Source organism: Phyllostomus discolor, chromosome 13 (genome assembly GCF_004126475.2).
Source record: "Phyllostomus discolor isolate MPI-MPIP mPhyDis1 chromosome 13, mPhyDis1.pri.v3, whole genome shotgun sequence".
Classification (NCBI taxonomy): domain Eukaryota; kingdom Metazoa; phylum Chordata; class Mammalia; order Chiroptera; family Phyllostomidae; genus Phyllostomus; species Phyllostomus discolor.
This window is the reverse complement of record NC_040915.2, coordinates 49,547,699-49,689,178: the sequence shown is the minus strand read 5'-3', so window position 1 is coordinate 49,689,178 and position 141,480 is coordinate 49,547,699. Positions and strand designations below refer to the sequence as shown.

Here is a 141,480-nt window from a genome sequence, read left to right as displayed (position 1 = left end):
GCTAGTCCCCCCGCGTGTCCTTGCGTCTCTCCGTCTGTTCTCCTGGCAGCCTGGCCCGGCCCCCAGGTCCCTGGGCCACAAGAGACTCCTCCCCAGAACTTTCCTTCACCCTCGCCTCCACTTGCCCAACTGTGAGAATCACCGGTGGGCCTTGAAACAAAGAAAAAAAAGAAAAGAAGGGAGGGAGGGATTTCTAGAAACTTCCTGGAGACCACCCTCATGTGGGACCTGGAAGCTGAGTGTCTAACAGGCTCCCCACTCTGGTTGCAGACAGGTGGTGGGGGCTGCCCAGGGTGGGGTGAGCCGTGTCTCAGCGGCACCTTCTCCCCCACCCTCAGCTTAGCCCCGAAGCCTCACATGCCGCCCCAGGATCATGGGGACAGCTGGGCCTGGGCGACAGGGCCCCGGGGATACACCTGGACTGATTCTCATGGCCTAAAGCCCTGGGGGGAGGGCTCACTGAAGCCGGGGTCAGACCAGCTCAGTGCCCAGCTTTCAGGAGCCTGGGGAGGGCGGGCCTCCAGAAGGGCCAGCAGAGAGGTGCCCTCTGGGTCCTCGGGGCTCCTGAGGAGGAGGAGAAGGCGCCTTGAAGGGTCTCAGCAGCCTCAGCAGGTAGGAGGCCTGGGCGGGTGGAGCCCAGCCATTCCGCCCCCTGGGAAGGTCCTTCCGCCAGGACTGGGCAGGTGAGGCTCCGCCCTGGTACCACCTGCCCTAACAGTCTGGGCAGAGTCTGGGTTCCCTGAGGAAATCACCCATTGTGGGCGCTGCAGGGGGCAGGGCAGGTTTGAATGGGCCGAGAGGGCTGGAGAGGGTTGGAAAGGCCGTCCCGGCCAACAGGAAGGCCAAGCGCTTGAGTGAGAGCCAGACCACAGGACCACCCTCGTTTCCTGAGGCTCATGGAAAAAACAAGGACATTTCAAAATGGAGTTGATAAAACGTACTGCCCTATTTGTAATCCTTGCAAGGAAGTAATGAGATTGCATTTAACACCCACCCACAATGGGGCGATTCGAGTGTGCTGGTCACAAGGAAATGACAGCACTTTTTAAAATATTGATTCGTAGTGCACCGCAGGCAGCATGGCCTGGGTCGAGGGTAAAAGTTAAAGGTTGTCCGATGAATGTCATCTGTTTATGAGAGCCTATCACGATATCTTGGTGACCAAACTCGGATAGAACATCAGGTGTCTGGGTTCGGGCTCCTGCTCCCTTCAGAGCCAGCAAGGCCTGTGGGGGGGGCACATGATGGAGGCATCTCATTCAACCTGCGGAAGTCAGGGGGGCTTCCTGGAGGAGGCAGCTCTAACCTGGGACCTGAAGGGTGTGTAAACATGAGCTAGGTGAGGAAAGGCAAGAAGGGGCTTTCCAGAGGAAGGAAGAAGAGGCTGGAGCCTGGGCTGTGAGACGGAGGATGGAGAGGTGGGGAGGCGGGGCAGAAGGGCCACCCAGGTGTGTTCGGGAACCGGAACTGGAATCCCCAGAGTCAGCCCACCACAGGGTCCGCTCCTGGGGAACCCAAACCAAGGCAGCATTGTCTTTGCATCTCAGCCTTCCAGGCCGGCCTCCCTCCCCACCCGGTCCCACGCCTTCCCCACCCTCGCCGCTTCCCCCCTGCTCACTCAGCCTCCCCGCCCCACCTGGGGAGCAGATGGCATCCTCTGGGTAAGAGCGCTGTCTCTACAGTGATGGATGATCCTTGGTTGGGAGGGCGTCATTTTTAGCTGCCGTTCTCCACCTTCTGCTGTCCTCCGTGATGGAGGAAGTTCCACCCTGTTTCTTGGGCATCAGAGGGTGGCTAGGGAGACAGCTTTGTCCCCCAAGAGACACCGGGCAATGCTGGAGACATTTTTGGCCGTCACAGCTGAGGAGAATGTTGGTACTAGCACCCGGTGGGTAGAGACCAGGGGTGCTGCTGAGCACCCTGTGGTGCACGGGACGCACCCTCGCACCGCCACTGTGAAGAACTACCTGGCTCCAAATGTTCATCATGCTGAGGTCGGGAACCCCGGGCTATGAGTTTCTCCACTTCTTTTAACTTTCATGACAGTACGAGGATGTCACGTCCTCTTCTGGTGAATACAAGCTCGGTCAAAATGCTATGTGGCCTGACATTCGGAGTTTGCCATGATGGAGAGGCCGGGACGTGGTAATATCTCATGCATGACTCTCTGCTACACCTGTACCAAGCGGTCCATGTTAGTCTGTGATTTCTGCTTCATAGCAGTTCTCTGAGGTGAGGACTCTTCCTACTCCCCATTTTGCAGACAAAGAAACTGAGGCTTAGAACGGGAGGGTGACTGTTGAGTGTTACAGTTGTGCCTGGATTTGTCCCTCTGTCTGTCCACACTCTTCAACCCTGTGCTGGGTTTAGTCAGCCAACCAATGACTCGGAAATGGGCACTTCAGACCGGATGCAGATATGCCTGCCTGTTCATGGTGCAAGAAGCATCTGTGGTCTCCGCTTCAGAAGCAGGGCGGGTGGGTCCCCACGAGGGCCGACCGTGAGACGGCACGGACGGAGGTTCTGGCCGCAGTGGGGGCGAAGGTCCTGCTTCTATGGGCGCTCCAAGTCTGATTGAGGTTGGGTCAGCAATGACGTTTCAAACTGTCTGTCCTTCTGATGTATCTGTCAGCTTTGAAGTCACTGTTGAACTTCATAATTCTGCAAGTGGGCAGTTTGGATCTGCAGTTCGCTACAAGGTTGGCTAGGGGCTGGCTGAGCTAGGAGGCCTTCAGCTGGGATGACTTGTCTCTACTCCACCGGGTCTCTCATCCTCTGACAAGCTCGTCGGAGCTTGTACCTGTGGCAACGGCAGAGGTTCAAGTGCGTGGGAGGAGCTATAAGGACCCTCAGAGCCTACACTGGGAACTGGGAAATGTGACTTCCGGTGCACTCTGTCAATCAAAGCAAGTTACCACCCAGCCCCCATCCAAGGGGTGGGGAGATCAATTCCACCCCAAGTGTTATCACCGTTTTTTGTAATCTACCACAATGGCATTTTCTGTCCAGGTTGAGGTCAGCTATTCACGTGGAGTCTCCACAGTTGGGGACACCAGCCTTAACCTGGCTCTCGGATGCCGTCAGTTACTTAGCTATGCGACCTCGGGCAGTTGCCTACCTTCTCTGGGCCTCGTTTCCTCGTCGACATTAAAGGCACAGTGTACTCGTCCTGCCTGCCTCCGAGGCTGTCACACAGCTCAGACGAGATAGCGGAGGGAGAAGGAGCTCTTATTCCATTCTTTGTCCTTGAGGCAGGGGGAGGCCCAGCTGCTCACACGAGACACGTGCCTCTCCCACCTCCGGCCAGACTCCTGCAATTCATCAGTAGCCAAAGCCTGACAAGCCCCTGGGGATTCTTCATCAATCCTCCGGTTTCTTTTCCCTGGAAACCCCAAGGGGTTTTACCACAAACTCTCCCAACCTGCTTCCCTCAAGTCCAAATATTAGCATTGGCCAAGAGCCTCTTCCAGGATTTCTTTAAATCCTCACCTGAGGCTGTGTTTGTTGATTTTAGAGAGACAGGGAGGGAGAGAAGGAAAGGGAGACATCCGTCAGTTATTTCCCACTTTGCTTTCTTCCACCCGACGCCTTACCTCCCCTCCTTTGATTCTGATGTATAAGATAAGCTACAAAACCGCCATTCTCCAGGGCATTTTCTCCATCCACTGAGATTTTGCTTCCTGGCGGCACTTTGTCTGGTGCTCCCTGCTTCCACGGTGGCTTGTGACTCAGTGGGTATGTTTCCTCTCGCAGCTGTCCCTAATCGCAGATCTGCCTTTTCTTTTCTTTTTTTAAGATTATTTATTTATTTATTTATTTTTAGAGAGGGAAGGGAAGGAGATAGAGAGAAACATCAATGTGCGGTTGCTGGGAGTCATGGCCTGCAACCCAGGCATGTGCCCTGACTGGGAATCGAACCTGCAAAACTTTGGTTCGCAGCCCGCGCTCAATCCACCGAGCTATGCCAGCCAGGGCTAGATCTGCCTTTTCCATGAACGCTTCCTACAGGGTCTTCAATGTAGCATCCCTCAGAATTAGGGGGGATGAATTAGAAATTTGACAGAGTTTTCTCTGATTTCTTTTAATCCCTCCACCCCATAAGGCCACAGCGTCCCATTCTCATGAATGCCTTATCTTTTCTGATGTTGAGCAGTTGTCCTCTGCCCGCTTGTCCCTCCCCAGGGAGCGCTCTGCTGGGCACAGGGTAGGGATCTGAGTTGGGTTTTTCTAAGACTGTGCACCCTACTGACCCTTTTGGGCCCAGTGCTAGTGAGCAGGAGAAAACTGAGATCGTTCCAGTGGAATCAGGGGACCAGCTGAGGCCTGAACTCCTTGCCAGTCATGGCTTCCCTTGGTGGCAGCAGCCATGACCATGACCCCAGGGACCAGCAGCCACTTGGGATTCCCTACAGCATGGCGGCCCATGCGGCGCCCTTCCCAGAGGTGCCGGCTGGATTGGAGTGAACCTGTGTGTTACTCCCCCTTCCTGACAGTGGTGCGGGGGTCTCTTCCACTGGCGTGACAGCGCTTTATGCCTTCACACATGACCTTCCATGGGTCTGTTCAGACTTTCCTCCAGTCTGACCCCACCTACATGCTCTTTGGGACAGTGAGGATGCCAGCCTTCCTAGTTCCCATCTCCAGTAGAGGCTTTCCACTGGCTCTCCTATTGCATTGGTCACTTCCGCTGATATCCTGGAGAGGAACAGAGACAGACCCCGCTGCAAATGACATCATCCAGCCCACACGTCCTTTTGCCCTTCCCTGAACCCGTCTGCAGCTGGCGTCTAATTAAATACACATCAGACCTTACCTGATAACACACTCCTTGTATTTTATTACACTATCCGGGAGCTCTCTTATTGAGTCTAAATTGGACACATAACTAAGTGTACCGTGGATGTTTAATTGTGACCCAGGGCTGGTTTCACTGCCTGAACTGAGGCGCTGCCAGGTTTTGAGAAAGGGGAACTTGCAGGTTCTGAGGCAGTGACCCTGACGCCCCTGTGGTCTCGGGAGGGCTTTCTTAAATAAATGAGGGAGGGCTAGGGCTGGCCCTTGCTTCAGGAATAGCTTCCTCCTTTTCTGAGCCCTGTGAGGTGAGTGCTACCCGAGCCACCGTCTCCCACACAGGACCCCCAAAACGTGGCCTTTGCACCTGCTCAAAACCCGGCGGGCTTCCCCTCACCTTTGTCAGGCTCTGCCCAGGCTGCCTGTGCAGGCCCCAGAACTTGAGGTGCGCACCTTCATGCCACCGTGCCTTTGCAGATGCCGTTCCTTCGTCCTGGACCGTCAGCCACTTCGCAGTCCTCGTCTTAGCCAACACCAGTTCCCCCTCCGTCAGTCGTTCCTGAAACAAGCCTTCAGTGACCTCTCCATCTGGGTTGTCTGCAGGGCACCTCAAAAGCCACGTGTCCTGATCTTCCCCCAGACCCTCAGTCATGTCCAGGGTGGGGCCCAGGAATTTGCATTTCTAACAAGTTCCCACTTGACACCCATGCAGCTGGTCCAGGGACAGCACCCCAGGAGCCACATCACAGAGGGGTGGCTTTCTTAAGAGGACAGAACATTAGCGTGACTGGGGTTCAAGGTGCTCTCTGCCCAGTCTCTGAGCTTTTACTCTCCCCTCCCCCAGCCCTTCCTGCAAATTCTCCCAGATCCCCTATTGGTGTATTGCCCCCTTTTTGAATTGAGTTATAATGTGCTCGGTAAAGTGCACTCATCTCAAAGGTGCATGCGCGGTGGATTTTTATGTGAACACGCACCCATGTAGTCACCGGCTGGATCAAGACAAAGAATATTTCCAGGGCTTCTTGCAATCTCCCTCACACGCACCCTCACAACCCCACTCCCAGTCAATAACCTGCCCCTGGAGGTAACCACAGTTCTGACTTCTGCCACCCTCCTCCCGAACTTCCTCTTGAACTTCAAAAGACAGAACTGCATGTTATGTTCTCTTTGTGTCGTAGGCCCCTTCTGTACAGTTGGTTGGCCAGGTTTATTTTTTTCCTTCTCAATCTGAAGACTCGGTCCAGCGAGCCTAAGGGGCAGTACCCGTGGACACCTGCTGTCCCCTCTGCCTCCCCCTGGGTGTGAGGTGCATTTTCCTTCCTGCCCTCTGACTTCTCGTTGCCCTCAAGGGTTTTTGCATCATCTGTGTCAAGTCTCAAAACAGCCCTGGAAGGAAGGAGTTCACATTCCTGCCTTCACACTCACAGATGAGAAAAACCAAGGTTCAGAGGGGTGAAGACGTTTGCCTCCAGTCCCACAGCCCGTAAGATGCAGCCTCAGGCCCTTTGAATCCGAGCCTGCCCTTAACCGCCGGGCTAACCTGCCTCCCTCCCAGTGCCGCCCTGCGACCCGGTAGAGAAGCTGTCTGTGTGTGTTGAATCACTGAATGAAGTGAGCCGCTTCAAAGCAGCTGTCCTGCTGCTCCTTGGAGCTGCCACATTGAACGCTCCTAGGATGCCGTCCCAGGGGCTGACTCAGAGCCAGGCCGGCTTTGCTTGTGGGAGGAGCAGTAGCTTCATGCCCCTAGTAGGGCAGCCTTGGCTTGACCCCCACCTGAGCCGGCCAGTGTGGGACGCTGAGGCACAAGGCCTGGAGAGGGGGCCCCAGGAGCCATCGAAGGCCACTGTCAGCCACACTATCTTGCCCGAGGGCCCCCTGGAGCCTCTCAGTGTCCCCAGCTGTGGTATGTGTGTGGCATTTAAACCAGGCAGAAGCACAGGGCTGCTCAGTGAGGCTGTGGAAGTGACCCACGAGGCAGTAGAGCAACCAAAATAGCATTTATGTTAGCAAGTGAGATTTTTCAAAATGTCAAAAAAAACCCCGAATATTTTTCTCCCCTAATGTTTCAAAGCAGAGAGAGAAAGAGAGAGAGAGAGAGAGGGAGAAAAGAAGAGCAGGGGAGATGGGCCTAATTATAATTGAGGAGTGGCATAGAGTTAATGACGACTCATTTTTTAAATCGGTGTTTGACAAGAACAAGAAAGAACTGAGACCAGGACGATTAGGAAGTCGTGACATGCTTCAGAAACAGAGAGGAGAGTTGGTAAGGGGATGATCCTGGAAGGCGTGGCTGGAAAGGACTGCGTCTCGGGGCTGGTCTGCAACAACGATTCTAAGGAGTCGCCGTGAGGAGGCCTCAGAGGAGAAGCTGGCCCAACTGCCGATCTTGAATCTGCCCACTCCCTACGATGTCCAGCTCCATCACCTTGACCTGAGCCCTGTCCTGTCTCTCCTGGAGCCCTGATAGGTTGCCTAGCAGGTACCCCTTCTTCCTCTGACCCCTTCTCCCCCAATCTATTTGTCTCCTGAGGGACAGGAGGAATCTATAGAGAAAAGGTGACTGTCATTTCCTGGTTCCAAATCCTTCTGTTGCTTCTCAGTGCCCGTCACAGAAAATCTCAATGCTTCACCTTGATCTCCAAGTTCTAGTCCAATGGATGAGCTAATGTCTCCTCGTCCGGCCTCATCGCTAACCCTGTGGGCCCTCACACTGTCTGTGCTGGGATTCTGGCATCCTCAAACAGGTCACGCTTATCTCAACTTCAGGGCCTTCGCACATGCTCTTTCCTCTGTCAAGAACACCCCACCCTCACATGAGGGGCAGGGGGACTGATTCTTGACCTTCAGGTTTCAGATTTAAGTTAGAGTGATTTCCCCTGATCATTCACTGAACCCTATGTCATTTTTTCATAACCCTTATCATGACTCGAAATTACAGCTTCTGTTCATTGGCTTGCTTTTATGCTATCCAGTTTCCTCTCTATATTATAAAGGCAGGGACCATGAGTGTTTTATTTACCTACATATTACATAGCGCCTAAGACAATGAATTATACTTAGTAGAATAACAGGGAAACAGCCACCTCATTTAGTGGTTTCAGGTCTGGCTTCAGGCACAGCCAGATCCAGGCGATTGTTGTCATCAGGGATCTTTCTCTGTTCACTTATCTGCTTTCCTCTGTGCCATCTTCTTTCTCAGGCAGGCACTCCTCCAGGCAGGCTTTTATCCTAGCAGTTTAACAACTCCAGTAGGAACAGAGGCTCTTGTTTCTGACCATATAACCAGAGTTAAGTCCCTGGTTACCCACCAGTCAAGTCTTTACTAAGCCCTTACAATGCCCCAGGCACCGTTCTAACAGTCGAGGACTCCTCTGTAAACAACATGGACAGCGTTCTTGCCCTCTGGGAGCTTACATTGTAGTGGAGGACACTTGGGCCTCAACCACACTCACAGCAATAAGAGTAAGAGAATTGTTCCCCAAAGGCAAATGGGGTGCTGTTTCCAGAAGAGGATAAGCTGAAGACGATCAAGCAACCCCAGAAGGCATCCTCTGCAGACTGGGGAGGGAACAGGCTGGGGAACAGAGGACTCAGGATGCCACTCCCTCAGCAGTGTGCTCCTCTGTGCCAGGCACAGAGGATACGACTCCGGGAACTGGAGGAGAGCGGGGTTGTTTGTGAGCACGTGGCCTAGCACTGTGGTTCTCACCTCCAGGGCGGAACAGAATCAACCAAGCGATACTAGAGCACCCAAGTGTGTAAAGATCTAACCAATGACACATCAGAGCTGATTCTGGGAGGTCCCTGTAAAAACATCACTTTTGGTTACTGAGAAATTTTTCTGAGCAGGAGAGAAGGGCCTGGGGTCACCATACATGTGTGAAGGTGTGAACCCGCCATTTGCCTGTTTCAGCCGCACCTGATGCCCTGAAGCCATGGCTGGTGGGAGCGGGCAGTCCTGGCAGTCAGCAGCCATGCATTGCTTTACTTCTCTGCCAAAATGTTTTTCTGGTCTTAAAAATCAGGTCTGCCCATGAGGGTGCATTGCATCCCTTGTTTTGTGGGTCTCAGGAGAGTGAGAGCTGAGGATGGCAATTTAGCAGCATCAGGGTCATATGTAACCCAGAGAAGGCAACTTCCAGAAATGCTTGTGTGTGGGGAGGAGGCCAAGCTTTAAGCTGGGTATATTTTCAGCCATCTCGGAGGGCTTTTGGGGTTCCTCCATGTTATTAGGAGGTCATCTGAGGCCCTGAGATTAGTGACCAGAAATGTTGCCTTATCCTCAAAATGACCTTCTGAGACAGAGTAACACCTGGCTTTCATTTCATAGGCCATCTCAGAAAGTTTGGTAATGACTGCCTGGACCACAGTGTTGAGCTCAGATACAGGCTCTGCAGGGAAGCGTGCTGTGATCCACTAGTAATGTCTGCCAGGGACGTGGGCATAGTGAGTTGTGCACACATGCCAGACATTTACCACACCTTATCAGATGGGGATGTTGAGCATCCTCCTGAAAAATGCACCACTAGAAATAGATGCAGAGCAATATTAGAGGAATTGTCCTGAGGCTACCTGTCACAATGAAGAGCAGATTCTGAGGTCAGACCACCCCTAGCTTCCCCACCTTTGCACTGTGTGACCTTGGACAAGTCACCTACCTCAGTTTCCTCATAATCTCATTATCATAGCAAAAACATCACTTCTATGGCATACAGTTTTTTAAAGGATTACACGAGATCATATATGCAAAATGACTCCTATGGTGTCAACACTCAATAAGCCCTACTTCCCTGCTTTCTCTCCTCTGCCTCAACAGCCATCCATCCTGAGAAAGTGTGAAGTCTGGGAGGGGAGAGAGGGGGCCCTGGAGAGAGACAGTGTGGAGGGGCTGTCCTGGAAATGAACCAAAATTGGAATAATTGGAAAGCAAAGGCAAGTTTTAAAACCAAACCCAAAGCTTCCAAACTAAGAGATGATATAAGATACACCACCACCTGCTGGTGAGGCAGTTGGGAGGAGTGGCTAAACACATGAGTTTTGGAGCCAGACTCCAAAGCCTAGCTGTCTCCTGCTGAGGTCCCCGCTCCTTGTCTCAGCCTCAGTTTGCTCACCTGTGAGATGGGCATGGTGAGAGTGCCTTCACTCACATGATTGACGAGTTAATTAAATGAGATCTAGGGAGGCCACAGGCGCCATCCCTGGCATGTGGCCCTATACCAACAGCAGTAATAATGCTTACTGGTCTGACAAGTCCATAGTACTATGGTCTGCTTCCTCGGTGGCCTGGAAGTCCACCATGAGGCCCTTCCTTTCCATCATATCAACACCACATGAAAATGGGGGATGTTGAAAGAGTCTCCACAGAGGAGAATTCTGCCTGCTCCATCCTGGGGACACGCCCTTCCTGTGGTCTGGGGTCCGAGACCGTGGGAGGCCGCTGGGTGAGAGGGCCATGTGGGGGCTTTTGAGCAAATGGCAGCCTCAAGGCCCGTCATTAATTGTCTATTATACAACAGAGCCTCACTGCTTCCCACTCTAATGCCCTTAGTCAGCCAAGAGAGCCCACAGTTCGCTGTTTGCAAACAGTGAGTGCAGTGCACGGCCTCCGTGACATCAGTTAATGTGGACGTGAGCCGGAGTTATGAGGGAGCAGGGATGCGGTCACGGCAATCATGACCCTCTGGGTCAGATGAGGTTCCCTAGGCAGGGAGGAGGCTGACAGCAGGGGCCCTTTGTCCTCCAGTTGCACAGGTGGGGGCCATACCCCACCAGGGGACCCCAGGGACCCACAGTCAGAAGCCCGAGGCCAGGGCCTCTGAGCTCAGGTCCAAGAGGGCTGAGAGGCACCGGCTGTCCAGAGCTCAGGTGGGCCACCTCAGCCATCCCCCTGCCTCCGCGCCGGCAGCCCCGACACTCTCCTTGACTGAGAGGAAGATGCCAAATGCTCCCTAATCTCTAGGTCTCCAGGGACCAGGCCCAGCTTTGGGTGACTCTTGAGGCAGGACACACGGAGGTGTGCACTGACTCTGTCCGGCACCGGGTAGGGGCACTCCCTAGAGTTAGTGGAGGGTTTCTCAGGATCCCTCCCCCAAAGGCCTGACCTGGACCTGCTAGGAAGCAAGTGCGTGATGGCCAGGCCGACCAAGAGTTGAAGCTCCGGCTGGCCGTGCGTACTGGCTATGTGACCATGTCCAAGTCACTTCATTTCTCCAAGCCTCGGTGTTCACATCTACGAAATGGGGATTTTTAAAAAGCAAGTAGATAAATGGGCTTAACAAAGCGCCTGGCACTTAAGAGAATACTGGCAGGGTGAGGTTGCTATTGGCAGTTGCCATAGGAATAGCTAACAGAAAAATAGCAAATACACTACTCTCCTCGCCTCTGCAGCTTAGCTTCCTGCGGTTGGAGTTACCTGCCGTCAACCACAGTCCGAAAATTTTTAAATAGAAAATTCCAGAAATAAACAACTCGAGAGTTTTACACTGCAGGTTGTTCTGAACAGTGTGATGAAAGCTCGCGTTGTTTCACTCGGATTATCTCGCGAGATTTCTCCCGTCGTCGTCCAGCGTCTCTGCGCCGTGGACGCTGCCCCGCCCCTTAGTCAGCTGGTAGCCATCTTGGTTCTCCGTCATCGTCACGCTGTCGTCCTGCCCGTGTTCAGGCCACCCTAATTTTACTTAATAATGGCCCCAAAGTGCGAGAGTAGGCATGTAGATAAGCCAGACAGGGAAGTCAAAAAGCCAGACAGAGTGCTCCCTTTACGAGAAAAGGTGAGTACAGTCCTGTAAGATATCGCGAGAGAACGCCTTCACTTTTATTGTGGTATATTGTTATAATTGATCCATTTTATGATTAGTTATTGTTGTTCCTCTCTTACTGTGCCTGATTTATAAGTTGAACTCTGTCACAGGTGTGTGTGCATAGGAAAAAGCACACTACATACGGCTCAGTGCTGTCGGGGGTGTCAGGTATCCGCTGGGGGTCTGGGGCTGGATCCCGTGTGGATAAGGGGGGGCTGCTGTGCCTTAGACGGCTTCAGAGCCCACAGGACCCTTTCACACCACAGTCCCCGTGCGTTGTCCTAAAGGCCCGGAAAGGAAGCAGACCAGCAGTCACCTCGAGGCCCCACGCGGGGAGGATGCACTTCCCGGCTCCCTCGGGGGGCCCCCTGCTCGCTGTTGCCCAGAGACCTCAGCTCCTCTCCATGGGCCTCTGCATCGCGCAGCTCACAGCTGCCCCCGCCCCAGCTTTCCCAGGGCGAGGGCTCCGAGACTGCCACGCTGGGTTCACGCTCTGCATCATCTTATTTAATCCTCACTCAGGCAAGGGCAGGAGAGGGCAAGAATACAGGAGCCTCTGTCTTTCGGAACCTGATATCAGAAGTGACATCCCCTCCCCTTAGCTGTGTTCTCTTCGTTAGAAGCAAGTCACGAGGTCCCAGCCACACACAAAGGGGACGGGTTCAGAGGGTTGTGGATGTGACTATCAGGAGGCCGGGGTCGTCAGGGGCACCCAAAGGGACAGTTTGGGTCCTTGCTGAGTTCCAGGTGCTGGGTTGACCGTGTTGCTGGCGTTGCCCTGTCTAATCTCGATGACAGCCCTGAGGCTGAGTGTTACCCACCCTGGCTAGGGAAGAACCCAACAAATGATTATGCACCAGAGAAAGAGATGGAATGCCTCCTTAAAAAATAGGGCTCCTGGCAGGAAAGGAAAACGGATGCTAAGAGGCAAAAATAAAGTCTTCCCAGTACTGTTACTGTCCCTGCTTTATAGGTGAGAAGTTGAGGCTCAGAGAAGTGAGGTCACTCGCCCAGAAACCAGGCAGAGCTGCTGGAACGTGAACCGTGTTTTCCTCTTTGGCATCTCGTTCAACAAAGGTCAGGCCACTGTCCTTTGGGATCCAGCCACAGACCGTCTGGGCTGCCCTGAACTTGGGGATTTGAATATCTGATTAATGGGGTCAGGAAGCCAGCCTCCTGGCTGGCCAGGGGAACCTTGCAAACCAACCGGTAATGCAATTTCCTTCCCTGAGGCGGACTGGGTGTTGTGGGCCCGAGGGAGCAAACTCTTTAGGCTGCCTGGTTTGGTTTCATCAGAGAAATTGAGCCGCCAGCACTCTCTGCTCAGGTTTGGGCCAGTTGTATTTCTCTGGGAACAGATCAAGGTGGAGGTTGAAGGAGAGGGGACCGGGTCTTTCTAAAGGCTTAGGGTGGGCTGGGTATAGGCGAGGGAGACTCTCCCTCTTGCCACCTCTAAATGTCTGCCCTGCATGCATCTTGCCTCTGTGTACATAAATCTTGGTGTTTTTCCTTCATCTTGGTGTAGGGGACAAAGAGATGCTCTGTCGGAGCTCCATAGCTACCAGTCTCTTCAGGAGAGTCACTGGAGGGGAGCAGGCATGGGACAGAGAGGTGGGTGGTTCCGGAGCCCACAGAGTTCCTGGCACCCGGGGACGGAGGCCGTGTGTGTGCATATGTGTCTGCGGTACATGAGACACTGTCTTCCGCAGCCAGGTCTCCCAGGAGCAGCAGAGAATCGAGCGAGCACGCAGGGTTGCAGCTTTGCCAGACGAGCCCTCTCATCCGCCACGCCGGGGGGCAGCCTGCGGAGTTTGGGGGCTGCTGGCTGCAGATGGTCAGATATTAAATACTGCTCAGCCTCCCATCTGGTGGCAGCTCTGGCTGGCCGGAAGAATTCCCCATGGGCCAGCTCTGGGCTCTGGACAGGCTGCTCTGGTCTGACACGACCCTCCGGTGACCCGCAGACAGGGCTGTGCTCGGCTCACCAGCAGGGTCCTCCCCTCCAGCGGAGTGTGGCTGGCTCTGCTCCCTGCTCCGCGTCTGCTCCCCAGGGCAGAGGCGAAAAGAGCACTGAGCCTGGCAGCAGGTCTACCAGGGACCATGTCCTGCCTCCCCCTGACATTCGCCTACAACTCTCTGAGCCTCTGTTTCCCCCGTCTGATCCCAGGGCCATTGGGAGGATGAAACAGGAGGTCACACACATAGGATAGTGTCTCTCAACCTTGGCATTGTTGATACACTCCCTAGATATCTCCTTGTGGTGAGGGGCTGCCCTGTGCTTTAGAGGCTGTTAAGCAGCATCCTTGACCTCAGCCCTCTAGAGACACCAGTAGCAGCCCAGCCCCAGCTGTGCCAACCAAAAATGTCTCCAGACATTGCCACATGTCCCCAAGGGGTCGATATCGTTCCCACCGAGAATCAATGGCCTGGAGAGCCCCATGGTGTGCCCAGCCCGCGGCGAGCACTTGATAGAGCGAGGCTACGGGAGACCGGCCATTCTTCTCTGAGTTCAGAGAGGCAACGGGAGTACCGGGCACTCAGAACACTGCAGGGCACGCGGTCTGTGCTGAGCAGATGTCAGCTGCTCTTGTTCTCATTGTCTTGCTAAAGGGACTTTCGAGTCCTGTAAAAGGAGCTTTTGAAATCTGTAGTCTGACATCATATATCAGACATGTATGGAGAGCTTCAGGCCAGCCTGGGGCAGACTCACGTCTGGGCCCAGTTCTTCAGGAGGTAAGAGGAAGGGACCGGCAGAGGGAGGGGGACAGCAGAAGCACAGATCATCATCACTATTTTTCTGTGGCTGCTTCCCTTCCTGTTATGGTCACTGATATTTATCGATTGCTTACTCGGCTTCAGGCAGTATTCTAAGAACTTGACACATACTATCTCACATAATGTCCTGCAGACCTTACGAGGCTGCGTCTCCGGTTACTTCTGTTGTGCAGACAAGGAGATAGAGGCACTTGGGTCACTCGCCCGGGGCGCCAGCAGCAGGATGGGGTCCTGGAGTAGCATGCAGGGAGGGGCTTCTGCTCCCTAGAGATCAGGAAAGGGGGGCTGACCTCTGAACTGGATTTTGAGCCATTAGTAGGATTTCTGTCAAGGAAAGGAAGGGAGGAAGGGAGGTCCAGGCAGAAATACAAAGCCCTGTGATTGGAAAAGTCTCAGCTGCCATTTCACGGGGCAGCCAGCATTTTGGAGGAAGCACTGCAGAGAGAGAGAGCAACGACGCTTTCTCTCCCCTCCCCTGCCCCAAGGCCAGCAGCAGTGCCGGTGGCTGGGGCAGCCCCCTGCCCTGCCCACAGCAGAGCCCTCAGGAGCCATGTCTGTTCCCTTATCAACCTCGGTGTCCCCAGAATGTTCTGATGCTGTTCAGGGGGTGTCTTCTGTGCTTGGTGACGGGTGCCCTGGCTACCCAAGGCTGACAGGGTTCACAGGACATGGACCTTTCCAGGCTGAAACCAGGACGGTCCCAGGAAAACCCTCACAGGTGATCGCTCCACCTGTGGCCCCTCAGTTTGCTCGCTCTCTGCTCACACCAGCTGGGGCTTTTGCAGTCCAGTCGGCCCTGGAGTGGCCCAGGCCCACTTCCCAGCCAGCCTGCCTTCCAGCCCCTCCCCAGAGGGGCAGGTGTAGGCTGGGGCTCCAACGGCTGTTTTCCAGCTGCTTGGCAAAGCCAGCCTGGAGAATCCAAGGGAGAATCCAAGAACAGCAGGGGAGGCCCAAGAAGGACAGGGACATGTGCAGGGTCACCCAGAGAGTCAGCACCAGGGCTAGGGCTGGAGGCCAGGTCTTCTGGATAAGCAAAACACTTCCCATTTCAGTTCAGGATTCTCAAACCCTTATTGCACCCTCACCGGCATCATAGTACTGAGTACCTATTCTGACCCCCAGAGTTAGTACTCTTCAAGGTCATTTAACAGAGGGGGAGACTGAGGCACAGAGAAGTTAAATGAATTGGCCAAGGGTCCCCAGCTGGGAAACAGCAGAGGCAGGATTCCAACCCAGGAAGTTGGACACTGCAGGCAGAGAAGGTAATCGTTGTACCACACAGCCTCATAGAACTAGCCTCTTACCTGGCCCCTGGTGGCATTGCTGTTGGTAAATCAGAGTTTGGGGTCCTCAGGAAGTACTAGAGTATGGAACACACACACAGGGACACTTCTCTGACATCGGAAGTGTAGCATGCTCACTGTGGGGTGTCTCCCTGAGGGTCCCCAGAGGGGGCAATGCTTACCTTAGCTAATGACTTGCTAATGGTGGCATTTCTGGCACTGTGGTAGTTAGAGCTGTGCAAACAGGGAGGGGGGGTGCCCTCCCAGAGCCCCTCCCAGAGCCCCTCACTCCCCACCTGTGGAGAACCAGTGCCTCTCCCTATAATTCACAGAGCCCTGGGGATAGCAGCAGGGGACTGGAGGCAGAGGGGAGAGGACAGATCACAAGTCATTCAGAACTCTTTACTGTGACTCTGTTAGGCATTGGAGAACCAGCCAGTCCTGAGCTGGACACAGAGACAGAGACAGACCCGCGCTGGGGAGTCAAGGGCAGTGCGATCTGTACCAGGTTGGAGGCGCGAACCCCAGGGATCAGGAAACACAGAGCAGCACTTGACCAGTGTCAGGAGGTAGGAGAGAGCTGCAAGATAGGTAGGAATTAACCAGGTAAAGAGGGGCGGAAAGAGATTCCGGCTGTAATGAAAAGCTTGTGCAAAGGCCCAGCTGTGGGAGACAATGGCTCAGGCTTGCGACGGTGAGTTGCTGTTTTTGGCTGAAGTCTAGGTGGTGAGAAGGAGGGGAGGGGCCAGGCTGGAGATGTGGGCCGAGACCCAAGCAGATGGGGTCCGTAACTCATTCCATCTTGAGGGCCTTGGAAGGCCACTGAGGAGCTTGAAGCAAGGGGGTGACAGGACTACACGTGCATGTCCGAGTAGTACTCTCACTGCTGAGAGAAGGGATGGGATGCATGGGGTGAAGCTAGTGTGGACATGAGACTGCGTCTTCTCGATCCTTCCGTTGTCTTCAGTGCTTGTTACAGTGCCGTCCACTGCTGCATGCCGACTTTTCTGTCAACAACAGACCACATATACAGTGGCGGTCCCGCAGGGTTATCGTAGAGCTGAGAATTTCCTGTGACCCAGCGACATCACAGCCATTGTAACACCGTAGCACAGCACATTACGCACGGGTTTGTGACGATCCGGTGTAAACAGACCTGTACTGCCAGCTACACTAAAATACAGCACAACCAGTTCTGTACAGTCTACGATACCTGATAATAAACACCTGTGCAATTGGTCTATGTATTTACTATGCTGCAGTTTTATCGTTATTTTAGAGTTTTTCATAGTACTCTTTCTACTCACAAAGAAAAGTTGGCAGGGAAACAGTGTGCCTCCTCACGCCAGCAGCGGCCTCCTGCGTCTCGTGTTTGCCCTGTCTCTGGATTGCACCGCTTTCTCCGTGCTTGATCTCATCTGCTGTTTGATGACGTTGGTGCAGCCTGGGTGCGCAGCGTGTACAAAGTCGGCAGTGGTGGACGGCCGTGCCCTGGGCCTTCGCACTCCCTCACCCCTCCCTCACGGACTCACCCAGAGCAGCTTTCAAGTGTACCATTTTTTACCTTTTATACTATATGTTTACTGTATTGTTTCTACATTTAGGTGTGTTCAGGTACCCAGACACTTAACCACTGTTACAGTTGCCTACAGTATTCAGTACACTAACGTGCTGTCCAGGCTTGTAGCCGAGGAGCAGTAGGCTCCACCATACGGCCTAGGTGGGTAGTGGGCTGGGCCGTCCAGGTGTGCGTAAGTGCACTCTGTGGTGTTCGCACAACGATGCGCAAGATTGCCTGCTGATGCATTTCTCAGGATGTACCACTGTTGCTGAACAGGTGCACATAACTGCAGATGGATTGGAGGGGAGGAGGAGGGAGAGAAGGAAAGAAGGAAGAGAAGAAGGGAGAGAAGCAAAAAGGAAGGAAGGGAGGAAAGAGGGAGGGCAGGAAGGAAAGAAGGAAATGGATGAATGAGTGGAACGCATAGAACCAATAAACATAAGTTCAAGAAGGAAATATTTCAACTAGGAATGTGAAAAATCTTTGTACTAATCACATGGCCCCAGGATGGAAGGAAATGCCTTAAGAGGCAGCGAGTGCTCCACGTTGAGGGTACTGAGGGGCAGACTGACCCAGCATGAAGTATCACGTGGGCAAAGAACAGCATCGGTACCTTACTTTCATTCAGGTCTTAATGGTTCCGTATTCTTTATCTCCTTTATCATCACAAAAACGCTGGGTCTTGGGTATTACCTTCTTTCACAGATGAGAAATTCAAATTCACAGAGATGAAGTAACTTTTCCAGCTAGCAAAAAACAACTTGCCCAATGAGTTTTCTGACTCCAAGTTCCCTGCTCTCTCCAGAGAGCCCCAGCTGACCACCAAAGTTCCTTCTGGCCCTGAAACGGTGAGTGTCTCAGGAGAAGACGTTTCTGCCCCATAGGAGGTTCACTGACAACACAAAATATCATGTAAGCTCCAACCCAGAATGCTGGTTCTCGGGACAGACAGAGTAGCATGGTGGACATAGCGCGGGTCTGGAATCATCAAAACTGCCTCTTACTGGCTGTGTGGCTTTGGGCAAGTCACCTTGCCTCTCTGAGCCTCAATTTCCACATCTGTAAAATGGAAGTTATTGATACCATCTTGGCAGAATTGTTGAGAGGGTTTGGTGAGACAAAGTATGTGAAGAGCCACAGTGGTCAAAATCTTTGGGTTGTAAGTGACAACGACCCAACTCCAGACAGATGTCAAAAGGAATGCGTTGCATCCCTAGTTTTCCTGTTCTTTGCTCTCTCTTCTTTTGCTTTTGCAACTGCTGTCTCTCCCCCTACAGACGAGCCTTTTCCAGAAGGAATGAAGGGTGCTGCCCACAGCCTCAGTTCCTAGCAGTCTCAGCAGAGAGAGCTTCCTTCACCCAGTAACAGTGTATCAGTCCCAGGGAAAGTTTCTGATTGATTCTGCTTGAGTCACATGCTCACTCTTCAGACCAATCACTTTGAGGGAAGGATACGAGGAACTATGGCCAGACCTTAGTCTTGTACTTGCTGCTGTCGCTAGTGCAGTAGGCTATGTTATCAGAGGAAAGAGGACTCAAAGGTTACTAAAACCCCTTACAAACACCTAGGGAAGTGTTTGGCATGTAGTAGCTGTTCATTAAATGGGACTGTCATTGCTGCTATTGTCTGTGGGTCAGTGACAGCTTTGTCTGTAGAGCAGCCTGGAGCTGCAGCTTAAGGGCTTAAAAGGATTCTAGTAGTGAGATAAGAAGTGAGAAGAGTGTTCCAGACCAACTACACAGACTTTCTCAATGCTGAGTTTGTGTGCCTCCTTGGGTACCATGATGCATTGCACCAGCATCCTGTAGGTGTCCTCTCTAGAGAATAATTTAAATGTAGCAGAACTAGAAGGTGGGCCTTGAGGGACCATGGGGCCACTGAGGGCTTGCACACCCTGAAACATGCAAATCTGGCTCTGTGGTGGTTTCTTTTATCTGCCGTTCCCTTCAGTCCATTGCTTTATTCAGTAGTGTTGTTGCGTGCCTGCTGAGGCCCGAGGACTCAGTCATTCGTCAGCGAACAAGACACCACGCAGCCCTCACACTCAAAGCCCAGCTCGCTCTCAGTCACAATCCGTCTTCATATTTTTTCTCACCTGTTGAAAAATCTGAAATGTTGACCTCACCAAACGGGGGACAAAAGGAACCATAAATTATGGTTCACAGTTTATGTAGCTGAGTCAATGAACTCGTGTGGATTCATTAACAATTCCAAAGTGATTACGTCTCCCCCTCCTCAGGCAGTTTCTCAGGAAGGAGGCCATGCCCACCCCATAACTCCCTGTGGGTTTCAAACCAGTTTCGAGTGCAGGTGTCATAGGCATGTGCACCTGTTCTTGGACCCATCAAGCGCAGTTTAAACTTAATTAGTGACCACCGTTTAAAACTTAGATTTCGTGTAAAATCTGAATTTGAGTTTTTCTTGAAAAGCCTTAAGACCCAATCCCACCGGACTTCCATTCCACATGGCAACAGTCAGCCAGAGTCACGTTGCGTCCGGCCCTTAACCCACCCCGTGCCTGCCAAGTCCCCAGGGTCCCTCATGTGGGTCATTTTTCTGTGTCACTAACTGGCTGGTTTCTGCAGGCTGTTTGAGTTTTCTATCCTGGGTTCAAAGCAATTGGGTGAAACTCTCAGCTTTGCCAGGCAGCTGTGCCTGGCCAAGCTGCCCACCCCGGCCTACCCAGCAGCCCTTCCCTCCGCAGCAGCCCCTCCCACAACCCCCTGGAATAAAAGACCTGTAGCCCAGGGACAGAGACAAGTGGCCTCATCCAGAGGCAGGTGAAGTCCGGCCTCACACTCCACTTTCAAACCCAAGCCTGTTAGGTGAAGCTGCTCGAAAGAAAAAGCAGAGACTCGAGTGGTTTTCACTGCATTGAAGATGAGTGAGTGTTTTACCTAACACAGCAGGAAGGCAGCTTTAAGCATCCTTAGAATTACCTTCATTCAGCCTTTGAATAGCTTGATTTTCAGGCTTCTCTGAGCTCAGAGTGCCTCTTCAATGGGTATACAGGAGCAAAGCAAGAAATAGATGACTGTCAGGTTTGAGTGGGGAGGCTTTTCAATCACTTTTGGACAATTTGTGCCCTCCAACTTCCAAACACTGATGAGAAGTGAGGAAGAAATGATTCACATCCTGATCCAGAGTACAATGATTGAGTGTCTACTATGCACTTCAAATACCATCTACAAGACAACAAATGCCTAAATGTGTCACCAGCTCAGATCTCTTCTGAACCCTCACATCTAACTTCCTACTTGACATCTCCATTCAAATCCATCACATTGCAAACATCATGTTCTAAACTCAACTCTTTACTCTCTCTCTCTCTCTCTCTCTCTCTCTCTCTCTCTCTCTCTCTCTCTCTCTCATACACACACCAAAAAAACAAAAACACCAAACCTCTCCCATCCAGCCCAGGAAACATCAACTTCATCTCCATAGTTGCTCAAGCTAAAACTTAGAAGATATTTTTGACCGCCTTCTCACTCATCCACACCAGCCAGCCCATCACCAAGTTCTGCTGGGTCCTTCTCCTAACTAATCTTCCCAGTGGTTGGTTAGTTGAGGTAGCGCTGGCTGCTATGACAGGTAGACACTACACTCTCAGTGACTCGAGAGAGTATAAATGTATACTTAGGTCAAATGAAGTCTAATCGAGTGTCCACCTGGTGATCCAAGAACCCGGGGAATTCCCATCTATGACCCCACCATCCCTAAGGCCTTTGCTTCCAACCCATGGACAGGAAAAGAGAAGGCAGGGAAAACACACATGTTCTTAACCACCTCAGCCCAGAAGTGATTACTCTTGCTCCCATTTCACTGGTGAGAACTAGTCACGCGACCCCATTCAGATGCAAAGAACGCGGGGAAATGTCTCCGGCTGGGCAGCTTCTTCCTGGCCGTAGGTGCACACTAAGGAAGTGGAGCTTTGGCGGACAGTGGGCTATGTCTGCCTCAGTTCATTTCCTTCACCCTCACTGTCGCTTCCCCAGGCTAAGCCACCCTTATGTCTTACCTGGGTGACGGCAACGGTCCCCCTTTGGTCTTCCTGATTCCATTCCTATCCCTTCTCTAGTCTGTTGTCCACACAGAAGCCATGGCAGTCCTCCTAACTCTCAGGCCGTCCATATCCCACCTCACATGCAGAAAGAAATACCCCCATCAGAGGCAGACAAGGCTGTGATTAACCCGGACCCAGCCACCTCTCCCACCTTGTCATCTACTTCCCCCATCACTCCCCGGTCCTCCAGCAGCCACCTCTATCCTTGATACCCTCTGTTATCTACACTTGGGTCACCTTTCCTACCTGGCTGACCTTCCTCATCCTCCAAGACTCACTCAAACATTTGCTGTCCAAGGGGACTTTTCCATCCAGATAATATGATCCCTCATATGAGGGCTTGTCACAGTGAATAATTGGATATTTATTTGTGTGGCTCCTTTTCTATGTCCTTTTCCCCAAATAGGCTGCAAACGCCTGGAGAATAGGAACAATATCTGTTCCCCACATTGCCAGGCACACGGGGGATCAGGACATATCTGTTGAGGAAATCAATAAGTAAATAAATGAATGACATGTCATTGGCTCACCAGCACAACCTGCTGTGGTAGGCTCTATTATTCTCATTTTACAGATGAGACGATGAGGCTCAGAGAAAAGGGGTTCCCCAAGGTCACACAGCAAGGAAGCGGTGGACCCATAGCGCTGAGCTCTTTCCAATTGCGCCTCTTCTGAGCACTCCTATCTGAGGACACCTTGGGAGATTTCTCTCTGTCTTCCCCCAGATTGTCCGTCCCCCTTCCATCTCCTAGAATCCTAGGGGATTCGCCACTGCTTCCCATCTCATCTTGACCCCAAGCAGACACAGACCATGGTGGAAATGACAAGAGGGGACACACATTCAGACTGTGTCATAGTGGGGAGATTAATGAAGGGTGTGGCCAGGGTGAAGGGAGACCAACAAGTGGTCGTGCAGACCCCAGAACCATGGGAGCCCCAAGGGTAGGAGGAGGGAGCAGTGTGGGAAAGCTGCCTTTAAAAGAGGAGTAGAGTCACAGCTTCCGTAGCAAATGGTGGGGGGAAACCTAGGAGGAAATACATCCAGCCTTGCTGTCCCCTCACCTCGGTGGTTGTACTGATACTTTCTGTGGGTGGAATCCAATCATAAGCCAGAGGCGAGGGACTCTTGGTTGAGTCAGCCTCCAAGGGCACCAAGCAGGGCACAGGAAGGGGGCAAGTGGACTTGGAGAGGCGAACAGATGACAGCTAGCCCACAGCCCTTTAAGGCTGAAAGATGAGAGGTGGCCCCATCCATTAGGGTTTCTTGGGTTTCAGGTGCCATCCATAAATCGACTCTGGCAAAACTCCAGCAAAATGTGGGATGTATTAGAGGGATTCAGGGTAGCTCTAAGGTTTCCAGAAAAAGCTGGATTACTGAGCCTCAGGGGCAGGAACCAGAACCTCAAGGCTGCACGTGAGGGAGCAGGTGCGGTTGCCAGAGTAGGGATGTGAGTGCTGGGCCCACAAAAACAAGAGGTGTCCTCTCAGGACTCACTCCCATCAAAATGAAAATAAAACCAAGTCAGTTGAAAAGCGAATGCCTCATCAAACCTCAGAAGGATCATCCCTTGGTGCTCAATCAACATTTGTGGGTGGGAAGAATAAATGAACCAAGGAATGCGCAAGACTTTGGGCTTCGTCCAGAGGGCATTGGAGACTTTGAAGTGCTTCAGGCTCAGGAGGTGACACGGTCAGATTTGCACTTTGGAAAGGTGTCTCTGAGTTGGGAGGGAGACTGGATTGCAGGGTGCAGGGGAACCTGCTGGGGCTGGTGGAGTGATCCAGGGGGTCGGTGGTCCAGGCTGGAGAGCGGGCGTGGAGAAGGAAAGATTGGGTCATGTGAAGCAATTTGGGAGCTGGGGGCACAGTTAGAGGCTTTGAGACTCCACTCGCAGGACACTTGCTCGAGCTCAGAGCCCCACCGGAGGGCCTGGGTGGGGGCTGCAGGCCGGGGGAGGGGATGAGCTGCTCTTGATACCAAATGATGTGGTCAGCCCTAACCCACCACAGCTTTTGGTCACCCAGAGTCTTCAGAAGATGCCCACACCCTCCCCACAGCATTTGCAGGAGTATGGAGCAGCCCAGCATTTAATCATGGCCCCAGAAAAGTGACTTTCATCTCACTGAGCCCGGAGCCACACAAAAGGCGAGGCAAGGAGTTAATTTCACCTTTGGCTAAATACAGCCTCCCAGGGGTTTCTGAGTGTGCCATCACTTCCTGGCCTTTGTGTGTTTCTGGAGGGAGCTCCTGGCCACCTTCACTGGGCCGGGTCCTATCTTCTCCAGACCTCAGCCTGGAAGGCGAACTTCCACGGGAAAGGAGTTGCTTTGCTGCAGGCTGGGTAGGCATTCCCTCCTCTGTGCTCCTACTGTCACTTCCCATCACCGCCCCTAACACACTGCATTGTCACTGCGTGCCCTTGAGCAAGGTACTTACCCTCCTCTGAGCCTCTGTCTCCTCCCCTGGAAAATGGGGCTATAATAGTAGCCTCCTAAGGGGTATTTGTGAGCCTTAAACAGTGTGGCCCTTGCAGCGCGCCTAGCATGGTGCCTGGAGCAGGTGGCAGTCAACAGGTCTTCGCCACTGCTGGCCGTAGCCACTTCTCAGTCATGAAACTCACTGCGGAGTCTGCTGCGGACCTGGTTTTTCCAGTGCCAAGTGATTTCCTGAGACCTCAGAAGGCCCCTCATTGATTCTGGCAGCTCTCCTACTAGTATTGATCAAATATCAAGGCTGCTCTCCTCTCTGGGGGTGTTAATTGGCTTAGGAACGTTATGCGTGGTGACCTAACAGATTTCTGAATGGAGTCATTGATGCCTTTCCTGTGGTGTCAACCCAGGGAGGGCTCAAGGTTCCTTGATGCGCTTAAAAAAGTCATCTTTTTTATACCAAAGGAGCTGTCCTTATCTGTGGTATTAATCATTGTCTGGAAGCCTGAGACCACCTTCCTGTCTTCACCAGCCCCTTATTGAGCACCAACTGTATGCACATCCTCCAAGAGGCCTTCTCTGCTGTATTATCTAAAATTACCTGCAGCCCTGTCCCCTCTCTGTCTCCTTGCTTTGCTATTTTTGTCATAATATTTATCACAGTTTGACATTGTGTTGTGTGATTGCTTACTTACAGATTATTTTTTATTATGGATGTCTTTATTGTTTTATAGTCAGCCACCCCGACCAGGCTGGCAGCCTGTGACAACCAGGACCAGGTCTGTTTTGCTCACTGCTGGGGTCCCCACAGCCTGGAATATGCACTGGGTACTCCCTGAATATTTGTCAGGGGAAAGCATGCAAAGCACTGGGCCAGGCATTAATAGGGAAAATAAAACGAGCAGTGAGATGTGGATTCTGGCCTCAAAATGCTTATTGCTGGGTGGTCAAGGAAAAATAATGACAGTTCTGGGAAGAACTAGCTGTTTTCTAAGAGGAGGTTGTTACTTTTGTTCTCTGAGGGCAGGGTTAGAGAGAAGGAGGGACCTCCTATACTGACTGCAATGCTTTTCTATGGGATCCTTTGTTTTCTGTTCCCCCCAATAGCCTGGCTGAAGAAACGGTGCTGGCAGCAGGGGCTGTGTCTGTCCAGTTAATCATTAACCTGGGCACCGGATGGAGTGTGGGCGGGGCACGCAGCTGGAGTTCAGTCAGTGACTTAGTTTAGTTTTCGTTCTGGTCTCCCTGCAGCAGACTGGACTTGGATGAGGACTGGCGTGCAAGCCATTTCTTTGGGAGGTGATCCCAGAAAACACCAGGGGGAGAGTGGGGAGGTGAGACAGGAAAGGGGAGAATCCAGGAAAAGGTGTGTTAGAGGGCGTTACCTGTGCAGAATGGGAGCTGAATCCTGCGGGGCCATCCGGAGACCTGGTCTCAATAAACCACACAGCTGAGAGTACCCCACTCAGGGGTACATATCCCCCACCTCCTGTCAGCCATTGGTTGAGGGTACTTTGGGGGCCATGCTAATTCCCTGATATTTCTTCCACAAAGGAGTTGCAGGGACTGCCAGCTGAAGTTGGATCAGCATGTGTGGGGATCATAGGTGCCAAGCGAGTGTGAGTGGGGCACTGCCCAGAGGTGCTACAGTGAATGTTTGTCCAACGAATCAGTGAGTGAATGGATGTTGGCTGAATGCTTACTAAATACCAGGGGCCTTGTAGCTGTTTGTTAATGTGATTTTTCAAAGCTTTTGAAAGGCAGATAGATACTGGCTCAGAAAGGTTAGGCCACTCACCCAAGGCCACAGAGCAAGCAAGAGGCAGAGTCTGAATTTGGCTCAGTCTTTCTGGCTTCATGCCTACTCTCTCCGTCTTCTACAGTGTCAGCTGGTGAGGAACAACAGTGATGTGGACACGTGGGCTGGAAGGTTCAGGAAGGGCCCCCACTTCCATCATTTGGCCTCTATCTCTTGGTCTTCTATTTGGCACCAGGTCTGAGTCAACCCAGCGTTGGCCCCAAGTCTAGTCACTGGGCCCTCCCGCCCTGAGGTCATTTCAACCCTGTAGGGCTTCACTTCAGCCTTAAGATCTGTAGGCTTTGAGGTCTAATAAACCTGGGTTCAAAGTCCGGAGCTGCTGCTGCTTAGCTGTGGGTCCTGGAGCAGGTAAGGCTACCTCTCTGTGATTCAGTTTCCCCCAAAAGCGGGCCTGTAACACCCAACTCACAGGGTCGCCATGGTTAAGGTAGGTTAGCATGGCCCATATTAAGGGCTCAAAATATGGTAGCCATGGTGATCTTGAATAAGTGACAATTAACTTATTTGTCCATTGCTATCCCATCTTCCTGTGCCCCAAACTGCTTCCTCTCTCCCTTCTCAACACCCGCAACCATAATGTAGTATTTCATTACATGGACCCCAGAGCTGGTTTTCCTGGATTCAAACCCTGGCTCTGCCACTTACCATGTGGGTGGGAGTTAATATAGGGGAAATGTTACCATGTAGTAAGTACCAGTGTGCTGCTATGTGTCTATCCAAGGTTTTACTGTCATCTTATTGTCATCATCAATGCCACCCAAATGTCCTCCTGTGAGTCAGCAGACCCTTAAAAAACACCTGTGTGCCACACACTGGGTGGAATGCTGGGGTCCAAGACAAAGAAAATGGGGTCCTTGCTCCAAGGAGCACTGGGTCATGTGGAGAAGCAGAGCCAGTAGAGAGTGAATGCAGAACACATCGATAAGCACTGGGGTGGTGGGAGGGACAGAGGAACGCTGACATCACATCCAGTGAGAAGGCGAGCGTCCAGACCCCAGGGGTCCCCGTGGACCGCTGAGATGCGGCCTCTCCTAAACCGCCATCCATCCCCGCTGTCCTCATACTTCACGCTGCCCAAAGTCTCCCGCTTCCTGCCTGGCAGCACAGCTGGAACTCTCGGTGTGTCTCCACGCTTCACTTTACAGCCCAGCTGTGAGCCACGGCTGGGGCGGTGTCCTAAGTTCCTTTTATGTGTCGTGAAGTAGCCAGCACACAATTCCCTGCCACAGTTTTGTAGATGCCGGCAGGGGACACAAGGTTCCCGGGTTTCATTACGCACAGCAATAGTACTCGCCAGAGTACCAGCATTCGTGCCAGTTCCCCAAACCCCAGTTCCCACGGGGCAATGCAGAGAGGGCCAGGTGTCGTGGGTTGGACTACAGGAGAAAGACCCCAAACCCAGGGAACCCAAATCTTTTATAATGGACAACAAGCGAACCTGCCCTTTGCTCTGGAGGTAGTCAGCGTCTTCATTATACAGGACAGTAAGCAGGCCTGCCCTTTGCTCTGACGGGAGACACTATTGCAGTCTTCCAAAGCTGGTACACAAACATCATGAAAACAGTCTGGAAAAAGGCCAATCAGTGCATCTCGTGGCAAAATGTACAGTAGTGCAAGGGATACGTGGTCTCCAACAGGATGGGTGGGTCGGTGGGTGGACAGATGGATAGATGGCTACAAAGGTTAAAAACTGCTAGGCAATGATTTTTAAGTTGTGTTCCTGGAAGTCACGAGAGCCCCAGGAGGTCAGGGGCTCCCTGGGGGAGGCCAGGCCAGGCAGTGGCCTTGCCCCTTCCCTCATGGTTCCTCAACAGCTCCTTTTTTACCTATTATGTGTATTGGTTTCTGCATACAATTCCATCTGGAAAACATTTTTGAAAATATTGTCCCAGCTCAAACAAGTTTGAAAATCACTGGTGTAGAGAAGCGAGTCTCAAAGCTGAAAATGTGTCTGAGTCACTAGAGGTCCATTGAAACTGATTGCCAGACCTGCCCTCCAGGGCTGCTGATTCAGCGGGCCAGGGGTGGGCGCAGGAAATCTGCATTTTTAAACAGTTCCCAGGTGGCACTGCTGGTCCGGGGACCATACTGGGAGAAGCACTGTTGCAGAGGAGCTGTCCCGATCCGGTTACTCAGTGCATGGGATGTGCCAGCAAACCACTAGGCCTGCTGGAGAACATCGGAAATGGGTTCAGGCACGGCTCGTACCCCACAAGAGCTCTAACCTCAGCAGGGACACAAGAACCCCACCTGAATTAATAATGATAAAAGGAGGAGGAGCTGTCATTTATGGAACATGTACTATGTGCCAAAGACTGTGTGGCGAAGGCTTCACATGTGTTACCTCAGTTAATCATCACAATCCCATGAGGTAGGGCATGTCATCATCCCCAATTTTGGCAGACGGAAAGGCTGAGGTTCAGAAAAGGTAATTATCCTGCCTAGGGTCACAGAGCTAGAAGCGGCAAGCCCCAGGACTGAATCCAAAGCCCTTGAATCACACCATATTCTTGCACGCTCCCCTCTTCCACACAGTTAGACAGGAGTAGGAGACAGTTTGCTGGAGTGTCAGTTTGAATAAATCAAATGCCAAAACATACGAACTAATGGAGCTCTGGGCTGCCAGCTGAGGAAAAGAAAGTGGGTTTTCTCATTAAGGCCTTACAAGTCAGGGTGAGGCCAACAGGATCCCTTTCTGAGGTTTGGGGCCGTGTAGGCTGCAGGGTGTCACCACGCTAGCCGGCTAGGTCACCATTGCTCATGAACCATGAGCTTGCCTGGCTTTCCCTGTTGGACTGAGTGCTACAGGAGGCAGAAACCCTGCCTGGGGGTCTCAGTTGCCCCAGCCCCTGGCACATGGCTCACCAGAAAGAGGGGTGGTGAATGACAAAATGGACAATAGAAGATTCCACGGAGAGCTCCCAGACCAGTTGCTCTCAAGCTGGTTTTTCAAATGAAAGGTAAATGAGAAAGCCAGACACATAGATAAACACAGATCAACTCTGAATGAAAGGGGAGGGGTAGTCAGTCCACAGCATCCTTCCCCAGTTTCCCCCCCTCCACCTGCACAACCCACAGCCCCCAAGATACTGTGGCTGAGCCTGAGGGGGTCCTGGAACCAAACTTACGCTCCACTCGAACTCTCTAAATTGTATAAATGGGGAAACAGACCCAGAGAGGAGGGGGGCCTTGCCCAGCATCACAGAGTGGAGGGAGGATGTTGACCCTGGTTTTGGTAGCTTTCCAGAACACCGACTAGAATTTTACCTGCTCCTGTCTCTACCACCTCCCCATGACCCCTTTCTAGGGCCTGGTCTCAGAATTTTCCTAATTCTTAGAAATAAGCCCAGGTGTGGCATCTTTTCTCTGCATGTCTGTGCTGTGATTGGGGGTGGGGCACAATTGTAAAAGGTCTCTGCTTTGATGGGGGAGGGCGATGCCATTGTTGCTGATGCTGTGTCATTGAACCTCAAGCACCTGCCAGCTGAAAATGAGGACCCAGCCAGCTCACTGGGGTGTGTAGCTGACTGGGGACCAGAAAGCCACCTGCCTCAGTTTCCCCTGAGTAGCTTGTTAAAAGTACAATCTCGTGGGTCCACTTGAGACCTTCAGACTCAAAATCTTTGGAAACAGCATCCAGGAACTGGTGTTCTTCTCAGGCAACTCTTTCTGCCAATTTCAGGACCACGTTTCATGTTCTGATTAAGACCTTGCCCTAAACACCTCTACTCACAGGCACCGAAATCTATTTTCTTTGTCCGAGTTCACACTGACAGCCACATTGGTCTAGTTTGGTGGAACATTGCTTTGAAAACATTTGGATGTGCATGCCTTTCAGTGGGACATGCGCTCTAGTTAGCCACAGGCACCGCCACTCCCTGATGTCTGACCCAGCCCACTTCATCTCTTCCCTGGAAGCACTGGCTGCTGTTCCCTGCCATTGACTTCATAATGCAGATACTTTGATTGACCCATCATACTCCAGAGTGACAGCCCATCAGACACTCCAGGTTTAGAGGATTTGGAGATACAGTGACTTGAGATGGGGAACGTAACTAGGGAGCCCAGGGGAGGATGAGAGAGCTAAATTGGGGTATGAGCAGCAACCTTAGGGCTCCATCCTAGTTTTTAGGTGGTCCCCTCAGGTGCTCCAGACCCCCACCCCTCCTCTCATTCCCATCCTAATACCCCCACCCTCACATTCCTGCCGATGCCTCCTCTATGGACAGACACTGCAAGATGGGGTGGCACCCAGAAGGGACAGTCTCCACAGTGGCCCAGCACTCTCATCCCACTCAAGTCAGCTCAGCAGAGTGGAGACCTAGGCACGGGGTCCCCAAAGCCCAGAAAACAGAAGCTGGGACCAACCTGGCTGGTCTCAGGAAAACAGAAAGGCTACAGTGAAGGTTTAGGGCCATCTGTCGGTCATTTAGGGAACTGCCTCTCTGCTGGACCTGGCTGCACAGAGCAAAGGGAACCTGCAAACTAGCCAGCAGGGGTGGAGTGGGGTGGGGGGTTCTCAGGCAAGAATTGCCTCCTTTTTCGTCCATGGGAGCACCCTGAGAAACTATGTAGTTCAGTTGCTCTTAACCTCTTCAGGACCTCAGGGCCCTTCGGGGCCACAGTTCATAAGCCACTGAATAAATACTAAGAACCTTCTACCACAGGAAAACACGCTTGTACTTGATTTTGCACATAATTTCAGGGAGTTTGCCGTCTTTTGGTTAAGAGCCAGAGATGCTAAGGGGCTTTCTCAAGCTCACGCAACCCATGGGTTGCAGAGCCAGAACTGGAAGTCAGATGTTCCAGCTTCAAATCTAGTGCTTTTTCTTATGCCCCGGCTGTCTCTTTAAGCCTTAAAGGGCTCCTCCCCCTTCTTTCCTTGCCAGAGTTCTGTGAATTTTCCAGGGTGGTGGTGGGGGAGAGGTTGACTAGTCAGCACATCTCAGGGACGGTGGCACCCCCACCCCTCCAGATGTTTCTAGGTTCTCAGAAACTCTGCTCCCCGGCCCTGCTGGCCTGCCTTCCTGTAGCCCCCCAGGGCACTGTGGTGACCCTCCTCCCCTCTTAGAGGCTCTGAACCAGCATCCTGATCTGGCAGCCGGGACAAGGATGTGATGGACCACTGACGGGCTGGTGCCTTCGGATAAGTCACTGGGCCTCCCTGGACCTTGACTTCCCCATGTGTGAATGCCCGGATTGGGAACGGCCATCTCAAAGGACCCTTCCATGGCACTGTCCCCCCTCTCCCTGACTGCAAGACCGACCGATGGGCACACTCCCGCACAAGCATGCCTGAGTGACGCCCCTCGCCAAGCCCCCAGGGGCAGGGTCGAAAACTGGATTCTTTTCCAGAAATAGAGGCCCTGGGTGGGTGACTACTTAAGGGCAGGGGCACCTCTGCGCAGTGGCAGCAGGGAGGGGCACACAGAAGGCACCCTCTGGGGTTTTCAAACCCTCCATGGGCCTCCGGCTCAGGACAGAGGTGAGGGATGGGAGATGAGCAGGAGGCTGGCTGGGGAGTCCAATGGCGTCATGCATCGGGTTTGGCGCACTGTTGACGGCCAATGAGGGAGAGCGATTGTTACCCAGCTGGGTGCCGCATGAGTTCAGCAAACGTCATTTGGGAGTTTGGTTGACACCAAGGTTCTCAAACTTGAACATGAATCAGGGCCTCCTGGAGAGCTTGTGTGAAACGCAGGTCCTGGACCCTAGTGCGAGCGTCTGGTTCAGCAGGTCTGGCACAGGGCCAAAGAACTGGCATTTCTTTTTTTTTCTTACACTCAGTATTACTTTGCATTAGTTTCAGGTGTACAGTACAGCGGTTAAACAATCGTACACTCTACAGAGTGTTGCCCCCGATATTCCCAGTACGCACCCAGCACCATTCATAGTTATTACAACATCGCTGACTACATTCCCTGTGCTGTGCTTTACGTCCCCATGGCTGTTTTGTAACCACCCATCTGTACTTCTGCATCCCTTCACCCTGGTCCCCCAGTCCCCCAGCACCCCCTCCCCTCTGGCGACCAGTCTGGAGAACTGGCATTTTTGGTAAGTTTGCAGGGCATACCGAGCCCCGGGTCCAGGCCACACCTTTCGAGAAGCACTGGCTTAGAGGGAGAAGTGAGACAGACCCGCCTGCCCTTGCCCCACGTTAAGGAAGTACATATTCTAAAGTGCACTGTGTTAAGAGATACAGTGGGAGCTCAGGGCAGGGGCCTCTCTGAAGAGGGGACGTCTGTGTTAAGACCTTTAAGTAGAACTGGCCCTGCAAAGTGTCAGGAAAGGGAAAGCTTTGTGAAATGCTTACTGAGAATGTCTCAGGATGCCTGACACATTTCTCATCTATGTTAGACAATGGGAGGGAGGTGGGATTAACCCCCTTTTACAGATGAGGAAGCTGAGGCTCAGAGAAGCAAAGATGTGGCCCAAGATCGCATAGCAGGAAAGTAGCCCAGTCTGTCTGTTCATAGGATACCTGCCGGCTACCATACCCCCTCTGCCACTTCTGCCCTGCCCCTCATGCCTCCCTCCCCTGGGGCAGCAGCCACCTTGACACAGCTGCAGGGCCTGGCCAGCTGCACCGTGCCTGCTGTCCCCGCCACTCAAGCCCTTCAAGTGTTTTCACTGCTGGGTGAATTCAGCAGATGCCTTTCGATCGCAGCCTATTAAATTAGCCCTTCTCTGCAGCCAAAAGAAGATAATTATGTTTTCATTAGCCCTGGATAATGTATTACCCCCTCGGTGGCAGCCACATCGGCGAACCTTCTTCTTCCCTCTCCTCCCCTTGGCTCTGCCAGAGACTGCCCCCCCCCCCCACACACACAGGCCACCTCCACGCTGCTGGATGGGGACTGGTGGAGGGGAGTGGGGAGAGAGGGCAGCCTTTCTTCTGCTGGGAGAGGCCTTTTCTCCACCTGCCATCCACATGGGGATGGAGGCCGTGAGCCCGAGAGAAGGTCCAAGAATAATTGTTATCATGGTGACTGTTTAGGGGGAGCTTGCTCTGTGCTGGGACCCGGGTGTGTCTCAGCTTCTTGAGTCTGGGGAGGGGTGCTGTTATTGACATCTTCCCCGGAAAACTGAGGGGGTCCTGGTGGAATCAGGTTACAGGGAATGCCCAGGCAGCTGCTAAGAGGAAGGACTTCAAGAGCCACCATGCCCAGGAGCTTCTGGGACACTGTCACTCTGCACTGTTTAAGGACCATCACATGACTGTGTGCCTCTGGTCTTACAGCACCAGTTATTGAAGCCTCCCAGGGTGATGGCCCAGCATAAGCAAAGGAGGGATATCCCCAAAAGCCAGACCCTTTCTTGCCACCCTGAAAGACAGCTCTGAATCATCATTCCCCTGGTGGTGGGGAGGCAGGAAGAGCCCCAATCTGGGGTCACTAGGACTAGAGTCCTACTACGTCCTTTGTCACTGATCACGGGATGACCTAGAGCAAGTCACCTCCTCTCAGAGCCTCTGCTTTCCCCTCTGTAAAATGGGGATAAGGAAAGGAATCATCTTTTGCACTTTTTATGATAAATCAATGAGATGTTCCTATAAAATGCTTGGTTCAAGACAGGCAGAATATTAAGTGCTCCGTACAAGCTGGCCGTTATTCTGCTGCTGCAACTAGTGTTACTGGTCCCTTAACTCGAGGGAAACACCGGAGTGAGGGAAGGGAGTGTCGCTCCTCCCTCCTTCCCTCTCCCTCTTTCTTTATCTCTCTGCCAAACTAATTCTCTCTCCCTCCCTCCTTCCCTCTCTCTGTTTCTCTTCTCCCCCCCCCCCCCCCCCCCTCCCCACACACAACCTTGTGAAGACTGGCTCCCACCTGGGCTTGCAGGCCCTGTCTTTCCAAATCTCTGCCTCAAGAGCTATATAGTCTTACCGGTGCTTTGCTCTCAGTTGCACCAGGGCACCAGATGTTGAGAACAAGGTTGGAGGAGTGGGGTTTCTGTTCCCCTGTCCCTGAACCCTGTGCCGCCTTCAGGCACAGTCCAGCCTTGGCCCTGCCCCCACCACCTCGTGGCTGCCCGTTGGGTATCAACGACCCTTCTCCCCAGTTTCAAAACAGCTGGTGCTCCAGGACAGGAGGTGCCCCCATTTGAGACTCAGCTGACCTGACTGGGACTCAGGCAGGCATGGTCCCCCTTTAGAGCAGGTGAACCACCGGCCCAGTGGGAGAGGAGCTTCCCTTCCCCCCCAGCTTCCTGATTTTCCCCAGTTGCCATGGTAATTGAGGGGAGCAGTGTTCTGAGTCTGACACCACTGAAGCCCAGCACTCAACTTGGAAACGGTTCAGGCAGGGGGAGCCAGGTTCAGGCCGGAAGGACTTAGGTTCAACCCGGCTCCCCTGGGATGCCCCATCCAGCCTTTACGTCACTTCTTGCTCTCATCATTGTTACTATTTTTGGCTCCTGTTTACTGAGCATTTACTATATGCCAGGCAGGATGCCAAGCACTTCGCCAGTGTCATCATTGTACACATCTTCACAACGACCCCAGGCCCGTTTCACCACTGGGGAGGCGGAGGCTTGTAGCTTGCTTGTGGGGCGCAGGCAGGCAGTGACAGCGCTCAGGGGCCGAGAGGATTTCTCACATCTTCCTTCCAGAATGTTGAAAACAAAACAGACCTCCAGGCACCCCTGCCAGCTTACTCTTTATTCCTTCCTCCCCTCCTCATCCCTCACACTCCTCTTCCTGCCCCCAAAGTCACACCCCCTTCTCTCCTGCTTGATGTGCAAGACAGTCTGAAAAGCATTTATTAGTGACAAAGGGGGCTGGTGTTTCCTCTTTGCCTCTTCCCGGCACAGCTCCCAGCCTGAGTGGGCTTGCTCCCCTGGGTGACGCTGGGAGGGCAAGCCACCCAGAGCCAGGTGCTGAGAGTGAGTATATGTGACTGAGTGTGTGCGTCTGAATTCTCCTCTCTTCCCTTGATTTTCCCCATTTCCCCACGAGTGTGTGAGCAGCAGCAACAGTGAAATGCAAAATCCTGTGCAATCTGCCCAGGAAAAGACAGCTTTTGAGACGGGTTTATATGGTTACCCATATGTTAGGGCCCCTAAGAAAGGAAGGAGAGCTTGGTTCTCTGCCTCTTCCCCTCCCCCAGCCCAGCCCTTGGCCTGTCCCCTCCTGCAGGTCTGCCGGGCCACAGGTGAGCCTGTCCTTTCCCTGTTCCCTCCTCCCCAGCTGCCAGACCCAAGTCCCGCTCCAGGGAAGACAGGCCAAAGCAGCATTTCTAGAACTGGCCGCCGGTCTCCCTATCTGCCCACGCAAGAGCCAGGGCCAGAGTGCAGGCAGCAATTTCCCTGGGGGTGCCTGGGGGCTCCCAGCCCTGCCCAGCACGAGAGGGTGCGCACCCCATTGTCCCGCTAAGGAATGTTATCCCAGCACCGATGTAGAAACAGAAAGAACCTTCCCTGCCTCCCTTGGGGGGGGGGTCCCCTCTACTGGAGAGAGCTGCCCTTGTGGCTACTACATTTAGCCCCCTCCAGACTCCCAGAAATTGTCTTGACGTGTGTGTTTCCTGATAGAAAAAAAATGGAAATTAGGTTATATAAAAGATGTATGCTTTGGAGCCCAGAGCAGCTCTTTTAATGAGGGTTGTGATGTCTCCTCCCCACACCCATAAACCAGCCGGGTTGGACGTCACCACTAATTCGTTTCAGCGATGATAGGATAAAGGAGGGACATTAAGAAATAAATTCCCCCTCACGACCCTCACCGAGCTCACAGCTCAGTCCCTACATATTTATGCCACATTTCCAGCCACTAGGCGAGGAACTACTTAGCGCCGCGGCTCCTCCGAGGGACGGCCAGGCGGCGGGCAAGCGCCGGCAGGACCGGGTGAGCCAGGGGCGCGCGTGCAGGGTGCCGGGCACAGTGTGGGGGAAGCCCACAGCCTCTGTCCCGAACTTGGGTTCGCTGAGCTGGAGGGAGGGGAGGGGACTAGAGAGGTGAGGGCCAGGGAGAGGGGGTGGGGAAGGATCAGAGAAGCACAAAGCGGAGCGGAAGGGGAAAGGACGCGAGGCTCCTACCGGGAGGGAGTGGGTGCGACTGGAACCCTCCAGCCGCGCAGGGCGGTGGACGGCAGAATTCAGAACTGGGCGGAGGAGAAGGAGGAGGAAGAGGCGGGCTGGCGCACGGACCAGCGGGCGGGCGGGTGCTCAGTGTGAAAAGGTGGCTTCGATGCTGCCCGGCTTGGTGGCAGGTGAGTTCTTGGCCCAGGCGTCCCGAATCCCCTGCCTATCCGCTCTGGCTACCGGCTCCGGTGCCAGCCCCCAGTGCCGAGAGAAGTGTGGGGTTGCCGGGTCCCAACTTGGTTTGGGCATCCGCGTTCTCCTCCCCGGAGGCGGCCCCAGGCAGGGGGCTCTGGTCCTGCGGGTCATCGCACCCACCCCGCTCCAACTTTGCAGGGACCCGGCCGCCCTCCAGCCGTGCGCTCTGCTCCGAGCTGTGCGCAGACGTTAATGGCGGCACCTTTGGCACCGCTTGCCACCCACCGCGGGCCGCCGAGGCTGGGGGAGCCAGTCCCTGGGGATCTGTGCACCTGCCCAACCTCAACTTCAAGCTTTCCTGCGTGCCCAGTGCTTCTGAGGTATGGCATCTGCTCGCCCCCGGTAATGGCGGACTCCTTAGGGGGCCCGAGACTGGGCAGGCTCTGCTCCTGAGAACGTTTCTTCTGCCTGGTTCCCAACTTTGCGAGCATCCTTACTGCACTCCCGCGGTCACAGCAGCGTCTGCCGCACCTCTTACTTCTTCTGGCCCGGTGAGATGGGGGTGTAAGAGCGCTGGTTCCCCGAACCTTGGAAAGTTGCGCCTCCCGCTCTAAAGAGGCTCTAGGGCTCGGGGCGCATCTCCCTGCCTGACGAGGGGTGCCCTTCACAGGGATTCGGAGCCAGACAGTGTGCGCAGAGCGCGACGTGTTTGCTTCCAGGTGGCCAAGGGTCGGAGTGGGGTCCCTTCGAGATCCAAATTCCATGGCTACCCTGCGGGTTCCTCGGGCCCGCGGGTCCGGAGGAGGCTCTCCAGACTGAGCCCTGGAGACTGCGAAACCCTGCCCCCACCCCCAGGGCACGGTGACCAGTGCTGCTGCCGCTCTTGGCTGCTGGCGCACTCGCTCTGACCACGCCGTCCAGGGTGGGCGCCCAGACAGGAGAGGCGTGCTCGGAGCACAAGGCAGTAGAGCTAGGGCAGACGCTTCCGAGGGACACCCCTGTGTTCTAATCCTAGATGTACCTTGGACTTGTTGTTTGGCCTTCGGTAAGCCCCTTCGCCTCTCTAAGCCAGAGTTCTCTTGTCTGTAAAATGGGGAAAACAGTGCGTACCTTTGTGGTGGTACCATCGTGAGGACCTTGCCAGAACAGTATGAATGTGAAAGTAAAGCCTAGAGTGAGTGCTCCGTTCCCGGGATACATTGTTGGTCTTTTATGATTCTAACGCTCCATGATATGATCGGTCCAAGAGGTTTGAGGGTCTGGCGATTTCTGCCCAAAGGAACTGGCGACCCGCCCCTCCCGGGCTGCAGTAGGTTGCGCTCACCTCCGGTGGGACCCAGGTAGCCGCGGGGAAGACTCGTAGGTTCTTTCCCGCAGAGGAAACCCTTATAGCCCAGCTCACACGGGGCGCTCAGGCTCCAGAAGAACGCACAAGCAGCAGCAACGGAAGCGCCCCTAGGGTGTCCCCTCGCAGAGCTGCACTGCTGGCCAGTGTGTCCAAGGAGCAGCGTCTGGCTTCCTCCTCCAGGACTTGGGAGAGGGGAGGAAGGGGCTGACCCCTCCGGCTGGTCCCCAGGGGAATGAAGGAAAGCTTCCCCTCTTCCTTCCACATCTCTTGTTGGGGTTCGGCAAACACGGTGGGTTCACCAAGGCGTGAGGTGGCATTGGTTCTCCCCATTGTCATTTTGAACTTAGATCACACAGGGAGGAAGCCTCGTGCCCAGCCGGCAGCCGTGGCATCCTTTCTCCTCTGCCCCCAGGCATCTCAGCAGGCAGATTTGGGAAGCCCTGGCAGGTTTACGAAGGGAGACATTCTGACCCACAGGGTCTCCCACGACTACCCTTGTTCTTGCTGCCAGCACCGACCTCAGAAGCCCCCCGGGATGCACAGCTTTGGGCCGTCTCCAGGGCCCTGCCACACACAAGGTGTTCCTGGAACACCCACAGGAACACTCCCCAGGACTCCCCCAGGTCACCAGTGTAGTGATCTCAATCCCATTTTGCAGATTCGAAAACTGAGGCTGGGCAAGCCAAGCAACCTGCCCATAGTCACCTCGCTGGTAAGTGGCACTACCACAGACCTGAATCCTGGTGTAGGGCTTCTTATTTTGTTTTTTGGTTTTTTTACACACTCCTGGGAAGGTAAGCATTTTCATGTGTGCTCCTCCCATAGCACTCACAGCTTCATTTCCTGACGTATCTGCTTGGCCAGAGGCTGCCCCAACAGTTAGGGGCACAGACCATGTAGAAAAAGAGCAAGCAGCACAGTAGAGAGATCTGGTGAGGACCTCTGCTTGAGGCCAAGCTTAGCTCACTTCATGGCTGTGTGACCTTTGGCTGCTTGCTTAACCTCTCTGAGCTTCAGTTCCATTATCTGCCAGATGAGAACAATAACTCCTGCAAGGGGTTGTTTTGAAGATTTTGTGGTGATGTATGTGGAAGTCGTTCTGGAAACAGTAGTCTTATGCCAAGATTGGAGGTTGTACAAGACAGGGAGCCCCCAAAGGAAGTCTTCGGCAGCGACCATTTGGGGCCAATAGTGTGGGCATGGTTTCCAGACTAGCCTGCCCTTTGCTCTTCCTGCCTCCTCTTCATTTTCCCCAGATGGCCAGAGCAACTGCCACCCTGCCCCAGTTTGAGTTTTCCATTGAGGAGCACCCCAGGGGGAAAGGTGACAGGCTAGGAATGGTCTGAAGGGGCAGGCTGCTTTTGGAGGGTCTCTGGGGCTGAGCTGCAAGGCGCTGTCCAAGGTACCACACAGACATTCATCAAAAAACTTCCCTGCTTAGGGGGTGCTGATTTTCAAGGATGCAGGATGGTCTGAGGGTCAGTTCAGCTCAGTATTATGAGTACGCACAGCCTTGGCTGTGCTGCTTTCTCGGGTGTATTTTTGGGGGTGTCTTATGGCAAGACTTGGTGCATTGCCTGTTACCCAGTTTCTGTGGCTCTGAGCCTTGGGTTGTGGTTGACAGCCACAGGCAACAATTGTACTCTTTAGAACTGGGGCTTTTTTCTACTAGAAAGTAGATTGTGCAGAAGCTGGATTTGGTATTCCAGGACCAGTTTTCACCTGGCCTGTGTGCACCAAGGGACATGCTTCCCACCACAGGTCTGTGTTGGTTTGTGTGGTTAACAGTATGACGGCTGTGATGATGGGAGGCATGACCGTTTTTCTCATTCTGGTAGATAACAGCATTTGGACATCATCGAATCTAAAAACTGCCCCATGTCAGCCCAGTGGACCATCAGCATCAGAATCCACCAAGGTACTAGTCAAAAGAAGAGAGACCTTACCTCGATCTAATGAATCCATGTCCCTAGGGGAGAGGGCAGTGTCTGTATTTTTAATGAGATGTCACCAGGAGATTTTAATGCCCCTCAGCTCTTGTCCATCACCCTCACTTTACAGATGGAGAAACAGAGGCCCAGAAAAGGTACGTGACTTGCTGAAAGTCACACAGCACGGCATTGACAAAGCTGGGATAGAACCTCTGTGTCTTAACTCTGCGCAGTGCTCATATGTGATAACATCACATTTACTTCAGTATAGAGAAGCCCCATAGATTCCGAACTTAAAGGCAATTTAATTCCATCTGCTTCCAGGTGGTTGGCATAGGCTGGACAAAGGGTTGAGAGAGACTGAACATGATTCCTTCCACCTGGACCTTACTGCACATCAGCCACAGGTCCCTGCCTAACGTTAGGTTTTAGCCCCATTGGTTGACTGTCCTTTCAAAGAGGGAATTTGTTTAAAAGTGACCTGTCAGGTATAACTTTAGGAATCAAGTAATCACAGGAGCTAATGAACCCTGCCTGACTACCACTGGTCTCATCAAAGCCATTGATCTGAGCTCATTTCGACAGCTAAGCTGCCCTCCCCAACCATTCCAAGTTCTGCATATGTTTATGATGCTCACACGCCTGTTCCTAGAGAAAGAGCATTATGAGCGGCATCCTGCAAGCCTAGAAAATTGAGTCCGTTTGACCATATTAAATGAAAATGATCTGTCAACAGAAAATGCCCCCAAGCCCCCAATAAAAGTATAGCCAGCAGGGTCCAGCAGGCGTGGATGTTGGCATAGCTGTGGTCAGGGGCGGTAAGCCAGAGCTGGGCGGCAGTTCTGTGGGCTTCTGTGGCAGACGCCAACGCATCTGTCAAGTGTGTGGTGGTGAGTGTGGAGCAGCAGGCCAGGGGCAGGTGCCCAGACCATGGTGGCGCAATCCCGCTCTAAGGCAGCCTGGGTTCCGGTCGGGCAGTGCGCACCCAACAAGCCCTGTGGCAGACGTGAAGATTTTGCTGAGAGGGATAGAGGTGAAATGTGGCCGCAGCACTCAGAATGAGTGACAAGGGTAGTGGGGATCACTTCTCAGAGGAATCAGCAGCGGCGCTGGTCGCCTTCTGATTTGTAGCATGCTCTCAGTGACAGGGTCTTCCGTGCCAAGCTGGCTCAGTGCAGCCAGGCCGGAAGGCAGAGCACCACGCTGAAAATCCAAAGAGGACACCATCTGGGGAAGCACCTGACGCCAGTCGAGGGCACTTGTGGAATCTGCGCCTCGGGGTGAGTGAGGCAACCTCTCTGAACCTCAGGCATGTCGTCCATAAAGTGGGGCTATAATCGCTGCGTGGGGCTGTTAGGAGGTTGTTGGTGAGATCACAGTTGTGTAACTCTGGAGAGGGACCGGCATCAGGCCGATCTCAATGATCAGAACAAAGAAAAGAAATGTAAAAGGGAGAGACCCCTTTAGTCAGCCAACTGACAGGGGCCCCGTGCTCCTTCCCTCGCTCAGCCCCGATGTTCTCTTCTGTGAAACGAAAAGGCTGGAATTCAAGGGCAACTCCATTGGCGAGCCTGCAGGTGTGTTTTGTTTGGCTGCTATGGCTTTGCATTTTGATTTAGTTTGGTTTTTGTCATTTTTGCCTTTAAGTCACAGGTCCTACCATTAAATGTTGTTTATATCTTGCCTGGCTCTTCAAGACAGTTCAGTTGGCAGCCCCCAGACTCACTTCCCTCTAAGGCGTTTTAAACCATACCATTCTGTGCCTTACACGAGACAAACATTTGCCCGATCCTTGTCTATCAATTGCATTTGTGTTTCCTGACAACAGTTCCCGAAAGAAAGGCTGCTCTGTTAGGATTGAAAACACAGAGTCCTTTGCAAGAGCAAAGTTTCCATGTCCAGCCTGAGCAGTGTTTTCTTTGTCCCCACCTCTGATTTGTGTCTTCTGTCATGTACCATTATCAGATCACCTCTTCTCAACTGGGGTTCCCCAGAAAACAAGGGCCTTCTTTGGGGCTATCCAGGATGCTTTGGGAGCCGTGGACTAAGGGCACCTGAGAGAAATGTCACAGATTTTCAGGGGTTAACTGAAAAGCATCCCAGCTTCTGCTGGAAACCTTTGCCCACCAGCATTAGATAACACTCAGGAATCTCTTCTTCATGCAAAACCAGACGGCCAAGTGGCTGCCATGGGGGTCAAAAGGTGGCCTTTGTGGAATCTGTCTCCAGGTGGAAATGAAGAAGGGAGCTTGTGAGCTCACAAAGCTTGCCCAACTTCACATAATATCAGTGAGCATCCAGTGTTTCTCAGCTAAAGAATGTAGTGTCTTCCAGTCAGGCGAGCTGCTTCTGCATCTAACAAGCAAGCCCTGACTCACAGCACCAAGCCAGACCCCATAAGAGAGGCCTGGGGCATCAGGAAGTGGAAGGTGGCATCCCCCCCTCGAGAACTCCCAGTGTGTGAGAAAGGGAGCGACCTGCCAGTAGCTGGAACGCAGTGGGATCTGTCAGCCAGTGATAGGGTCAGTCCCTGCACTTCGGTCATTAAAAGGGCTGTGCAGCTCACATCGTGCTGTATTTCACTCCAGGAATTTTAAGCATAAAAACATAACCTACAAGGATAAATCAGAATAATGCTCAATGGCAACTGACGTATTTTGGACATGTTTTTCTCTTCGTTTTTTGAAGTGGTCTCTTAGCTCTAAAATATTCAATAAGGAATATGGAAACCAATTACATCCAGGTACCAGAATTCATGTAATGAAAAGGGTTGGTAACACCTATGTGCTAGTTTAGTAAGATAAGTCTTAGCTGGAAGGACCTTCATTTGTCATTTTCCCGTGATACAATAGTCACTGAAATGAAATCCCTTTATTTGTCGCAAAGCATGGTATAAAATAATGAGACTGGATGGATTCTTTTGACTTGCTATTTTTATTGTGTTTTGATTATTTCTTTAGCAAACATGCAAAAACTCCTGTGTGTAGATATGTGTACTTTCCTTAACTGCTGCCTTCCATGCCCAAGATTTCTTGTGGGTGTCTTCTTTAAGACTTGCCTTCAGAAATTAAGATACTTCTTTTTGAACAATGATACCTTATTAGACTTTTAAAGGTGTACTTGCATTTCAGAAACAGCAAGAAGTCACCAGGAGGCACATTTTGCAGTTGAAACGGGTGATTATACTGGATGCAATAGTGAAGATTTAGTGTTGAGGAGGGCTCTCTTCAAAACCAACATGGTGGATTTCTCGTCTGGTTCCAAACCGGCGTGTGAGTCAAGCAGTGTGCCCTGTGCACTTCATCTTGAGACTGCTGACGGGAACTAGCTCCCACAAAGCCAAAAATCTTCCCGCTCAGGAACCTTGACAGCCAATTTCTGTGCGATAGATTGACTTCTCTCTCCTAGGCAGTAGGGATCAGATTTACTACTCAGGTTACCATTCTTTCAAAAACGACCTTCACTGGATATTTGGTACAATTTAGCCAGTATAGTTAGCTTTCTTAGACATAACAGTACTGTGGGTTTTGTGGGAGACTGTATTTATTCTTAAACTGTGTAGTCTTAAGAATTTAGGGCTGAAGCACCTTATTTTCAAATGGATCAATGTAAAAGATAGGTAGACACGTAGAGAGGGAGGGAGGGAGAGAGGGAGGGAATGAGAAAAGGAGAGAGAGAGGTAAGTAAAAGATAGGTAAGGGGAGAGGGAGGGAGGGGGGAAGAGGGGAGATAGGTAGATAGAGATGATTGGTGACGATAGGATGGATATACTGATCCCCTGATTAACAGATGCAACAGACAGGGCAAACACAGCAAATGCTAATTAATAGTCATCAAATCCATCCAGTTGGAAGTTTGTAGGTGTTGTGCTATTCAATTTTCTCTCTAAATGTTTCATAGCAAAAAGTTGCCCAACCAGAATAGCTTTAGTTAGACTTTCCTCTGTGTGAGATTTTCCCACACTTCTCAGGAGAACAACATTCAGTCTCCCTGTCTCTGCTCCCCCTTCACACACACATACACACCTGCACACACGGGCACACTCGTGAGCACTGCTTTTCCTGGAAGAAGTAATCCTGCAGTTTTGCAGAATGTCACTGTTTTCTATGGCAGCCTTTCTTTACATTTTTCCCTCAGCATTTTAATTAGGGCTGTGAGTCACTGTGCTTTATGAAGGCTGGTGACAATGTCATTTACGGCTGTTTAGCATCCCAATTGAGCCCTCTTCCGCGGTGCATTACATCAGGCGACAGTTCCCTCTGTCAGCAGCAGAATGGGCTTCGGGTCTCTTGAGGAATTCAGGAATGAGCTGGAGGTTCATCCCTGGAATATCATCTCAAGTTGCCATTTCTGCTGCTGGCTTCATCGCCTTGGTGTGCCTGAATGCGTTGGAGTGCTGAGGGGAGATTCCAGACTGCAGCTTTGGTGTCCTTCTTGGGGTCAGCAGGCTTTTCTCCTGGGCACAGGGGTCTGACTTGTCATGATGTCATTGTCAGACCCCTCTGGATGGGAGGGGAAGGAGAGGAGGCAGGGATCTGGAGCCCGTCCACGCTGGATTCGAGTCCAGCCACTGCCTCTTATAATCTTGGACAAGTTATTTCATCTCTCTTTAAATCTCCTTTTTTCCTCCTGTAAACAGGAGGAAACTTGACTTCACTGGGTTAGTGGGCCCGTTAAATGGTTGGCACATATTGGGTGCTCTGCCCAGGTCTTAGTTGGGTTGAGGATGGCCTTTAGGATAATTCCACTTAGGCATGCTGTGCCCTTGACCATTAGGGTTGCTTCTGAAAGTCCTCACCCCTAGACTCCAGGTTCAGTGGGAACTTAGGAATTTAGGGCTGAAGCATCTTATTTTCAAATGGTTCGATGTTAAAGGAAAGTAGGTATGTCGGAAGATAGACAGACAGACTGATTTGTCAGTCAGGGTCAAACTAGGAAATAGAAAGTACCCGCAGCTGGGACAGAGTTTAAGGCACTGACAAGGGAGGGCGCAGTGTCCAGGGACTAGCGGCAGGGGTGTGATGACCACCGTAGCCTGATGGAGCAGGGAAGGGGGAACAGTGTGACCAAGGCTCTTCCGGCCAAGGAATAGGGGACGGGGGAGCCCCCCAGCAGAAGCTGTGCTCAGGGAGGAAGGCAGATTTCGCCCGACCACAGCGCTAAGGCAGGGGTGAGCAGAGGAAGAGATCTCTGTCCTCCCTCTCTTGTCTCCTTTGTGCCCCCCATTGGCCAAACCCGATCAGAAGCTACAGGGCAAGGAGCCTAGTGGTAGCCATAGAAGCCGGCCTCCTCCTGGGGCCCAGATAAGTTCTCAGAAGCGTGGAGGACAGGTCATAAGGTAGAGGGCGGAGAGAACCCAGCACAGATGGGGGAAGAAGAAGAGCTAGCTGATAATGGCTGATAAAACCAACCCCAGCTCGTCAGCGCTGAGCAGAAAGATGCTTCCCAGTCGGCGTGTGCTGCAGGATTCTCACAGAATCCTCACAATGAACCAGGCATTTCCTTTCATTTCAAACTCCAAAATACGCCCTAGGGTACTGTGAGGAAATGGGTGCAAACATCATAAAATCCAGTGAATGGGGCCAGGGCATGACAACTTAACCAGCAAACGTAGGGTAGAGTTCTGGGTAGGTGAGGCAGTCACTCTCTTGAGGAGGTACAATTTGTTGAGTAAGCTGCCAAAATAGGTTTCATATTCAGTCAACAAATAACCAGGACGGTGTCTGTTGAACATTTGCTCTGTGTTCTGAGCACACACCTGGGGCCAATGACCAGCTGTGTCGTGCCAGCCAGGTGTGCGTGTTGTGAATGCAGAGGTTTGGGGTGACAAAGCAAGGCATTCTAGTGGCAGCTTCCCCGGGGGGCCTAGAATTTTATTTCCAATATTCAAGGAGAGTAGTAGTTTAAACTTGGAGGAACTTTCTTGGTGGAAGCAGCGTGACGTTGTAGAAAGGGCCCTGGAGTGGGCGCTGGGAGCCTGGTGTGGCTTCGGCAATGGTGATGACACTGGCCGACGTTCTCAGCACACGGGCTCAGGGCCTGGTACCGTGCGAAGTGCTGGGCTCACCTAAGCGCAGGTTTTCCGAAATGTGGCAGGCGTTCCACTGGCGGTACCCATTTTTTCACTGAGGCAAAATTTACATCACGTAAAATGTATCATTTTAAGTACACTTTAGTGGCCTGTAGTACATCCACAGTGTTTTACAACCATCACATCTCTCTAGTTCCAAAACATTCCTGTCATCCCCAAGGGAAACCCTGTACCCATCAAGAACTGAAAACAAGTGTTTAAAAAAAACTTGTATGTGAACGTTCACGGCTGCGTTATTCACAACCGTCGAAAGGTGGAAACAGCCCAAATGTCCCTCAACGGATGAGTGGGGAACCAGAATGTGGTCTCTCCGCACAGTGGAATTTTATTCGGCCATAAAAAGGAGTGCGGTACCGATCCATGCTACAACACGGATGGTCCTTGAAGACCTCCTGCTGTGTGCAAGAAACCAGACACGAAAGGCCACATATCACAGGATTCCAGTGGAAAGGCCGGAACATGCAAATCCATAGAGACGAAAGCTAATGAGTGGTTGCCAGGTGCTGAAGAGAGGGGGCAAAGTGAGAGACTGCTTACCTGGCACGCATTTGTAAAAAACTTTTTATTTTTAAGTAATTTTAGACTTACAGAAACATTACAAAACAGTGCAACGAGATTCTTTATACCCCTCTCCAGCGGTCTGTAATGTAAACATCATTCGTAACCATAGTACAATTATCAAGAATGAGAAACTGACGATGATAGAATATTATTAACTGAACTACAACGATATAACATTATTAACTAAACTACAGCCCTTATTGAACGTCATCAGTTTTTCCATGAAGGGCCTTTTCCTGTTCCAGAATCTAACCCCGGAGGCCACGCCACTGGTAGTGCCTATCCCTGCTTCGTCTCCTCTGGTCTGGAACAGTTTGGCCGTCTTTCCTCGGCTCTGGCGGAGCAGAGCACCGGTCAGTTGTCCTGGAGGACGTGCCCCAGGGGAGTGTGTTCCGTGCTTTCTCCTGATGGGGGCGAAGTGCTATCCCTTTTTTACCTGTACTCCTCATTTGTTCTCAGAGGTAATAGAAAAATGTAGCGAGCACTTTCATGCTGTGATCTCATGGATATTATTCCTCGTGATGAGGTTATAGTAAGTATTAAAGGTAAAAAGTGAGCCCCCAAAGGTGTTGTTATTCACCGTTTGACCGATGAGGAAACAGGCACGGAGATGCTGAGTGTCTTGCCCAAAGCTGCACAGTCAGTAAATAGCAGAGTCGGGATCTGAACCCAGGACTTACCATCGTAACCATAACATCCCACCCACACCCTCCTCCGCCCCTGCGAGGTCAGCTTAGATGCTGTTCAAGGTGACGTCATTCTTTCTCCCATGATTTCTGTTTCGGGGGAAATTTGCAGAGCACTGTTTGGTGAGGCTAAACAAGGTGCAAATGTGTCACTCAATGCAGAAGAGGGGGTATCTTCCAGGGGCTTCCTGGGTGCACTGGTGCAACAGGAGACAGAGACCCATCCAGTCCCGGAGCCCCGAGGCATAGGCACTTAGGACAGCATGCGGGACCTGACCCTGTGCGCCCCTTTGCACGAAGGGAGGGGCTGGTTTCCGTTCCACTCTTGTTAGAATGAGTAGGTGTGGACTGGTTCGACATCAAAAGGAAAAGCTCTATGTCGAGAGAAAGGTGGCACTCCAGGAAGGGGCTTTGTAAACACACCGAGGTGAGAGAAGAGGCAGGTGCGGAGTTAAGGATGACCACTGTGTGGAAGGCTGCCCCATTCTCAGCAGCATTAACCCAGGGGAGAGGAGGTCAGGCGAGCAGCAGCCGCGGGGCACAGGCTGGGACAGATGGAGAGAGCTCGCAGGCAGCTGGGGACCGGGTCGGCCGGTAGCAGGTATCAGTGCTTCATTCCTTGTTAGGGCCGAATAAAATTCCACTGTGTGGGTAGGGGACACCTGTGACAGGACCCAGATCACTGAGCACATCTGTTCTTTGATGGAGCAGCACCTCAAGGTGACTTTTCTTGCTTCCCTTTAAACCTCACTCACTACCTAGCAGGGGTCCCACAGTCAAATAAATGCCCATAGGGTTCTGGCAAGAAACGGATGAGTGAGGGGGGTCACCTGGGAGCGCCACCCCCTACTCCAGCTCTTTGTTGACATTCAGGTAGGCAGACCATGAACGCACCTTCCAATGTTCAAAAAAAAATGCCCCAAGATTGCATGTCATGGGAATACCCGGGTTTTCACTGTGGTACCCAGTGGAACTCACCTGTATGCTGGCGGGGGCTGTTTGCAGAATCCGGCCAGAGCAAGCAGCAATAACCTGCGTCTGAGCACTTCTGTGCAGGACGGCAAGAGTTTGGGTTGAAATTGAAATTTCATTTGAAATTGCCATTTTTGTAGGTCACAAAATAGTTGACTGTCTGCAATTTTACAAGGTTCAGCCTAATGTTCTCACACTCTCCAGACTGAAGTGTTCTGCTGGAAGCTCTGGCAGGACCGCAGAGAAAAGTAGCACAGGCATTTAGAGGCTGGCTGCTTTCTCAGACCACAGTCCACACACCAACCACTGGGGACCATCTTTAAAATGCAGAGTCCTCCTGGCTGGCGTAGCTCAGTGGATTGAGTGCGGGCTGCGAATCAAAGTGTCGCAGGTTCGATTCCCAGTCACGGTACATGCCTGGGTTGCAGGCCATGACCCCCAGCAACCGCACATTGATGTTTCTCTCTGTTTCTCCCTCTCTAAAAATAAATAAATAAAATCTTTAAAAAATAAAATGCAGAGTCCAATGAATAGGTCTGGGGTGGCACCTGGGACTCTGCATTTCTAAACAACTCTCCAGGGATGCCTGCTGATTCATGAACCTGTGTCATTAGCCTGTGTTCATCAGTGGTCATCTTACAAACTTTATTGAGACTCTCTCTTTGGCTCCTTTTTCTGAACCCCAGTGTTGTTACACAAGTGTGTGAAGACTCACTTTTTCTTTCTTTCTTCTGTAATGGGCCATGTTATCATCTCCCTGCAGCCGCTTGGCAGGCAGTGAACTGACACCAGCCCCGCCTCCCTGCATAGCAGCCACTGTCCGGGATGGTGCTCTAGACGTGGCATGGCCTCTCCAGCTCTCCGTGGTCTCCACCGCCCCTCTCACCTCCTCCCCGGGCTACTGCATTCAATAGCTTTAGACTTGGAGATGGAGACTCTGGTTTATTGAGCACCTACTACATGCCAAGCACTTTGCCGTTCACTGAGGGTACAGCAGTAAACAAGGGAACCATGATCTTTGTCATCAAGGAGCGTACAGTCTCATAGTTCATTAAGATGCACCATTTTTGGAACAAAGTAGTTACTTAATAAAAGCTGAATAAATGAAGGGGTTGGAGCAGGGGCCTCTAATACTGTGATCCTTATTTTTATTTAAAACTTACATTATAATTTATGGGTCTCCTTAATGCTCAATAAGTATAATCAGCTTTTTGCCCTCATTATGAAACTGATCTTTTAAACATTTACCTTGATAAGCAACTAGTGTGGGACCTATGGACCCCTAAGGGCTCTGGGCTGCCTGAAAATCCTGGAACTGTGTGCACAACTTTGTGATGGTTTGCACCCTCCCTCCACCTGTCATGGGAGCCTCAGACCACCCCCGCCCCCCCACCCCCACTATCATTCCTGGAGAGGTGGATAATAACCAAAGGTGGTTCACCAGGAAGGAAGGGCTGAAGGGATATGTAACTCCTTGGGCTAATTTTGAATAATCAAGAAACAGCCTAACTAGATGGAAAGGAACCTGCCAAGAAGGCTGCCACTCACATCCAGAGCTGAGAATTACTGTTGAATGTAGGGCCCTGAGTAAACACCCTGATTTCCCGAGGGAGGCAACAAAAACTGAGCATGTGACCTGAGTGTGAGAAGAAATCATGCAAGAGACCTAGATCCTAATTTTGAACCTGTTTCTAGGAATCTTCAGTAAGTCCTTCCCAACCTGTGAGCCTCAAACTCCTTCTCTGCAAAATGTAGGATGAATCCGGCACTTGGAAAACCATATTAATGCTGTGGCTCTCTCCCCACAGACATGCACATGTGCACACAGTCACAAGAGTTGGGTATACATTTCCAGGATTTTTAGGGGGCCCTGAACCCTGTTGGGGTCCAAAGACTCCAATTATGAACCATTGGAATAGAAAACTCCCAGGGTCACTTTTGTCTTCCAATTACTATTGTCCAGTTATAGGTGGTGATCAGGCCATCGAAAATAAAGACATGCAGTGGTACTAGGAAGGGGATAAAAGCAAAGACTTTGAACTGGCGTTATTTATAGGTTCTAAGGCTGTGTACTTAGAAACTAGCTGACAGTGGAAATTGTTGGGGCTGACAACATTGTAGTAAGTTTGTCTTAAATGCAAGGATTTTGAGTGCAAAGTTGCTCTGAATCCCCATTGTTGACACTAGCTGGATAGAGGTCTCTGACTTAAAATCTTTGAGCCTCAGTTTCTACATCTATAAAATGGGAATAATAATATCATGCTCTTCATATACTTGCAAGAATAAAGTTAGATAATTCACTGAAGTGCTTATACATAAAAATGTTTAGCTTTGGCTGATGTGTGGGTCAGGTGGTTGAAGCATTGTCCCATAAACTGAAAGGTTGCAGGTTCAATTCCCAGTCAGGGCACATGCCTTGGTTGCATAATTGGTCTAGTTGAGGCTCGTAGGAGAGGTAACCAGTCGATGTTTTTCTTTCACATCGATGTTCTTCTTCCTCTCTCCCTCTCTCCCCCTCTCTCTAAAATCAATAGGCATGTCCTTGGGTGAGGATAAAAAAAATACAAAATGTAAAAAAATATTCAAAATATTAGGTTGAATTGTAAGACATTGGTGAATTTGATCATCTGCAAACTACTAATTTAATATAGTTCAACCTAACTTGTAAAAATTCAATGAAAGACATTGCCGTGGATAGCTGATTATTTATTCAATAAATATTTACTTTGTGCTTACTAGGTGCTAACACATGCTAAGAAGAGAGTCAGTTGTAAACCTCACACCAAAGCAGAAATGACCAGCAGGTGTGCACGAGGCTCATTCCTGTCATGCTGACATAGGGCAACTACATGCATTTAGCCAACCTGAGAGTCTTGATCTTTCGCTCAAGTTTAACCTATTTACAGTTATTGTTAATACTGATGTATCTGACATGTGTGGAGTTACTACTGCCCTTGTAGTTTGTGTTTTCTGTTTAAAGTGTTCTCCCTGTGCTGAAATTTATTTGTAACTGATTCAAGCCTACATGAATGTTTTGATCTATTCACAGGGAACTTTCAAATTAAGGGAGCAGATATTATCCCTGCTTCCTTACAATAACCATTCTTCTTTTTCCTTCTCGGAGCCCCTTTTGCTGTCCTCTTGACACAGCAGCGGCACCCAAGGATCTCAGGCATGAGGGGAGAAACTTGGTTGAGTCTCAAGTTAACACTGAGCCGCAGTTTGGAGGTACTGTTCTTGATGTCCTCCTAAAAACAGAGACTCAACATCGCCACTACAGTTGACATTTACAGTTTACAAAGTGTTCTTTACAGTGCCCCTCTTATGTAATCCACAAAAACCTTGGGAAGTAGTTGTTTCTACCTTTTCAGTTTCACAAAAGGAAGTGGAGGTTCAAAATGTTAAATGACTTGTCTAAGATCAAGTGACCGACCGGTAAATGGCACCACTGGGGAATGAGCCAAGTCAGGTGTGTTATCTATAATTCTCTTACTTCTCAGAACTGTGGAAATAGCAAGGGGATATTGGCTCTTTGTTCTTAGTTATTTCTACTCAAGAAGAATTGTATCAAATGATTATTCTTATCTTTTATTTCCCCCCATTTTTCCCCACCCTCGCATTCTGTCTCTCTGTGGAAGCCAGAAACTGGGAGGTCACCAGGGACACCTCCTCCTCTCTTACCACCTCCACCTAATCAGTCACCAAATCTTGTGGACTTAACCTCCTAAATATCTTTTTAACCTACCCATTTCCCTCCTTTCTCCCTTTCACTACCCTAACCCTAACTAGACTCCTAAGTGGACTCCCCATAGCCAGCCAGCCTTGTCTTTCCCACCCATTCTCTATCCAGTGGCCAGAGTGAACTTTGTGAAATCTAGATCTGACCACGGAACTTCTCTAAACCCTTCAAAGGCTTATCACCACCCTAAACGTAAAATCCAAAATCTTTAACTTGGCTCTCAAAAGACCTGCATGATCTGGCTGCTAGAGACCTGGCCAGCTTTAGAATTTTTTTCTTCTGCCACAGTGGACTTCGTCTGGTGCCTCAGACTCCTGCTCCCTTCATCCTCAGTACCTTCTCTCCTCCACGCCTCACTCCCAACACCAACTCCTTCACCTGGCCAACTCTGTATCCCGAGTCTTCCTCCAGGAAGCCTTCCCTGACCAGCAGCCCTTAGACTGTTGCTATCCTGTCCCTGCTCCTGTTAGCGCCCTGTATTTCTATTTTGTTCTGTTCACTATGCCTGTTGCTAGTATCTCTCTACCCCCATCTCGGCCCCCAGGCTGTGGGCTCTGAGGGTAGGAATGCTGTCTGTCTTGTCCGTTCTTACATTCCTAGCACTGACAGCCTTGCTGGCCCAGGTGGGAGCTATGCAATAATTAGTAAGCAAGTGGATGACTTGGGTGAAAGAAAAGGAAGAGAAAGAGTAAGGAAAGGAGAGAAAAGGAGAGGAAGAAACAAAGTAAAAGAGGGGGAGGCTTATGGGGGGTCGAAAAATGTGTCATCTTTTTTTAGTGGTTCTCAAGGAACGTCCCAGAGACCGCTGGTGAAGTGCTTCCTTTTCATAGTAATAAGGCCATCTTCAGCCATGATTGTCTTTGCATATCTGACCCGGAATAGTTCATTTTCCTTGAGGTATAATCTAAATTGACTCTAAAAATAATAGTTAACAGTGCCATGCACATTACGTGTATTGTCCCACCAAATCCATCCCCACTTAATTATCCCAAGTGATGTATTGTTCCCGTATTACGGATGAGGAATGTAAAGCTAATAGGTGTCCTTCTGAATCCAAGGCCGATGCCTTTGACCCCTACATGGCACTTCCAGCAATGGGGTCTGGCAAAGGTGAGGAAAGAGCTACCTTTCTGGGGATTTTCATGATGCGGAGCAGTCCACGGATGGAAGGAATTTAAGAGTCTTGGTCCCAAGCCCTGGAATTTTCTGTCTGCTTGATGGATATAGTGCTCTACAGTCGGCTGAACTAGCTCATAAAAATGAGCTTTGCAAAATGAAGATGAAATGAAGGCTCCATAATTCCCCAGATCTATTCCAACATGGAGACACCCTTCCTGTACCTCTTTCTTGGTGATGGAACAGACCAGGGACGCCCCCCACCCCACCCCACCCCTCCCCACCCCAAGGACACTGACCCACCGCCCACATCCAGAGCCCGAGTCTGTGGCTGCCTCTCTGGAGTTCGCGTTCCAACTCACCAAATACTGCCCTTCTGGTGGTCTGAATATACCATACACAGAGAGACTGCACAATGAAAAGTAAGCTTTCCTCCCACCCAACCCCTAGTCTCCCAGTCCCCTTTCCCAGAAGCGACCACTGTTACTGATACCTCGAGTGTTTTTGCAGAGGTTTTCAGTGAGCCTTCAAGCTTATATGGGAGCATGGGTAAATACATAGGGTGGACATAGACATGAATTTATATATCTTGTTCTGTGACTCGCTTTTCAAATTCAGTAATGTGTCTTGAAAACCATTCCCTGTTGATCCTCTCCGATCCACTTCCTCCGTATGTCATACCTGCGCAGCATTCTGTCGTGTGGCTGTGCCCCCCCAATGGTGGAAGCTCAGATTTTCCCAGTCTCCCAACACTCTGAACAACCTCGCAAGGAAGAGTCGTGTGTGTGTGTGTGTGTGTGTGTGTGTGTGTGTTTACAGATAACCCTTCTAGTTCATCTGCAGGGGAAAGTCTTACAAATCGATTTGCCAGGCCAGAGGACTGTGTGTTGTAAATTTAGGGGCAGATTGTGTCAAACTGCCACACGAAGAGGCCGTACAAAGCAGTGATGTAAGAGAGTGCAGATTCCCCACACCCTCAGGTGCAGGCTGCGCTGTCAGACTTGAAATAATCGTCACCCCTCACGCTTCTGACTCTGAGCCGTGCTCATCCCTCTCCCTGAGGTGTGGGCATTTGCTCTGGGAATATCACAGTCAGTGCAAGCACACGGTACACATGCCTCTGGGGGGGTTATGTGTCTGGGAAGGTCCCACGGGGACAGGGTGTCCATGTCTCTGGGATCCCCAAAACACCAACTTACCCCCAGACTTGCAGAGGTGGTGGGTTTGTGGCGATGACTTAGTGTGGGAGAAAGCACCAATCAAGTCAGCGTGGTTCCTGGGGAAGGCATGCAGATGAGCTGTCTGGCAGGTGTAAGGAGGTTTGTTTTTAAGAGCACCGTTGGGTTATGGTTTTGGTCTTTTGTTCACGTTGGGGGTGGCAGTATTTTTTTTGTTTTGTTTTAGGACATGGAGGACTTGAATTTGCCTTTTAAAGGAGATTGTAGAGTTATGGGAAAGAGGGCTGTAAATCTGTTAGAGATCTTGTGGGTGTGCACACCAAAAACACCTGGGCTTTCACAGACTGGGCGTTCCTTCCTTTACCATTGCTCATTTAAAATGTAATACACACAAGATAAAAACAATTTAAAGCCCTGGCTGGCATAGCTCAGTGGATTGAGCGCGGGCTGCAAACCAAAATGTTGCAGGTTCAATTCCTAGTCAGGGTACATGCCTGGGTTGCAGGCCATGACCCCCAGCAACCACACATTGATGTTTCTCTCTCTCTTTCTCCCTCCCTTCCCTCTCTAAAAATAAATAAATAAAATCTTTACAAAAACAAAAAAAATTAAATGATATTTAAATAGGAACAACAAAGGTCATCAGTACTTCCTCCTATTTCTGACTCCCAATACTCCTTGTAAGATACAACCATTGATGCTCATTCCTTCCAGGATGTTCTCTGCATTTATACATTGGTATCTTTCTCTCTCTCTCTTTTTTTAACCTAATGGTATATCTTGGAGCTCATTTTCTACCTGTAAATAGGGACCTGCTGCTTTTCTTTTTCTAAAAGTACTTTATTGATTTTATAGAAGGAGGAAGGGAGAGAGAGAGAGAGAAGCATCGATCAATTTGTTGTTCTACTCATTTATTTATTCATTGGTTGATTCTTGTATGTGCCCTGACCAGGGATTGAACCCACAACCTTGGCATATCAGGGCGATGCTCAAACCACCTGAGCTACCTGCCCAGGGGATCTGCTTTATTCTTTTTGATGAAACATCTACTGTATTGTTGGGCTATGTTTTAAATGACATTTGGGTGGCAGGGTATTGGACACTTGACTATTGGCCCAGGTAACACCTTCCTGTTACCTGTCTCTGTACAGGGTTTTAGGTGGATTTTCTCTCCCCCACTCTCCAGAACCCCAGCAGGCTTATTCCCAGCAGTCAGCCTCAAAAAGTGAGGAGATGTTTGCTAACCTTCTGTGTTATTTTCCTGGGTTCTTTAGAAAGGAGTGTTTTCTGCCTGGCTATTGGTAGATGCTTGAGGGGATCGAAGGGACAGTGGGGTACAAGGAAGACCGGTGGCCCAGAAGCCAGACTCTAGAATCAGACCCTGGGCGGCGCCAGCCCAGGGGGCAGTGCCACTCGAACCACTGTGTGGTCTTCCCCTGCAGAGTGGGCTCATTCTACAGAGTGAAAAGCAACAGGTGAATACATTTTCTAACAAATGTGCTAAACCCAATATATCTAAAACACGATCAGTTCAACATGTAATCGATACCGAAAAATTATTGAGATATTTTATCTTCTTTATTCCCCACTAGTCTTTGAAATCCAATGTGTGTTTTACTCGTACAACATATCTCAGTGGGACCAGCCCCAGCTCAGGAGTCCAATGGCCACGTGTGGCCAGCAGCTGCTGTATTGGATGACACAGGTCTAGACCCCTCAATGGTCGCCGATTCCTAAAACATCCGACCTCCAGTGCTAGACATGGAAAGCCACAGGCAAGCCAGGACAAGCACATCTTCCTATTGTAACTTAATTTCCACATCTATAAAATGGGGACAATCAAACGTGACCTTGGTCAGGGCGAGGACGAAGAACATGGCAGCAGAGGAGTATGTGCTTTGGACAGCAAAAGAGGGAGGCATGATTTTGTGGGATTATTGTTAGGTCTAGTATTGACCTTGGTGAGCACTCCGAATGCACTCCCTGAGACCCACTTCTCTGAACCTCAGTCCCCTCATCAGCCCCTGCTTTGCAGGATACCCATGCTGAGGGCTCAGCACCAAGCTTCGCCCACTGTCAGCTCCCGGTCACTCCAAACGGCTACTGTGGCCATTCCTCCAACTGCAGAACGGGCCGGGGTGGAGAGTAGCTTAACCAAGGTCGAGCAGCGAGATGGTAGTAGCAGACGCTGGCCTATTTTGGCTCCCTGCTTCTCGCTGGCAGGCATCCCCGAAAGTCAGCCGCTCATTTCCTCGCAGCAAGGTAACTGAAATAAACACACTGAAGCCACTGAACTACTTGAATGAGGCCCAGGTCCAAGTGTTGTTTCCATGGTATGTACTCTGGCGGGCACGCACATGTGATTTGTTTAAGATCGCAGCTCCAAGGGGCGGAGGCTGGGGTGGAGTCACTGCCCTGTACTGTGACTGTCGTGAGATGCCTCAGTGTGATTTCCGGCAAAGGGCCCTCTTCTGCATGGCACATGATGTACCTTTGGCGAGACTGCTGTGGAATAGAAAGTGGCTAAATTATACGCCAGAAAGCCCAAAACATTACATGTTATGTAACAATGACAGGAGGCCATTTTCTTTCTGAGTATGCACTCTGTGCCATTGCCCAGCACCATGCATTCACTGTTCCGTCCAGTCCTCCCAATTACCCAGCAGGTGGTGAGCACTGGTGGTAACAAGGAAACTGAGGCTCAGAGAAAATACAGAACTCACCCAGAAGCACCCAGAGAGGGCTAGAAAGGGTCTTTAAAATCATCCCTGTGGCAGAAGAGTGGCCAGCTCCCCAGGTTGGCCCAGGACTGAGGAGCCTGCTGGACACTGGATGTTGGCAAACAGGGTCAAGGGCGTCTCCCTACAGCAGCTTAATTTATTCATCTGTAAAATGGGGACAGTCAAACAGCACTGGTCGGAGTGAGCCTGAAAATACGGCAGCAGAGGAAGGTGCGCTTCGGGAAGGAAGAGGAGAGACACCTGGTGTTGTGGGGGTGTTGTCATGGCGAGTGCTCAGCACCCACTTACTTAGACCCCGGACTGTGTGTTCCCTCTCTCTCCCTCTCTCTCTCCCTCCTTTTCTCTCCCTCTCTCTCCCTCTCTCTCATTCTGCCTCCCAGCAGACACTGACTTATCCCTGCCTCTCAAGCCCAGCCCCTTTCCACTTCCTTCCAAATTTCAAGTTACCTTTCTCGGGCCAAAGTCTGAGAAACAGCACCCCAGTTTCCTAAGCACCAGCCAGCAGCCCTCTCTGATTGGAAAGCAGCTGAGAAAGCAAGAGGCCAGGCTGGGGAGGTTTGTGGATTGCTTTTGTTCTTTTTCTTAAGCCAAGTCCAGCCCCTGTCCCTTGGTCAGGTCTGGCCCAAGCCAGCCTGTGGAAGAAGAAAGCAGGGGACCTGGCCTTCCCAGGAGCTCACCTTCAAGTCCCTTCTTTAATTAGATACCTCAGCCTCATGCCCAGTGTGGACACTCAAGAATAAGCTGGAGCTGCCAGCCGTCTCTGCCTCCACTTACACAGTAAACATCCTGGGTTTGGTGCAGGGAAGAACCAGGGTTCATGGAGAGTTAAAGAAGCAAGGGGGCAGGGCAGACCAGTCCTCCCCCAAATGAGGAGGGACACATGGTTCTGGATGGTTTCTCTGCACACCTGAACCCCAGCCGCAAGATGCTGAAAGACACTCAGCTGGGTGATACTCAGGCCACACATGCTCACACACACAGCAGAGAAATGACACAATGTGAGGGCGATGCATGAATACATGGAGAGAAACATACACACAGAGCAACACCAGATGGAGAACGCAGCCCAGGCTGGGCTGGGTAGTCATTATTCCCTCACTCACACTGAGGGACTGGCGGGTTACGTAATGCAAGCTGCACAGGGGGGATGCTGGACTTGCTAACCAGCCCCCCAGGGCCTCCAGGAGGTGGTGCCTCCTTCTCTGAGGGGATGTCTGCACCCACTTCCTGCTCTCAGAGGCAGCAGGAGCTTGTCAGCTGCCTTAGCCCCGGGGTGACCCTGGGAATCCGCTAAAAGGGAAACGAGGGAGTGAGTGTCACTTTGTTAGTAGTGGCAGATGGGTGCTCTCTCGCTGAGCTAAGGCGTGGTGAAGATGCTGGCAGAGGGGGTGCCAGGGTACAGATGGAGCTGGGGATAAGGAAAGAGCTGGACGGGTTCTTTACTGTCTCCCACCTGTCCCCAATCCACCCACAGCCAGAGATCACCTGTCTCAACCCAGATGCATAAGATACACATCACTGCCTTCTGTATACATGCCACAGGTGTATACACCCACCTGGGCCATAGCATACTGTTGGCCTTTGGTACCCCAACTACACCTCATGTCCCTGAGCCCGGGGGAGCTGGTGGCAGTTGCAAAAAGAACTAGAATAGAAGTTTTTAAAACCTAGGGTATATGTGGAAAAGCTCAGGCTCAAGAGTTGGACCAGCCCTCCCTCTGCCATCCATCTCCACCTGACCTTGGACAAGTCACTGACCGTTCCCTGGCCTTGGTCTTCTTGTCTATCGAAGGGTTATTGTGCAAATTAAAGGAAAAAGCCTATGTTAACAGTGTCTGTGCTCAGTGAATGTCCGCTATGATTAATCTGAGATTTTTCTTCTGCATGCAACACTCATTGAGCACTTGCTACGCTCTTGTGTTCACCTGGGGACACACAGTCCATGCTTCCTAATGTTTCTCCGTTAGGGCTTCAGGCAGCCTGTGGAGTGCATGTGTCCTTAGAAGTTCTGTGTGGACCCATGTCTTTGGTAAGTATTTTGCCCAGTTTGGTGTTTAATGTGGCCCGATCTGTCCTTTTGAACCTGGAACAAGTCGACAATTACAACGAGGGTTGTAAAGGCCAGTGGACATCTCTCACTGGTGGTTGTGCAGAAGGCTGTGCCCCCTCCCAGGGGGTTGCTGTGAGGGCTTCAGGAATGGCAGGGATGGTGAGCTCAGAGACCCATGGGCCGAGCTCCTGCCCTGTGGACAGAAACTGTTTGTGAAACTCAGGGAGACAAAGGCCGCAAGTGTGACAAGCTGAAGGGGTGGCTCCTTTGTGGCAGGAGAAAATAAGAGAGGACGTATGATTCTTGCTTTTGGATTTCTGGGGCTGGCTGGCTGTGGTTTCTCCAGGGTTTTGATCGTGGAGATAAACCCAGGCAATTTTCGAGTAACTGGGTTCAAGGAGAAGTATCCTCCTTGAAGATAAAGGATTTTGTGGCGAGGTTGGCTTCCGAACTCCAGAGTGTCTTATGGCTAGATATCTGAGTGTCCCATCTTCGTTTTGAAGGTAGCGTTGGACACTCTACATCGGCCTCTCTCTCAGTGCAGTCTTTAGAGTTTTCTATGCACAGTGTCATGTCATCTGCAGATAATGACAGTCTTACTTCCTCCTTTCCCTTTCGGATGCCTTTTATTGCTTCTTCTTGTCTGATCGCTGTGGCTAAAACTTCTGGAGCTATGTTGAGTAAGAGCCATGAAAGCAGACATCGCTGTCATGTTCTTGATCTTAAGGGAAACGCTTTTAGTTTTTTCCCTTTGAGTACGATGTTGGCTGTAGGTTTTTCACATACGTAGCCTTTATGATGTTGAAGTATGATCCCTCTCTTCCACTTTGCTGAGACTTTTTTTTTTATCATACATAGGTGCTGGATTTTATTGGATGCTTTTTCTGCGTCTCTTGATGTGATCATATGATTTTCAATCTCTTTTTAATTCTCTCCATCCCCTCCCTTGTTCCTTCTCTTTGGCTCAGGAAGCCCCAGGTCTCGTCTGCATCTTGCGGGCTGCCATGCCCAGAGAATAGTTCACAAGAGTATGCGTCACCTCTAGACGCATCCACCAGCTACTTCTCCTCACTGTCTGCCTGACCTGTTGCTTAGGGACAGGTCCCACTGCTTCTCCTGACGTCTGCCCGATCGACCGTCACTTCCTTAGAGAACAAGGAAGGAGACAGACGCATGAAATCATGCCACCAACAGCCAAACAGCAATGAGCAGGTGACGCCAAGTTGACGTCAAAGACAAGCCCAAGAGACTCGCCACGGCCCCCGCAGCCCCCACCCCCCCAGCTCCTCGTCAGCACAGCCTGAAGCTGGGCTCCTCCTGACGAGGTTCCCTTGGCTCAACATAGTCTGAGGCTTTCAGACCCTCGGGCACTGGACACCATGGAGAACCACATGTTCAGCGTCCAGCAAATCCAGCCCAACGTGATTTCTGTCCGCCTCTTCAAGCGCAAAGTGGGGGGCCTGGGCTTCCTGGTGAAGGAGCGGGTGAGCAAGCCCCCCGTGATCATCTCTGACCTGATTCGAGGGGGAGCCGCAGAGCAGAGCGGCCTCATCCAGGCTGGAGACATCATTCTGGCAGTCAATGGCCAGCCGTTGGTGGACCTGAGTTACGAGAATGCCTTGGAGGTGCTCCGGGGCATTGCTTCTGAGACCCACGTGGTCCTCATCCTGCGGGGCCCTGAGGGCTTCACCACGCACCTGGAGACCACCTTTACTGGGGATGGGACCCCCAAGACCATCCGGGTGACACAGCCCCTGGGTCCCCCCACCACAGCTGTCGATCTGTCGCACCAGTCATCAGCCTGCAAAGAGCAGCTGCCGACAGTGGATGGGGCCACCGGTCCTGGCAATGGGCCACAGCATGCCCACGACAATGGGCAGGAGGCTGGCTCACTGTCCCACACCAACGGCCTGGCGCCCCGGCCTCCGGGCCCGGACCCTGCCAAGAAGAATGCCGGGGTCACCCTTCAGGGCCATGGGGAGCACAATGACTTGCTCAAAGAGATAGAGCCTGTGCTGAACCTTCTCACCAGTGGTGACAGAGGGATCAATGGAGGGGGACCGGACAAAGCAGAGACAAAGGACGCAGAAGTCCAGGTGGACAGGTAAGCCCCACAGGTGTGCATGCGCCTGTGCACCTTGCATGCGAGCATGTACTGAAGCTCAGCCTCGCAGCCCAGAAGCCAGCCTGAGCTGCCCCTGACATCTGTGAGTGGGCACAGCCACTCACTCACCCTCTCCTCTTTCCCTTCAAGTGCAATTGCAAGAGCAGAATGGACATAGCTTCTGGGATATATCTCTGGCCATGAACCCCAGAGTTGTTAGTCATTGTAGCTGGTGTCATGCCTTCCGATCTTGATCCCACATAACCCTCCAGCAGCCCCACAACATGAGTATGTTTGCAATCTACATGTCAGGGGTGAGGAAACTGTGGCTCGGAGAGGAGGGGCCTTCCCAGCGGCCACTCAGTACGTGAGGTGGGTGTCAGGGCCCTGGGAGGAGAGGGGGGCTGAGCACCAGGAAGCCCTCAGCCCAAGCCTATTCTCTCCTGAGACAGCCCATCGCGGGCAACGAGGGTTCTAAAGGAGGGGGTTAGAGTCAAGGTAGAGAACTGGCCCCAACTCCCCAGACGGGCTCCTGCTTGGATTCGGAGGGAGCGGAGGCTAGAACTCGAAGAGCTGGGTACCAGCCCTTCTGTGTTTGCCACGTCCGCATTTTTTGATTCTACAGAGAGGAAAGCTGGCAACACAGTGGGCAATTCTGGTTCCTTCTCTGGGGAGGACTTGGCAGCTGGGCCAGGTGGTCGGAGAATAGCAGGTCAGGAGGTAGGAGAGAGAGAAGTTTCTCTCTCCCCCCCACTCTCATTTTCACTCCAGCACTGACCCTGTGGCCCCTCTTACTACCAGAGTGGGGCCAGGCAGGCCCTTCTCATCTACCCCCTCTTATGGAAGGGGACTCGGGTGTGGGCCCCCCTCCCCCCGACCAGAAATTGTGAGGTCGTCAAACGCGAAGGACTCTAACGGCAGCCCTTTGGTCAGCCAGCCCCGAGCGGCCTCTCGCAGCAGCATCTCGGGGAGCAGCGTTTGTTTCCCCGAAGGTGAGGGAGGAGCACACCAGTCTCACGCGCAGCCCAGCCTGCCTTCCCACTTGGGTGGCTGCACCTGAGCACTGAGCCCACCCTGACCCATCACAGCTCTCCCTCTAGTTATTCTGTCAACCTTGCACGTAGAGCGATTGTTTGACCAAAAGCAGCAGAAAAACAACCATTTTGGAGGAGGTAAGATTTGCGGGAAAGCAACAGAGGGCAATGCAGAGCTCCGTGAAACCCGACAATGCGGATGGTTCGGAGGCCGAGGGGTATTTAATGACGGCATGCGTTCCCAGGCTCCATGGCTCACGCCCGTGCCGGACCCGGGGCCCCCCACCCCCGCATTTTTAAACAAGTGCTTTTAGATGCCCCCTCCACTAACCAGAAGCTAGTTCATGGATCATATAACTGACACACACTTTACATTTTTTTAAATCAATATAAAGCCCTAACTATAAAACAACGGGGACAGGGCATAAGAGTAACTTACGGTAAAATGAGCCTGTAGTTTAATATATCAGCGCTCAGGCATGACTCCGCTGGAATGGTCAGATGTTTGCACCTAAGCAGAGAATTGCTGCGGACATAACCGTGTCACAGGCAGATTGACACAGGTGTGTTGTTTTGGCAACTTGGATGTCACCAGCCGCGTCGTTGCCTTAGTGACATGATTTTCTGAAATGGTGAATAGCTTTCAATAAAGCGATGCCCTGTCTGTCTTTGATTTCGTTGCAGTAGTGCCGTGCGTGGAAAATTCGGTATATATTTTAAAGCCTTGCATATATACCTAAGAGCGAATTGGAATCATGGCTCAGAAATTTAAGCATTTTTTTTAATCTGTATGAGCATCCAAAGGTTCTGACTATGTGGCAGTCAGAACACCTCTTCCTTGTGTGGGGGTATCCTTGGTGCTACAGAGTGTTCACGACCCCAGGTGCCACCTCCCTCCTTATGGACAGCCATGAGCGCCCCCCACACAGTGCCAGGCTGCCCCACTGAAATATAAGTGCCTCACTGAAGATCGCTGTCCCGAGTGAGGAGAGGGAAACGCAGAGACAAAGTGCCTTTGCGGTTGCTCTCGGGGCTGGCAGGCTGGGGAGACTTCAGGCCCCTCGAGCATGTGGCTGCCTGGAGGTTACAGACCCTCCCAGGGGCCTCTCCATCCAAGCTGCGTGTTGGAGGTGGGGTCAAAACTGGCATTCCGGATTCTGGTTGCCACTGAGCAGGCAACAATGGGCAGGGTGCCCGCGCTGCCCACGCTGCCCGCCAGGCCTGCAGCCCCACATCCAGGTCACACGTACTGGTCTGTGAGTTCCGGAGTCTGAGAGAGGCGGCTTCTCAGCAGTGACCCTGACCTTCTGTTCTCTTGGTCTCATTCCCTACCTTCCGTCCCTCTTTCCTTTCAGACAGACTTAGTCGGCTCCGTCTCGTCGCTCTCGCTCACGGAGCACCCTCGTCCTGTTGTTTGGGTGCTGGCCCTTACCTCAGCCTCATCCCTTCATCCCTGGGGGGAGGTGGCCCTGCCAGATGGCGGCGGCAGCATGTGAGTGCAAGAAAGAGAAATCCGGGACCTCCTGCACTTGGGAACGGTCACTTTAAGATGCTACATGTCAGGGGCTATCCAGGTTATCAGCTTGCTGCCCCGAAGGAGGGTTCTAAGGAGGCCAAGATCTCCGGTCCAGCATCCATCTGGACCAGCCGGTCAGCCTCGCCCTGTGCTCCGATAACTTCTCCTCCACTTGTGGGGCACTCAGTTACTTACAGATTACCTCCCTGCGTGAATGAGGCTCCCTAAGTAGGGCGTGTGGTTTTAGTCCCCTTTATAGATGAGAACTGAAGCTCAGAGAGGCGAGGCATCTTGTCCAGGGTCACACAGCACTGCCCTGGTTCTACCTAGAAATCCCACAATGAGTTGAAGAGAAACCAGGCAACAGAATGTGGCTGGAGGAATGGAAGTCAATTTGGACCCTAGAGAATCGCCTTGATGGGGGGTGGGGGCCTCCTCTGTGAGAAGAAGCCTGAGTTTCGTTTTTGGTTTTTGGCAGGTGTTTTTTATTGTGGTAAAATTGGTATACAAGATTATACCTATTTCGGGTGTGTGACATACAGTATTTGTGTACACTGCATAGTGTTCACCATTGCATGTCCAGTTCCCATCCATCACCACAGAACTGATCCCCTTCGCCATTTCACCCTCCCCTCCCCCACCCCTGCCCCCTCTGGCAACCACCAATCTGTTCTCCGCATCAACGACTTTGTTTTTGAGACTTAACACATAAGTGAAATCATATAGTATTTGTCTTTCTGCCTCTGACTTACTTCACTTTGCAGAGTACCCTCAAGATCCATCTAGGTTGTTGCAAATGCCTGAGTTTTGTCATCATTCTGTTCAGCCTCCACAGAGCACTCCGGGGGGCATCACCACACACCAAGGTCTTTACATCAAGTAATCCGTTTGCTCCTCATAGTGCCCTGTTTGCTAATATGGAAACCAAGGCTCAGAGAGGTGCAGTTACTCATCCCAGATCACACAGCTATCGAGCAACAGAGCCAAGACTTGACTCTAAGCCCATGCTCTTGACCTCTCCTGACTTTGGAGCTGGCACTGTTGGCCACAGTTCACTTGACCACTAGCCATCAAGGTTCTGAGGACATCAGCATATTTGCTCAGAGTCCAAACCCAGGGAAACTGAGGCCATCTGCCAGAGATGCCACCCCTGGAGACCTGACCTAGACCAGCCGATGATGGCGTGGGGTCCAGACCTGTCTGTGTCGGAGGAGCTCTCCCTGCCGCACTTCATGCGCCTTGTAGCTGTGAACACCGTGACGGCGTTTTCAGCCGAGGGGTTGAACCCGACACCAGTGCCTTGACCCTGAATCTCAGCGCAGCCCTTCATTCTCGCCGTGGCCATTCGAGCGTGAGGGGCTTCCCCAGTCTGTCTTTCCCTGGGCAGGGGACAGAGACCCTGTTTATAGTTCCTGCTCTTGCCTTGTGCCCTCTTTCCATCTGTGTCCCTGTCATCTTGTCACGTGGGCATCCCCCCTCTCATTCTGGGGAAGAGCTATGGAGTAAGCCCACAAACCCACCCCAAACTGCACGTCACCGAGGGGCTTCTCATCTTTCATTCAGCAAACGTGGTCCGAGCGTCTCTTCTGCCTCAGACTCTGTCCTCGGAACTGGGGATCCACTGATGAACCTCTGCCACTGTGGAGTCAGACCATAGGTTTTAAAAAATGAATAAGCAAATTGACACATACAGTCCTTTTAGGCTGTGACACCTGCTATGACAGAAATATAACAGTGATTTGAAGAAAAGTGGCTTAGGGCTGTAGAGACATTAGCTTGGAGGGTTGGGGAAGGCCTCGCCGAAGAGGCAACATCTGTACAGAGGCCAGAAGGTACAGAACATGGGACGCCCAGGGAGGGTGTTCCTGTCAGGAAGCACAGCAGGGTCACAGGCGCAGGGGCAAGAACGGGGTTGGTACACTCCCAAGACTGAAGGATGGTCTTGAATGTAGTAGGTAGGGAGAGAGTGGTAGGCAGTGAGGTCAGACATAGGGACAGGGGCCATCAGCTCTCCAGCCACCGTGCCGCCCGTCTCTGTCACCGTCCACTCCTTGTGTCAGTTTCCACTGGGTTCTACAACAGACACCACGAACTTGGTGGCTTAAAACAACGCACGCTTATTCTCTGTGTACAGTTCTGGAGGGCTCCTGTCTGGAGGCTCTAGAAGAGAATGGGTTTCCTTGCCTCTCCAGCTTCCAGAGCTGCACTGCTTGCCTTTCCCAGCTCGTGACCCCTTCCTGCATCTGCAAAGCCGGCATCTTCCTCCCGCCGTCACACAGCCTGCCTCCTCTGTGGGGATGTGCCTTGGCCTTCTCTTAGAGGGGCACTTGTGACTGCGTTTAGAGCTGACCACATGATCCAGGATGATCTCCCCATTTTCAAAACCCTTAAACACGCCTGCAAAAATCCTTTTTCCATGTGAAGTGACATATATATGGGTCCCACGGATGAGGACCTGATGACTTTGGGGCCACCCTCTTCCACCAAGATCCCATTGAACAGTATCATGGTTGGGTCTGTCACCATCAGTGCAAGGTGACGCCTCACTATTGTAGTGACCTTGCTTCTAGCCTCTGCCCTTTGCCACTCGCCAGCTACATGTTTTAGGAAAGCCCCTTGGGCCTTAGTTCCCCCGTTTGCAAAAATGGTATTTGGAACAGATGAGCCCTAAGAATCCTTCCAGAACAACCAGGTTCCAGCTGAAAGTCAGTGGTGGCCACTCTCAGCACAGGTCAAGCCACACCCGGAGGGTTTCCTGCAAGTTCTCCCGCTCCGTTGGACTTCCCTGGCGCAGCACTCCAGGGGAGGAACTCCAGCATCCCGTTAGGTCAGAGGTCACACCCAGTTCTCCCACGAGTTCTGTTTGGCCTGCAGAGTTTTCTGGAAAGGTGAAATTGTGGCAAAGTAGAAGATTCCAGCGATTGCATGCTAAAACTGATTTCAAAAAATAAAGCCTTTCAAAAAATAAAGAAAATATCAGAAGAGCTGTTAGCACAAAGTCCACCTCCTGGTGAGACAGCCAGCCTCAGGAGCTGGCCTGGGGCTGCCCCAGGCTCTCCAGTGTCCAAATTCAGTCCAACCCCCCAGCCGGGGCCATCTGGACACGGGTCTGAGACCCTGCACAACTGGTGTGACATGAGTGTTGGAGTCACGGCTCTCCCTGGCCCCAGAGCCCTCACCTTCCTTCTCAGCCACGGCTCTCACCATGGAATTCTCTCAATGGCACACTTTTCTCTTTATGGAGACAGTTTTCTTTTCCAGCATGATGAAATCTTGGAGAAAAGCTTTGCACATACCCCGGACCCAGTTTCCACAGTCCCCAAATCTTCCTGCTTTAGCTCAGCTCCCAGCATCCGCTGCCAGGTAGAGGCAGAAACCAAAGGCTGTTGATGTGTGGAGGGTGAGAAGGGGGGTCAGAGGGAGTGTGGCGTCTGCTGAGAGACGCAGGCGGGGCTTCCTGCCAGGACCAGCTGCTCCTCGGCGGCCTCCTTGCCTGGTTGGGCCAGAGCCGGCGGCCCCCACCTGCAGGCTGCACGGCGCACACGGGCATGGCCCACCTGTTCCCCGTCCTGGGCCTTCAGGGTCAGCACTGGGCCGACCAACACTTGTGCAGACTTTCTGCGGGGTCAGGCCCAGAACCCCCCACCCACCGCCACTGTGTGAGAGGTCAGAGGGTCCTGGCTCCCAGGAAGCCTTGGTTGGAGGGATTTGGCAAAGGTTCTCAGAGGTTTAGAGATGCTATACCGCCGCCTCTTGGCTTGGGTATGATCACCTAGCTAGCAAAGTGGAAGAAAAATGGCTTTGGTTTAGTCACTGCCAGCAAGCACAGAAAATGCTCTCCAGGTGGGAAACAGAGTAAATATCAGGGCAGAGAATGCTGGGAGGCAGGAGTCTGGAAGGGAAGCAGAGAATCCCCAAATTCCTGGGCTCCAGGAACAAGACGTGACAGCTCAGAAAGGGTCTGAGTGTAGACGTCCCTGCCTCTGTCCCCCAACTTCCAGGGAAGACACCCCCTTCCCAGGTAGGAGCCACGTACGCCTTCGTGTCCCAGTCTTCAGAGACACAGAGACTTGGAGCGGCACCGTCCCCTGCTGTAGCCACTAGCCACACACAGTGATTTAAACTTAGTCACAGCTCAACAACTAGATGTTCAGTTCCTCGCTGACAATAGCCACTCTTCAAGTACTCAGTGGCCGCGTGTGCCCAGTGGCTGTGATACCAGACAGCCCAGATGTGGAGCGTGGTCGTGTGGCAGGCAGTCCTGCTGGCCCGCGCTGGCTGAGAGGAGCCTTAGCTGTTTCGTACAGAAGTAGCACGCCCCTTCCTCTGCTTCCGTCTCATCAGCCCACAAGCAAATGCACAGGAAGAGCGAGGATCATCGGCACCACATAGCCGAGCGCCGTAAGCCTGACCTCATTTACCCATCGCCACAACCCCTCAAACAAGGCATTATTATTAACCCTGTTTCAGAGATGAACAGGCTGAGAATTGGGACGGTTAAGTATCCAAAATACCCAAAGTTGCACAGCTTACAACCCGCAAAGCCGAGCTGTTGAACTCAGTTTTATCCAATCCATTGTCAGTGCTCGTAACCCTCAGGTGGTGCTGCCAGACAAACCCTTCGGGCAGCTGGGTCCCAGGTAGATTTCCCTCTGATCTGCTCATCACTGACAGGCTGGGGGTGGGGATCTATCCAGGTTTACTTCTAATTTTGCCTCTGAGTGAATGGAAGCAAAAGAGCTCAACCTGCTAGTTCCCCCGGTGCCATATTAAAAATATTCCTCCTCTGCCAATCACATGGGACTCTTAAATAAGTTTGTGTTAACGAAACACTTTAAAAGCATTATTTAAACAAAGTTGTTAAAGTCTTCTTTTAAAGGCGGATGATAAAAGCGGCTTTCTCCCTGGAGGCTCACATAAGACAAGCTGTGTGAGCCCTTTCTGAGCTGCCTAGGTAATTGTACCCTGTAATTTTTGTGAACTGACTCGTTCTGGGAGATGTTGGATTACTTGCTCTTTAGCCTCTGACTTAGAGTGAGCGTCCCGACGTGCTTTTCCTGCCTCTGCTATTTGAAAAAGGAAGGATCCGGCCGAGCGTCAGTCAGGCCTAGCTGCGAGTCCCGGCTCTGCTTCGTGCGTACGTGCATACGGTCCTGCGTGCAGCGGGACCTGGCAAGGTGGCCCAGCCTCTCTGGGCTCCGTCTCCGCATCGGTAAAGGGAGCTTTTAGTCTCTGCGGAGGCAAAATGAGATAACTTCCATGCCAGTCCGTGGTGCATTACAGATGCTCAGACAGTATCACCCTCATCCCTTCCCCGCCGAATCCCTGTTTTCGGTCACGTGATGTCACGGAAGCAGGAGTTTCAGAGCTGAAAGCGAGCTGAAGGGCATTTCGAGGAGCCCTCTCAACAGACAGTTCCTCTGTTTATCACCACGTAGGTAAACCGTCAACTTGGGTTCTGTAATCAAGAACCAGTCCCCATGTGTTTTGGTGACATTTTAAAGGGGGTGAAGCAGTGTGTTCTCTCTGACAATTGCAGACCTCTCCAAGCGGGAGAGCGGAAGTGGCTTTTACATGGGCCACCAGAACTATGTGAAACGCAGCAAGGAGGGTGGGCCTGGCTGGACCCAAGCAAGCAGCCGGAGCGGGGGCTCAGGGCCGCGCACTCTCTAGGGCCCTGGCTCCTGATTCATCCCGAATAGCTGTCGGCACCAGATTGCGGGTCCGGGTGAATTATGGAGCCAGGACCAGAAGTCCCCAGAGCTGGGAACATAGAACAGAGGGCTAGACACGGGCCAGCCTGTATGCCTGGGACCAAAACCAAGATGGGCCACAGAGCAGGCCACAGCATCCAAAGCTGGGGAGCAGGCAGATGCCATAGTCAGAGTAAGGCTGGGTGGGAGGCTTGAAAAGAAGCAGGTTGTCGGGAAGCAGGAGGGCAGCACTTGGGGGAGGAGGAGCAGGTCTGGATTTGATGATGCACAGTCGTCCCCTCCCAGCCCTGATTTCTCTCCATTTCAGAGGACGGCTGAGAGAGCCTCCTCCCGAACCTATTCGAGTGCTAAGCCTGGGAGAGAGGAGAGCTGTGTGGTTGAGAAGTCAGGCTGGAGAGGCAGGAACAAGCCTGAGTTTGAATCCTAACTCTGCCATCGCTAGGTATGTTTCTTGGGCTAGTGATTTAACCTCTCCAAGCCTCTGTTTCCTCATCCGATGATGGCTAATGATGGTCAAGATGGAGGAGGAAGGTGGTGCTGGTGATGATGGCGGTGAGGATTATGGCAAGAGTGAGGATAATGTTGAGAGTGATTATGGCGGTGGTGATGTGATGGTTAGGATGACGGTAGCACTGGTGATGACGACTAGGGTGACAGTGATGGTTATGCTCAGAGTGGAGAGCAGCTGGGTGGTATGATGTGATGGTGATGATCACAAGATTGATTGTGGTGATGATGGTGATGATAACAATAATAATGATGGTGACAGGTGATGGTAATGACGAGAGCCTTCACTTCAGAAAGGACGTGAAGAATGGGCTGGGGGACTGTGACCTTGAGCAATTCAGCTTTTGTCACCTCTGCCACCTGTAAAATGGTGATTGGTATTCATATCTAACAGGGTTATCACAAAGGTTAAATGAACAAAACGTATGTAAAGTGCTCAGTAAACATTAGCTATCATGATTAAAATTATTATTGTTGGTTTTTATGTTCCCCTTATTTTCAGAAGCATTCCTGTTTATCCTGGCCTCGTATCCTTAGTCCTGTTATCAATGCCTTAGCGTTAGAATGACTCGCCACCCTGGTCCACAGGACACGTTTCTTCCCCTGTTCCTCCTGCCTCCTGCTTCTTACTAAGGAAGTCTAGGGGCCACTACTTTGTCCCGGGATTCTGCATGGGGTGCAGCTAGGAGATGTGATTCCTCTGTTTTTGGATCTGTGAGGGAGAGGGTAAGGAGGAGCAAAATCCTCACTATGGCCACCTTGAAACGAAGTCCACAGAGATGGGTGTGTGCTAGCCATTGGTGCCAACTTGGATGAGCTCACCTTTTGAGTTCGACAGCGGGGCTGCCCTCCCACCTGTTGCTGGCCATCCTGTGAAGCGGCAGGCTGGGCACCCGGTGCTCTCTGGCTCCTCACAGAGTCACATGGGTGAGCAGTGGAGGTTCTGGATTGACTCGGGAATTCCAGACCAGGGCAACCAGCTGGAGAGGGTAGCTGACATCATGCTGTCCTCACCTCTCCCTGACCTTGCCTTGCAGAAATCTGGACGACAAGTCTCACAAACCTCTGCCCCTCGGTGTGGAGAATGACCGAGTCTTCAGTGACCTGTGGGGGAAGGGCAACGTGCCTGTGGTCCTCAACAACCCGTATTCGGAGAAGGAGCAGGTGAGTGGGCGGTGCCAGCCGGGAGGGCAGGGCGCTGGGGCTGAGGCCGGGGGCACCTGTCCTGGGGTGTGGACTTCGGCTTTGGTGTGTTTTGTGTTCTTTGTGAGCTTGCCATTTCTCAGGTTTTAGTTCTGCTTCTACATTAGAGGCACTCGCATGGTTCTGAACTGAAAAGACATAAAATATACATGGTGAAAGGATTTTCTCTCTCCCCTAACCGCAGCCACACAGTTTCTCTCCCTATCAGCAAGCAACATTCATTATTCTCGTGATCCTTGTAGCGTAGACAAATACACACACACATTATTTTCACACTTTTTACATAAATGAAAGTCCATTATACATATTGTTTTGCACCTTGCTTGTTCACTCGTCAACTTGGAGATTCATCCTAATCAGTAGATAAGAGTGTCCTGGTTCTTTTTCACAGCTGCATAGTTTCCCCTTGCGTGGCTCTGCTGCCTTCATTGAGACAGCCCTCCAAAATGGACACCCTTGGGTCATTGCCAGTACTTGGCTGTGACATTGCTGTAAAGGATGACATTGTATAAACACCTTATTTAGCACATGCACAGGCTTTTTAATAAAATCAATCCCTAGAAGTGGAACTGCTGGGTCGAAGGTCATGCTCACTTGTTCTTTGGGCAGACACTGAGAAATGGCTCATCGTGAAGACTGTGCCAATCCTACCGGCTAGGTAGGAGATAGTTTCCCCGCAGCCTCGCCAGCTCTGTGTGTGGCCGAACTTTGCAGTCTCCGCCGTTTGCTGGGGTGTAGTCTGGCAGCTGAGCAGGTGCGGTTCCGAGAGTGGCTAGATCTGGCTGGAGAACTGCAGCACCTTTTCCCCCTGCCCAGGCAGGTGACAGATTGGATCGGTGCCGCCCTAGTGAGGCGTGTGGCTCTCCCTCGCCACCTCTGTGCGGCAGCAAAGCACAGGTGGACTAAGCAGCAGCGGGAGGGCACGACAGGGCGATGGTCCAGGTTGCTCAGCAGGTCCTCTTCTTCCTTCCCGACACCTGCCCCAAGCCGTGGGTGGCCCGGCTCTTTCTCCTGGTGCCTGATCTATGGCACCTCTCACCACCGGCTTGTCTAAGCAGTGACTCAAAGCCTCTCTGCACAGCTTCGCAGGGGAGGATGGGACGTCGCCGGGCGCCAGTGGGGACTGCTTTCCTTTCACAGCTGCTGACGGCTGGCCAGGCAGATAGGAACATGAGGGATTCTGCAATAGGCCGGACCCGTGCTCCTGGCCAACTGCTTTACCTCTTGGAGGGACTTCTGGGGGTGTTTGGAGGACAACCGTAGCTTCCTGCCACGCTGCCTCAAAAATCAAGGTCACATTGTGAGCGTGCAGGGACTCTGAGGCATGAATGATTAAATGAACAAATTAAAATTTTCTTTTTACTTCTTTCTTCCTTGAAAATGAAGAGGTGTTGCCCTAATGCAAACCCTCCCAAGACAAAGGATGGAAAGAGGCAGCCTCAGGCCAGAGTCGGGCTGCAGACAGGATTCGTTAGAGCTACACTGTCTGATCCCGAGAAACAGTCTCTTTGGCATGAACTTTGACTTTATCGCCAGTATTTCAGAGTTTTGTGTAACTCTCATAGTTAGAACTTCTCTTAAGAATCTGGACAGTCTGACCACGCCGAGCCTCTGTTCCTGTGGGGCAGTCATCTCCTGGGCGAGGGGCAGCTGCCCCTCTAGACGGGGCCTGGGCTCTCTGGCTTGTCACAGCCCCCACCCTCCCTACGGCATCCTTCCCACTGAGCTAGAGGAGAGGCAGAGGAGCCCTCGACCCCACCAGAAGGACCCTGAGAGTCCTGCTGAAACCGAGCAGCAGCAGGACTCTGGCCATTTCCCTTCATGCTGCCCCCCTCAGTTAGACAGGGGTAGCTTATAAAACATACCCTTGAACTTTAAGCCTGAGGAGTAGGCCTCAATACTGGGCACAGGGCAGACATGATTAATAGGACCACTGGCCACCTTTGCAGGGCATCATGGTGAAATGATTACCATCCGTCTGTTTGGGCTGCTACAACCCAGTAACATAGCCTAGAGGCTTGTAAACAGCAGGCATTTATTTCTCATAGTTCTGGAAGCTGGGAGCCCAAGATCAAGGTGCCAGCAGGTTCAAAGTCTAATGTGAGCCTGCTTCCTGGTTCATAGACACAGTCTTCTTGCTGTGCCCTCACACGGTGGAAGGGGCAAGGGAGCTTCTGGAGTCTCTCATACAAGGGCCCTCATCCCTCATTCATGACCTCATCACCTCCCAAAGGCCCCACCTCTTCACACTCTCACCTGGGGGTTAGGTTTCCACATGGGAATTTGGGGGAGACACGTTCAGTCCATAGCAGCGAGGGAAAGGTGGTGAGGGCTTGCCTTGGGGCTCCTCTAAAATGCCAATTCCATGTCCTTGGAGGGGGAGAAAGGGCCCTGGGGAGGGGATGACTGAGACTTCCCGAGGTTAAGGCAGCAGTAGCTTCCCACTGGGGAGCTCCTGGAAGCACACACAGAGCCCAGCGGTGCTGGGGTTTCCATTCACTCCTTCATCAGCGGACGCTCGACGTGGTCCGCGAGTTCTCACCCACCACCGGCCTGTGAGACCGTCCCTTCCTCTGCTGTCTGAGACCCGTGTTCCAAGTGCCTCTCGGGAACAGAGCGGAAAGGAGCAGAGGCCTCCGCGCTCGGCCACCTTTGTGTCCCAGGGCTCGGGAAGCAGCCCCCGGTCCCTCCCGTTAGACGGCTCCGTGGCCCACGGGGCTTGGATGTGTTTCCCGGCCTGCGCAAATTCACAAAAAATGCCCTTTCTGACCTGAGACGCAGATTGAATGTTGACACCATTCACGATAATCCTCTTATGTGAATGTGCTACCCTGGTGAAATGGCCGGAGGGGCTGCTGCTTGTCCGTTCTCCCTGCAGAACTTCAGGACGGAATCAGGGCCTCTTCCTTCCCCCTCGTGCTCAGCACCTGTATCTCTCGCCTGCCTGATTTGCTTTCCTGAGGGGTCAGGGTGGAGCTGTGCCCTGCTCGAGGCCAGAACGTCTGTTTCCAGATACTAATTAAGCGTTAGTCCAGTCCTTAGTGGATGCACAGGGGTCTTGGGACGGGGGAAATGAGATTCCCGTGTGGTGTTCTTCCCTCTTATTCAGCCCGCTGCCCCTCTCTCCAGCCTCCTCCTGACAAAAGCATTCAGGTAGTCAGATGGCTTCCATTGAAATCCCCCTCCCCACTCCCGCCGCCTCATCAGGAGCCTGGCAGTCCCTCACCCCTGGGGACACAGGGCTTGCCAGCTGCTTTCCAAATGTCAGAGTCTGTCTAGAAGCTTTTCTCTGTTTCCAGGTAAGTGTCAGCATCACCCCACTTTCCGGAGAGCTCCTTATGAGGCGACTGGGGAATGCTGTGGGTCCTCAGTCTTCAGAGGCTTGTGGGCCCATCTCTGCATGAGGCTCGCAAGTGCTGGCTTTGCTGAAAGCCAGAAAGGGGGCAGCCAGACCCAGTGAGGTTGTGTCCACATGAAGGGAAACCAGCAAAGCACACTGCTCTTTGGTGACAACCCAGCGTGCCGAGGGGCAGCCTTCTAAGTCAGCCCTGACTCGCTGAGCATTACTGATGTGAGGATAAATATAACAAGTACCCTGATAACAATGCCACCTTGTGGGGCGTGGCCATTCTCACCCTCCTACTCAGTCTACCACAGCCTCTGGTGAAACACTCAGCTCTGGAGTCAGCCTCTAACCCCTGGGGACCTTGGTCAGACAGCTAGTCTCTGCACTGAGCCTCCCATCCCCAGCAGGGTCTAACGGATGCATTGAGGTGTGGGATGGACGACATGAAATGCTGTGTGAGACGACAGCGTCACTTAACGATGAGAATAGCTACTGTTGTGTCTTGAGCCAGGTCAGGCACTGTGCTAAGCAGTCTGCAGCTTCATTTCATTCCCAGCCCACCCCTATGAGGTGCTATGCTCATCCCCACTTTATAGATGAGTCAACTGAGGCACAGAGAAAGGGGTTAGTAGCTCAATGAAGGTCACATGACTAGTACCTAGAGGAGGTGGGACTTGAACCCTGGCCGTGGAGCCACAAAGCCCACTCTTAACTCTGTAGAGTCTGGCCCAGAGTAAGTGCTCCAAAAATGTGTATTGTTGTTGTTATTATTTGGGTAATTATTATACTGCTGATTTAGGTATAGATGTATTACTAATTCCTGTACTGCTGGTGTGAGGCGGGTAGCACAAGAAGCACCATTCCTCTTTCACCAATGGCACACTGGCAGCCCAGAAAGGGGAAGTGAGCACCCACTGACTCTTGGTGACAGAGCTGCACCTCTGTCCCTCTGCAGCCACATCGTCATCCTTGTTGATCATTCAAATCAATGTCGCGTATGGCACTCTTGCCTCCTGGGGGCCAGGCTCTGGGAATACTCAGAGGGCACAGCGTTGAGGCCAGGAGTGGAGAGGCAGGCACCCTGAGGCCCTGGACCCCATGCCCAGCCCTGTTGCTTGTGAGTTGTTAATTTGAGGATAGAGCCTCTGTTTCCACACCTGAAACATGGGTTCCCGTGTAATCCAATGAACTAGCAAATGTGCGATGGCCGAACCCAGGTTGGGCACCAAATAGGCATTCACGAAACACTACTCAAAATGCTGTGAAACTGAACGTGACCTCTGCCATGGAGAAGTCACAACCAAGGCATCCTCTTCCCATCACACGTGTGACTCCACCTCCAGGAACTTCCGCTTCCAAGACAAGCTTCAGATGCAGACACACACACAGCAGTTGCCGCCCTGTGCTGGCTGGGCTTCCTGGGACCCTGCACAGAGGTTCCCCGCCTGCTGGCTCCTTTGGCCCCAATCAAGTAGACGCCTTGGGGTTCCAGTTGATAACTTCCTTCCCTGAGCCTCTTCAAAGAACTTGAGAAAGCTCCCGTGTTTTGAGATTAATTTCTGTCTGTGGGCGGGTACCCCACATCCCTAGCTGTAAGTGGCTATTAAGCTCAGTTTTGCCCCCCAACTCAATCAGGCCAGCCATCCCTTACTTGATCTGGCTTATCACTAGAGTTAGACACCCAGGTTGGATTTTCCCCAAAAGTACCCTTAGTCCCCTCCCCTTTCCCAGGTTAGCCAGTGTTCTCCCAAGTGCCCTCGAACACAGGACAAGGACCTTCAACAGAGATGCTGTCCAGGAATTTATGTTGACCAGAGACACCCTCGGGCCCTGGAGGGGAGCAGAATCCAAATCTTGCTAATGTTTTACCTCCCCTCACCCAGGCCATCACCTGCTTGGTGATTCCCTGGGTCTTTGTAGGTCACTTGCCTGGGAGACCAGCCTGGCCTAGGCGGTCAGAGTCAGGATGGAGCCAGGAAGTGGGGCCTGAATCGCCGGGTGTTTGGGTTTGGCCCTGCTGGAATTTCCGCTTGTTTTGCTAACTGTTTATTTTAATAGTGAGTATATTCAACACACGCTATCCCAACTGTTGTCCGAGTGGGACAATGGCATTCTGGTTTGGGGTGAGTGACACCACTGCGCATATCATCCAGTGCCTCAAACTGTACGCAAGTTCTTTACCCAGATAGTCCAAGTTGGGTCAAGGTCATTTTTGTCTCTTCCCTTGGCAAATTCCTATCAGTGGCCAGAAACCAGAGATTCTCAGAGATCAGTAGATACGCAAACCACATCCACTTTCTGAGGGTCCTAGGATATTTTACTTTATTTATTATTTTGAGATTTTATTTATTTAATTTTAAAGAGAGGGGAAGGGAGGGAGAAAAAGAGGGAGAGAAACATCAGTGTGTGGTTGCCTGTCGCGCGCCCTCTACTGGGGACCTGGTCCGCAACCCAGGCCTGTGCCCTGACTGGGAATCAATCTGGAAACCCTTTGGTTCACAGGCCTGCACTTAATCCACTGGGCTATACCAGCCAGGGTGGGTCCTAGGATATTTTAAAGCCAAAGCATAATCACAAAGCTTGTGCATTCTAACCATTCACATTTAGCGATTTAATGCTTTTAATAAACTCACCATCCAATAATAATAGGCCATAAGATGATTACAGGATTTATTCTAAAATTAATTCATAGTACACATATACATTCTGGTCTGGTAATTGGACCACATTTAAGGTTGTCTAATAATATCTGGTTATCTCATGACGTCATTGCCATGATAAGCATCATCCCATTTGGAGAAAGAATCAACAGTCTAACCTAACGACCCCTCGTGTCCACAGGCCCTTGTCTTTGGACGCAGACTGTGATGGGTACGACTCCCAAGCACCCCTTCCGTAGTTCCCCTCCACAACCTATAGAACACTGACTGTAGAATTGTAGAATTGGGGGTGGGGGGAAGAGAGACACAGAGAGAGTAAGAGAATAAGCTATTTCAAGCTCCTGTGGAGTTATTATGAAGAACGAATCCCTTTAGAAATAATGCTTTGAACACATTGCAAGGAAATTAGGCTCCAAGGAATTAAACACAGTTGGTTAAGTGTTTTAAATAGCAATTTTTTAATTGCATAGATAGGTGTGGACCTGCCTGTATGCCGGTCTGCCTTCCCAAACCCTGAGCTGCAGCAGCAGCTCATAACTGGGTCACACGTGTTGCCCCGGGGGCGTGGTGCCCAGGGCGTGGTGCATGGAGGCGTGGTGCCGGGACCTGCAGCTGAGGGCACGGTGTGTGGCATCTGGCTCCTGGTGTGGATGGCTCGCTGCCCCCACTTGAGCAGGGGCCATGCGGGACAGGTGGCTACAGGTCTATAATGCAGGAGCTGTCGCTGGCATCAACAGCTACAGAAGGAGAAGCTACTCTCCCTGTACAGGTAGGACTTGCAGCTCCTGAGTCAGTTTCCCAGGGCTGTCTTAACAAAGCGCCCCAAACCCGGCGGCTTAAACAACAGATATCGGTCGTCTCCCAGTTCTGGAGGCCAGAAGTCTGAAATCAAGGTGCAGGCAGGGCTGGTTCGTCTGGGGGCTGCGAGGAAGGCTCTGCCCCAGGTCCCTCTCTGCGGCCTGCCGATGGCTGTCTTCTTGTTCCCATGGCATTCTCTCTGTACACGCACATGTCTGTCCCCCAACTTCCCTTCTTTATGAAAGTCATAGGGGATAAGGCCACCTGAATGACTCACTTTAACGTGACCACTTCGCTAACAATGCCAAATAAGGTCATGTTCTGAGGTACTGGGGGCTAGGATGTCAACACATGAATTCAGGGGGGACACAGTTCAACCCATGACAGTTCCTAAGGTGCTCTGTGTCTCACAGGTGCCTCCCTCCCTGCTGTCGAGCTCCTGGCCCTGCTTCACTGTGAGGCTCTGATGGTGACAGCCCGTTGGTGGGAAGGGCAGGGTGCTGGGCTTCTGTTTCTAGATCCTCCAGATTCTGATGTCTTCCTGCATTAAAACCCTGCCTCCCAGCACCTTCTCGTCACTCCTGCTTTCCCTGCCCAACTTCTGCTACAAGGCTCACCCCGCACCCACTTACATGAGTAAGTGAATGCTCCCGCATCCGTGTTGGCTTTGTCCTTTTCCTCCCGCCGTGGGGCTCTCCTCTGGCACCTCCATCTCCATCTCCTCCCTTCCTGTCCTGCCATCCTTTTCAAAACCCAACTTTGATAAGGTCATTCAGGCAGCTTCAGGGGTTCTTCATTCTCTACTAAGTCAAGACCAAAGTCTCTGGCTTAGCATTTAAGGAACTCCATTGTTTTGAAATGTATTTAGATCTTATACTAGTTGTCTTGAGCTGCCATAACAAAAATACCACAGACTGGGCAGCTTAAACGACAGGAAGTTACTTCTCACAGTTCTGGAGGCTGGATGTCCAAGGTCAAGTTGCCAGCATGGACACATTTGGTGAGGGCTCTCTTCCTGGCTTGCAGACAGCCACCTTTGCTGTGTCCTCGTGCAGCCTGCCTTCTGTGTGTGTGGGGGGGGTGGGGGGGGAGATGTCTCTTCCTCTTCTTTTAAGGGCATGAATCCTATCAGATTAGGGTCCCACCCTGATGACCCCATTAACCTTTATGTCTCCTAAAGACCCCATCTCCAAGTACAGTCACTTGGGGAGTTACAACTTTAACATACGAATTGGGACACAATTGGGTCCACAGCGACAGACCTGGAGTATTTGTTGAATGTGTACTACGTGTCGGGCACTGGTCTGGGGGTAGGGAGAGAACAGAGTGAGCAGTGGGGAGTCAGGAAACCGAATCCATACAGACAGATACCAATCCGTAAGATGTGGCTATGTGCATGCACACGCACATGCAGTAACTGCAAGCAGTGAGAAGTGCTAGGAAGGAAGACGAAACACAGTGAGGGTGGAGCGGGAGCGTAGTGTAACAGGTGTGGCCGACGTCTCCGGTCATTTAGCAAATGATCGGGAAAGATGTCTCACGGTGACATCTAGGGAGATGGAGACGTGCCACATCACTCAGAGTGCGACCAGTGGAACTCGGTGCTGTAGCTCAGGGGTCTGCAAGGTTTTTCCATGAAGAACGAGATAGGAAATACGTTTGGCTCCGTGGACCCTACCATCTTAGCCTCTGTCACCACTGCTTTCTCTGTCATTGTCTTGCAAAAGCAGCCATAGACAATATAGAAACAAGTGAACGTAGCTGCGTGCCAATAAAACTTTATTGGTGGACACTGAAATCTGAACTTCATGTAGCTTGCATGTATCATGAAATAATCTTCTTTTGAATTTTTTTTTTTACTTAAGCTAAAAAATGGAAAAAACCATTCTTAGCTCATAGGGAGTATCAGAGCGGGGGACAGGCCAGATATGGCCCGTGGGCCACAGTTCACAGACCTCTGCAGCTGTGTAGGGTGCTTCTCTCAGTTGTGGGGTGAGGCTGGGGACCCATGCAGGGCCCAGAACCCAAGCCCCTGGCACACAGTAGGTGCTCCACGTGTGTTTGTTAGAGGAGGGAAAGAAGGGAGGGGAGGGGAGGGGGGAAAGAATCCCGGTGTCAGAAGTCCTGCAACAAGCACCCTGGCTGCTGTGGCCCGGTTGGGAGCGTTGCCCGGCAACCGAAGGGCTGCCGGTTCTGTCCCCAGTCGGGGCACACACCTAGGTGGCAGGTCCAGTCCCGGGTCCGGACACATATGGAAAGCAACCAATCCATGTTTTTCTCACACGTGGATGTTTCTCTCTCCCTTCCTCTCTCTCTAAAAAACAGACCAATAAATAAGCTGTTTAGAACAAAGAGCGAAACCCTAGAGGTATGAATTACTGGCGTGGAGCCCCAGGCTGACACTGGCTTCACCTAAGTGTGTCTCTTCTCGGGCTCCACGACCGTGTCCTTGGGCCTCTGCGAAGCTGCATTGCCATTGCCGTTGCTGTAGCCTTTGAAACGCCTGCAAACTCAGAGCCCTCTCTCTGCATCTGTGAGCGGGCAGCCTCCCACAGAGCTTACCAGATCACATCAGTGCCTCCTGCCGCCTGGAAAGCTCCCATTGTCCACCCCAGACAGCAGTCCGGAAAAGCACACATGCAGCCACGGCCCAAAGCCCTCTTATGCCCTGTCCCCGGCGTAATGACTCACAAGTGCCACTAATCTGCATTTTTCACCAGAGCGCTCGGGTCCCCACTCAGAAAAGTCATTTGCATCCTCCGTCCAGGGCTGCTATATTAATCTCCCATTTGTCCCCTCTTGAGTCATCTAATATCACTGCTGGCTAATTAAAACATCAAAGCCCCAAGTACAACAGCCCTGCCGGAGGCCTCCTAATGGCGGGTTTCGAGTGTGCGGTTCAGCACAGCCCGGAGTGGAGAGTGGCAAGCCTGGTGCTCGGGCCCCCAATTACTCGGCTCGTAGTGACCACCCCTTGCACATCTGGAGCCTCAACAGATGGCCTCTGTTACTCGGCCTGTTAGCTCTGCTCCCTGCCAGTGAAGGCTGTAGGCGCCCACCCACTGGCCACACCCCACACCCCTGCTCCTGCCTCACTGCGCTCCCCACCCGTCTGCCCCCGCCCCCCGTCTCCTCGGGTGCTGAGTCCTGGCCTAACCCCACGCCAGCAGCACCTCCACTGTCCCCCCAGGATTCCAGTCGCTCCGGGGTGTTAACATGGATGGTCCAGACAGTTTCCAAGCTGGCTGCGTGATGCCTGGTATTGACGCAGGATGCCCAGGTGCCTCCCGCTCGGGCGGGGGAGGACTGGGGGCTCCTCGTGGTTGTTGGTCCCATCAGAGGAAGTTGTCACAACAGAGGCCTGCCCAGATGGGACTCCCATCACCTCTTGTCTGCCGGAGGAGACAGCGGTGGAGACAGAATCCTAAAGAGGGTTTAGAATGCCTTTGGAAGCCTTCGGAGGAGGTGGAGTGGTTTGTGCGCAGCCTCGCACGGGGACACGCGTGAAACACAGTCCGGCCGGACAGGAAGTGCCGAAGGGGGACCGGGGGAGGGACGCATCCAAACCCCTGTTCTCCTGCGCCCGGTCCGGTCGTGGTGCGGTGAGGGTGCCGACAGCGGTTACAGCAGCAGTAGTGCTAGACATGGTGCTAGAATTAGCGGAATAAGCACCCCGACTTAGGAGGTAATGGCTGACGTTTAGGAGGCAACTGCCATCGTCCAAGTGAGGGAGGACGGTGGCTTGGACAGAGGAGCGGAGGGATTCCGGAGCGATTTAGAAAGCTGTGGTGGAGGGGCGTGGGGGGTGGGTTCAGATGGGAGGTGACGAGGAGGATGTCCAGGACAGCGCCCACCTGTGGCCTGCACAGGGGCGTGGAGAGCGGTGCCCGGCACTGAGATGGGAACCCCTGGGGATGACTGGGCCTGGCCAGGGCAGGGAGGGGTGGGAGACCGTGAGTCACGCCCCTGCCGTCTGTTCTCTGCTACTGCTCCCTGCCAGGCGCTGCAGCTATCTTTCCTAACGGTGTGCGCTCGCCTGCTTCCTGCCCCCAAACTCCGGCACGGCGGCAGGGGTGCTTGAGCCCGGAGATGGCCACTGGCCTGCAGGTGGCTGCAATAGGCCTCTCCCCTCAGGACCTCTGCCCAGGCTGTTCTCGCCTGCAAGACCCTGCTGCTCCCCTCCTTTCTCTGGCTAACACCCACTTGTCCTGCAGGTCTTGACTGAGAAGCCGAATGTCTGGGTCGGGTGCCTCTTCCATGTGCTTCCACGGTCCCCTCCATCCTGCCAGTGTCCCATGTTGTTGCACCCATTGCTCTCGATTGGAGTGGCTCATTCACTTGTGAGTCCCCTTCTCGGTGGATGGTGAACTCCATGAGGGCAGAGATCACATCTGTCTACTTTGTCACAGTAGTCCTGCTCCTCGCCGCCTTGCCTAGCCCATCGGAGATACTCAGTAAACCCATGTTGAATGAGTGATGAACGAGTTAATGAATGAATGAATTAGGCATGATGGTCAAGAGGCGGGGTTGTCACACAGTTAGGGGCGTGGTTTGAGAATCGGACTGCCAGGAGTTGACTCCTGGCTCTAGCTTACTAGCTCTGTGATCTTGGACAATGTAGTTAACCTCCCTGTGACTCGGTTTTCTCATCTGTGAAATGGGGATAATAAGGTTTTTGCTTAGCGCATACTAAGTGCTCACTGAGTGGCAGTTTTCAATAGTAGTCTTTCAGAGTTCTCTGTGACTTCTGTCCTGGACTTAGCCCATTCGGTGTTAATCCACGGCTCCCTCACCCACCTCAAGTCCTCCGGGCTGATGTAAGTGGCCCCTACCTCCTTTCTGACCTCATTGCCTTGTACTCGCCATGACTCATCACTCCAGCCACACTGGTCGACTTGCTGGTCCTTTGAACTTAGTGTGCTCACCTCTGCCTCAGAGCCTTTGAACTTGCCTTTTCCTCCTCCACTTAGTCACTGTCACCTCCCTCTATTTCATATTCTTAGCGCCACCTGAAGTTATATTGTCCGTGTATTCTTCTACATACTCTCTCCATTTCTCCCACGACAGTGCTCCGGAGGGTCAAGGACTCTGTCTGCCTTGTTTACCAGAGTGTCCCCCGTGCCTAGCAGCACCGAGCACATCAAGGGGGCCCAAAGTATAGCAGCTGAAAGTGTGAATGCCCTGCCTCAAGGTCACTGCCCTTTTCTCTACCCTTTGGCATGCGTGTCACTCCTCCCCTGGCTCTTCTCCCCGCCCTGCTCAGCTGTCGCATCAGGGTTGCCTGCTGCCTCCCCTCACACGTTGCAGAGGGACTGATGCTTGTCTGATGCGCAGGCGCACCTCCGCCCACCAGGTAGGCAACTGTTCAGAAACGCCCGAGACAGAGTGTGGTCCTCACCCATGAGTCTGAAATGGAGGGGCCACCCCTGCTCAGTCCAGGACTTACTCACCCTCTCCTACTGGGAAGTTCGCTTCCAGTGGTGAAGGCGAATGGAGAACTGCAGGTGTTTAAGACAGAGGGAGCAGGAAGTGCAAAGGCCCTGAGACAGGGACATGGCTGGCATTTTCAAGAAGCAGAAACCTGAAATTTGGGGAAAATGTTCTGTGCAAATCTTTCTAGTTTAAACCACCTGTTTTCTCAGTACTTGCTAGAAACAGTGAGTTTGGACTGTAGCAGGGAGACCCAGAAAATGAGCTTGACCCAGTGTCAGGTTTGTAGCCCTGAGGGCTTAATTCTTCAGAGAAACTGATGGAGTCCTTTGGATCGCTTATTCATTCAGCAAACATCCACTGAGTCCCTGCTGTCTGCCCAATGGGTCAAGGCACCAGGGAGCTCCCAACCACATTTGGGCTCCTGACCCCAGTCCCCAGAGCAGAACCCAAAAGGCTCTTCCACGACGTCTCCTTCTGCATCAGTGGCAGGGCCAGGTTCCCGGACACCTTGCACGTGTCAGCCAAGGGGAGTCAGACCCCTCTCTCTCTCTGTGCAGACGGAGGGTAACTCTGAGCGGACTCCAGCAAGAGCAACGCCTCTCCCGTCCCCGTGGAGACAACGTCCCGGTGCCCTCAAGACCCTGCCTGATGCCCTCTCTTGTTCTCTCCTCAGTCCCCTGCTTCGGGAAGACAGTCCCCCACAAAGAATGGCAGCCCCTCCAAGTGCCCCCGCTTCCTCAAGGTCAAGAACTGGGAGACTGATGTGGTTCTCACGGACACCCTCCACCTTAAGAGTACATTGGTGAGTATCTCAGGAGGGTGTAGACCAGGATTTACCAACCTCAGCACTACCCACATTTGGGACCGGATAATTCTTTGTGGGGGGGACTGCCCTGTGTATCCACCCAGGGGACAACTGGCAGTATCTGAAGACATTTTGGGTTGTCACAGCTTCTGGGCTGATATCTAGTGGATTACAGGCCAAGAAGTGATGAAAGAGGCTCAGCCTCTTGATGGAGAGTTGCTATAAAGTCACATGGCAAAGGGTGTGAGTATAGGGAGGGGGAAATTAGGGCTATCCTTTGCAATCAGTGCACCTTAGATGTGTCCAAACAAGTCCCTGCAGCCACTCTGCGAGCACCTTGGGCGTCAGTACCAGGGGAGTGCTGGTCACAAAGCCCCTCTGCCCCCACTTTGCATAGAGCAAATGTTTTCAGAACCTTAAAATGCTGCTTAGGGTTCTTTACCTTGGCTGATGACCACGTCCAACCATGATTTGAAGCTGGTACTTGAGAAAGCTCCCTCGGGAACTCAAGGCCAGGTAAACCCCACCATGGACATCCACTGCGAGTCCGCAGCCCGATACCTGCCACGCTTGGCAAGACCAGGTGACAGCCCGCCTCTCCCCTTGCCGCCCAGGAGACGGGATGCAGCGAGCACATCTGCATGGGCTCCGTCATGCACGCTTCTCAGCAGATGCGGAGGCCGGAAGACGTCCGCACTAAGGAGCAGCTCTTCCCTCTCGCCAAAGAGTTTATCGATCAGTACTACTCGTCCATTAAAAGGCAAGTTCACGCTGACACTGGGGAGCCTGGGGTGAGTGACCGAGTGCTGGGGACGAAGACTTCAGTTCCACTTCAGGGCCACCTTTGCAGGCAGCCGAACCCAGACCTGAGTGTGAGGCCTCTGCCTGCCACACGGGCCCCCACGTGTTTTTGTTGGGTCTTCATTTGAAACATTTCAAGCAATTCCACACCCAGGTGTACACCCTAGAGAAACACACACACTTGTGCACGAGAAGGCACACATAAAAATGTTTACTGGAACATTCATAAAATAGGGAAAAAATTAAAATTAAAGAAGCAGCTGGAAACCACCTCAACACCCTCTGACAGGAGAATCCATTAAAGCATGTGGTGGTTTCCATATGAAATACTATACAGCTGTAAAAAATGAATGGGTTAGAACTCTGTGTGCCTGCAGGAATGAAGCTCACAAAAGAAAGAAAGGACACATTGGTAAAGCATACAGTCAACATCACCATTTATGGAAACATTTTTTAAAATTTTAGATTTTTTGTTTATTTTAAGAAAGAGAGGAAGGGAAGGAGAAAGAGAGGGAGAGAAACATCAGTGTGTGGTTGCCTCTGGAGCACCCCCTACTGGGGACCTGGTCTGCAACTCAGGCATGTGCCCTGACTGGGACTCGAACCAGCAACCCTTTGGTTTTCAGGCCTGCACTCAGTCCACTGAGGTATACCAGCCAGGGCTTATGTAAACATTTTAAACATGCAGAATATTACTAGACGTATATTTAATATATGCAGTACTATATATAGTAATACTATATATGCACGTTGGCAAAAGTATGAGAATGGTTAATGCCACATTCAAAATAGCAGTCACTTCTAGGAAGGAAGTGAGCTGTTACGGGGAAGTAGTTATCAAGGATTAATAATAATAGTTCTTATTTATTGCTTCTTATAATATTCTTATGTATTATTTCCTAGACTTGGGGCATGAGTGTTCATTATATTATTTTTTATGCCTTTTTATAAGTCTGAAATTTTTCATAATAATTTTTTTGACTTTCTAAAATTGAATTCATTGCCATCATTTAAAATTAGAAGTTTCCTTTTAGAAAAATTAGCTTCTGGTTTCATCTGAAAGATCAGGCGGCAGCGGGCCCCCATCACTCTCAGTGACAGCTGGGTGGAGCAGAGGGTGTCCGTCCCCGCTGGACCAGGCAGGGGCTCACCTGCTTACCGCAGACCCTGCCCAGCCAGTGCACTCACTGCTGCACCTCTGTGGGCATTTTAGTTGGCCGTCTCTGCTTCATGCTTGAACTATATTGCGTCCGGAGCTCAACTCGGACTTTCTGTGGCTTCTGGCCTCCTAGACTATCTCCCTCCTTTCACCAACCTCTAGTTTTGGGAGAGAAGGTGACACTCCTACCTCTCTTCCCCCCACCCCCCCACTCAGATTTGGCTCCAAAGCCCACATGGAGAGGCTGGAAGAGGTGAACAAAGAGATCGAAACCACCAGCACCTACCAGCTCAAAGACACGGAGCTCATCTACGGGGCCAAGCACGCCTGGAGGAATGCCTCCCGCTGTGTTGGCAGGATCCAGTGGTCCAAGCTGCAGGTAGGCCGTGAGGCTCAGATTCCTGACGAGCCCTTTGGTGGAGGGGGTGACGGGTGGAGGGGGGAGGGATGAGCTTCACAGAGGCTCAGCTCCTACCAACGGCATCTGGAGGCCACGGTGAACTACCAGACGGTCGTCATGGGGTCCCAGATTCTCAGGTCATGGCCAAACCTGGCTTAGAGTCATGTCTTCTTAAGCCAACACAGTAAACACTGTGTTCATTTTTTAAATGAATTTGCATACCTCTTGGTTGGACTTACACACTCCACTTTACTACAGACCCCACCACTCCCTTTTGTGTTACACCTACTGTCTTTGTTTGTCTATATTATTTGCCTACTCACTCAAAACATCAGAGTCTAAGTGCCCTGGTATGATTTTTTTTCCTCTGAGGAATAGTTTCAAGTTGGAAGTAGATTAGTTTTCAAACTCAAGGGTTTCTTGTTTGGTTTTTGTTTTTTTAATCACTGATAGCCTTATAGGAAACAATAACTAGCCCACTAAAAGTCTCTGCTTTCCTCACCATCCCTTCGCCACGTCACCCACACTCCATGCCTACATTTTACGGGGTTTTTCCTGGTGCGATGGGGCTGCAGCTGGAGTGGCTCCGGGCTCTCCTCCAATGGGAAAGGCTGCCCTGGGGGAGCCGAGGAGGGATGGGAGGCCACCAATCCCATGATGCTCCTCTTCCAGGTGTTCGATGCCCGAGACTGCACCACGGCTCATGGGATGTTCAACTACATCTGCAACCACATCAAGTATGCCACCAACAAAGGGAACCTCAGGTGAGCTGACCAGCTTGGGGGAGGGGAGTCCCCCCAGCGCTGACTCTGAAGTCTGGAGTTGGCTCACCTGCCAGGGAAATACTCCCCTCACCCTCTCGGGGAGATAGAATAAGCTGGGAGTGGTGGCCTAGCATCCTCTGTTCCACCACCTTGTCCCTTGTCTTTGGGAGAAACAGACCCCCGTGTGTTTGCAAAGCTACAGCAGGATGGGATGTTTCTCATTCCTGGGAACAGGAGAATCCCATTGCCAGAGGTGACCTGCTTTTACCAGCTCCCGCTCTGCTGCCTGGAACAGCCTCAGAATCCCCCTTGGTCGAAAAAGCAATTAATTTTTCTTCCTGCTGCTGTGGGGACCGCTTCATCAGGTTCCACTGAGCCAGCTCCTCTCGCCCCACTTGAAGAACAAAGCCATCAGGAGTAGGCCAAGGCAGGAAGGCCAGGTGTGGTCTGGTGGCTTTCACACTGGCCAGTTGCAACTGGGAAAGGAGCAGCTAGAAGGGCACAGCTGGGGCCCCACAGACGGGCGGTTATCCTTGCTAATGCTGCCTACTCAGTCCCCTGCCCTGATCTGTGCCCAGCTCCTGAGGACCAGCCCCATCTCAAGGCCACTGCAGGGATATTCCCATGAGCCCCCAGGCCACACTGAGCTCATCCCCCAAGTGGCTTGTTGGCATGAAGCATGGGTTCTCTTGCATGAGTCTTCTCCTTGAGAAGGAAACAGTACTTGGCAGCCGAGCCTGCCAGTAGGAGAAGGGCCTATAACCCAAGTCCAGGCCTGCGTGGGGAATTAGCACCGTGGACTCGTGAACAATGCGGTTTCAAGTGCACAGGCCACTTGGACGCAGACTTTTTTCAAGAAATGCATAAGATGTACTTTTCTCTTTCTAGTGATTCTTTAAATAGTATTTTCTCTTCTCCAGCTTGCTTCAGTCTAAGAATACAGAATTGTAACACACGTAACCTACAAAAGCGTGTTGGTTGTCTGTGTTCTCGGTAAGGCTCTCAGGCAACAGCAGGCTGCTGGGAGTTAAGTTTGGGAGAGTCAGAAGTTAGCCGTGGGTGTTCGGCTGCATGGGGTGAGTGCCCCCGAACCCCACATCGTTCGAGAGTGAACCGTGTGTCCTTCCACTCAGAGAGCCCGCCGTCCAGAGAACACCTGCGTACCCTGAGCACTGACGGAGGGCTTGCTTGGGGGATCAGCCTCACGGAGCTTGTGGGCCATTCTGGCAGTTCTCCAGCGACGCTGTGACAGGGTGATGCAGGCAAGGGGGGCTGCCTCACAGTCCAGGAGCGCCCCTCCACTTCGGGGAAGTCTCCATGGGATCTTCTACTGAAGAAAATAATTCAGCTGACTTTTTTTACAAATGTTAAAACCACACATTTAGACACATACATAAGAGCATATATGCCATGTATAGAAATAATCTAAACATGGGGGAGAAAAGCAGACAAGAGAAAAGAATGGAGGGGAGAGAGAGAAAAAATGTTAAGTACTTATTTACTTATTAAAACATGAGTGAAACTAAAGAGAGGGAGAGAGACATTGATGTGTTGCCTCTTGCACACTCTCTACTGGGGACCTGGCCCACCACCCGGGCATGTGCCCTGCCTAGAAATGGAGCCAGTGACGACCTGGCTTGTAGGCTGGTGCTCAGTCCACTGGACAACACCAGCCAGGATGACAGAGACATAATTTAAACAGTGTGGGCCGTTGGCGCCTCTGTGTATTGAGATTAGGCCTAGGAGACGCAGGAGCGGAGAGGTGTGCGTGTGTTGTATTTCTGCTGTTGGTCTCAGTTCCTGCACACACAGGGTGTGATTCTGGTGTTTCTAAACATGCTTTTTAAATATGTACTTATTACACAAACACCCTGTATCTGGTGCTCAGCCGAAGAACCAGACATGTGTTCTACTGCCGGAGGGAAAACTGGTGGTTTGACTCATCTTGGGTTGGTTCCCAATATGGCACGTTTGCTGGGAGGTTTGTAGGAGCATCGCTGGTTCTTTGTGACTTTTACCTTCAGCCCCATTCTAGACTCTCCACCAGGTGCATTGCGTCGATGCGATACTGTCCTGTGCAAACAGTGAGGCCAAAATGTGCTCAGAAAGAAGGCCATGGGAACCAGGTGGGACAGGGGACACTCTGTGGAGAAAGGGGATTTGTGTCGGGGCTTGACTTTGGAAGCCTGAGAACAGGGAGGGATTCCAGACGAGGGGGACAAAGTTCCAGAGGCAGGATGTGTGGGGGAGAAGGTCTAAGCAGCGGGCTGGACCCACGATGTGGCTCTGGTACTGATTGATACAAGGCATAGCTTGGGACTCGGTCCACCAAGGAGACCAATGGATCCAGGTGGCAGGAACTCCTGGTGTGAAATAACATTGAACTACCTCAGGAAAAGTTATCTCCTTTGGTTTTTTTTAATCCTTCTGGTGACACCAAGCAGAAAGTCTTGGTTTGGTGCTCACCTGCCGTTAACGCCTCTCTAGCCCTGCTGATCTCCTTGTAACACACAGAGGCAGGCCTCCTGCCAGGTGCCTTCAGCAGGCGACACCTCTCATTTAGTAACAGTACACGGTGTCCACGTTGCCTAGTTAGGAGGGCGAGGCCAGTGGCGGTCTGTAGTTTCGGAGGAAAGAAATGTGAGTACAAATGAAAGGTGATCTCTTTTTCAGTCGTGAATCTGTAGACTTTGTTACGGAATGGGAGGGGTGAGAGCAATGGTGGTAATTTGGAAGGAGAGGGATTAGAACTAGAAACTGATGGTCCATTCTCAGTGGGAAGCAGAGTTTGTTTTTCTTTCCCTGGAGATTACCTGCTGCATGAGAACTCCCTGAAAAACTAGCCTGTGTCAAGTTGGGTAAAAGCCACATATGAGAAGTACTCTTTTCCTTTGAGCCTCCCGTCCTCCGCCCTTCCTGAGACGGGCAGTGCCCTGGAGCAGCAGCGCAGGGTCCTTCCCTCCCTCCCAACAGCTGCTCCTTGGGCCCTGGGGACCGTGGCCCAGCTATGTAGTCATTGGCTTGGGTGACACCTGGGCAAGATGTCACCCAAAGTGCAAGCCCCACCCTAATGCCAAGTGTCCCCTTCCTCCACCACAGGTCCGCCATCACCATATTTCCCCAGAGGATCGACAGCAAGCATGATTTCCGAGTCTGGAATGCCCAGCTCATCCGCTATGCCGGCTACAAGCAGCCTGACGGCTCCATCCTGGGGGACCCAGCCAACGTGGAGTTCACGGAGGTGTGTGCCCCCCAGTCCGTGCCCACCTGGGCTCTCATTTCCGCCCCCAAACTGCTTTCATCCACAGACTTTTCTTAGTGAAAGTTATCGTCACAGAGAGAGCAGCAATAGGGCCATTGTTTCTTCCTCCCCAAACCTCCTCCTCCCTTCGGCTGCCCCCAGCCCAGCTGATTCTTTACAGGGGGTCAGTGGGTCGTTTTCATGCCATCACCTTGCCCGACCTCATGATGGGAACCATTGTTCCATTTCACAGATGGGGGGGCTGAGTCTCACCAAGGCCAAAGGAGTTATCCCAGTCAGTAAGCGAACAGAGGGAAAGCTAGAAGTATAGTCCAAATCTCCTGCCTTTCCCCTGGAGGAGAGGAGCTGACGTATGGAAACCATATCTGGCACCCACATTTTCTGAGTTGGGGAATATGTCAACCTCATCATTCATTCATTCGGTTGTTGATGCAACAATTCCACCCACACAACCCTGTCTGGGTGGGCTGGACTGTCCATGGTACCTGCACAGCCCCTATTGCTGGCAGCCCAGGTCAACTCATAGAGGCCACCAGGAACACAAACACCACCATCCAAGGCTCCTTCCAGGGGGTGATGCGGCCAGGTAGCCCAGCTAAGGCGTAGCAGCTTACGGCATCTGTGCCCACAGGAGACCCATGCCTACCAAGATCTCAGGCACACAGGCCTGGGGACCCCCCTTATTGATCACCCACTCGAAGCCAATTGAATGGCATCTTTGTCTTTTCTTCAACCACCCCCCGCCCCGAAAAAACTCCACCCAGTACCTCCCCCAAAAGGAGCTGGCAAGGCAGGGCTGCTGTTCCTTCAGTTGCTGCTGACTTCACTTGCGTCTGGCTTTTCTTATTGAAGTGTTACTACCCAGGGAGGGGCTGTAACCAGGCAGAGCAGGAGTCAAACCTGTGCGGGTTTAGAGTTAGCCAGACTCTCCGCTTCGCTTGGCTGAGTGCTAACCGAATACTAGGCTGACCCTGTTCCTGCAGCCGCCGGAACATGAACGCCACGGCCCCTTCTTTCCTTCTGCCTCCAGAAACCTCACCGACAGGACACGCTCTCCTAAGCCCATAACTCCACACTGCCTCTCTGTACCAGCCCGGCGGGGGGTGGGGGTCACCCCAAACATGGCCACGCTGACCATCTCTTGAAACCCTCTGGCCTGAGCCGTCCAATGCGGCAGCTCCTGGGCACGCGTGGCTAGCGGGCGCTCGAGATGCGGCGGGTTCGGATGGGGATGGGCGGGTCTCCGTGACAGAAACAGGAAGCAGACGGGCACATACCTCACTAACAGTTTCTGTCCTGATTACGTGGTGAAAACAATATAGTGGATGACATTGCACTAACCTGTTGATTACACTTACTAATAAGTTAATGCATTTATTGGGTTAATAAATATATTTAACTGTATGTTAAATAGTTTTAAGTATGCTACTATTAAATTTTATTTTAAAATTTATTATTGACAAATAATTATATCTAATACATCTGATGAGATGTTATATATTGTATATTTCATATATTTAAGATTTTATTTATTTTTAGAGAGGGAAGGAGGGTGGAGAGAGAGGGAGAGAAACATCAATGTGCGGTTGCTGGGGGTCATGGCCTGCAACCCAGGCATGTGCCCTGACTGAGAATCGAACCCGCAATACCTGGTTTGCAGCTCGTGCTCAATCCACTTAGCTACAGCAGCCAGGGCACGTATTTCATATATTTATTGAATTAAGTAATTTCAATGTCAAATATAGTATTAAAATATATTGAAACCGATGCTGTATTTAATACAGTATTAATAAATTAATATTGATACAATTGATATATGATCATTAACAATTACTTAATAATTAAATATTGAAATTAAAATAGATATAAAATTAATACATTTAAATTATTTTTACCTTTTTTGTTTTCCTTCTTTCAATGTGGCTACCAGAAACTTTTAAATTACGTGATGGGGCTTGTGTTATGTTTTGATTGGACAGCCCCTCTCACAGGTGCGTTTTGGGCACAGGCTCTGGTAGACGCGCCTTCCTCGTGTCTCAGGCTCCCGGTGCAGACACGTTCAGGGCAGTGCCCACCGTGGGCCGGGCCCTGTGCACACGGGCGCTGCCAGTGCAGACCCAGCCTTACCCTCTGGGGCCCCCCGGTGCGCAGGGCAGACCCAGAGCACATAACAAGGCGTGGTGCTGGGGCTCAGGTCTGCCCTCTGTCCCATGGGACCACAGACGTGATGCTGGTTAGGCGGCGATGCCAGGGAGACCTTGCTACTGGAGGCGGCGTGGCCCAGAGCCTCCGGAAGAAGGGGCTGCTGGTGGGCTCGTGCTTGGGTCTTTGGCCCTCCCCCAATGCCATCATGTTTGGAGGGTGGGGGCCTGGTGGCCAGACCTGGAGGCCTGACCTGGCCTGGTCTGTGTGCAGATCTGCATACAGCAGGGCTGGAAACCCCCGAGGGGTCGCTTCGACGTCCTGCCACTCCTGCTCCAGGCCAATGGCAACGACCCCGAGCTCTTCCAGATCCCTCCAGAGCTGGTGTTGGAAGTGCCCATCAGGCACCCCAAGTAAGAGGGCCTGGCGTGGAGTGGGTGGGGGTGGGTGGGTTTGCCCGGTGGCCCCCTCTGCCCATCCCTGTACCCCCTGGCTCTCTCCCCAGCCCAGACATAGGCTGAAAGGGGGTCTTGCTTCCAATCCCCACCATGGGGCCTGGGCACAGTGGACCCCCAGAATCAATAACCCTTTCTTGACCTGCCTGGGGACTGTCATCTTTTCTGAGTCATCACCCCCTCCTTACGCTGCTCCTCAGCTGTCACCCTGGACCTGCCCTTTCCCAGCCCGAAGGGTCGGATGAACGGAAGCACCTACTGCCTCATCACAGGCACAAATTTCAGACAGAGGGGGCCGTGTAAAGCTCTGTGTGACCTGGTGCGGGTCGAGTCCAGCAGGATTGGGAGTCGGGAGGGAGCTGCGAGCCCTGAGCCCTGAGGCCAGCCACGCAGGCAGAGCTCGCGCTGTGAGAGCGAAGGACGTCCACAGCGGGGCCCTGGGCTCGGGGGCAGACAGAGGCAGGCGCTGAAATCTCAGTAATCAAGATAAATAATACTTGAATGCAACAATTTTAAAAAATCAACATTCATTTTTTTTTAAATCTGTGATGCACAATGTGTCATTTTAAATGGAGACAGGATCCAGCTCAGGGCTATTAGAGAGAGTCAGGCAAGTGCAGTGTGGAATCCTGTCGTTATTTAAAATTTCAATCACACCCAAATGAAAACTAAAGTTCAATAAGTTCTGCGATCGAAATTTTATGGTGCCCAGAGGCATGAGGTGAACTGACCCCACCCAGGCTGGACCTCGTGGAAGGCTTGCCAGAGTAGACAGTATTCTAGCTGAGAATTCAAGTGTAAGGGCTGGACAGACACAGAAGGAAGAGGGAAGATCCTGGGACGAAGGAACTGCTGTGCACAGGCCCTGGGGTGGAAAGGAACTCACTTTCTCATGGACTAACTTTCAAAGAGGGTTTGGGAGGTAAACAGCAGCCCAAGGCAGTGGTTTCCAGGCCTAGATGTCCATCCAAATCACCTGGGAAACACGTTAAAATGCACATTCTCAGGCCCCAGCTCTGAATCAGATTCTACAGGTCTGGAGCAGAGCCCAGGAATCAGGTCCGACAGAGTCAGGCCCAGTCCGGCGCTGGCATTCCGGCTTCCCAGACTGAGGATGTCCCACCCGTCACCTGCCTGTGAGACTCCCACCCCATGGTGAGCCGGGTCGCCTTGCTTTCCACAGGTTTGAGTGGTTCAAGGACCTGGGGCTGAAGTGGTACGGCCTCCCCGCTGTGTCCAACATGCTTCTGGAGATTGGTGGCCTGGAGTTCAGCGCCTGCCCCTTCAGCGGCTGGTACATGGGCACGGAGATTGGCGTCCGTGACTACTGTGACAACTCTCGGTACAACATCCTGGAGGTGAGCTCCCTCCTTCGTCACCATGACAGGGAAGCACGAGGCACACGGGTGGGCTCGGCAGTCCTGCCCCACAGCCCAGCTTTGGGGCTGGGAAACTGACAGTGGGTGAAAACGGAGCCTGCGATCCAGGGGAGCCCCTGGCAATTCCGGAGACATCCGGGGCACCAGCAGTGCAGGTGCTGTGTACTGTGCGCTAGGCACTGTCCGAAGCACTTGGCATGCATTACACGCTCATTTAACCCTTACCACAACCTCCAGGTGTGAAAAACCCCTTTCACAGATGAGGAAACCAATGCCTTCGCAGGGATGAAATGACAAGCTCAAGGTCACGTCACCAGCTAGTAGCAGAGCTGAGATGGGAACCCAGTCTGACTTTATGGTCCAAGTTCATAACCACTGCCTCTCAGTGTCAAATTGTTAGAAGGGTTTGAGAATGACCCATGAACTTGGGATACTCTCTGTCTCTTTTCTGAAAAATAAGGGGGAAGGGCTGGCAGTGGTTTGCACCATGCACATTTCCCAGGGGAGGGTCTGACTTCTGGGCCGAGCCACTGTCATCTGCTTACAAAGTGCTGGGGCTGAGTGCTGCCCATACTCAGCTGTGGTGAGGATGCCGGGACTGCTGCAGCCGCCTCAGCAAATGCTGCTGTGGTTGGCCTTGTTTCCAAACGGGGCATGGAAAAGCAGAGAAGTGAAGTTCCCGGCCTGTGTCACACAGTAAGTAAGGTAGAGTCGAGATTAGAACCCAGAACCAAGCACTGGGGTTACGTGGTTAAAACCCATAGGCGTTCCCGTGGATGGACCTTGAGGACATCATGCTGAGTGAGCTGACTCAGAGAGGTGAAGACTAGTGCTGTGCGGTCTCGCTCACATGCGGGGCCTAAAACGCCAAACGTGTAAACACAGAGAGTACAATGGTGGCTGCCAGGGGCGGGTGCACGGGAACTGGGGAGATGTTTGAGTTAAACAGATAAATAATTTCTAGAGACCCCAAACCTGGTGATTATAGTCAACAATCCTGAGCATCAACGTCAGAGTTGTTGAGAGACTAGATCTGAATTGTTCTCACCACAAAAAAGAATTGTGTGACGTGATACGGGTGTTAACTAACGCCATAGTGGTAACGGTGTTACAGTATATAAATGTATCCAACCAACACCTTGAACTTGCACAATGTTATATGTCCATTGTAGCTCACTTTTTTAAAAAATTCCCATGGGTGCCAGCCTGGAAAACAGAAGCCGGGGTCCTCAGACTTGGGGAGCTTACTGATGCCCAGGGTCCCGCTCCTTGGGATGGATGTAATTGCTCTGTAGCCCAGGGGATGGGGGGTGTGCTTCAGCATTTTTCAAAGCTCCCTAGAAGATCTACTGGGGCAGCTACTGGTCTGTACAGACCAATGATAAGGAAGGAAAAGACATTTCAGGCAGTTTTCACAGAGATGCCTGTAGTGACATTCAGGGATTTTTTAAAGGCATATAGTTCTTTTTTCCCTGCAGCTAATTTCTTTTCTTTAACCAGAATGCTGTCAATGCTATAGAAGTAGCAATAGCAGCATGACTGGCAGACATACTCTCCTCTTTTATATACTAATTCCAGTTTTGTATGTATTTATGTAGAGCAGCAGGCTTTATATGTGTTTGCTTTCTGTGTGTGTCTCCGCCAAAACACCCCGAGCAGAACCTAGCGCCTGAAGCCCCAGAGGAGTGAATTAATAAGTCTGCTTCTGTGAGCTTGCTTGCATTCCAACTGTACCGGGTAATGCCCCGAGATGGCCTGCCACCCCTGCCTCCAAGTCCACCTGCCATCGTGGACAGATGTTGACAGCTGAGGCTGGGAAGCGATTTACCCAAAGCTGAGAAAGTGTCGCCTTCTAGCCCCATAATGAGGCCTGGGTTCCCATGAGTGACTAGAGTTGACAGAGTAAGTGAAAAGCAAGGCTCTAATTAGTGGATTTGCTCCTGGGTCTTCCCCATGCTTGACACCAGCCCCCGCGTCAGCTGGAGCTGGACCAGAAATGGCAGGGGTTGTTTTTCCCAAGCAGTTTTGCCAAAGGAGTCGGCCGGTTGGGGAGCCGCTGCCAGGCCTTGGGAGTAGGCAGCTCCCTGGGCTCCAGCTCTGAGGCACCTCTCTGAGCCTCAGTTTCCACATCTGTCAGACGGGGTCAGGCCAGTGCCCCCACAAGCTCAAGCTTCCACGGTCTGGATTGAAAGCAGTGGTCACTCGGGGGTGGAGCGGGTTGGGTGGGGAGCTTGTCCTCCTGGAAAGTAGATGATGTTACTCCTGGACCCACACCCCTGCTTAAAACCTAGCCACGACCCCCTTTGTCACATTTGGAATAAAAATCCTGGCTCCTTGGCACATCCTTCAAGATCCTGCATGACCCAATCCTGCCCTTCCAGCTAACTCCCCAGCTCCCCACCCTCCGTGCGCACTGGCTTCTTCCTGTGTCTCAGATGCTGCCAGCCTGGACCCTCCCCGGGGCTTCGCACGTGCCACCTCGCTCCCTAGAGCCTCCCCTCCCCCATGGGCAAGTGCCTCGCTCGTTCTCATCGTTTCGGTCTCCCCTAGTAGGCCGCCTCCACAGTGGGCCTGCCCCCATCCCTCCTCATTTTAGTTTTTATAGGCATTAGCACTGAACACAACATGAACTGTCCGTCTCCCCCACTGGAAGGTCCGCTCAATAATAAATGACCAGCCAGGTCTCTCTAGTTTCCCGCTACCACTAGGTCCTCAGTAGGAAATCTTCAGAGTGAGTGAATCAGTCTGCCAGTGAGTTCATTAATTAATTAAGAAGTTCATTCATGACGCTAGCTGGCCCTGTCCCTCCTTAGGCTGAAGTGTCCCAGCCTGTGAGCCTGTGTTTCCTTCCCCTTTCAGGAGGTGGCCAAGAAGATGAACTTGGACATGAAGAGGACGTCCTCCCTGTGGAAGGACCAGGCGCTGGTGGAGATCAACATTGCAGTCCTCTACAGTTTCCAGGTAGTGCCGGGGCCTGGCTGCCGGGCCTCAGAGCAGAACTAACCCTTTCAGGGCCTTGGGGCGCAAGGGTCAAGAGCCCTGACTGCCAGGAACCACCTCTTGGGGGGATCTGTTCGCCAGCGGGGTGGGCATGCCTTGCTCGCCATTGTCCATCTTGGCGTGGACCGTTTGAGAGGGAGATGACCCATAGGGAGGCAGTGACTTGTCGCCTATGATTTTTCAGATTGGACGTGGCAGGCCTCAGCTGTGTCTTCCTTAGGGACTCAGACTGTCCCCTAACAGGGACACATATGGCCCCTTGATGCATGCAGCCCCATGGTAGATGGCAGAATGGTATAAAATTTATCATCAAGAGCAAAAGAGGGGCACTGCCAATACTTGTGCTGGGACAGTGGGCATCAGCCAGGGTTCTTCTGGGCAAACCAGGAGACAAACAGAAGTCACAGTCTATAACTGAGACGAGCTCTGTCCCCTCCCGGGGTGGGCAATCTGGGAAGCTGGACCCTCCTGGACATACCTGGGAGGCACACACAGTAGAATGAACATACCCAGTCTCAGACACACGAACATAAACCACAGGTCCCCACGTCGGGAGCCGGGTGAATGGGGGCACCGAGAACATCCCGGGGAGAAGACACATTGACGTGGGGCCGGGGAGGGAGGGCGATTCAGGAGTGCTTGGAAGTGGTGCAGTGCGGTGTGGTTGACCAGCGTGGAGACCGATGAGCCTGAGAGAGCAGAGGCTCAGGAGATGAGCCATTAAAAAAGACGAGTTCAGCGAGGGGGCAAAGGTTGTGGACAGAGAGGGAAAGCGGTGACTAGGTAAGGTGTGAATCCCAGCTGGCTGGGCTGCCGGACAGGCCACCGGCTCTGCTATGACGGCCTTGTTTTAATTTTAATCAGCTCAACTTCATTCGTTTACATGTTGTAAGAGGATTTTTTTGGTATTACCGCCATAAATGGAGAGCCGAGATCAATTGCTATAAATAGAAGAGAATTGTAAATTTAATAAATAAACAAATATAAGAAATAACAAACCAAAGTTCTTAAATTCTAACCAGATAGGAGAGAGGTTCTTTCTCCTCATTTGAAAAACAGGGGGTGGGAGAGGAGCAAGGAAGACTGGTAGCAAGAGAGGCGGTCAAGGCGCCCCGGCACCAACCAGAGGCCTCCCCTGGGTGCGGCCGGGAGGGGAAACGCAGAGAAGCTCTGGGCACTGCCTGAAGTCATCGCCGCTCTGTGGGGGAGCCCTGAAATCCCCAGCCTTCTTACCTCCTGACACCTCGTCCCCTCCCCACCCGCAGAGTGACAAGGTGACCATCGTTGACCACCACTCGGCCACCGAGTCCTTCATCAAGCACATGGAGAATGAATACCGCTGCCGGGGGGGCTGTCCCGCAGACTGGGTGTGGATTGTGCCCCCCATGTCTGGCAGCATCACCCCTGTCTTCCACCAGGAGATGCTCAACTACCGGCTCACCCCCTCCTTCGAGTACCAGGTCCTGCGCCCTCCCTGCCTCTGTTCATGCTAAGTCTCTGGTGTCCTTGTGTCTTATGCTTGGAGCAGGTCTCAGTCCAGGTTAGCCCTTCAACACTCAAGTGCTCAGTAGCCATACTTGCTTGGTGGCTACCACACTGGACAGCACAGGTCCCGCTGAAAGACTAATGGAGATGAAAGGAGTAGTCTGGGGCCTCAAGGAAAGTATTCAGGAGGGACCGAGGGCTGAGTCGGAGGGTCTAGCAGGACAACACAGGGAGGCTAGACCAGCCACTCTGCTCGAGGACCTCTGTGGTCGCCACCAGCAGGACCACTCCCTTCAGGGCTGGGGGTTGGGCATGGCTGGGCAGCCACAGGCTCCTGGGCGGTCCTGAGCATGTCCCGAGAGGAGCCAGCTCAGCGTGGTAACCTTAGTCCTCTCTTCCCAGCCTGACCCTTGGAACACCCACGTCTGGAAAGGCACCAACGGGACCCCCACAAAGCGGCGAGCCATTGGCTTCAAGAAGCTGGCAGAGTGAGTCTCCTGGAGTAGGTGGGAGATGCACGTGCCCCCAGACTCAGAGAACCCCAGGGAAGGAGGCCAGGCAGACGGCCGTGCCTCTGACTTCCTGTGTGAGAGATCTGTCCTTTCCCTGGCCCGGCCCCCAGGCCTTCTTCGCCTCCCAGTCTGGGGTGTGAACATCCCACAGCACTTCTTCCCAGTTTCACTTTGCTCATCCAGTTTCGTAAATTATTTTGTGGAGGCAGCAGTGTGTTGGTAAACCATCTTTCCTAATAATAGTAATATTAAAAGTAGTAATAGTAGATTTGTAATGTTTGCCCATTGCTGCAGTATAAATACTCCTGCTGCGGCCAGTTTTAAGCTACCAGTAGGAAGTCGTTGAATCCGTAGCAGCCAGGAGCTCCAGAGGTCACTGCTCACCAGGGGTGTCGACCTTTTGGCGTCTCTGGGCCACACGTCAAATACACAAACACTAACGAAAGCTGATGAGCGGAAGGTTTACCTAAAACAGGTTTGTAAGCAACCAGCCTCAGGGAGCAAGCACAGCCTGTGGCTTCTGTTCATTTCGGCTGTCTCTGGGAGCAGGAGGGAGGGAGAACTCTAAAACATTAATTGCACTATTAAGTTTGGGGTAGAAACAATGGAAGTTAATTATAGCTGCTTTTTAATGCTTCCATCATTCAAAGGGAACCACCCCCCCCACCAGGCACCTTTTATTCCTCTCTGTTTCTCCCTCTTAGCCCAACCAAGCGCTCCTGCAGCGTGGGTGGTCTCCCCACTCTAAAAAATGATGAATTTACCACCAATAATCCCCAGGTGGGAGTAATTAACAATTTGTCTGCGGGGAGATGCCTACTGAGAACAGGGATGCCTGCTCAGAAGGTGAGCCCAGACGTTCTGAGGCTCTGGCCTGCCTGCCACCCCCAGGCCCTCGTGGGCAGGAAGACAGAGCAGGGCTTCCGAACTCTCCATTTAACCGCAGAGCCAGGACTTGACACCTGCACCCCAAGTGCTGGCAGCATCTTTCCACTTCCACTTCGTTCCTTCGTTTGCTAGATGCGTGTTTAGTGCCCGTTAGGGATCAGGCTCTGTGCGAGCCCCTGGGTATGCGGGGCTGGCTAACCCAGACTCGGTCCTTCCTTTGCGGGCCAGTGTGCCTCTAGAAGCCTTTTCACTCTGTACCTGGTGATCAGTTAGTGCTTCATTCCTTCCTCTCTCTCTAACACACACACACTCACACGCACACTTACGAAAGCCCCCTGACAGCTGCTTGTCCAGAGAGAGAGAGAGAGGACATGCTCTATGTCCTTCAGCTCCCATAACGGTGCCCGGCTCCCAGGCACACGAGCACATCCGATGAACAAACACGAGTGTGTGAGTGAGCGGTCATCTTTGCAGGACAGTGCTCGGCAAAGCCAGCTCCTCAGGGCTGAGACAGACCCATTCAGGAACAACCCAGCAAAGCGAACCGACCATTTTAGCTCCCAACTCGTGGTGCTGCAGGGACTTAATAAAGGGGTCGGATGGTGCCTCAGCTCAGGCTTTGAGTGTCCCCGAGGCCACCCAAGGTCAGCAGAAGTTCTCTCTAGTTATATTTCGCAGATCATGGTTCTTGCCCAAAGGTCGAAGCCTGGCATTTCCCAATATCCTCTCCATCCTCTTCCTCCCAGAGCCGTCAAGTTCTCAGCCAAGCTGATGGGGCAGGCAATGGCCAAGAGGGTCAAGGCAACCATCCTTTATGCCACAGAGACGGGCAAATCACAGGCCTATGCCAAAACCTTGTGTGAGATCTTCAAACACGCCTTTGATGCCAAGGTGGGTAGGGGACTCGGGCAGCTTTCCAGCCCCTCGGGGTGAGTACAGTTGGGAGGGGAGAGAGCGAGTTCCACAGAGCGGTACCTTTGGGAATGGACGCGCCTACACTCACATTTTCATGAATTCCAGGGACTGTGATACCCCCTCCCTGCGAACCATCCAGGGGTCCAGGAATCACAAACTGAAAGCCCCCTATCCAGAGCAAAATGTTCGAGTTCGTGAAACTCAGTCTGGAGTCATTTTAAGAAGCGCTGCATTAACTATAGTTCAATGGTCCTGGCTGGTGTGGCTCAGTTGGTTGGGGTGTCAGCCCGTAAACCAAAAGGTCACAGGTTCAATTCCCAGTCAGGGCAGATGCCTCAGCTGCAGCTTCAATCCCTGGTCAGAGCACACGAGAGGCAATAATTGGTGTTTCTCTTTCACATCGATCTTTCTCTCCCTCCCTTTCTCCCTGCCTTCCCCGCTCTCTAGAAATCACTAAAAAATTTAAAATGGAAATAAATACAACTCAATGGGTTTCTTGCTGCAAGACTTCTCAGATCCTGTGGTCTGCACGTATGTGGTGTAATCTCCAAAAAGAGGAGGGCAGAGGATGCACATGCTTCCCAAACATGGTGGTTTGTGGCTCACGTATCCTCCAGGAGCCTGTCCAGAGACTCGGCTTCCTGAGAACCTACTTCAAGAAGTGCTGCTCAGGAGATGCTAAGACGCAGGCAACAGTCTTTCCCTAAAGCAGGCACCTCCAACGTGTCGGGCCCAGGTCCTGCACACCGCTGGGCAGAGGGTTAGAAAGGAGGCTGAGCGCGCAGTTGGTCAGACCAGCCAGCCAGGTCATTCCCAGCCTAGATGTGCTCAAGGAGATTCCAAGAGCAGTTGGTTATCAAAAGCTTCAGGGTCTCCAGCAGGATCTGTCTCTACTGGCATCCTACCCCTTACACCATGCCCCAGATTCTTGGTGGTCCTTCAGGCCACGGAGGCCACAGAAAGGTGCCACCCTACTAAAAAGCTTTTGGTTCTAAACACTTAGGCCCATTGAAATAGTGACGCCCAAAACTTTTGGTTTTTCCAAACGAGATGGCTCAAGATAACTTATCTCTCTCTCCCTCTCTCCCCCCCTTCTCCTTCCTCCATCTCTTCCTGTTCTCTCCCACCTCCTCTCGCTCCTCATCACCTCTTCCTTCCTCTCCCCCGCCATTCTCCCACCTAGGTGATGTCCATGGAAGAATATGACATTGTGCACCTGGAACATGAAACTCTGGTCCTGGTGGTCACCAGCACCTTTGGCAATGGAGACCCCCCTGAAAATGGGGAGGTAAGATGAATTTTCACATATTCTGGCATGTGTTTTCATCAGCAGGAAGAAAAGGGAGCTACAGTTACACCCACTATTCAGGAACAGATCATCCCAGAGCCTCAAAGACAGTGATTTCAAGCCCTGGCCAGTGTGGCTTAACTCGTTGGAGTGTCTTCCCATAATCGAAAGGTTGCAGGTTCAATCCTGGGTCTAGGTACATAAGACCCCCAGCCTGGGCATGTGAGTCAGTGCTTCTCTCTTGCATCATTCTCTCACTCCCTTCCTGTCTGTCTCTCAAAGCAATGAAAAAATGTCCTTGGGTGAGGATTTTTTTTAAGTGATTTCAGTTTGGATCCAAGTTCGGCAAAGCTTGGACAATCCCAAGTCCTCAGTCTGTTGGTGTCCAGTGACTAGCTGACCCCTAGTGGAAATGCCCCCTGAGTGAGCTACTTCTTTGGAATGGGTGCTCCAACCCAGAGCTTGGTGTCCCCTTCTCTGGGTGAGAGAAGTGGGGACGGTATTTCTATAGTGAGAAAGCCACGGTGGGGCTTTGTGTACTGGGGCGGGGGAGCCCACACCCACAGCCCTTGAAGCAGCTGACCCTTCCAGGTGTGTCCGCGGCTCACTCGTTGGCTGCCCAGCCCGAGCCCCTCTCGGTCTTGGGCACCCAGCCCCCCAGTCCCCCAGGCATCGGGCTCCTCTCTTTCCAGCGAGGACCCCAGACCATCCGAGCCCAACCCTGTTCTGCTTTCGTAGCCTGTGCTCCCCGTCTCACTCACCTCTTCTGTTCTGCAGAAGTTCGGCTGCGCTCTGATGGAAATGAGGCACCCCAACTCTGTGCACGAGGAAAGGAAGTAAGTGAATGACCCTCCAGTGTCACATGACACCCCGTGGGGGTAACTGGAACTTGTCTTTCGGCTCTTGGGCTTCTCCTTGAGTTCTGGACAGTTGGTGGTTGTGACCTGAAGCCCATGTGTGGCCGGTTTTAGCAGGTGGGTGTCTGTGCCGCACTAGAGCCGACATGTTGGTCTCAGACTCGAAGGTCTTGGGCTGGTCACCACACAGCCCTGTGCCTCAGTTTCTTTTTCCATCAAATGCAGGTTATTACACCTGTATGAACGTTCTAATTTGTGAGAATCAAATTAGAAAATGGATGTGAAGAGTTAACACTGTGTGAATTTCAGTTCTTATCTCCCTCCTCTGGAAACTGGCATTCAGAACCCATGAACTGAGCTCCTTCCCCTGGAGTTTCTCATCTGATGCTCACGACGGAGGGGCAGGTTGCATTCCACAGGCGGCAGCGAAATGCCTGTCGTCAGAGGGTGTCCGTGGTGCAGTTGCAGCTAACACGAGGTCGCGTTCTAAAGATACTTCATGAGGTGTGAAACACCTGTCGTCAAAGTTGCCCTTGAAAAGCCCCAAATCCCCGGTAACGCTGAGCACATAAGGCACGGGCACACACAGCTGCCGTTTGACGAGGCCGGCACAGCGTTTCCTCCAGCACAAGGGCGACCCGGGTCCTCAGCCGAGCGCCGGCACTGCGGCTGGCCAGGACGGGCCGAAAACCCCTCCTGGTCTGCTTGCCACCAAGCGCATGTTGCCAAACTCACATACGTTCCGTACCCAAGGGGTAGCTGAGTCCCTGCGCTCAGCCCTGCTCTGTGCCCAAGTCCAGCAGTCCCTGTCCCAGCCCTTCTCCTTCCCACCTGGGTGGTCTCCAGCAGGTTCCCCTCCCCCCTCCTTCAGGGAGAGATAGGGCGCCATCCATTCTCCCCTCTAGGTACCCGGAACCCTTGCGTTTCTTTCCCCGTAAAGGGCCTCCCCTCCCCCGAGGCGACACAGGAGTCCGTGGTCTGGCTGGAGTCCGTGACAGCCAGCTCAGGTAGAGCGTGTGTGTGCCGGTGTGCACGTGTGTGTGCATGCAGATGTTTGCGTGCACTCGTGTGCATGCGCGCCCAACGCAGAGACACCCAAGACCACATTTAGGTCCCAGGGAGGCCTGAGTTCTGACCCAGGCTGTGCCACTAACTCACTAAGCAACCTTGAACAAGTCCCTAGACCTCTCCGGGCCTCAGCCCTTCTCATCTGCCAAATGGGGTGGAGCTCTCTCCGCCCTGACCACCTCTGGGCGTTGTTGTAGGATCAAGGGGTAGCAACAAAGAAGAAGGCGCTGGAGAAACAAACCGCAGACCCCATGCAAGTGCATGTGTTGTTATTCTTACCCGCAGCCTCCACCAGCCACCCCCACGCTAACAGCACAGCCACCCCCTGATGTGTTGCATGACTTACTTGGAGGAGTGACTCAATGTGCGACTATTTTAGGGCAGAAAATACACTTACGTATATTTAGAACTTCCCCGATGCCGGAGCGAAAACTTTGAAGAACATCCAGCTCAGAAGCCCCGCTGCCAGATGGCGCAATTCCTTTTTTGTCTCCTGCGCTCACTCACGTCGGCATACTGAGTTTCTGTGTTGTGTTGTGTTTTTTGTTTTGGAGCTTGGGTTCTTTGTTTTGTTTGGGGTTTTTTCGGGAGGGTCTTGGGGACATTTTGGGTTGTTTTATTTTTATATTAAATTCACTGGGGTGTCATTGGTTCTTAGGGCTGGCTTTGTTTTATTATGTTTTGTTTTTGCCCTGTCTGAGATCAAAACTTACCACTTTTCGAGGAAAACTGGGAAATCAGGGTTTTTTTCTTTAAGTCTCCAGGCTGGTGAGCCTCTAATGCTCAGGTGTGAGTCCCAGTAACATCTTCCTCCCCCTTCAAAGCAGTTGAGTGAGAAACCCCATCTCCCTCCATGCCATGCGTCAGTGCTGAGCGCGTTTCACGTTGGCTGGAAATGTGGAACGTGCTGTGCCCTTGAAGTGTCTGGGGACCGTAACTCTGAGGAGAGAGCACTGCCCAGGCCCACTCCCTAGGATGCTGTGAATAGTCTGTCTGTCTGCCCCAGCCTGATGTGGCAGCCACCCAGCCACACGTGGCTGCTGAGCCTTTGCCATATGGCTAGTTCAAATGAGAAACAGACTGTTTTATTATATTTAGTTTGAATTAATTTAACTTTACATTTAAGTAGCCATAAGTAGCCAGTGGCTACCACAGTGGATAGTACAAGTCTAGCTCCTGGCTACTAGCAGCATTAGCATCTCCTGGGTGTTTATTAGAAATGCAGAATCTCAGGCCCCGCTCTGGATCTCCTAAATCCGATCTGCCTAACAAGATACCAGACTGATTCTCATGCACACTAATATCTGGGTAGCAGGGAAGCATGGTCCAGTGGTTAGGGGGTGGTCCATTCCTGACTTCTTGCCAGTGAAATCATTTTGACTGTCCAGATCTCAGTTTCCTGAGTTGAGTGTGGTCAGACATGTTTTAACTCACACAGCTTCAAGTGCAGACGGCTGGCTCTCATTGTGGTGGGCGAGGGTAAGTTGGTACCTTGTAGAGGATGCCTTAGGCACGTTATGGGCTCACTCATCACACAGCAGAGGGTCCCAGAACCAAGACTGGTCAGTTGAAGATCCATCAGGATGTTGGCCTCAGGAGGGGGCTCCAAGCCACAGCTCATGACTCTTTCTCATTTTGACAGGAGCTACAAGGTCAGGTTCAATAGCGTTTCCTCCTTTTCTGACTCCCGCAAATCATCAGGAGACGGGCCAGACCTCAGAGACAACTTTGAGAGCACCGGCCCCCTGGCAAACGTGAGGTGAGCAAGGGGCCAGGGCACCAGGGATGAGAAGGCTCTTGAAGAACTGGCCGCAGTTGCAAAGTGGGCTCTTTGTTGGGGGAGGGGGAGGCAGTCTCTCGTCCAAGCACATTCATCCCTCAAACAACCGGCTACTCCCTGGCTGCCCCAACTCCTCTTTAAATGCACACGAGTGTCCCCATCACCCACGCTTTACCCCATCACACACAGTTTACTCCCCCATCAGCACATCATTGTGATGAAGGATGTTGGCCTTAGAAATCATGCAGTGAGCTGCCCTTCCCAAGGGGTATGTTTTACATTTAATAGAAGCTTCTGGAGACCCACTGCCATAATCCAGTGGTTCTCAAACCTGGTGTGCATTAAAAGCACCTAGAGATGTTTTAATACACCCGTAACCAAGCTCCACCTCCAGAGATTCTGTTGTAACTGGTCTAGAATTAGGCCCAAGCATTGCTCTTTAAAAAGAAAAGATTCTTGTCAGTTGACTGCACTGTGTAGTCAGATTCAGAAATGCGGGCCTAACCCTTGTGTTTCCAAAAGCATAATCACGTGCCATGAGATAGCTTTAGGCACTACGTGGACATGCGAGTGTATTTTGTGTTTCAACAGTTGTGTATTCAGTTTAATGGACGCTGGGAAGGAAGTAAAACTGGTTGTCAAGCCCTTGGTTTCACAGATATTGGTCAAGACGACGCCGACATAAGCAGAATATCCCAGCCCGGCCATCAGTAGCTAAACCCTCTCCACACCAGCACAGGACAGTGCTCAGTAGGTGATTCAGATCACAGCGGCCCTAGACATGGAAGTATCGTGTCTGTCAGCACACTTTTTAAACACTTATGTTTTAAGCGCACAGCAAAATTGAGGGGAAGGTACAGGGATTTCCTGTATACTTCCCACTCTTCCTCCTGAATGTGTACACACACACACACACACACACACACACACAGGCTCATCCTGTCAACATCCCACACCACGGGAGCACATTTGTACCATGGATGAGCCTATACGGACACACCACGGCCACCCAAAGTCCACAGTTTGCATTAGGGTTCACCCTTGGTGGTGGTCGTTCTTACAGGTGTTGACATCAGTACGGATTTTTAGTTTCACATTGAAACATCAGCTGAACCCTGGCTGGTGTGGCTCAGTGGATTGAACGCCTGCGAAACAAAGGGGCGCTGGTTCGATTCCCAGTCAAGGCACATGGCTGGGTTGCAGGCCAGGTCCCCAGTGGGGGTCACGTGAGAGGCAGCCACACATTGATATTTTCCTCCTCTCTTTCTCTCTCCCTTCCCTTCAGTCTAAAAAATAAATAAATGAAATCTTGAAAAAAAAGAGAAAGGAAAAGAAACGTCACTTGCATAGTTCAGCAGCCAGACCCACTTTCCCCTTACCGAAGCTACCGTGACTCAGAGCAGGTGACTGCAGGCGACGCTGGCAGCCCGGTCCTGCCTGGCCATGGAGGGTCTGTGTGCAGCCACGAGCCGGGAGTGGTTCTTACAGATGGGCGTTTGCAATCCATTTAATGGTTTAAAGAAAAACACGGCCTGTGAGCCCCAATTAAGCAAAATATTATCTTCCACAAAAAGAATTACATTCTCATTAGTAGACATATTACTAAAAATTGCACTCATCTATAATTATTATCATTGCTATTATTATTATATTTTAACTTTGTCAAAAATGTGTAGAAGTTTGTTTTCTTTCTTGTTATAGAAGTATCTACATAGTAGTTTCAATTTTGCTTCTTCACCTACAAGTTTAAAAATATTTACTCTCTGGCCCCATGTATAATAAGTTTGCCAACTTCTGGTTTAGAGGCTTAAAATAGGAGCTTTGAAACCATAAGGGGAAGGCTGTGATGGGAATGTGAGTCTAGGAAGTGACCACGGTGCAGGTCTTCAGGTGCATTGGGAAGCGTACTAATGAACTAATCACTTGCACCATCTGTTAGTGAGCGCAAGTGGGCTTGATGAGCTAGTAAGCACAAATTAAAAGCAGGTTAAACGTGCTAATAAGTACCTAATGGGGTCAGTGGTAGTCCAGCCTTGCGGATGTCACAAATATAAATACTGGAGGCTCGAGGAGCAACGCCTTAGCCACACAGCACGCTGGTGCTGGGAGTTTCCAGATCTGCTGAGGCTAAAGGCACCCCTCCGGCCAGTCCGCTCCTGGCCAGCCGCCCCTCCTCCCCTTCAGGCTGCCGCCCTGCGAAGCAGAGGTGAGGAATGCAGGTTCAGGATGAGCACAGGTGGAGGGCTGATGAGGGAGAACGCTGCCTAATCTCACAGACTTCCCTCGGAAACGCCCTGGAACCCCAGGGGGAAGAGGAGGGCAGGAAAGATGGGGAGGATAAGAGCAGAAAGCATGAATATGGACTTGAACGGAGTGAGTATGAACCTGTGTTAACTTCCGTTTGACCTCTGAGACACCTGGACCTAGCTCAAGTTCATTCCCCAACAATGGAGAGTTTCTCCCCCACTTCTCCTGCCTCCTTCCTTCCTCCATCCATCTCAGTCTCTCACCGTCTTGGCCCCCTCGTCCTAGAAACGAGATTCAGGGACAGAGCCAGACCCTGTATGGAGCAGGAGGGACAGCTCCACTCCGTGGCTCATCAGCAGAACACTCCAACCTGGGAAAGAAGCAGGGTGAGGCATGCTCAACCCACTCGTGAACCTGTCATTTCCGTTCCAAAGAGGTCAAGACCTACAGCCAGGACCACACCCTGGAAGTGTGACATCGAGTGTCTGTAGGACACAGTGACTGAGCCAGGGGGGGCCCCGAAGGCATAGCCCTCCATTTCCCACACTTGAAAGCAGCCAGTCCTGTCCCCACATGGACAAAAATCCCACCAACTTGAACCCCACCCATTCAAACAGCAACATCTTCTCGGGGGAAGCTGTGCAAAGAGGGTCTGTGAAGCTAATGAATTTCATAGACATTGTAAGGGGTGGAGCCAGCATGCCTATCAATCTTTCACCCCCTTTTAGAAGAGCCTGTTCACAGACCAGCGTTTGGTGTGCTAACTAACAAGTCCTCATTCATACAGGTCCCCGAGGACCTCCGTGTTACAGCGTTCATTGTCTTTGTACTTAAACCTGATGCAGTTCTGTAGAATTACAGCACTTGCAGAATTTAAGCCTTCTGATAATGTAGACTAATTCCCCCAATTAGTCCAGCTTAGAAAGGGACACACAGGAAATTGTCAGGGGTTCTGTGTGATCCTCCTTAGGACAAACAGGGAACTTGCTCCTGAGACCAGAGGGAGGGGGCCATCCCAGGGGCTCTCAGATTTAATAATGGCCTCCCCCAAACAGGCTTGGGGTTGCCTGACCACCAGGCTAAACTCAGTCCTTCTGCAGATACCAGACGGAGTAATCTACTCAGGTGGCCATAACAACATACCACAGACTAGATGTCTTCCACAACAGAGTTATTTTTGCTCAGTTCTGGAGGCTGGAAGTCCAAGATTAAGGTGCCAGTGGGACCAGTTTCTGGTGAGGCCTCCCTTCCCAGCTTGCAGACAGCCCCTTCTCGCTGTGTCCTCACATGACCTTCCACCGTGCACGTGCAGAGACAGCGAGAGGGCATCTGATGTCCGCTCTGCTCCCAAGGACACCAGTCCCACTGGGCTAGGGCCTTAAGGCATGGCCTCACTTAACCTCAGTCACCACCTTGACGGCCTCATCTGTAAGTACACTTACATTGGGGGGCGGGGCCTCCACATACGAATTTCGGGGAACAACTTGTATTCACAACACCAGGCACTCCCAAGACCCCCAGTGTCCCTTAACGCAGGCTGTCTGCTCCCTTTCCGGTAGGTTCTCAGTGTTTGGCCTTGGCTCGCGGGCCTACCCCCACTTCTGCGCCTTCGGACATGCCGTGGACACCCTCCTGGAGGAGCTGGGAGGAGAGAGGATCCTGAAGATGAGGGAGGGGGACGAGCTCTGTGGGCAGGAGGAGGCATTCAGGACCTGGGCCAAGAAGGTCTTCAAGGTAACCCCCTTCCCAGATCCCAGAGACCTGGGGGGAGAGGCCATGCTCCCCTTGACCCCCAAAGACAAACTATCTAGTTCACCTGAAATCGAGGGAACTTGAGAGAACCCCTGGTCCTTCCCCCAGTGTCCACCAGGAGACAGCTTCAGTCAACTCAGACGAGTTTGGGTGGCCTTGAAATACACTCTCTACCCTGAATCCCAAATGATTGCTCTGTTTTGCCCTGGCTGATATGGCTCAGTGGATTGAATGCCGGCCTGCAAACCAAAGGGTCACCGGTTGGATTCCCAGTCAGGGCACATGTCTGGGTTGCGGGCCAGGTCCCCAGTTGGGGCATGAGAAGCAACAACACACTGATGTTTCTCTTTTTCTCTTCCTCCCCTTCTGTCTAAAAATAAATAAATCATCTTTTTAAACAATAAAAGATTCCCCTGTTCTATAATAATTTGAGATTATAGAAAAGCCACGAGGATGGACAGAGAGTTTCCTTGGCCCACCTTGCCTGGCTGTTAACATAACAATGTACGCTTGTCCAAACCAGGAATGCTGGTCCGGTGACAGTAACTGAACTATAGGCTTTGTTCAGACTTGCCCCATTTTCCCGCTGATGCCCCTCTTCTGGGTCAAGGTCAGGTCCAGGATACTGCACTGCATTAAGTCGTAATGTCCCTCCCATCTCCTTGGCTGTGTTTCTCAGGTTTTTTCTTGAAACATGGGAGGCGTACTGGTGAGGCACTGTGTCACATGTCCCTCAGGTTGACGTTGTCTCGTGTTTTCTCGAGCTCAGAGTGGGGCGGTGGGTTTGGGGAAGAATAGCACAGAAGCGAGGTACAGTCCGTCCTATGGCCAAATAACATTCCGTTGCCTGGGTATACTACACTGCTTTACCCATTCATCAGTTGATGGACATTTGAATCATCTGAAAATCAGCACGAGGCCAACAATTGGTAAAAGTTGCCCTTGAAATCCTTTTGAATTATCCATGGCTTTTATCTCAGAAATACAATTCTGAACAGTGTTAGGATTACTGAAGTTGGAGAACCTGTGAACTTGGCAACCCAAACCAAACCAGCCGTACCTGCAGGGGTGCAGGCGTTCAGTGTGTTCTGCCTTCAGCGTGACTTGGTAAAATCCGTAGAGGAAGATGAATTGGAAATTCTGACGCGTTTCCTTTCTTGGTTGATGTCCGGCCCCTACACGTGTGGGTTTTAGAAAGAAGTGACACAGAGCTACGTGCCAGATATCAGGTCCTAAGACAGAGAGTCCAGGGCATCGAAGGCACTCGAGGAAGCGTAGGGTGGGTCAGCGGGTGGGCGGTGTGTGAACGGGCGGGAGGGGGGGCAGGTGGGTGGGGACGGATGGGAGGAAGACGGGACCTGGGTCCCACTGGAGAGGAGTCCCTCGGGCCGACAGCGGCCCCTAAACGCCCGTGTGTGCCACAGGCAGCCTGCGATGTGTTCTGCGTGGGGGACGACGTCAACATCGAGAAGGCGAACAACTCGCTCATCAGCAACGACCGCAGCTGGAAGAGGAACAAGTTCCGCCTGGCCTACGTGGCTGAGGCCCCGGAGCTCACGCAAGGTGCCCCTCCCCCACTCTCCCTGCAGCGTTCTTGACAGTGGGGGAGGGGAAGTCAGGGGCTCTCCCCTCTGCCCCGTGCTAGAGAAGGTGGGTTTCATTGCTTCTATCTGCTCAAAATGAGTCCACTGTTAGTGGCCCACGCCCCGTGAAACCTGTGCACGGCGCTTGTCTCCCTGGGAGTGGGGGGCGTTACCCTGAACCCCCCTCCTCTCAGCCAAGTCCCAGCAGATTCGCTCTGTGTTCTGCGCTGCCCACAGCCTCACCCCACCCCAGCCAGGGCCCGTGTGAGGGGAGGGTCGGCAGAAGCTGCAGGCGTGTCACTGGCCACGTTAAACACGGGTCAGGAAGACTGTGGCTTTTTTCCCCGCAGGTCTCTCCAGTGTCCACAGGAAGCGGGTCTCGGCCGCTCGCTTCCTCAGCCGTCAAAACCTTCAGAGCCCCAAGTCCAGGTAGGAACACCTCGTGCCCCCCGGCTCCCCACCTGTGCTCCGGCAGCCCCCACAGGAAGGCAGGAGTCCTTGCTGACTCCAGCGGCTGGTTTCCCGTGAGCAGCCCAGGTGCCCCGAGACTCCTTTGCTGCTTTGCAACCTCTCAGTTGCCTGCTTTTCCTCTGCCAACGCCCAGCCTGGAGGGACAGAAGAAGGAGGCGGCACGATCACTGTGGAGAGGGACAAGAGAATGGTTTCATAAAGAAGGTTTAAATTAGCAGACCGCTCCCTTGTAGAGCTGCTTATTGTACCAGAGCATCTTAGCCCAAATCACTTAGCCCGGGCACTTCTCCTTGCGGAGGATTCTTCGCTCAGGAGTCCTACTTAATTCCTTAGGAATGACGGGAGGCTCATTACTGCACAGAACAGCCAGTGTGCATTTTGAAGTCCTGATTGTTAGGAATGATCTTACTGTAGCTTAGAATCAAAGCATAGCTTCCTAGCACGTCGTTCTCATCCCAGGGACACGCTGCAGTGACGCTCGGGACAAATTCGGCTCTTCCAGAGGAGCCAGGTTTGGCCGCCAGGAGCCGAGACCTTGACCAGTCTGTCCTCGGCCCCGCTTCCTTCCAACTGCTCTTCCCAAAACCTGGTTTTTCATGCTTTTTGCTTTAGTATAAGGACACACTCTGTCCCTGCGGAAGTGTCATTTTCGGAACTGGTCACAGTGCAATGGAGGTCCTGGGATCACTGCCAAGGGCACTGCGGCTGTTACTGCCGGCCCTGATCAGAACACGACGCGCCGGCGCTGCCCGGGATCTCAGGCGCAGTTCTGACAGCTTGGGGGTTGCCATCCAGTCTTTGCAGAGGGACCAGCCAGCTCTGTCCATCCCTCACTTACGTACTAGTACATTTTCCAGCCCACGTGAAGATCTCTTGAAATCTTGACTCTGCATGCATGGCCTGGGACACAGAGTGTTCTTCCCAGCTGGACGGCCCTGGGTTCTGGCCCCAGCGCTGCCGTGCAGTTAGCAGTGTGACCCCAGACAAGTCCCTTGCGTCCTCTGAGCCTGTCTCCTTGCCTAAAATGGGAACGGTGTCTACAAACATAGCTGACGTTTACCTAGTACTCTCTGTGTCCCGTGCAGCATTTGAGCCCGTTCTGTGCAGGATCCCTCAGCATTCTGACCAGCTCAGGAAGTAGGTTCCATTACCATCTGCATTTTCAGTATAAGTGACTGGGAGAAAATGTGAGCGACTTATTCAAGGTCACACGTGCAGGGTGTCTCTGGCTCCAGAGTCAGTATACTGAATGCCCGTGCAGGTAGCCTCCACAGCATGGCAGGGACGCTGCATCGGAGACACGTTCTCAAAGCAGCACTGTGTCATGTGCTCCCATCACTGTGCATCCACGCCAGCTTCCCGCACTTGCACATTTAGTCTGCGCGCTGCCGCGGGCCTCAAGACTTTGATTAAGTGATCGACAGGGTGGAATCCCCAGGCTCTCGTGTTCTCTCTAAGGCCCTCAGACATTAAAGAAGTAGATGGGGAAATTGATCCCTCTGAATAGCCCGTCCAATGTGACATTCACAACGCAACCGTCTCTGATAGAGGGAAGGACTCTGCACTTGAAATTCAGCAGCTCTTACTTTCCATTTCTGTCCGTGCAAAGGTCTGACCTAAGTAGCAGCATTGTAAGAGCAGGGACTAGGAGTCGACTGGAGATTTCTTTCAGCAGCAATCTGTGAAAGACCAGGTCACAAAAATCACTCCTGTAACCACAGTCCATAAAAAGCAAGTTAGTTTGCAAATGTTTTGATGCTAAGTTGGACCGAAGTCCCAGAATGACCCCCTCCCACCTCTGGAAGGGCAGCTGCTCCGTGCTGATTGGCTCACCCAGGAGAGGTGCAACAGGTTTCGGGCTGGAAGGTAGTATGTGTTGGCACAGAAAGGACCAGATTGTGTCTGATGTTTATCTCTTTGAAAGCTTGCTCTGTAGCACTACCCGTTTTCAGGCTTACTGCCATTTCCAGCTTTATAAGGGTTTTTTTTTTTTTAAGGTTAATTGAGTGAAAAGCCATGATACTTTCTCCCATTTTCCTTGCCCAAGGCCCAAGCTGGGCTCGGCCCAGAAGGCCGTCGGCAAGCTATCACCCATTCCCCCTGCCCCCAGAGAGACCTTTGATTGCAAGCAAACTGCTTAAGAGGAAGTAAACAGACTTTTGAGAGGGGTCCTTGCAAATCTAAAGAGAAAAGTGACCACGGTTCCTGCTCAGCCAGGAAATAAATTCTCTAACTGTGAACACCTATTAGCAAACCATGCAGAAGGGAGTACAGTGGCACGGTCACGGGCAAGGAGGCGTGGGCGTGAGTCCTGAGAGTCAGCAGGAGGAAGGAGGATGCAGGATGGGCTTCTGCCGGGCTAGGGCAGACGGGGAGGGGCACGACGAAGCGAGAATGGCAGGAACAACCCTGAGGAGGGGGCTGAGCCCCTGGCTCATCTCAGAGATTGGCGGGACCTTACGACAGGGAGCTCTGCATGGCTGAACTCTTGATCTCCAGCTCCCCTGGGACACATGGTGTCTCTCCAGCCTTGGCCATCGCAGCAGAGAACATCAGCCTCTGGCTTAAGCCCAAAACTAAATCTCCTCCTCGCCGCCTTTCCCCCTGCACACCCCACTCTCCCCTGCCACCTCAAGCAAAGCCATGATGACCTCTGGTCTGCGTGGCCGAGGTGGTCAGTCAGCTAGCCTGCCTCCTGCTTTCTTGGCTTTTCCCTCAAAAAATCCAACCTACAAACAGTGGCCAGAGTCCTCTTTTTAAAATGTACACGGAAGCCTAGCACTCCTCAGCCTCACACCCTCCCCTGGCTTCCCGCTGAACCTAGGAAACCTCTGCACTCCTTGCATGACAGCCCGTGACCTCTGCCAGCTCTCTGGTCTCCCCCGCCCCACCCCCAGCCCTGAGTTGATCACTCTGCAAAGACTCCAACCTCCTCTTCCTTCTGCGACCATGCCGCCCAGCTGCCCCCCTCTGGGCCTTGGCACGTACCGCGCCTCCTTCCGGGAACACCGTCCCCCCAGAGATTTGTACATCTGCTCCTCCTCATTGTTCAGGTCTCTGCTCATGTGTCAGATCACCGGGGAGGCCTCCTCAACCCCGACCAACCTATCAGTTGCTCTGGCAGCCCACTGCCCCCAACCCCTCACCCCCCACGCATCTCCGTCACCAACCAGTCTGAGATCCGTTTAAGTTACTTCCCAACGAAAGCAGGACACTTTGGGCTTACCCGTCACTCTCGCCTCGGTGCCCAGAATATTGCCTGACACGCAGCATCTACTTGTTGGGTGAATCTAGTAACTTAGCTCACTCATGACAGATGACGTTTACCCTTTTCGTGGAAGACTGAACAGCAGTTTTTTTTTTCTTCTTCTTCATGTAATGACAGAAATTAGCAGACTATTCTTTTATCTGGAAACTTGACATCGGACCACTGCCCAGTGCAGGCAGGCAGACGAGTGTGTGTTTGTGTTATGCTTCCATGGGGGGGGGGGGGGGGTATAAGTACATCACAGGCCGGGGCTGCTCTGGGGGAGGAGGCGCAGAAGCCCCAGATGGCTGCTGTCTCGCCAATACCTTCCTTCCTTTCCCCCCAAATACTTTTCAGTGGTCTGTGTGTGTCCCGAGGTTATTTATTATTTTTGTTAAAAGCCTAGAAAATCCCACATTGGAAAACCCCCAACAGAACTGAGATTTAAGACAGCCTGTCTCCAGGCTAGTGCTACCCCCAGGGATTAGCTTCCTGCTGAGCTTCCAGGACCAGCCCCTCAAGGTACCCTGGGAGCCCACGGCCGTCCTGCACTAGGGTTGTCGGCAAGCCATATCCCATGGTGAGTGGCTTGCCAAGTCCCCTCGGTCACATCCCCAGCCCAGGCGGGGCCTGAGCCCTCCTTCCAGCTAACCTGCCAGCTGCATCCCCATCTCTGTCCTTATCTGCCTGACCACCTTTCTCCACGTTCAAGAACACTTGGGGCAAGTGGCTGTGAACGTGAGCCAGCTCAGCAAGTTCGTGTCCTCTGCATTTCTATTTTGTGCTGGCCCAAAGAACAGAGGCAAATATACTTCTGAAAGAAATCACGATGATCTGAGAGAAAGTGGGAATGGATTTGCGGGCCTTTCCAAGGCTTGGCTGTGGTTGGTTGTCTCAGGAGGTTCCCAAGTTAGCAGCCCCACAGCGCCCCCTGCTGGCGGTCGGCCTCTGCTAATTCCTGTGTGGAGCTAGCTGTGGGTCAGGTCTTTTCTCTCCGGGAATCAAGATAGGTGTGAGTTCCGAGCAGAATCCGGGGTGCACGTCCAGATGATGGACAACAGTCAGAGAGTGCCTAGGGAAGAAGTGTGGGACCCCAGACCCTAGTAGCACCATTTGCAATCTCAGTCTGCAAGTTCCCACTATTCCAAGTACAGGGGCGCCTTGCTTCCAGAAAAGTACTTGACACCCCAAAAAAGCAAGCATGCTAGCACAGCTATTTTTATTAATGCTGGCTGTCTGCAGCACCAAAGGCTCTTGGTTACACCAAAAACTCCTTTAAATAGCCAGTCCTGTTGGTGTGTTCAAGTGTCGACTATCCAGGGGACAGTGTAGAACTTCATGTTGAATGTCAAGTCCTCTATCAGCTGAAAAGCTGTTGGCAATGAAGGAAAAGCAGATCAGAAGTATCAGTCATGCCCCGAGGGGTACAAAGGATTTGGTTTACCGAGGTGTGCTCCATTGCAGAGTTTTCAGAGACTGTGTGAAACGTGGTGTCTCTACCAAAACTCTAAAGGGACCAGGATATCCATAGTCCGAGAATTCGTTTTGGAAGCCATTCACCTAGCACAGGCCTCCTGCCCTTTAAACACAGAGACCAAAGTGAAAGGGCATGACCCGGCATGTGTAAGCGAGGTTCTCTCCAGGTTTCCTGCTTAGGTCTCTCAATTTTACCATGTAATATCGGCGGATTTCTAACCCGAACTTAGGGCTGGGTCCTTTCCCCTTCTTCCGTGACAACATGAGGACCTCCAGCTGCAAAAGGGACTCTGGGGAGGACGGACTGTCACAGATTGGGGACCCCAGTGCCTTAGCTCCAATGGGGTAGTGGTTGCTGAGAGGACCCCCACTGGTACTGAGAGCAAAGCCTGTTTTGGCAGCTGGGAATCTGAGGCTCCTTCAAACAGCAAATGCTTGAGCACCTACTATGTGCCATGTACTGTCCAAAGTGCCAGGAATAGAGCCGTGAACAAAACAGGCAGGCAAACGCCCTGTCCTCTAGAGTTTGCCTCATCATAGGGGCCGGGGGCGGGCCGAAGCACAACCCACAAACCAGATAACAAAGAAAACTCTACTGTAGGTCAGCTGACAGTAACTGCTGTGGAGAAAGAAGGGCAGGGGCAGGAAGACAGAAGACCAAAGACGTGCTAGGACTGAACCCTGGAGGGCTCCAGTGTCCAGATTTGGGGAAAGGAGGAGGAGGCAGCAAAGGAGACGGAGCCAGGGCAGCCGGAGAAGATGGGGGGAGCCTGGGGTGCTGGCATCACGAGAGGGAGGCAGCAGGCCACCCAGCCCCGAGCTGCACCCATGACCAGGCGCACTGGGAACTGGCTGCTGGATGTGCTGGGAGGAGCTCGTGGGTGACCTTGCTGAAGCCGTGGTGTGGAAATGATGGGGACAGGCGTCCTGTTGGCATGAGCCCCAAGGAGCCTGGAAGGAGGGAAACTGCAGTCACAGGCCAGGACGGACGAAGGAGCAAAGAAAGCGGACGGTGGTCCTTATCTGATTGTTCCCCGGTCCTTGCAGCCGGTCAACCATCTTCGTGCGTCTCCACACCAACGGGAATCAGGACCTGCAGTACCAGCCTGGGGACCACCTGGGCGTCTTCCCTGGCAACCATGAGGACCTCGTGAATGCCCTGATCGAGCGGCTGGAGGACGCGCCCCCTGTCAACCAGCTGGTGAAAGTGGAACTGCTGGAGGAGCGGAACACAGCTCTGGGTAACTATGGCCGCGCTGGCCAGCCCCCCGCCCCACCGGCCACCCCTGAGGGCCCTCGTCCTCTCCGGGGGAGAGGAGGCCCCTTCTTGATCCCAGTCACCAATCCAGGTAGGAGAGTGGGTCTCTGTCACCTCCAGCTTAGGAGACGGAAGCCTCCCCGTTTCCCCTGGCTGAGCAGCCTTGGCCCAGCTGGCCGAGCGGTCATCTGTGATGCCAGGATATGGGTGGCGCATCGCTGGGGGACACTGGTTTGAGCGGGGCCCACTCCTCTTCCCCTTTCTGTCCCTGCCGCCCCACTGCCCACGGAGCAGACAGCAGCTGAAGTCAGACCCTGCCTCCTCTTAGATCCCAAGGCACTGTATGAAACTTGATGGCCCGCTAGGCCTGAACTACATCTCCAACCTCTTTAGACCAAGTTCAAACCCATTTCAGTGACCGTTCTTGACATTCCCACTGAAGGACTGGCAGAGGCACACGGGTCTCGGTGCTTCATCTCAGTAGGTGCAGGTGAGCTCAGGGCTCAGGTGCGAGGAAAGGCAGTGACCTTGCATGGCAGCCTGTGATACGGTAACGCATCGCCTTTACAGAGGAGCCAGGGTGTAAAGTCAGGGCAGATAAGTAGTCAAGGCCCTGCTGAAAATCCAAGGAAGGCACCGCTTTGGAGAGACACACTTTCTCCCAAGAAAGCCAACCCAGCCAGTTCTTAGTCTGCGTTACATCTGGGGTTATATATATATATATATATATCTTGAGTGTAGTCCCTGCTCAAGGAGAAGCTTGTGTTTAGAAGTTACATTGAATGAAAAGTACGCAGAGGCAGTACAGTGTGGTGGTTAGAAGATAGATGGCCTGACTTCACACTTACGTGCTGTGTGACCTTGGGCAAATTCTTCAACCTCTCTGTGCTTCTATTTATGTCACTTGGACAAAGGGGATAGTAATAGCACCTACCATCCAGGATGGCTGTGAGTTTGGGGAGATGAGAAGGATTATATGCGCTAATAGTACAAAGTGCTGAGAATAGTGCCTGCCACATAGACAGTGCGAGGTAAGTGGTGAGCACGTTTGTAATTTTAAACTCTGGAATCCCACCCAGAGGAGTGAGAGGCTGGCAGTGCGAGAGGACAGACAGAGCCGAAATAGACTCCTAACTCACGCTCAGTTGGTGGCTCACTGCAGAGAATGCCAGGGAACCGCCTCATGCTATTTTAATATGTGTTTACTTTTTAATTTTTGGACTAGTGTGCTCAGTGGGGTTTGGACGTGCTCCTTACACACAGGAGGTGCCGAAATGGGATGTGGAAGGCGGGGAGGCGAGGGGCTGGTGGGCTCACCCAGCCCCACCCTGACTTGGACCCAAGCCCTCAGAGCTCAGCCCCTCCATCCCCCACCCGCCCTCCTAACCGCCATGGTGCCTCCACAGGAGTCATCAGTAACTGGACGGATGAGCACCGCCTCCCGCCCTGCACCATCTTCCAGGCCTTCAAGTACTACCTGGACATCACCACGCCGCCCACGCCCCTGCAGCTGCAGCAGTTTGCCTCCCTGGCCACCAGCGAGAAGGAGAAGCAGCGCCTGCTGGTCCTCAGCAAGGTGGGTCCCTGCGGCCCCAGCCGGTGCCTTTCACCTCCTAGTCCTTGCAGAGTTATAGAGTATTGCAACAATTTTCCAGCAGATGGCAGTCTTGAGCAAGTATTGCCATTTTCTGGTCTGCAGAAGGTTGCCACAGTGGCTAGTCCATCTGTCCAGACCATTTCGCCTGATCCTATGCCCTGCTGGAATGCAAGTGACCTCGTTGAACCTCAGAGTTCCTTGAGCACAGTAGAAATTGCTATTCCTCCTTCCTTTGGAGCGCTGGAGCTTCCATTGCTTCCATCTTAGCCAATGCTTAGGGGGGAAAGGAACAGAGCGTCACTGCGCCCTGTTTTCAAAGTTAGATGTTTCCAAGGCAGAGGAGCTGTAGGTAGGACTTGGAGATAAAGGAGGCCTCTCCAAGGATGCAAAGGTGCAGCCAGCAAACACAGCTGCTACGACCCTCGCTTGCAAACTGGGGGCTCGTCTGCTCCAGCCTGCTGCAAAGCCTTGCTCAGTAAGAACCCCACCCAGGAGGACCTCCCAGGACTCTCCCAGTGGGGGCTCCTCCCCAGTGTGCCAGCCACCAGCCAAGGACGGTTTAGCTTTTTCTGCTGTCCAGGAGAGGGGATTGGATGGCGGTCTGCTAGCAGAGGCTACTTCAGGAAGTGCATATTATTTAGAAATACAGAAATAGACGGGAGGGGAAACATTTGAAGGGTCGTCAGTGGTTACTTCTGGCAGCTGGAAACGTAGGAGAGGTGGAGCAGAAGGGCATTACTTTCATCAGAAGTTTTGCAGAACGATTTAACTTTTTAAACTGTACTCTTCTATCTAACACGGAGAGGATCCAGAGCTTTGCACCGGACTATTGGAAGTAGGATTTGATGTAACGGTATGGGTTTGTCCACTCCTTCCGAAAAGCATGAACTCCAAGGTTAACTGAGCAAGGATTTTTATTAGGGGAAACGCCTGTGTGAGGGGAAACGGAAAGGGAGGCAGACCAGCGGACCCCGAGTGAAGCAGAGGGAGGAAGGTTGAGTGAAGCGTCCAGGGCTGCGCAGCCGTCTGGGGAAGGACTGGCACAGGCGCGCACGTTGGTTCCAGGTGGAGGTCGGCGTCGGAGAGCCGCTGCTGGGGCTCGCGGCCAGGGTGCCCCTGTGGTTGAAGGTCAGGGAGGCTGCAGGTGTGGGGGGCACCCTCTCCCAGTGCCGCGCCCTATCAGTAGAGCAAGGGTGGTCTTCCGAGCCATGGGAAGACAGTGTTATACAGCAGGCTTTACCCCTCCTCAAAACCCGAACCTTCTAGCAGTGCTAAGGGACTGCCCAGGGCAGCTTCTGACGTGTAGGAGAAATAACTCCAGAGCCCCAGGGTGTCCCTCTGTTTCCTGGTAACAGCTGGGCTTTGCTGTCGGCTCGCCCCCAAAACACGGTCCCCCACACCCTAACCTGTTCCTTTGGGGCTGTCATTTTCCACCTGAGCGTGCCCTCTGCAGAGGCACCTCCACCCTAGCAAACCCACAAGCTGCACGTCTGCGTTGTGTACGTGCGAGTCATGACTCCCTGCACGGTGTGCCTCTCCTGACCTTCGCATACTGCGGGAGCCCGGAGTCCAGGCCCAGACTGCCCAGGGCGAGGGCCCACAGACAGCAAGGACTTCAGGCTCACGGTGCTCTGGGTCTCTGACGCCATCAGCCAACCCTGCCACTGCGGCGCGGCACGCAGACACCACACCAGTGACTGTGCGTGGCTGGGCTCCCTTCCAGCCTTATTTGTGGACGCTGAAGTTTGAATTTATATCATATCTTTGAGTAATAAAATAGTACTTTTCTGTTAACGTTCCCCCAAACCATGTAAATGTATAGAGCAAGGGATGAGCCGGATTTGGTTTGCAGGCTGAAGGTTGCCACCCCCTGACACAGATTAAAAACCCAGAATCACCACCTCATAGCCCTGGGAACCCTCTCTCCCTCGGGTTCCTCACCTATGAAATAGGTGTAACAAGACTACTTACTGCATAAGGTCCTAGTGAGTGCTCAAAGCCAACACGGAACCTGTACTGTGTAAGTGGTACCTGTGTCTCTTTTCGCCTTCTTCCCCGAACCCACTCACAGTGTCGGTGGAAATGTGTACCAGGCTCTGAGTGCAGGTTTTCCTCTGCCCCTCCCCTTGGCACAGGGCTTACAGGAGTACGAGGAGTGGAAATGGGGCAAGAACCCCACCATCGTGGAGGTGCTGGAGGAGTTCCAGTCCATCCAGATGCCCGCCACCCTGCTCCTGACCCAGCTGTCCCTCCTGCAGCCTCGCTACTACTCCATCAGCTCCTCCCCAGACATGTACCCCGACGAGGTGCACCTCACCGTGGCCATCGTCTCCTACCACACCCGAGGTGGGCGGAGCTACTGGGACGGGCTCTGGGTCTGCGCTTCCCCACTGCAGGACCCCTGCAAGTCCCAAGTGCCTGGCTGGAGACCCACACCCATGGCCAGGACACACTGGGAAGCAGCAGAACAGGCAAACTGTCCCCTTAGGCAGAGCCAGCTCCCTGCGAATTAGGAAGTACGCAAGATGGGCGTTACTCCCTCACACCCCCAAGGCCGCAGCCAGAACAAGCTACCACAACCCATCACCTCGGAACGGGGAGCTCCCTGCTGCAGTGTCCAGCTGGTCATGGGTCAGTCAGACAGCCTGCCATTTTCCTCCCATACTTTTCCTCCTTGATAAAGCAACTAAAATGCACGGTGCCTGAGACCAAGCACCCTGAGACCGGGACCCCGGCAGCCCGCAGAGGGCACACTGACCAAGGTCCTTTCAGTGGGCAGGATTTGAATCCAACTCACTCTCCCCAACAGGAGCCTGGGCACTTCACAGCTCACGAGCCACCCCCAGCCTCCTCCATTTCCTCTGCCCGTTTAGAGGAAGGGGCCCAGACAGGGCACTCCAAGGCAGCAACTCGTCACTGGGGCCGGGAGCTCTCTGGACTGGAGGGAGGGGGGAGACCAATGACGGGGGAGCTTGGGGGCGGTGGGGGAGCCGGGCCACCTTGGTTATTCTGCTAGATGGAGAAGGACCAATCCACCACGGCGTGTGCTCCTCCTGGCTGAACCGGATCCAGTCTGATGAAGTGGTCCCCTGCTTCGTGAGAGGGTAAGTGGGAAACGGGGTGAGCAGCCGGATCTGCTCACTGATGTCCTGGGTTGGGGTGGGCGACCCAGCCCAGAGGGCTCCAGACAGAGGGCTGAATCGGATGGGCTCAACATTCCGTATGCCTCCAAGCTGTTAAGGAAATGGGATCATGAGGCAGCACCCAGAAGAAGCTAAGGAAGTCCCCTAGTCAAAGTCAAGTCAGTGCAACAGATGCGTGTTGAGAGCACGCACTCTGCTGGACGCTGAGGCTACAGTGGAGAATCAGGCAAATGCGGGCTCAGCCTTTGTGGAATCTGTAGACCAGGGGGGCTTGTACCAAAATTCTATGGGACACCCCGTCTGTCCCCAGTTTCTTAGAAACAGGGAAGATCCAGACAACTTCCCCTAAACCCATCAATCAGAGCCTTTCCTCCCAAAACTCAGTCTTAAAGGAAATTCCTGTCTGATCAACAATACTGATCGTGTGCTTAGAAATGTGTTAAGGAGGTAGATTTCATACTCAGTGTTTTTGTCATAATCTATCAATCAAAAAACCCATTGTTTTGAAAAAATAAAAAATAAAGAATATGCCTGAGCTTAGGCCTGTTGTAAGTATCTGCTTTGTCAATCAGTAACATCTCTGCTTGAACCGTGACCTTGGCCAGCCGCTTCTCTCAGCTGTGGAGGTGGGATGCTCATGGGATGGTCCGCATACCTTCAGGGGGGCTTCAGAAGCACAGACTCCTAGCCCAGACTTAGCGCATTGCCCAGAAAATCTGCACCACTTTCAAACCCCCCAAGTGGTTGTTCTGTGCGCTGGAGACTCCCGATGATGGGAGACCTTGTGGACGGTTGGATCAGTGGTTCTCCATGGGGGTAATGTGCCCCCCCCAGACCCTGGCGACATTTGGCTGCGTCTGGGGATGTTTTGGGTTGTCAGTGCTTCAGAGTGGGGTGGGGGGTTCCTGGAATCTAGTGGGTGGAGGCCAGGGGTGTGCTCGGCAGCCTGCAGTGCGCAGGACAGTCCCCACAACAGAGGAGTCCGCAGCCCCGAGTGGGAGCGGTGCTGAGGTGCGGAAACCCTGTGCCAGATGCACCCACTGCCCTTTGTGGCGCAGCTCAGCAGTGGGGATAATCGGGAAATAGAGGGACAGCCAGGCACTAAGGCCCTCCTCTTGGAAGTCCCCAGACCCATGGGGCCTCCCACCCTGATTAGGGGCACCCAACCCAGGCTGCAGAGCTGTGGCCCCTGCTATATTTCCACCTGAGACGGCCACCTGGTCTACCCAAGACCCAGCTGTTCTTGGCCACAGTGGGCTCAACAAGGCTCATGACTCTCTCTTCCCTGTGCAGAGCACCCAGCTTCCACCTGCCCCGAAACCCCCAAGTGCCCTGCATCCTGGTTGGCCCGGGCACCGGCATTGCCCCTTTCCGAAGCTTCTGGCAGCAGCGGCAATTTGATATCCAGCACAAAGGTAGGTCCTGGGCCAGTAGCTACGTGGTTTCCACCGCCCAGGCCTGGCGAGGCCCTCCTGTGCCTCAGCGGCCCTGAGACGTGTGACGGCATTATCTCTCCACGGCATCGCTGCCCGGGGAGGGCCGGGCGGCGGGCACAGCTCTGGCCTGACCCGTGACATCAGTCAGGAGACCTGCCCCAACAAACCTTCTTCCTGGCCGTGTGAGGGCCTGGAATTCCACTTTTTTTTTTTAACTGTTAAAATTCCAACAACTCGGGAAGGCGTGAGCATGAAGCCTTCTCAAAGGGATGTGTTTATGGGATCCTCTCAGAGGCTCTCCTTCAAGGGCAGGCTTCATGGCGGGAGATCTGAGTGCACACAGACCAGTGCTGGGAGGAGAGGGGGAGAGAGAGCTGCAGGGTGGCACTACACGGGGGGGGGGGGGTATTGAGCACCTGCTAAACGCCGAGCGCTTTTTAGGCGCTGGGGGCACACCAGTGAACAAGCCAGAAACAACTTCACCACGGGAAAAGCCCTGCCCCTGTGAGCTGTCATGCACGTGGACCGGGCACCATTTGTGCCGTGTTCGCTGGGCACCAGACATTCACTCCTAACAGTAACCCCTCGGAGGTTGCTGTCATCGTCTCCATGTGTACACGGGGGAGATGGAGACAGAGCTACAGCAGCCGCCCGTTGTCAGAGCTGGGGTTTGAACCCCAGCGGTAGAGCTCCAGACTCTGGGGTCTTAGCACTCCTCACACTGGGCAGGAGGGAAGATCGAGGCCCAGAGCAGGGGGTGTTGCCGAAGTCTGAACACAGCTTACCTATTCCACGTGTGTGCATGTACGTGTGGTGTGCGGGAGGCCGCAGGCTGGCCTGCCCCAGCATTCTCGGACCTCTGTCCCCATGGTGGCTGCTGAGGTTCCCAGGAACCCCGCCCCTGGCACCACCAGCCACCCCCAAATCAGCAGAGCCGGTGACGACCGGACATCTTCTGGTCCCCAGGAATGAGCCCCTGCCCCATGGTCCTGGTCTTCGGGTGCCGGCAGTCTCAGATAGACCACATCTACAAGGAGGAGACCCTGCAGGCCCGGAGCCTGGGGGTCTTCCGAGAGCTGTACACGGCCTACTCCCGGGAGCCCGACAAACCAAAGGTAACCGCGGCTCACGCACAGTCCCCCAGCCCCGCTCACACACAGGCATGCCCGTGCACGCCCCCGGGACCTCCCTGCCCCCCTGGAGTCCTCCTCCGTGATGCTGCTCTGCACTTCAGGGAGCATGGGGTCCACGAAGGATAGTTTAAAGTGTTTTACAGTCCACGGTATGTGCCACCGCTCCTGTGAAATACACAGAACAGCCAAGTCCACAGCGGCAGACCTCGGAGTGGTAGTGGCCAGGGGCTGTGGGGCGGGGCAGGGAGGAGTGACCTGTCGCCAGCACGAGGCTCTGCTGGGGTGACAAGGAGGTTTGTCACTACATAGTGGTGACGGCTGCGGCAACACTGGGAGTGCATTCATTAATGCCACTGGGCCGTGCACTGTAAAATGGCTAAATGGTAAATTTTAAGTTACGTGTATTTTAAAATACACAATACCGAATTTTAATGTGAATTAAAAATATATTTAACAGCCCATAAAAACCCTACCAGTCCTAATGGGCATGGCCACAGGACTGCAGCATGCTCCTGCCGGATCCTGGGAGGTCTGGTGGGGAGGAACCCCAGGAAGTGGACCAGGACAGCTGGGGTGAGGGGGCGACTCAGGGAACCTGGGCAGTGGCCATTTGACACCAGGCCTAGAAGGACATCAACACTGAAACAACCGGGATGGCCAAGCCAGGAAGTACCCGCTGAATGTGGGCCTCGCCTGGGGGTGCTTCCTGGGCTAAGACGTGTGGACCGAACCAGTCGAACCCCCCCCTGGAGCCGGCAGCAAACGGCCTTGTGTGGCCTCCCGTTCTCAGAGCCCACTTCCCACTCCGGCGGCAGCAGTGGCTTTGCGCGGGTGCAGGCTCACAGCCCCGCACCCGGCCCGGCCCCCTCTCTGGCTGTCCGCCGGGGGCTTCTCTGGCCCTCCGGCCTAGCACGCCTGCTGTGAGAACCCCACTCCTGCATGTGTGTGCCCTTCACACCTAGGGGGCTGCCACGGGTTGTCGGAGCGAGGAGCAGGTAGACAATGCGCCCCTCTCTGATGCCCCTCCAAGAGATGGTTCTGGGGTCCTCGGTAGAGCTGAGGTCCAAAGTGGGGAGCAGCTCCTTTGCATGGCCTCGGGTCAGCTCTCTCTTCTCCCCGGGGTCACCCCTTCTAGCCCCCAGGGATCACCTCACCTACAGCACTGCCTGCCCACAAGCTCCCTGGGGGGTGTCACACAGCCGGCTCCTTGTCACTGGTCCCCTGCCCCCCGCAGAAGTACGTGCAGGACGTCCTGCAGGAGAAGCTGGCGGAGCCCGTGTACCGAGCCCTGCGGGAGCAAGGGGGCCACATTTACGTCTGCGGGGACGTCACCATGGCCGCCGACGTCCTCAAAGCCATCCAGCGCATCATGGCCCAGCAGGGGAAGCTCTCGGTGGAGGACGCCGGCGTGTTCATCAGCCGGCTGCGGGTGAGTGACCGCTGGCTTCTTGGGTCCCTTTCTCGGCATCCAGTGTCCTGCCTCCTCTTCCTCCCCCGCCTGCCTCAATGGTTAGGGGAGCCCTGGTGACATCCCCGCTCCTGTCCCTCCATGCATGGCTAGGGTAAAGGTTCAGGTGGTCCCAGCCCACAGCGGAGAGAAAAGCAAGGGTGGTGGGCATTCAGGTGAGTGCATTACATACGACTGGGGCTGTGGTAGAAAGTGGTGGGCAGGTCGGTCACTGGGTAGCTGGGCAGAAGCAATCCTAACCCAGCTTTTCCTGCCCCAGAATCAGGCGGCAGCCCTGAGCATGCAGTGGGGCAGGCGGGGCCCTGCGTGGAGAGGCCTATCCCGGGGAGGCAGGTGGGAGCAGAAAGCATTCCCTTGCTCGGCCCCCTAAGCTGTGAACCTCGGCCTGGGGCTGTGCCCATCCCAGAAGGAGGGCCACCTTCTCCCCCTTTGCACAGAGCGATGGCTAAGAGTGGCCCAGCCAGCAAAGGCCTCTGTGCCCCCCATAGAATGAGTCCAGGTCTCCACAAAGCTCCAGGGGTGATCCCCAACTGCCCCGGCTTCCCTCAACGGGCAGCGATCCGCCAGTTTTGCAGGAGGAGCCCTTGCTGTAAACCTGGTGCTAAACCCCCAGAAGGGCAACAAAACAAATACATAAAGGACTTTCTGGCAGCAATGTCCGTGAGCCGAGGGGAGCCGCGGAGGCCCCCACCACCCGGTGTCTCCGGCACCAGCCTGGGGAGCCACTCTCAGAGATTCCTGAGAGCTCCACAGAGTGGGGTGGAGAGACCACCCACCCCCACTTAAAACACAAGCCCCTTCTACAGACAAACAACTTTCTTTAAAAACCCTTCTGAGCTGAAGCCTGTGCATCACTGTGCCCCAGAAGTCCCTGCTCTGGCAGCTGGGGCGGCGTCCCCTGGACGCTCCGCAGCCCTTTTCCTTCCCGTCTCCGCTGGGGCGACGGGCTGTGCTGTCTCCCACTGGACCCTCCGCGCCCAGACCTGAACCTGCAGGGGCGAGGGGGGGAGGGGGAGGGCGGCGAGGTTCCCATCCGACCTGCGCACCTCCTCTGTCCTCCGGATGGACGCAGCAGCAGCAGCCTCTCTCCCTCCCGCATGGGACCGGAAGTGGGTCTGGGTCACACCTCGTTCCTCTGGGGACCGTTTTCTTTAGACGTAGTTCATTCAGTGTGTCCATCCACCTGTCACCCATCTCTGGGTCCCTGGCTGGCGTTTGAGGGCTGTTTCCTGGCTGTTTCTGTGCCCTAGGATGACAACCGCTACCATGAGGATATTTTCGGGGTCACCCTGCGCACGTATGAAGTGACCAACCGCCTTAGATCTGAATCCATTGCCTTCATTGAGGAGAGCAAAAAGGACACCGATGAGTAAGCCGGCCCTGCCCCTCGGGCCCGGGGCGGGCGGAGCCCTCTCCTCTGGACCCCTGCGTCCTCGTTCTCGGTGGGGCTTTCCTACAGAGGGGCCCCCCACCCCCAGAGAGCCACCACAGCTGCACTGGGCCACCCCTGACCTGCAGAACCTAAACCTCTGGGGTGGGGGTGCAGCAGTTCGTGTTTTAAGGAGTACCCGGGGGTATTCTAGGGTGCCCTCCAATGTGGGAACCTCAGCTTTGAATGCGGGCTTCTGCCTGAAGCGCCCCCTAGTGGAGCGATGGCTCAGCAGTCTCCACAAAGGTGTATTCTTAGGGTCTGCACCACCTCTCTCACCCCCCCGCCCCCAAAATTGCTGGGAATGCTCTCATTGATGCAAATTCACGTTGGCATTGTTTTGACAACGTCACTCCTCCTCTGGAAATTTCTGGAAACAGTCTGGGGTGCCACAAGATTGGGACCGAGTCTCACTATTGAAACCTGACCGCAGTGCTGTGACACCTCAGCCCTCAAGTATAACCTCACCCCGCCCCCGTTCCCTGCCCCAGAATGCCATGCAGCCCGCACCGCGTGCTCTTGAACTTGGGTGGGAAACGGGGCAGAGGGCACACACTGCTCTCAGGTAGCCTCGTGGTTTTCCCGTACAACACAGCAGTCTCGAAAACGTACGTTTGTGTCCAAGAGGCTCACGCTATGGCCATTGACCTCACAGCTCCTTCGGCTGCCACAGAGCCCCCGGGAATGCCCCTCTTCCCGGCCGCTTGTGTTGCTGAGCAAGCGTTCACGCGTTTGTTCATTCGTCCGTTACAAGCCCCCGCTGGCGCCAGGTGCCTCCCTCCTCGCTGGGGCCCGGAGGAGATGAGCGTGAGGACCGAGTTTAGGGAGCGCCCAGAGTTGAGGGCGGCGCTCTCTGGTGTCTTTAAGGAAACTTGCTCCTGTGGCTAACTCCCCCCTCACTTCTTCTCCCACAGGGTTTTTAGCTCCTAACCGGATCCTCTGCCCAGACTGTCGGCAGGGGGGCTGCCCCGCACGCTCCGGCGGGGGTGGCGGCAGGTTTTGTGAGCGTGGACACTGCTGAACCCTCCCTGCGGGACCCCACGTGGCCCCCTGCTCTGCCTCTCATCCTGTCGCCGTGTCCTGGTTGTCCTCCTCTGGTTTCTCGCCTCTCAATGTTTCCTTGAACTTGGGTTTTCTCCTTGAGTTTTCCTGCTGCAGTGCAATGCCTTTATAATCCACAGTGGCTCTTACGAGACTGCCCCCCTGCTCCCTCTTCCTGACAAGGACAAATCGGCGGTGCATGAAGGCACTGGGACAGGGATGTTCCCAGAGGCAGGGCTTGTTTTCTGGGGCGCCCCTGGAGAGGCGGCAGGGACCACACGGAAGAGCTCGGAGCCCGTCTCCCAGCCGCTGAAGCCCCACCTCACCCGTGTGCACGGCGGCGTTCTGGTGGTAACATACGGGAAGGCGTGTGGATGTGTGTGGCTGGCCTGGGTCACACGGTCCGTCCTCTCACCTGCGCCATCATGCTGCCTGTAGACCCTCGATGGCAAGAACCGTGGCCCAGCCTGTGTGGGTGGCCCCCATGTCAGTGCCTGTGTCCCTGGAACACTCGGAAGCCCCTTAGTGGTCCTGGTTATAAAGGGTCAGGGTACAAAGGAATATGATGACCAAGGGGGAGTCTACAAGGAAAGGGGGAACCGGAGGACTAGGTGTGTCCAGATTCTGGCACCAGTGGGAGGAGCCCCCGCTGGGATTAGGCAGCCCGGCCTCCCAGAGCAGCCCCAGCCGTGAGGCCAGAAGCCGTGCTGTCCAAGGGAAGGTGATGGAAAGATGAGTCCTCTCACCTTTGCCTGCCGGTGACTTGGGACAAGTCACCTGTCCTCAGTTTCCCCTCGTTTTAACATACGAATGGACCGGACGGACACGCCGTGAAGACTGGAAACAGTATCAGGGAAGCATGTCATCGTCTTGTTCTCATCCCTCCCAGTGGGACTTGCTGGTTCGGCCTCGGGGGTGACAGGAGGGCAGGCAGGTCGGGTGGGTCGGGTGGGGAAGGGGAGCCCTATTGCCGCACTGCGTGGCTTCTCCTACAGGACCCCGCTGGGGGTGGGAGGGGCCCGGCCTTCTACCAGCGACCCACCACGTTTTTAACCTGCTGAAATAATCTTAACAAATGAATTGTGCTCCATGCAGAGAAAACATGGGCAGCAAAGTCACTAGCAGGAATCGGGGCTGGTACAGTTTCTCCCTGGCAGGCAAGCTGCAGAGTTTACCCCCTGGGAGCAAATGGCACAGGGGGTCCCTTTTGGCACTGAAATGCTGACAGTCAAAGGCAGGCAGGCCCAGAGAGAGCCAGGAAGTCCCAGTCCCACCCCCAGGGACCGGCTCCGCAGCTCTGCTCTGGGCCTCCAGGGGCAGAAGCATTCAGCCGGCCCCACCCTTCTGCTGGATTCCTGTCACGCGGAAAGACAGCGTTTGCTTCACAGGCTGCACCAGGGGCCTGCCTTTCCCGATGCTCCATGAGGGGGCTTACCAAAGAGAGAGCCCTGGCCCGCCTGGGAGGGGCCTTAGAATGGGGGTCCGAAGAGGTGTTGGGGAGGACTCCTCCGAGACTCTTTAAGTCAAAGGGCAGATGACATCTCGCCTTTTCCCACCCTCCCTGGCCACCCCCACCCCCTGGGACAGGGTCGGGTCCTCCCTGCCTTCTTGCTGCTCAAGCTTCTGTGGGCACAGAGACCAGACGTTTGTGTGCCATGCTCCCTGACCCCTTCCTGAAGCCTGGGGGGAAGCCCGCTGTGAACCCCGTCTGTCCTGCAGACTGGGCTCTGTCTCCCAGTAGCTTTCCTTCTGGGGACTTTCTTTCCAGTCCCTGGAGGTCACCAGCGCCCCAGGGCCCGCACTGCTGTGCGCAGCCCCCAGCAGGGAGGAACCCCCAGCCCGTGCTCCCCTCCCAGCCGAGCTCTCGGCACGGACGCCTCCCCCCACCCCGCTGCACAGCACTGGTGCGCGCGCTCTGCCAGGCGCCCAGCTCCGACATCCCTGTGCTCCCAGAAGCAGGCCTGCAGATGGAAACATCTCGTCGTCTTATCAGGGAGGCCAAAGAAAGACGATTACTTAACCAGGATTCGTCTTTCCTCCCAAGAAGGATTTTTTCCTTAAGTAAACACCCTTCAGCCACAACACAGCTGCTTCGTAACTCCTGGCCCCGAGTCGGAGACCAGACCCGTCTGCTTCTCTCTGTCAGAACCCCTGACACCCGACGCCTGGCTGGAATGAGCCTTTGAAGCTGGGGAGAGGGGAGCCCTGGGGTGGGGTTAGTGAGAATCGGGGTGTGTAAATGCTGCCCTCTTGTGGTGGCCTTTAGTTCAGTCCCAGTAACCAAAAGTAGGTGCAAAATTCGGTTTAAGGATAGATTAGCAAAATTAGGGTTGAGTGGGCATTTGGGGGTTACTCAGGCTCCAGACCTCCTACTCCCTCTCCCCCTTGAACTGGCCTTCAGGAGCTCCAGTCCCATTTAATGGAAGTGAGCTGGCCAGCGGGAAGGGGCCATCCCCTGAACAGTCAGTCACACTGTCCCGCCACCGAGACTGAGAATCCAGTCCCTTCACCTGTGTGAGGGAAGCCGTAGTCACACACCCTGAAAGGAGAGCATCTCCCCTTGGTTTCTGTGCAGTGAGACAGCGGGTAGTTTTCTCTTGTGTGTGTCGGGGGTGCTTCAGGCCCACCAATATGGAATTTGGGAAGCTGGTTGGAGTCCAAAGGGTGGGCTAGAGTTTGCCCATTCGCTTTCAGCTGGCCGTAGTTACTAGTACACTTGGTCTCCGCCGCCTCTGTCTCCCAGTGAGCCCCTGTGTCTGCAGAGGGCTGTGGGCTGGTGAGCTGTTAGCCCTTCTGGGTCTGCCGTACGCCTGCATGACAAAGGGGATTAAATGAGACACCACTCCTAAGTTGTCACAGCACCAGGCCCCTTGTAAACAATCACATTTTATTTCCCCACTTCATCTGGAACTCACCCTGCTTCCCCGGAGTGCGGAAGGCACAGGGCAGTGTGCAGAGCAAACGCACCCCCAGCTTAGAGACGGTCAGGGTCTGGCGTGTGGGGACACAACTCTCAGAGCTGGTGACAGTGTCTGGGGCTCCAGAGGCGGGTGGGATCCCACCAGCGGGTTTGGGGGGACAGGTTTGCCTGGAAGTAGGACGAGGGAGAGGACAAACAAGGATGGGGGGCATGGAGGATGAAATGGGGGCGGTGTCAGAAGTACCCCACTTTGGAAGGCTGAGGAGGGTCAGGTTGGTGAGCGGGCACCGGGAAGGTGCTGGAGGGCCAGAGAGTGGGGAGGGGCGAGTGGCCCGTTGAGGGGTTTTTGTCTTTAAGGGGAGTCTTTGAGAATGTTTTCAAAAGGGAAAAAAGAGGACTGGAGTTATGCTTAGGAAAGAATGTTCTGGCAGCAGCATAAGGCACAGAGAGCTGGGCTGTTGACCTCCGGCAGGTGATGGCCAGAGCAAAGGCTGGAATGAGGGAAGAAACAGATAAAGCGATAACAGAGATTCCAGGAGTTGCATCAACAGGACCTGGTGACCTATCTCTTGTGGAAGATAGAAACAAACAAGAAAGTCAAGATTCTTGACTTTTGGTTGAGAAAGGGGGCTTGGGAGATTAAAAAACAGGCTCAAGAGAAAGATGAGTTTGTGACATCCTAGTGATAACCGGATTCCACCCGAGTCCATGGGGTCAGTCCTTCCAAGGGTCGGCGGGCTTGTGCACAGGATGAAAAGTGACCCCAGGCCCATAGACTTTGGCTTTTGAACGCAGGACTTTTCTTGCCAGACGTGCTCCCAGAAGCCACCTGCTTGGGGCTCCCAAAGGAGGTCGTGTTCGCCCTAAGTCCAAAATGAGTGAAGTTTTGTGGGTCACACGGCCCCTGCCAGAGTGGGCATACAGATGTCTGGCCCTTCCCCCCTCCGGCACCGGTCCCCCAGTGTGGCCTTTTGACTCCTGCCACTGGGAGAACCGTGGGCTTAAGACTCTGTGTCCAGCTGGCCGTGTGTGTTTGTGTATTCCCATCTGCCCTGCCTCTCTCCCCAGCGTGTCACTGAGCCCACCGTGTCCACAAAGCCTTCTGTTGGAGTGCACAAGTTAACCCGAGACTGCCTGCAGGTGACAAGGAGGAAGAAATGCTGGTCTGAGCTTCCAGTATGAAACGTCCATGCATACCCCCTGTCTTCTCCCAGCCCTCGTAATGTCTGCTGTGTCCGCATGCCCTGTTTGGCCCAGGAGCTGGGTGGAGGACACAGAGGTCTGGCCATCTGAGGGAGGGGCCTGCCTCCCAAAGACCCACCACAGATGGCTCCCGTGAACCTGAATTTGGCCTTTTGGGGGCTGATACCTGCCTGGCCTCTCTGGTCCCTGCCTGGTGACAAAGGGGTCCAAGAGGAAAAGCCTCTTGTCCCCAAGCTCTGACATGTCTCACCTGTGAGGACTGGGAAAGCAGATCTGTTGGGGGTCTCTTGTCAAAGCCACGGGCAAGGAAGGTGGTCAGGGATAAAAATGCCTTAGTTTGTTTTGTCCCAGAACAAGCAGTTCAGAATAAGTAGGACATGTCTCTCTGGCCCAGGACAGAGCCCAGTCTTCAGGAGGGGGCCCGGGCAGGCGGGGACAAGCCCACCTGAGGATGCTGTTGGCCACGGCCTTCTAGAAAGAGACTGCAGCACATCAGAGTGCCCAGACTTGGCTCCTGGGCTCCAGGAGACTCGAGGGCCCATCGGCCTCAGCAATGTTGGCACTGGAGGCCGGAGAATTCTTTGTGGGGTGGGGGGCTATCCTGGGCACTGGAGGAATGTGAGCTGCCAGTCGCAGCCCCCCCCCCCCCAAAACCTGACAACCAAATGTGTCCTTGGACATTGCCCAGTGTCCCTGGGGGCGAGCCGAGCATTCCTCAGCTTGGGGACTTTGCTTCTGTTACCCACCACCACCACACTGGGACTTGGAGGGTTTTGAGGGCAGGTGAAAGGTATGGCCTCACACACTCCCTCCCAAGACGGAAGGATGCCCGTTGTGTGTCAGTAACAGGCTATGTCCTGGGCATCCATTTGGACTGCGGCCCACAGAGGCCTAAAGCCCTCTGCGCCCTGCCTCCTGCCCCCACTCTGTGCTCCGTGTAGCTCTGTTGTCGTGATCGTGAGACCCCTCTGGGCTCCGCACCGACTTTCCGGAAGGCTGGGGGTGTGCACACGCAGCTGATTGCTCTCGAGGCTGCGCCGTAGGTTTCCACTCCGGGGCTGGGGCACTGGGCCGGTGGGCAGAGGACGGCTCATCTGGCCGCACACGCGCGCACGCGCACACACACACACACGCTGTCAGAAACTTGGACTGCCCCCCTACCTCTGAGCTCTCAATGCTGCTACTCTCTGCCCCGTGTCCCGTGTGCCCCAGCGCCTTCCGCAAAGGACTGGCGCCCGCCCCACGCTCTGCGCGGTTGCCCAGGCTGTGTTCGCCGCATGCTCTTCCTCTGTATAGTCCTCACCTTCTCATCTGATGGAAGTCAACAAAAGTCTACTTGTGCCTGTTTGCATCATGGTGAAAATATTAAAAAGTGGACTCCACTTGGCTGACTGCTGTCTTGTGTTGGGCTTGCTTGGGATCGCCCATGCCCTCGCCCACTCTCGCAGGCCAGGCCCCCCGGGAAGCCCACCCTGAGGCGGGGGTACCGGGAGGCTGACTGGGGAATGGCCTTGGGTAGGGAAAAGGGCAGGGAGGTGGGGGCGGGGAAGCAGCCCAACTAAGTCGTCAGAGGGAAAACGTGAGCGGTGCTGCTGCTGCTGTCTCAGCCGAAGCTCCCGACAGCCCCCGGGGAGTTCTGAAGGTGACCCTCAGGGCGAGCTGCTGCTCAGGGGCCGAGCAGGAATCGGGGCCTGGCGCCGCACTGCCCGTCACAGGCGCATTCCTGAAGATAAGGGCCGACAGTCGTTAACCACTCCTCTCCCCCAGAACACTCGGACCTGGGACCATTGCTGTCCCTGGTTTAAAGCCTGGGAAACTGAGGCAGAAGGGTATCGGCCAGCCTGAGCTAGGTCAGCATAGGTGGTGACTGTCGGGTGGAGTTGGAACCCCGACTGTTCGACCCTGGAATCTGCATTCCTCGCCCCCAGCCAGTGCAGCCACTAGGAGACCCAGAGGGCCACAGGGCAACGCCCCGCTCCCCCACTTTCTACCTGTGTGGCTTTGGATAAGTTACCCGGCCTCTCTGTGCCTCCATTCCTTCCCTGTAAAATAAGCTGTGCTGGTTCCACGGTCGCTGCGTGGGGATGGGGCTCAGTGGGCGGCTGTGTGCAGCACGGCGGGGACGGGATGGCGGGGGGAGGGGGAAACAGCCTTGTGTTGCAGAACAGACAGGGTTTGTGCATCGGGGCCGGAGGGCCAGGCCCTGCCCACTGGGAGCTGCAGTGGGGACAGACTGGCTGTGGTGTCACGAGTGGTGCTGGCGAGGAGAACGGGGAGCCCGTGTTCAGAACCCCGAACTCCCCGTGGTGGGTAGGGGGCGGGGCCTGCGGGGCCAGAGAGTCGGGCTTGCCGGCAGCTGGCTGGCCCGAGGGAAGGTGAGGGCCAGTCATTCCTTGAAGTCCTGAGGACGGTTCTGAGGCCTGCGCTGGCGCCCCTCTGTCTGGTTTCATCAGAAAGTAGCCGGGGGGCTGTTCCACCTTAAGGCACTGGAGCTGAAACACAGCCTAGGTCCAGATGTTATCTTCAGTGGGACCTTGTGATCGTTAGTCAAGCCCTGGCTCTGTCTTCTGCTGCCCCGGGGGGCTGCCGATTTTCCAGGGGAAAGGCTAGGCCTCTGAGGACTGGGAGAGGGAAGGAGAGAAAATTGCTAGAGCTGGGGTTTAGGGCTAAATTTAATCCAAGTCTTAAGGCCCCTCGTTTTCACGTACACGAGTAAGGAAAGGTCCACACTGGGGCTCCTTCCGACTCTCTCAGCCCTCTTCTCTCCTTGAAGCTCAGACAGCCCCACCTCGAAGTCACCGACTGCCTGATGCCAAGGCGCTGGGTTTCTGGGGCCTCCTCAGCCCACCTGCCCTCGTGGCAGCCACCTGTTTTAGAGGCCGATTGCCAGCCTCTCCCTGCACCTGCCCGTTAGCATTTGCTGGGAGTAAGGCCTGCCACCTGCTTCCATTTTTCACCCTTTCCCCTGAGTAACCCGTGCACACATTGGAGTTTTGACAGTCGCATGTCAGGGGTGGCTGGGGACAATTGAACATTTCTGTGCATCCAGATGGGGGTGGCTTCTGTTGCCACCAGGAGAAAAATCCAAGTTTACACCAAAACAGAACCTTCCCAGCCATATATCCAAAACAGAAGAGAATGGAAAACAAGTGGGGTTGGGGGAAAACAAAGGGTTTTTGAGTCAAAGGGCTTCACGTGGCCCGGGCTGGGTGGCTCAGTTGGTTAGAGTGTCACCCCCATACGCCAAAGCTTGTGGGTTTGATCCCTGGTCAGGGCACAGACAAGAATCAACCAATAAATGTGTGAGCAAGTGGTGTTTCTCTCTCTCTCGAATGAATAAATTTAAAAGAAAAATAAAAGAATGTTTTGGGCTTCATAGTAAGTTAAATACTAAAAATATACTTATTTTTTTTGTACCCTTGGCAAAATCGCCAAAAGAACAAAAGCAGGGAAAATATTTAGTCAGCGGATCAATATAGATAGAGCTCAACCCAATCACCAAAAGGAATTTGCTTTAGCAAGGGCCTTGGGAGGAACGTAGGATTGTTAATGAAATACCAGAAGATTAAAGCCAGGTGATCAGTAAAGCGATTTGGGGGCCGGGAGGGGGCCGGGAGCGGCTGGTCTCCTGACCGTCTGCATCCCTGTTTTCTCAGCCAGAACTCAGAGTTGAGGTTGGAAGTCCATAGCCAAAGGCTGACTCAGTTCCTCCCTAACTTACTCGTGTCTAAGAACTTGGAGATCTTGAAGGGTGGTGAGTTCTGATGTCCACTCCATTCCAGTTCCTGGCCTTGCAGGAATGTGACTGGGCAAAGGACTTGATGCAAGAAAGCCTTGAGATGTGCCCTAAACTCGGGGGGTAGTGTCTGTGGCTTTAGCTAAACCCTGTGCACCGAGCGATTGAGTCGGTTTTGTTGGGAAGGCTTTAAAAAGAGTCCCTCAGGGAAGTGCAGTTCGTAGCAGACAAGCTGCTGGAAAAGTGTGTGAGGACAGGGACACCTGCTTCTTTTTCCTCTAAGATGCCATGCATCATCCTCCTCGAAGAGCACACAGTGTCCTCACAGTGCCCTTCCAGAAACATCTCTTTCACCCAGGCATGGGTTTGCTCAAAGGCATCCGGCGCCACTAGGGACCGGCCAAGATTCCGTGCCTGCTCTGGCCACAAGCAGCCTCCTCTGCTTCTGCTTCCCTCCCTGCTCCCCACAAGCCTCCCCTTCTGCACATTTACCTTCACAGTTCTAAACACAGCTTTTCTGCTCCGTCTGCCTGCCCCTAGCGTCTGCCTCTTGCCCTCCCCGGAAAGCCCGCCCTCTTCCCCCGACTCAGCCGAACCCCAGTCTAGGGCCGAGGGTTTGAAGCAGACACTGTCTTTTCCGGGCTCTGTGCTCCAACTGCACTTTCTGTCTGTGCCAGTCACAGGGCCACCTGGGAGTCTTGCTTTGCAAGAGTGGCATGCGTCTGTGCATGTCATCTGCCTCCATGGAGTCGTCACCTATTGCCTCAGTGACACTGAGCAACTGTCACAAAATCTCCCTGGTTCACGGTGTGATTGCTGCATAGGCCGGAGTCACGTCACCGTGGGCCAAGGAACGCAGGCACCCTCTGGGAGCTGGAACACAGCAGGGACAGGCTTCCGTCGGGGGGAGCGCAGCCCCACCGCCATGTTTGCTTCAGCCGAGTACGCGCCGTCTGACACTTCTGACGCCCACAGCAGTTAGACGATACGTGGGTGTTGTCTTAAGCCACCAAGTTGGGGTAATTAGTTCAAGCAACAATAGAAAACTAAAATACAGTCATTCCTTATGGCTGTATCCTAGGGAAGAATCCATTTCTGTATGTTTTCCAGCTTCTAGAAGCTGTTCATACATCCTGGCCTATGGCCCAGCACCACTCCAATATGTTTTGGTTTTTTTTCTTTATTTACTTATTTTTAGACATAGTGGAAGGGGGGAGAGAGAGAATGAGAGAGAGAGAGTGAGAGAGAGAGAGAGATCAGTGTGTGGCTGCTTTTCACTAGCCCCCTACCGGGAACCTGGCCTGCAACCCAGGTATGTGCCCTGACCAGGGATCCCAATATCCATTTTTATTATCACCTCTCCTCTCTCTGACCCTGACCCATCACCCTGCTTGGGACTCTAGTGATGACATTGTCCAGGATAATCTCCCCGTCTCAAAATTTCTGGCTTCATTACATCTGCGTTGCCTTTGCCACGTGAGAGCCCTGTGACACTGTGACTTTCAGTAAGAAGTATCTGTTCGGCCTTCATTCCCGTACTGGTAAAGAGCTCCTTAAAGCTCTTGGAGTTCCCTCGGTGATAAGAGCAGTAAAGGTGTCTTGTTATTCCTAACAAACTCTGCTCAAACACACCTGAGTTCATGTTAATGAGTGACTAATGGAAAGCCCCTGAGAAGGGGGCTAGTTGCCGGGGGAACCAGGCAGGTGATCAGAGGGTTGAAAGTTTCGGTCCCACCCCCGGAGCTCAGGGAAGGCAGAGGAGCCGGATGTCAAATCCCCAGGGATCTGGGGTTTATAACCAAGTGTGCCTCTGTAATGAGTCCTCCGTGGGAACCCAGGAGGAGAGCGTTCGGGCAGCTGTCGGGGTGGGGAGTGTGCGGAAGGGGCCGGGGGAGCGTGGCCCCTGCGGAGGGCATGGAAGCTTCTCGCCTTTCCCCCAGACCCCGCCCTGCTCACCTCTTCCACCTGGCCCTTCTGAGCTATGTCCTCTTACCGTAAACCTGTAACCTCGTAAGTAAGATGTTTCTCCGAGTTCTGTGAGGCGCTCTAGCGAATCAGTCGAACACAAGGAAGGTACCGTGGGGACCTCCAGTCTGTAGCTGGCCCGCCAGAAGCGCAGGTGGCAACGTGGACCAGAGCTGGGTCCTGAAGGCGGGGGCAGTCTCGTAGGACCGAACCTAAACCTGTGGAGTCTGCCTCCAGGTCATGGTGTCAGATGGAGGGTGTCAGAACTGAGTTTGAATTGCAGGACCCCCAGCTGGTGCCTAGCGGTGTGAGAGGGAAGGTAACCCCACATCCTAGTGATACAAGGGTGGGCAAAAGTAGGCTTGCCGCTGTAATACAAATAAATAACACAACCATGAATAGAGAATAATACAAGAGTGAATTCTGTTTCAGGTACGCATAACTGGAAACCTACTTTTGCCCACCCTGGGGTAGTCACAGGTTTTTGAGGGCTCATCTCAGCCCACCCTCTGGCCCCCAAAGGTTCTGGCCCCCTGCACAAGCAGAGCACAGTCAGCTCAGCTGAGTCTCACTGACAGGATTAATCCTCACGTGCGGCAGAAAACACAGTCAGGACCCACTATTGCCAGGCCCTTTTGTGGGCCCTGGAGATTGACCAGGACGGTGTCCCATTCTCCTGGAGGGAGAGAAACCACCAGCTAGTGGTTGGGTGGTGGTGAAAACACAGCAGGGTGGCATGACAGGGCAGACAGGGGGTCGGGGGAGACCCCGTCAGCAAGGGGACTCCCGGGGACCCGAGGAGGGTGGGGAGCGAGCACAGGGGTGGGGGCCGAGCTGGTCTGAAGACCGTGTCCACAGGTCGGGTCCCGTCACACCCAGGACATTCAGTAAATGCCACACATATCTGAGCGAGATTAGACAGGGGCCCTGCTCTCAGGAAGGTTAGAATTTTAAGATTTTTTTTAAAGATATTGGAAGGGAAGGAGGGGAACATCAATCGGTTGCCTCTGATACACATACCGACCAGTTACTGAACCCCCAACCCAGGCGTGTGCTCGGGCCGGAAACCGGACCAGCCACCTTTTGCTCTGTGGGTCCGATGCCCAACCCACTGAGCCACACTGGTCAGGGCTGCGGGCTGCCATTTTGCAGAAAGAGACCCGTTTGCCGCGGAGCTAATGAAGCCTCACTTCAGGCCCCTTGCTTGGCGAGACCCCACCCCAGGCGCCCTCTGTTCTCGTCCTACACAAATGCTGTCCTGTTGACTTAGGAGCTCACCCCTGGGGCTTGCTTTTCTAAACTAGGGCCTCCAGGCAGGACCCACCAAGCCTAGACTGCCCATGCTGGTGGGTGAGTGCCCTGGCCACCCAGTACAAGTAGGAGGGCAGCTCGGGAACGTGTCCTGCGTGAAAGGGAGGGGGTCCCGGGTGGGCCTGAGACAGAAGCCTGTGGTCAGCAGACATACTTCTGTAGACAGGGGCCAGAGCTGGGACCTAAAGGGGCTGGGAAGGCAGCCCTCCGGGGGACACAGGTGTGTTAACCAGCCCCTCGGGTGGGAGGAAGAATCTGGGGAGATGGACCAGAAGAGAAGGGAGTTGTATTTGGCATTTGTCTGAGAAAGAAGGCAAGCCACTGAAGATGTGGAAAGGAGTTGAAATGGTCTCTCAGGCCAGTTGGTGGAGACCTCATGGGAGAGGAATGTTCATGTCCCCCAGCCAAAGATAAGCAGAGATACACCGATAGTCCACAGAAATGAGTGCTCAGCCTCCTGCTGCAGGAGGAGGGGCCAGAGACACTGGGGAGGCCGGGTCACAGGAGGTCAGGGGGGATTACTCCAGGGGGGGATTTGGGCTTGTGCTAGATGATTTTAGCAGGTCCCAGGATAGCCGGGGGCCAGCTCTCAGCAGAATACGGTTGCCTATTTAGCAAGAGGGTGCTGTGAGAGAGATGTTAAAACAGTGTTCCCTGTGGCCAAAGGGGAAAGACAACCATCCTTTCTTTCTTTCTTTGAGCATTTCCTGGAGCAATTGTGTGTGTGTGTGTGCGCGCATGTGTGCGTGTGTTCTGTGCCTGAGTGTTTGGTGTGTGCCATGATTTTAAATGATGGCCCAGTAGACACACCAGACAATGCACCACTTAAACTGCTTTAAAGAACGCAGCTGATGGCACTGAGGTCACTCACAGGGTTGTGCAACCGTCTGCACGATCTCTTCCCAGAACCTTTCCACCCTCCTGAGCAGAAACTCTGTGGTCGTGAAGCAAGAACTCTGCCCGCCTCTCTTGCCCCCAACCTCTGAAACCTATGACGACGGCCCATTTCTCCGAATTTTCCTAATCTAGATATTCCGTCTGCCCGGCCTCACGCAATGTCTGTCCTTTCCCGTCCGGCTTGTGTCCCTCAGCATCGTGTTCTCAAGGTCCTTCCAGGTTGCAGTGTGGGTCAGAGCCTCCTTCCTTCTCATGGCCGAGTGCTAGCCCATGTACAAATAGACTATAGTTCGGAAACCTTTAAAAAAGTAAAAGAAAGAAAAAAATAAGCCTCTTGCCACTGTGATGGCCCAGGAATACTTTCCTTAAGGGTCTGGGCCCCGTGGCCTTGGAATGACACTGCGGGGCAGGTGGTGTCCCCATCTCCCTGGACGTGGGAGGGCGGCCTGAGCACCCCGCTTCACACCTGCCCGTCATAACAATGACAAGCTTTATTACCCCCGGAGACAAAGCGGTCAGGGAGCACCATGGGCACCCCAACTACCAGATAAGCTTAGGGTGAACTAGGCACAGTTAGGTCCTCTTACATAAGGACAAGTTACCATTAATCTTGCCCACGTGTATGTAATGCAGTGCATGGCTGAATGCAGAAAAGGGTGGGGTTTCCCTCCGTCTTCTGTCATCTCGTTAGTAGGGTACCTGGGATGTCCATGACAGTGTGGCTCAGTGCTTGTTCACTAACCAA

General features: G+C 53.1%; 1 protein-coding gene across 2 annotated transcripts; it reads left to right on the top strand.

The window, feature by feature from the left end:
• The first annotated feature begins 58,692 nt into the window (after positions 1-58,692).
• NOS1 (nitric oxide synthase 1) lies at positions 58,693-128,987 on the top strand. 2 transcript variants are annotated; one of them, XM_028527734.2, is made up of 29 exons: positions 58,693-60,251; positions 70,060-70,186; positions 83,136-83,264; positions 83,882-84,027; positions 85,444-85,606; positions 86,300-86,391; positions 89,491-89,632; positions 92,069-92,208; positions 93,434-93,608; positions 96,489-96,590; positions 97,895-98,089; positions 98,517-98,602; positions 100,261-100,405; positions 101,613-101,717; positions 102,495-102,553; positions 103,480-103,581; positions 105,285-105,401; positions 109,229-109,403; positions 110,846-110,984; positions 111,355-111,433; positions 117,246-117,439; positions 118,863-119,032; positions 121,189-121,399; positions 122,070-122,157; positions 123,490-123,611; positions 124,599-124,747; positions 126,000-126,194; positions 127,484-127,602; positions 128,577-128,987. In XM_028527734.2, exons 1-29 carry the CDS (start codon positions 59,527-59,529, stop codon positions 128,590-128,592), a joined length of 4,407 nt encoding a protein of 1,468 aa, XP_028383535.2. In that variant the 5' UTR covers positions 58,693-59,526; the 3' UTR covers positions 128,593-128,987. The 2 variants fall into 2 exon arrangements, with proteins under 2 accessions (XP_028383535.2, XP_035869703.1); XM_036013810.1 differs by lacking the exon at positions 103,480-103,581.
• Positions 128,988-141,480: the final 12,493 nt, after the last annotated feature.

What these genes read in the sequence shown, in the direction of transcription:
- NOS1 (XM_028527734.2), top strand. Translation starts at nt 59,527, where the DNA reads ATGGAGAACCACATGTTCAGCGTCCAGCAAATCCAGCCCAACGTGATT. An exon ending in GCAGAAGTCCAGGTGGACAG is followed by an intron (nt 60,252 to 70,059) that starts GTAAGCCCCACA and finishes CTTGCCTTGCAG; the next exon opens with AAATCTGGACGACAAGTCTC. An exon ending in ATTTGATATCCAGCACAAAG is followed by an intron (nt 123,612 to 124,598) that starts GTAGGTCCTGGG and finishes TCTGGTCCCCAG; the next exon opens with GAATGAGCCCCTGCCCCATG.